This window comes from Akebia trifoliata, chromosome 6 (assembly GCF_017979445.1).
Source record: "Akebia trifoliata isolate Shusen 1 chromosome 6, ASM1797944v1, whole genome shotgun sequence".
NCBI lineage: Eukaryota > Viridiplantae > Streptophyta > Magnoliopsida > Ranunculales > Lardizabalaceae > Akebia > Akebia trifoliata.
Genome location: NC_141380.1, coordinates 7,718,593 through 7,840,488, shown reverse-complemented (window position 1 = coordinate 7,840,488; position 121,896 = coordinate 7,718,593). Strand labels below are relative to the sequence as shown.

The window sequence follows — 121,896 nt, the reverse complement described above, 5'->3', positions numbered from 1 at the left end:
GTCAATGAAACCAGAACAAATTTATCTTAATTATGTCTGATCGGTTCTGTTACCTTTGCTAAATTGTGCACTTGTGAAAACTCTTAAGATTGGGATTATTGGGAGACATATTTAGTATTCTAAGTTTGATGATTCATGCTTAGATGAGATCAAGCTTAATCATACTTATTTACGAACATTGGGTTAACATCCAATAATCTCATCTTATTTTAGGATTCCCATACATTTGAATCACATAAAGAATTTATAGATTTACCTTCTGATTAATGAGCAATAGCTTTGTTGCGTAGATCGAGATAAATATAGAACCATCGAGATATTGAGATAACTTGCAAGGGTAGATTTGATCTCTCTAACTTTTACACTGTATTCCATTTCTTGTTTTATTTTCACTTTTCTTAGCAATACTCTTTCCAAAAACTGTTTTAATTAGGTTACTTAAATCTAAGTCGATTTTGAGTTGAAAGAAGTATCGAATTAGTCGTTGTCCCTATGGATTGACCTTTGCTTACCAAGGTTTAACTTTATTCATTATTTTATTTATAATTTGCATTGATCACGTACCCCTATCTCTATCCTTTCTAGTTTCTAGTGAACAATTGAAAAATGACTTAAAGTCCTCATCTTCAACTTCTAGTCCAAACCATTAATTTCTCTTTCCAAATCCAATCATTTTGTTATTATTATAATGTAGTCATATTTAACTTCTATGGTAAAATTATATTTAATACATTCAAATTCATCTACAATCCATCATTTCAACCTTGCCTGAATCGTTTTATAAAGCCATTGGTCTTTCTACCTAAAATTTCATCGTCTACTTGTCCTAAAATAATATCTTATTGATCAAGGCCTAGAAAGTTGTTTCTAGGGCCCTATTTACAGAGACTTTAAGGGTAAATAATACATAAAATTCCCTAAATAGACATAATACATTGATAGTCCATAACTATTATTGTTTTTGAATAAACTGTGAATTTTCAAACTAATTATGGTTATTTATGTGTAATAGGTCAAAGTCGCGAGATTCAAAAGGATGAACCAAAATAATTAAAAACATGCATTACAATTAAAGACCCAAGACAAAACCACAGACCAAAAATCAAAGTCAACAAGTCCACATGCACTGCGGTACGGTGAATACCTTAGGCGACGTGGTGATGCCAACAAACTCCATCTCGAAATTTGTAAAATGTTAAAGCGGCATGATTTGTAATGAAACGTATTAGGCTTTAGAGTCGTTGTAAAATACGAAAGTGTTCTAAATTCTAAAGGAACCTTAATCTGGTTTTTATAAATAAGAGACCAAATAAGAATCAAATCTCATCTTATCTCCTTTGAGATCATCTTCTCTAGTTCTCTTTTATTTTTCAATTTTTAGGATTTTAGATTTATTTTTTGTTCAAGCTTTGTAAATAGAAGGAGTACTCTGCCAGCTTCAAGTCAAGATTAATAAAAGATCATCAATTTTGTTTCCTATTCTCTTCTCTTTTTATTTTTATGCCTAGACCTCCGTTAGAGATGTTGATGAAGCCCAAACAAGATTATCTTAGATAATTATTTGTTTCAAACTTGCTTCAATGTTTTATTATGATACTAAATTTTTAAATAGTAATCATTGAATATAATGTTTATTCTTATGATTTTGATAGTTTAATATTATATAAGTTCAAGTTAGAATATGCTTTGTTAGAGATTTGATGTTTTACTTTTGATTTTGTCTTATTAAATATCACAGGACTTAGGATTATTATTTGGATTAATAGATTTCATCTTCCCATACAATAACATTAGCTTCGTTAATTGGATCGAGATAAAAAGTAGATAAATAAATTAATAGGGTGACTTACTTTAATGGATTTGACTGATCTAATTCTTTACATTGTTATTACCATTCATGTTTACCTTAGAATAGTTTTAATTCAGTTTCCTTTGATGCTTCGAACCATGATTGGTTTTAAGTCAAAAATTGATGAATCAATGTTGTCTCTGTAGATTGATCCTTGCTTTCCTAGGTTTTTATATACTTTTGTTCTCTTAATTTTAGTGATAATTTGCACCGAACACTTGTGAAATCGCCTCGACCCTTCTTCACTCAATAGTGATAAGGAGTTCGATTTATTAATGGGAGATTTTTTATGAATGGGAGTCGCCACCTAGTTTAAGTCTAGGAACCAAAATTAAGTCCAAATGGATATGCGTCGATCCACAGATCAGAGAGATAGGTAAGGGGTCAGACTACGGGTTTCAGAAGGTGTTAAGCACCGAACCCGCCCGATCAAGATGATCGGTCTCTACTACGATCCAAAATCATCCTATGGTCAACACACAAAGATTACGGTCACGGTTGCAGTCCAATCATCATCATCAATTTATGTTCGGTTTGCCAAACAAATCCTATGGCTAAAATTGTCCCAATTATTACATGATTGTTCCTTGAATTTTGAAAAAAAATGAACTTTGAAAAAGCCATGTATCTGTAGACACCCCATTTTTGCATCCGCCTGATTAATTAAGTCGTCAACCCGATCGCAAAGGTTCCCAATGATGGATGTCTATTCCAATGCTTTATTTTGTTACCAGATATGTTTCAGAAATCCGGATGAGGTATCTCGAACTGACAAAACTTAGAAACCACGCTACGCTAGGAAAATACGACCCCAGAAACATAGAAATCATCATCTTGCAAACCAAAAAGAAGCTTCACGATAAAAATCACTAAAAATGATTAAATTACCAAAATACCCCTAACCTCAAAACAATCCTAGAGCCTACGTTACACTTAGGAAAACTCTCTCGAACACATAAAATAACAAATCGGAACCAAATAAATCATTTCACCAATTTTAACAGAATTTGACAAAATTACGAAAATGCCCCTCATAAAGTTCACAATAATTTCACATAAAAATTTTCATAAATGACACAAACCAACATTCTCATTGAATTCCTTATGAAAAACTGATTCTGAAACATCCTAGAACATTAAAAACCGACTTGAAACGTGAAAAGTCCTCTCCGGGGGCAAAACGGTAATTTCACAATTTTCATAATTAAAAAATTCGAAATTAATAAATAAAACATTAAATAATTAAAGTGAAACATTAATGAAATTAATTTAAAAAGTTGAACCTAAAAAATCGATTAATTGGACTCTCAGGCAAAATTGTTGAGGGTTCGTGGGATATTTCTTTAAGGACCCCTCCATTTGGGGGTCCAAAGAATTAAAGATATTTTAGAGGGGGGTTCTCCAAAAATTAAAATTAAATCAACCAAGACTGAAGTCAAGGTATTAAAGTCAATCAAGTGAGACTGAAGTCAAAATTAAAGTCAATCAAGCAAGACTGAAGTCAAGGTACTAATCGAGTCAATCTCATAAGACTAAGGTCAAAACCCTAAATCAAAACCCTAATCTAAACTAATCAAGTCAATCTCATAAGACTAAGGTCAAAACCCTAAATCCAAACCCTAATCTAAAACTAATCAAGTCAATCTAATAAGACTAAAGTCAAAACCCTAAAACCCTAAAGACTAAGTCAAAACCCTAATTGAAACCCTAAAAGAAACCCTAATCAGACCCTAATGCTTCTAAAAACTTTATAAATAGGAGCCTCCACACCCTATTTTCGTATCAAAGAAAAAACCCTAGGAAAAGTAGGTGAAGAAGCCTCCACAACCTCCCCAAAACCCTAATTTTGGAGTCCCAACTCCTTCCCTAACACCCCTACTCTGATTTTAGCCTAAAAAACACCAAAACCTCTTAAAAAACATCCCAAAAATCCATAACAAATTCGAAGCACCCAGATCCAAGAAGGAGATACCTTACCTCGGAGATCAGGAATCAGATCCGGAGATAGAACGAAGTAAGGAATACGGTACAAGGAGCCATTCTCACCAGATCTGAGGGAATAGCACTTTTGCAGATCGAAAGTAAGTTTTTTTTTTTATTTTTTTAATCTAGGTTTGTCATTAGCGATGTAACTTTATTTGGGATAAGTAGAGACCGGCAATGGTCGGGCGGGGTTGGTGCCTAACACCTTCCAACCCCGTAACATGATCCCCGGATTCGGATTTTCTGTAGTAGATTAGTTTTTATCCATTTTAGAGTCAGTTTGGTTCCTAGACCACAATAACTAGGTGGCGACTCCCAAACCTCAAGGGTCAAAAGCGGATCTGCGCACCCCGCGGATCGAGGGCGCTTTCAGTATCACATCTCATATTCTAGAATTTACATGGCAATATTTTTAAATTACCTAAAATAGAAAACTCTTACAACATTCTTCAAGTAGGAAAGATCATAAATACCAAAACTGCTAAATTGGAACTCGTGAAATTTCTAAATTAGGAATTTGCATTTTCTCAATCTAGAATTTGAAAAAATATAATGAGTTACCAAATTGGAAGTTTACAAAATGAATTCCCCAAAATGGAAAGTTTCCAAAAGATACCAAATTTCTAAATTAGGAAATCTCAAATTCTTAGGGACATGAAATTGAATGGGAAAATGTAAAATCCTCTAAATTGGGAAATTGTTAAAACGTGAAATTCCTAAAATGGAAATTTATAAATATGTGTTTTCTCCAAAATAGAAAATTATGCAATCTCCCATTAAAAGGTTTCCAAATATGAATTTTCCAATGATCTACAAATAATTTCCAAAAAAAAGAATTATATGAACAATGAAGTCTCAAATTAGAAGCTTATGGATTTGCCAAGAATCACCAAATTGAAAATTTACCAAATAACAAAGAATCCATGATATCATACTTACCAAATTGGAGATTGACAAATATCATTGCATAAAATTTTCAAATTTGAAAGAAAAATCCACAAGAAAATTTTCATGTTCATCGAATCCTTAAACTAACCAAGACGAGCATGCATACATGATTTTCGATTTTATCGAAATAACGATCATTTAACGACATGCATGTTTATCAAGTTAAGGGGTACATTAATTCATGAACTAATTCTAAACTCATCACCAACTTATCACAAAAGTATATTTTCCATCCCCATTGCAAGAAACTTGAATATCATCATGAGTCATACGAATTAAATTCGGGCACAATGATCATAGCATTTTAACAATAACAATCTCCTAATATTAACATGTAAAAATAAAATAGAAAAAAGTAATAAAAAAATATATAACAATATCCCCCTAATCCTATCAATATGCAAAAACAAATAAGACCTAGAAAAATGCCGAAGAAAATTATCCTATCCTATCAATATGCAAAAAGAATAAAATAGAAAATGACACATACGTAAAACAAACATGTAAAACAAAAATAACATATAAAACAAAAGTATAAAAAAAATATTCTACCAACCTTATCAATATGCAAAAAAAAAAAAAAAAAAAAAAATAGAAACATAAAAAAAAAAAAAAATAAAAAAAATAAAAACATTCACCTAACCCTATTGAAACGCAAACAAATAAGAACATAAAAAAAAACCTAAAAATGTTTTTCTAATCCTATCAACATGCAATAAATTATACCATAAAAAAAACAAGAATGAAAATAAAAATGAACCAAAATAAACTTACCTAATAGAGAAAGATGATGAGTTGATTCCTTCAGGGAGGACCCAAAGGCTGTGAATACCCGGTACTAGGATATCGATTGAAGAAGAAGACTGAAAGTGGCGACTGGGTAGAGAGGTATATTGATGATGAAGTGCTGCATGGGCGCTGGAGATGAGTGTGAGGGCAAGGATGATAATCGAAATCCGTCCAAGAAGACCTTGCAAAAGATAACATGGATAGAAAGAAGGGGGTTGAGAAAGAAAAATGTTCGCGTATTACGAAAGCCGTATTGCTCGAAGGGGTTGAAAGATGGTTGTAACAGCCATGTTTTTTATGAGGGGGGTTTTTGTAGAGATGTGGTTGTTGTTGGAGAACTTAAGAGAGAAGTGAGAGAGGTGATGAAGTGCAACAACTAATGTTGCAGTGCTATGACGATGCTGTGGGTGTGTTAGAACGTAGGATGAGAGATGAGAAGAGGGCTTCTATGGAGGGCTGTTGCAGTAGCTGTGTTGAGGACATGGAGAAGAGGTTGTTGCAACAAGTTTAATGGAGTTAACGGAAGGGGCAGCAAGAGGGCGTTTTGGGATCGCAGCAGCAATGCTATGTTAACGAGTATGAGAGATGAAAAGAGTGAAAACGGAATGAATCAGGGACAGTACTCACAAGTCTTTCAAGTTTTTTGCGAGCATCATTAGGAATTCACGGTAACCAGGTGACAAATTGTCGAATTAGGTAGATGCAAAAAATGGGGTGTCTACAACTTGTTCTTGATACTTTAAGTAGATATAATGTTAAGGTTGAAAATGAGGGTAAAGAATGTTATGCAAGAAAAAAAAAAGGTATAGATGGTTCTTTAAGAAAATTGGAGGATGAAATATCTAATCAAACAAGGTAGAAATTTGAGAGAAATTTAGATGAAGTCTATACCACCAAATCTTAATTTAACAATTAGATGCTTTTTATCTGTGTTCAATTTTTTTTTTAAATTTGTTAAATGGAATTACGTTTTATTTTATTACTATTACTACTACTACTATTATTATTATTATTATTATTATTTATTTTTTTGTAGAAAGTAACTTAGTAAAACAAATTTTTTGGTAAAAAAAAATTATTTACGATTTTTTACATTTTCTATCATCCAAACACCTGAAAATTTGCAGGGATTTTGTAGAGTCACTGCCAAGTTCTAACAAAGTAGTGTCTAAAAACATTGTAATTGAAAATTTCATAATTAAAAATTTTGTTTCTTACGACATTTAAAAAAAATCTACCAACATAACTATTAGTCCAATGATTTGTAGAAGAAAAAAATGCACGTGCCATGCAACATGCCTAAGATTTCTCTAGGTCTGACATACATTCCTAGTTTTTATTCCATCATAAACATTGCCAGGTCAACCAGGGAGCGGCTAATATGGATAGAATAGAATCTCCAGTTTTTCGTCAGAATATTCGCTAGTCTAGATTTGCTAGAATTAAAGAGCCTCTATCTGAATTTAGGATGGTATTTGGTGCACAATACTCAATAAAATGTAATGCGTGAAAATTAAATGCACGAGCGTTGATGAGGGTAACATAGTCTTTTCACGATGTATCACGCTATTCAACTGGAAAAAAAAATTTATGTAAAGAGGGCACTAGCAAATACACCTTTTGGTAGCGCTTACAACTTACTCCCCGCATCAATTATTTGATTTCAAATAAAATTTCTTTCTTATGTTGTTTTTCATTGTTGAAAGCCCCATCTTTATTGAATTTTGAGTTGTTCAATTCCATGGTATTCCTAAGAAAAATCTTTGATGATGATGATGACGACGACGAAGAAGATGATGGAGTTCAATTTGATGATCTACTTTGCAAACATGAGGTCATTGGTCCGATCCCAACTTATAGCAACTTAATTAAGGCCAACAGGTAATATTCCTTTCGATGATTTGCAGTGCTCAATTCCTTTCAATCACCCATTTTATTAATGAACTAATAAAACTCCCATTTTTTATTTTAAATTATATGTCAAATATGATTTTCAAAAAAATTGTGTTCATCTGAGCTTATTGGGATCCATTCTTTTATGGGGTGGGGAGCCATTATGGGAAAACTCGATTGTTAATTTTTTGAAGGTCATTATAATACCATTTTTAGTCTAGGACCAAAGATCTAATCATCCTTTTTCTTGGGAATTACCCCAATATCGTGCATTCTATGAGGAGCGAGGAGGGGTTATTACTAACAAAACTACTCTAGAAATTGAAAAACTAGATCGAATTAGGTTTTTGGGAGAAAAATAAAGAGTCATGATTTTTGACTCGAAAATTTTCACTCGGTCTATACTCAGCTGATGTGGCAAAGCCATAAAACCATAGATCTTATTCTTCAGGATACACAAGGAAAAGATCAATGATTTTGTGCTCTTGCCACATCAACCGAGTATAGAATGAGTGAAAATTTTTGAGTCAGAAAATCATTAGTGAAAAATAAAGGGTTCTAAGTAAGAGATTGAAGACAGAGGGTATTTAGATCATTTATGTTAGTTTCTCAGTTAAGACATCAATTGTGGAGTATTTCAGAAGTTTCTAAGTACAGGGGTATCTCACATATTCACCAAAACTTTGAGGGGTGTGCCTAAATCACCTTCACAGGGACCTGTGGGAAATATTGAGCAAAGCTGATTAAGACCTTCCTATTTTAGAATACAAAATCTAGATTGGAGGATTTAAAACATCAAATACCACCAACCCACGCCAACTTGAAATATTCCTCAAGAAATAAAAAATTTCCTTATGTGATTGTGAAGGATAGGAGCAAAATAAATATAACAATTAAAGGTTGTACGGAGAAAATGTTTTATACATCTGAAAACTTATTTCTTAAAAAAGAATTAAAATAAAATTTCCAAAAAAAATGCCAAAAGAGAGTTATTTTCAGTTTTAGGGGGATAATCTAGGAAAAAGGGGACTTTTCTAATTTATTAGGGATTAGTGCATTTTTTTCTAGGGATACAATTCTCTTGAAAATCCATACATCTCAACTTTGATGGAGAGGTGATAGTGTTTTCAAAAATTGTGCAATTAGAATCCGATGGACGGTGCTAATAGACTCTGCCTCACTGATCGGAAGTCGTTCCTCATGCCGATATAGTACCTTCCAAAATCACTTTGACGCTCAAATTAGAGAAGTAGAGGAAATAGTCTAAAGAACTGGTTAGACTTCCAATCCGCTCCCCAAAAGATCCCTTCTTCTATGCTAACTATGCTATTTATGGACCCTTGCTGCGAATCAAGATTTCCCCTCTCACGATTGGTGATCCTAGGGAATCGCCTGATTGTATGGATCCACAAAAGAAAATGGGGATCTTCTGGATTGGTCATACTATATTGGAGTGATCTCTTTCGAGATCTCTGGGCTTGACGTGCACATATCAAGATTATGGTTATTCTATGACCAGGTCTGTCCTGCTTGGTAGACCAGGTCTCATTCAACGTTGTGCTGCTCTTCTAGCCATACTAGGGAGATATTTATTTTGACCTGCCCTGCTGTTGGGTAGTGCCCGTATTTTGTTCTGCGCATAGTACCACTTAACCAACCTGGACACGTGTATGGCTTAGATAATTGTGCGGTTATTTCCCTCTACAACTACCTCCTCTCGAGGAGACGTGAAGTCTCTCCATTTTCTCAAAACATGTAACCTCTTTCTCATTGGTTGTTTTGATTCTCTATAATTACTTTTGCTTTCACGAATCGACGCATTTAATGCAACGTCGTTTCAAATCATCTCTGGCAACTAAAATGAATCAACCTTCATCTATGTCCACCCATGTGCCCCACTATCATCTGTACTACCCCCAAACTACTACGTTTAGGTAGGATTTTAGGTTGTCCTAGGCGATGTACTTCTTTATTCTCTCTTATAAATAGGAGACTTAGTGTTCATTCTCCTTCTTATTATGCTATTGCTCTTTGTGATCTCGTCTTTCTACATTCTATGAGAAATTCTCTATCTCCTTCTTTCTACTTCACTATTGTTTTTACCTCTTTCAGACTAAGGTAATCTTCTATCATTTTCTTCTTTTTTCTATAAATTTTCTCTCTCAATGGTTGCTAGCATAACCCAACTTTGGAGGGGGCTCTACATCCTTGTTTTTGTATCTCTTCGGGTTAGTGATGACGCCAATAACTCTGGCAACTGTCGTCAGGAAGAAATTTTGTTCTACGCTGGCCAAATTGAGGTTGGCCTTAGTTTCCTCCTCTTTCCCTTCCTTAAAGAGATGTGGAGTAGGATAAACCGGGTCCCAGACCAACTGTCTGGTAAGTTCTACCATCTAGTAAAGATTGTGGAGAAGATGGGCATAACCCCCAATAACTTCATCTCCAGATACAATTTCAAAGACATCCCCCAATGCCCAGGATATTATTCGCTATCCTCCAAGAACGCAGCGGTGGCACTGACTCATTCTCTCCTTGGTGCTGACAAAGGGTGGTACAAGCACCCCCTATTTTATCTCCAGGAACTGGGAATTTGCCCCTAGCATTCATCATGAGAGATTTAGAGTCCCTTAGACCTTCCAAGATAAGACTGACTTTAGGTTTCTTGTTGTGTCTCAATCTACTATTTTGTCTACAATTTAATCTACTTCTAACTTTTGCTTTCTTTTTCTTCACTGCCTTTTCTACTATTGAGGTTAGGAAAAAGCAGTGTAGGACATCCAAAGATCAGAGGCTAGTGATAGTGGACCTCCAAACTAGAGCTGTTGAAGGCGTGGCAGTGGAAGATTTCCTTTCTGTTTTGCCTTGACCATTTGCACGGTGAGTCTCTTTTGATCAGGCTGAGCCGATCTCATAAGATCTCCCTTCTCCCTTTGCCTCTGCTTTCCCTCGACCACCTGCATGACAAACCTTATCTGGTTAGGTTTTCTTTGGTCAAGCCGAATAGATCCCGGAAGATCTTGATTCTTCCTTGGCCTCTCTTCAGCACTTTCATTATTCTAAGGGCAAACTACAGTCTTTTAGCAACTTTTCTCCTACCTATTGGTAGATGTATTTAAAGATCAACTTTTATGCTAAACAATTCTCTTGGCTCTACTGATCAAGATAGAGTATGGTCGACTGGTTCTTTACGCTATTGGTTGAAGAAGATGAGAACTACGTGGATCAAACTCTAGAATGAGCCCAACTTAGTGCTGATTTAGTTGTGGCAGAGTTGGGCCCAGACTAGTTTCTTATCCTACCAATTAAGGTAGAAAAGACCCACGTAGGCCTAGATCCAGGTGAGATCTATCTTAAGTACTCTTGAACTCGTGATAGAGTAGGACCTTGACCAACTTCTTACTCTGCCAATTAAGATAGAGAATCCGATGGACAGTGCTGATAGACTCTACCTCACTGATCTGAAGTCACTCATGTCACCATTGTTGCGAATCAGGGTTTCCCCCTTTCACAGGCAATGATTCTGTGGAACTGCCTGATTCTATGAATCCACAAATGAAATGGGAATCTTTTGGATTGGTTATACTATACTAGAGAGATATTCTCCGAGATCTCTGGGCTTGACATGCGCATATCAAGATTACAATTATTCTATGACTAGACCTATCTTGCTTGACAGATCGAGTCTCATTCAGCGTTATGATGCCCTTCTAGCCATATTAGGGAGATCTATGCTTTGACCTGCCTTGCTGCTGGGCAGTGCCCGTATTCTGTTTTGCGCATAATACCACTTAACCGGCCTAGACACGTGTATGGCTCAGATAATTGCGTGGTTATTTCCCTCTACAATTACCCCTTCTCAAGGAGATGTGAAATCTCTCCATCTTCTCAAGACACGAAACCTCTTTCTCATTGGCTATTTTGATTCTCTTAATTACTTCTGCTCTTCAAAAATCGACACATTTAATGCAAAATTGTTTCAAATCATCTCTGACGACTAAGACGAATCATCATTCATATATGTCCATCCACGTGCCCCACTATCATCTGCACTACCCCCAAACTGCAACGTTTAAGTTAGATTTTAGGCTGTCATCTCAGGCGTATGTATTCCTTTATTTTCTCTTATAAATAGGTTGTGCTCATTCTGCTTCTTACTGTGCTATTACTCTTTGTGATCTCATCTCTTTGTGGTGGATGGTGCTGATAGACTCTGCCTCACTGATCCAAAGTCAATCCTATCACCTCACTCCTTATGCCGGTATGGTACCTGTCAAAATCACCCCAACACTTAAGTTAGAGAAGCAGAGGAAATAGCCTAAGGCATTAGTTAGACCTCCAATCCGCCCCTAAAAAATCCCTTCTTCTGTGCTAACTGTGTTATTTATGGACCCTTGCTGCGAATCAAGGTTTTCCCATCTCACGGGCAGTGATCCTAGGGAACTGCCTGATTCTGTAGATCTACAAATAGAATGGGGATCTTCCAGATTGGTCATACTATACTGGAGATATCTCATTTGAGATTTCTGGGCTTGACGTGCGCATCAAGATTATTATTATTCTATGACCAGGTCTGCCCTGCTTGGCAGACCAGGTCTCATTTAGCGTTGTGCTGCTCTTCTAACCATACTAGGGAGATCTCTGTTTTGACCTGCCTTATTGCTGGGCAACTCCCATATTATGTTCTAGCCTGGACACATGTACGGCTCAGATAATTGTACGGTTATTTCCCTCTACAAAAATAAAAAATAAAAAGGGAAAAAATTTGATTTGTTTCATAGAAAATTATTTCCCTTAGGTTAGTTGGGAAAATGTTTTACAGAACCAAACTTGTCCTGATAAATTGATTTATTACAGATTTTTTGCGTGTATTTTTTAAAGCATTTGAGATTCAACTTTTGAACATTTGCATTTATTTTCATTTGATTACTTTAAATTGATTTTTGAGTTAATATGATGTACAATCTTTGTTTTGGAGTTGGTTTCTTTTATTTTTTACAAAGATTTTTAATTTCTTTTGATTTTTTTTTTTTCTTTGATTTTTCTTTAGCTTTGTACGTAATTGATATTTTTGATTTCTTTTCCTCAGATCAAATAAAGCATTGAAATTTTTTTTAAGATTTTCTTTTTCTTAGTTTCTTAGACTCATTTGAGGTCGATTGGATCCTCTACTTTTGAAACCTGTGAGTGATTGATGGAGTGTTTCTTCATGCATGTTGATTTGTTTCATATAGGGGATTTTGAACACACAGTTTGAACAACTTTAAAGAAGCAATTCCTGGGTTCATCCCTGATGTGATCACTTCGTTTGTCAACAACACAGAAAGGATCTTAATAGAGCTGGAAAGAACAATGTACTATGAAAATTTTTGTCGTTTCATTGGTGTTTATGTTTATTGTGTCTATAATTAGTTTTTTTACTTGGTTTTTGTTTTTTATTTGTAAGGTCCTGTGGTAGATTACTCGAGTGCGAGTTCTTATGTTAATCAAATCCAAGGTAATAGCTTAGGGTAATATGTAAAGTCCACCAGTGTAAGCATGATATGTGTTATATACCTGAATAGGATCCGTTTAGTCTAATTAATAGAGAAAATGCCCAATGAGTACATAGTTTAAAAAGTTTTCATGTTTGACGTATAAGATGACTTATGTATTGAACACATGTTAAGGGATCAAAAACTAGCATTTGATGGGTCTTGCCTACAAGCCTAGTTCAAATCGTAATTCTAGATATTCTTAGTAGATGTTTGTTTCTCCCCAATGTTTTCAATGTGTAAAAATAATTTCATAAATAGTCTAAAAATAGTTCATTATTGAAAAATAGGAATCATCTAATTGGGTTATTTTAGGATTTGAGGGGACTATCCTGAGGTTGGGGCTTGCTGCATTTTTCGTATGGCATTAGCCTGGGATAAAAGCTAATTTATTGACATTCTAACTTAATTCTTTAAATTTGACTGTTCTAATTATTAGTTCTTGGGAAACTGTTAATAATCACTTTTTATTATATCATGGGTATCCCCACCATGTGGGTGGGACTAATCTCGTAGTCACACACACCCACCCCTCGGAAAGTCCTACGTGCAGTAGGTTGAATCAAGGTTCCACTGGACCCTGGAGGGCGGCCCCAAGAAATTCATATCTTCGTTGGGTTTCGAACACTTGACCTACTCTTCTTGAGGAGCTTTTCAAGGCTAGGCTTGCCACTAGGCCAATGCCATGGGGTTATTAATAATCACTTATTAACTCTCTTTTTTTAAATCCTTTAATTATTTCAGCTGACACCCTATGAAAATTTCAATAATTAACTATGAACTCATTAATAGATAAGTACAAAAGCAAGGGGAGAAGTGTTCCTTAGGTACAATATCTGCATTTACACCTTTACATGCCTTCGAATCAGTATCCCATTTACATCACATAGTGTACAACAAAAAGGAATTTAAAATTCCTTCTATAGTAAAATTATGTTTCTTGTCTGTGTTGGAGGAGCTTTTTCTAACTGTCAAATACTTCTCAAAAGATAGTTGTGAATATTTCACCCTTGTTAGGATGGTTTAATTTCCACCCTGTTAGATTTATTTTATCTAGTGAATTTTTTGAAAGCACATAACATCCCCACTCAATGAAGCACTCCAGAAATATTTTCCATCATCCTATTCACTTATCATAGAGAAATTAATAATAAAGCTTACTTACTTTCAGGTGTTTGACATTGTAGTGCTAGAGATCATCTGGTGAAACTTGCCTGCAAGGAATTCAATTACTATTGTGGGAACAATCACTATGATAAGTAAGAAGAAAGCTTCTCACATTCACTTACCTTTAATATTGTTTCCTCAAATGTCTTCTTATTTAAGTGTCTCATCTGATTTCTTTCTGTTTAGTTGCATTTCACAAACTGTCGGCCGGTATTGAAAAATATTTCAGGAGTCTTCTCTTTCTTGGATGCATTGTTTCTCATGAATAACATTATCTTTCCTTTGTTCAAGATTATTATCTAAGGGATTATTATCATTTTCTTCACATTTGCCCATCGTAAGAAACTTATCCAAACTATCTGTGTTCAATGATACAATCACTACAACATTTTTTTATCTATAGCGGTGATTTATAACAGTGAATGATTATATCAGCTTTAGTATGGTACATTTGTTGCGGCGGATAATTTTATCTGACGCTATAGGGACCTATGCATAATACCTTAGCGCTTTGCATGCAAAAAAAAATCGCGCTAAATAGTTTCCCGCTGATTCATGTACATATAGCAGCGGAAAAACATATCCATCACTAAAAAAAAATGAATTTTTTTATATAAAAAACTATGTTTAATGACCTCTCTCTCTCTCTCTCTCTCTCTCTCTCTCTCTCTCTCTCTTTTCTCTCTGCTTTCTCACTCTTTGCTCTCTTTGCTCTCTGCTCTCTCTCACTACTTGAAAAATTCCAAGTTCGATGGCATGGTTTGTGTGCTATAAGCCGTCAAATTTTTGGAAGTTCGATTTGATAAGATCTATGCTTTGATCCTATTACAACGCTTCAAAGAAATTTGATTCGAAGGTCGATGAAGAGAAGAATTTGCTCTCTCTCTCACTCTCTCTCTGGTTTTTCACTTGGAGCTCTTACAAAGGGTATCACCGCTTCCAAAGGGTATATTTCTCTGCGATTTCAAGTAGAAACCCTTCGATTTCAAGCTTTTCGATCAGCAACTCCGCGATTTCAAAAGGCATCTTTCTATCGAAGGGATTTCTGCGATATTAAAGGGTATTAAGCTCCTCCATAGAAGTAAACCCTAGGGTTTCTCTCCCTTCTCTATCGAATTGCTTATAAAGGTTTGCTTTCTCCCATTTTTAATTTCATGTTTGGGTAAGATTGCGTCTTTTTAGTTTTGGAGGATCTATGGTTGGTGATTGGGGATAAAGGGATTTTCTTGTATTTTTATTAAAATAGTTTATATTTTTATTAAAATAGTTTATATTTTTATCTTGTTCATGAGGTTTGATGGTTGAAGGAAATTTTTTTTATGGTTGAGATGAGTTCCTAAATGAAGATAATGGTGGGTTTAATGTTGTGTCATTTGGGGAGAAATTTATATTGACATAAATCTAATGCAACTATACACCAACTCCACACCAAAATTTATCATCCTTAAGAATTTATAGCCATTGAATTTGCTCAATTGTGAAATCTAAGCACTTGATAAGGTACTGAAAATGTATCCTTGCCGTGCAACGAATTAACTCATTGTTTGCGAGTAGTTTATCCAAACTCAAACTCAATTTAGATGTCTGCAATATATTAAGAGTTAACTAAATAGTTTAAAAAACATTAAGTATATCTCGACCAACTTCCTAATACCTCAGGAGTGTAAGCTTATCAGCCCAAGAGTAGATTATTTCTTGAGTCAATATGAATCAGTGTTGGTGGATTTTTCACATAACTATAAATTTTAAGAATTATATTTGTGAACCATATAAAATGAAATCTTTTATTATTATTATTTTTAAACTCAGCTCAGGTGGAAGTGTCCCCCAATTGAGTTTCTTGCATGTTGTGTCATGCATATATTGGTTGAATAATTATTTTTAAGCATTTGTATATTTGTGATCCATATAAAATGAGATTTTTTAGTCAAATTAGACTTGGTGCGTCTCCATCTACTTTAATACAAAAACCAAAATGGTAACAAATGCAAAGAGATCCAACTATTATTATGTGCGTGTGTGCTAGATTGAGTTACTTGCATGTTGTGTCATGCACATGAGGTCAAAGATGTTTGTTAGTGAGGTTCAGAGCAAAGCCCTTATGCAGAATTCCTCATTGTTCCTAGAAATATCTCAGGCTCAACAATCAGACCCCCATATTGGTGCACCAATTAGCATCACTTGGTACAATCAAACCCCTGAACTCCAAGGGTGTCCCAATGGCACCAATGCTACTAATTTGGGCTTAAGACCTTCATATTTACTTCCCCAAAACCAATTATCTGGCTTCTAGGACATGAACATTTTATTTTTGCTAGGTCTAATATTCCATGAACATCTACAATAGAGTTCAAACGTAGGAGGTTCTTTGCTCTTCTCTAACCTCCCTAGTCATTCGTATGAGCAAAGTTGTTCTTTATCCTAGACCAAACTTTAAACTTGTCTATCTTTGATATCTTGTAGGTTTTGTTGGGGTATCTAGATTGAGAGAAACAAGCTTGTTTTCTATGGAAAGAGGCATCCAGTCCACGAAGTCATCACCAGCATTTTAGATCATATTGTCTTTTGGTGCAAAGTTTTTATGATTTTAGGAACCTCCATTTTAAAGATCTAAATTTAAATTTTAGGTGGAAGCTTGGTTCTAAGGACATGTAGATCTCTTTTGGTCAATAAATCTCACACTTGTTTGCAAAAGGACAAGACAACTAAGGATTGATCATTTTTCATGGATTGGAAAAGAATATGAGATGATTAGAGTTTTTGGAGAATGCTGAAATGCTTTCTTTTTTACAATTTTTCAACTTAGATTTTAACATGTTTCAAGTGTTTTTCTAGGTTCCATGTGAGAGAGTTGAACATAAGTCTCCAAAAATTCCTTGAGATTTTTTTTAGAATATCGCTTAAATATTTTTTCTTGGTTCCTGTGTCTCATTCTCTCTCCCTCCCCCACTCTCTTTTTCATCTCTGTTAGGGTTTCCATCTCTACAAGAGTCGTAGAAGTTCAACTTGTAGCTGATTCTTTGCCCTAGCTCTGCAGATTTGAGGTTTGTGGAGTTTTTGTTTTTGTTTTTTTAAAGTCTCATTTACTTTAACATGATTTGCTTGCACGATCTACAACTCTATGCTGCTGCTTGTGTATAAGTACTTCATATATGATGTCTAGAAGTTTTGTTAAAATCTTAGTATTTAGGCCATAAACCCTACCAAAGACTAATTGAATCCCCTACATGAATTAGATTTACTATTTAGGTGTAAATCTTACGATTCATATATCAATCATATTGTGAATTGGATCCAATGATCTAAAATAGATCATAGGACTCAAATTTGTAATGTTTTTAGGGGGTGCAATGTATTTGCTCATGGTATTAAATTTTGGTATATCTCTTAACAATTTATCGAAATATTTCAAATTTTGATATATCAGTCAAATTTGTACACCAATAATGGCTTCATTTTATAGTTTTCTTGAATTTTCACTTACGTAAAACCGAAAATTTTATGTCGAGATTCCCATTGTTGGAAAATTCCCATGACTGAATTTAATGGAATTTAATAGTTATAGCTTTAATCGTTGGATATTCTCTTTTTTCCCTCAGAAAGCATTTGTGATTCATTGGGTGCAACTAGATTGATACTCTTCAGTTGAGGAGGCCTTTGATGATGGAATGAACCGATTAGAATTTTTAGTGTCCAAAGTACAGAATATAGCCGTGTGAGTAGATCATTTACCCTTCTTTACATTAGTTTCCTACGACTACTTACTGACAATATATTTGAATTGATTGTCTATTGTTAGCCCAAGGATAACTTCTGATTTTTGTGAATTTATATTATCGCCATTTTGGTTCTTCGTTAAAGAGGTCATCAATGACAAGTGAGGAATACAAGAAAGTGAGGTCTGCGTGGGTGAAGGCATTCATTTGAATTTACATGACTTGTAAGTCATCTATGTCAATATGTAAGAATCCTGAATGTTCTCTTTACATTACTTATTGTTGCATTCTTCTATAATCGTGTCAAACATGGCCACATTCTCCCTTCTTACATCTGACTTGTTGATTGCTTTGTGTAATATATGCGTATCAATTCATAATTTTTACAATATCATTATGCAAATAGAAAGTAAATAAAAATTATATACATGGGTATTAATTATGCCCCCCAAAAAATTAAAAATCTATTAAGTTTATCCTTCCTAATGGACTTGTTAACAAGAGTATTTCATGCACGATCAACTTATGCATGCGTGAATTGGTACATTTTCTTTAAGGAATGATTCCCGTTGTAAGCAACTTTGATGTGGCACCACTAGTGATCTCGGGTCCTCAATTTAACACTAACAAACTAGTGCTACATAGTTATCAGTTACAAACCCAATACTTCTGTCTATATTGTTTTCTTGTGCCTTGAATATATCAGTTAGGATCTAACTTGACTAGTGTTGCAGGTCGCAAAATTTGGGTCTGTGAAGGTGGAAAAACTCATGGCTATAGTACGATACTCCCATGTCATGTACACTACATTTTGCTCAGTGATTTACTTATGTTGGAAAGAAAGGAACCAACGGCTGCTTGCTAAATTGGCTGCTCAAAAGGAAGTGATCCTAAAACAAGTGAAAGAGGTTGTGAAGAAACGGTTTGATGGGTTGATTGTTGAGACTAAGAACACACAAGCAACACTTCAAACATTGAGGAACTGGAATTGTGCATTCTCGTTGGTGCCAAGTGTTACTCAACGTCTATCATGGGTTCCCCCAATGGGAATTATGTTGAAGATCAACACAGATGGATCTTCATCTTCACAAGGGGCTGGTTTGGGGTTTATTGGTAGAGATAAAGATGGGATAGTCCAGTTTCTGGGCTGGAGTAATAGCGAGGAAGATGACATTATTCAGATTGAAATCCAAGCAATCTTGGAAGCAATAAGATATGCAAGATTGAGAGATTTCAAGCGAATTCTGATCTCATCAGATTCGATGTATTCGATCAAGTGCATAACGAAAGAAATTAAGCCTTCATGGAAATATGAAGGAACACTAATGGAGATTGCAGACATAGCTCGATGCTTTGATGAATGTTTTTTTGAATTTCAGTGGAGAGAGGCTAACAGGGCAGCGGATTTTTTTTTAATCAAAATTGGGGGCTGCTTCGAATGGGTTTTTTATTATTTATGATAGATCCAATGTTCCGCATGATCTTCTAAAAATTGTTCAAGAAGATTTATCTTGTATCTACACTCGTTAGAAGTGATTTTCTTGGGAGGGGTCCCTTAACCCAGCTTACCAATCAAAAAAAAAAAAAAAATTTGTTGCCCATGAGGCAATATTTTAGAATATCACAAGCACATAATTCTACTCTCCAAGCTTTCTTTTTGTGTTTATTTCAAATTGTAGTAATATAATAGTGGTTTCTGTCCGTTGACATTGCTTTCTCTTTCACATTACCATATTTATTCTGCATTTCTCAATCTTCAAAGGTGTTTATGGTATGAAAAAGGTGTTTCCATGTATATAGGCTCAAAGCCCTTAAGGAAAAATTCTATGCCTTTTGTAGCTTACAGGAGAATTACGTGAGGATCTCATGTGCTAGGATGCCTTACGTGCGACACTTCCTATTGGAAGAGTTAGTGGGGCACCTAAGGTTCGGTAATTGACCCTATTTAATTTCTCACCCTTAATGCTTCACTATTAGTTCTTCTTGTCTTTTATGTTTGTGTGGTCGGCTGTGGTTATGAACCATCTGACTTAGTTGACTGAGTTTCATGATGTTACTAAACCTAAACTCCGGTTATATGAATGTTGGAATACTCGAGCAAGGATGGGGCTTAAGAAGAAACTATCCTCCCCTGATTGTGATTGAAAGGGCCCACCGAGGAGATAACTAAGTTGATCCTAACTACCCATGTTTGCATTCTTGGGCTTCTATCTGAGAAATCTCAACAAATTGGATGGTTAGGATCCCAATCAGACCAATGTGAAGCTCATTGCATAGTGAGTCCAGAAATGGCACTGCTATGGGAGTATGCTCCTTCGTGCCTTGTCCTGGCTTGGGTATTCCTCATCTGAAAAGTTGGTCTTGCTGACAATTTCATGGCCAAAAAAATGGAGTCTGAGTTTCAGATTAAATTTTTTCACCAATAATTACCTTATCCTTTAATATTTGCTGATAAAAATCTATCTGCAACTTGGTCTAGTATCTATCAAAGAATAATGTGCATTTTCATGCTCAACTGATCAATGTTGATTTAGAATATATAATTGAACTACAATATTATATTCTTTGTGTGAGCTTAAGCCAGTACTCTAATGTGTGGCATCTATATGATGCTTTGACATCCCTTGTGTTCTAATGTCTTTGTTTACTTGGTTTTATTTTAAAAGGAAACATTAGGATTTCTAAAGTCAATATTAAAAATTATTTACAGTTTCACTGTCTCTTGTAATGATTACCAACTCATTTGGATGGTTTTTAGTTTTCTTTTTCATTGAAGAGTCTATTAAGGATTTGTTTTGAAGTGAGTTTTGTTGATTTTTAAATAAAATTAAAATTATATACGACTTAAAAAACCTCATATTTTGTAGTGATTCCTTTCACATTATTATTGGCTGGTCCCACTTCTAGCAACAATTTCTGTTCGAGCTCTATAGAACATCTTGAACAAGTGTTTCCAAAGAGAATGACCCATGTTGTAAGAATGAAAATTATAAGGACATTGCAAATTGAACTATTTGTTATTTACATTTCAATTTCCTTTAAATATCCTCAATTTTCAATATATTTTGTAAGTAAAATTTTAAATTAATTCTTTAAGGTACGTCTCTCTTCTTTTATTTTCTTTTTCAACTAAGGAATGGGTGTGTTAATGTGCTAACTTCAATGGATAGTTCATGATGAAGTTACTTATATTTCCAGGAAGTCGATGGGGGTGAAGGAATGAATTTTATTTCTTTTATTCAGGCACATAGTGCAACATGGCATTGGCGTGGTAAAATTGATGGGAAGAAGCAGTGGTTTTATTGCCATGCATGCATCACTTTCTAATGGGCAGATTGATGTGTGAATTTTATAAGTTTTTGTTCTTAAATTCATTTGTCATGTAAGAATCCTCACAAGTCTCTCTTTCATTAATTTTGTATTATTATGTAGTCAATAGAATCTCATCCCTTTATCAGTATATACAAGTGAAAAGTTGGCACTTGGTAGTAAGGCTTTGTAAACTTTGATTCTTGCATATACAAGTAGGGATCAAGAAGTGCTTGTTGCAGTCTATTTGGTGGATTTGTCAAGTGGTCATAGGAAATGTAAGGTTTATTTTTTAGGTTTATCTTAGGTGCCTTCTATCTGTTAAGAATGATGACAGATTTAATGAGTCATTGTATTGGCTTTTAAATATTAAATTCTTATTTTTAATGTTGGAAATGTGAAGGATGCAAATGGAAGTGATAGTGTTGCAATTCCACTTGCCAATGAAATTACTTACGAATTGGTGTGGGATTAGTAAAAGTTAGTATGGCAATAACAACTCTATTTTATTATTTATTTTAGAGTTTTCAATGTTTGCAAATTGGAGGACACAGGTTAAATGTATAATATATATATATATATATGAAGAAAAAAAAATTATAGCAGCGGATACAAATTCCACCTCTATATATTGTTTCTAAAGAATATATAATAATTTTTTTTTTTTAAAAGTGTGTAGCAACGGATAATATCATCTGCCACTATAAGTATTATATTCATTTTTATTATTATTTTAAAAATGACCTATTATAGAGGATAATAGTATCTGCTACTATATATATTATATTCTTTTTTTTTTTTTTTTTTTTTTTTTGCAGAGGATATTAATATGCGTCGCTATATGTATTATATTCTATTTGTTAACAAAATGACCTATTGTGGCGGATATTAATATGCGCCGCTAAATGTATTACCTACAACAACTGAATAAGCTATCCGCTACTCATTCGCCGCAATAGCTTTTACTGACGGAATTGAAAGGGTACCCTGCAGCGATAGAAAAATCTGCCGTTGTAGATCAAAATGTTGTAGTGAATCTTATTCCTTCATTTTAACAATTAGGATTTATGGAATGATATTGTAAAAATTTACACCAACTTTGACATTGAGGTGACACTGGGATTGACAATTCAAAACAAAAAATTCAACATTAGTTGTATTAAGCTAAATCTTTATTAGCATGTTCGTGGATTGACATTACTTGTAGATTCAAGATTTTGTTGGGAGAGTTATCCTTCTAGGTAGAAAATAATTTTTTAAAAACACATCTATTAAAAAAGGAAAAACAAAAATATTCTCTCAACAGCATTCAAAGCCATGATGTTTTGGGAATATCCTTAAAAAATTTATATATTTAACGTTCTAAAGGAATATTTAGTTTTTTAAAATTTCCAAAGAATCCCAAACTCATTACCTCGTTTTAAAAATCAAAGAAAATACCTTCTTATAATAGATGTTACCTATTTTTGTCTTTAATTGTACATTTGAATAGAATAAAAATATAGTTACATTTTTAGAGACCTTAAAGGAAATAGTTCAAGTATTGCTACAATTTTATTACTTCCAAGCCTACATTATATACAAGTATGCATTTATTTCTTTTTTCATTTCCTTGACCACATTGTTTGGTTTGAAAATCTGTTAAATTTCATCTTTCAATTTTCTATGTTTTTTGCCATTTCTGCTATACAAAGTCAGGAATATTATGAGAGATGGTGGCTTCTACATCTTCCTCCTCCAGGTGTGGCAGGAAAAACTAAATAAAAGACATATAAGTAAAATAGATCGGTTTTGTATATGTGGTGTGGTTTGTGACTGTAACATTATTTTATTAAACATAAACATATAATGTTGTGTTATTTCTTGGTTGATGTTGTCACATTAAATCATTAATTTACCAAAAAATAAAATTAAAAGAAAAACACCCTTGAATCCCATGCTGCACTTTTGTTTGAGCCCATCTTTTAGTAGTGTATACAGGTGAAGATTAGTTTGATTGGTTATAATTGGATCCATGGATAGCTCGAGACCCTATGGATTACAACAAATGGGGTTTGCCCATAATTAAAAAAACTTGAATACCAACTGTTAGACATAACTAGTTGGGCAGATTTTGGGTCTACAGTCTTACTAAGGGTAGGCCAAAATATATGTGGCAATGGGGGTCAAGTGTGCCACGTGGCATTTCTATGGGTGGGATTACAATAGCAGTGTTGCCTCCAGTCTGCATGATCCTACACTATTTCTGAAATGAAAGGTGATGGTCTCATCTCCTCGATTGACTGAGGCCATAATATTTCTTCTTTGAGGAAAAAAGAAGGGAAAGTTGATTTAAGTTTTCATAAAATATTAGGAAAATTCTGATATATACCTTAGTATTTTGTTGGATATTTTAGATCATGCGTTTCTTGACTATTGTCTTTTGTAGGGGATAAATAGAAAATGGCTAAAATACTCCCATATTTAATCACATGATTCTAGCAACTCACATTGTATAATCAAATGATAGAAGTCTTTGATCAACAATCTATAACTCACTAGAACGCCCTTGTTATAGAGGTAGCAGTATACACAATTTTTGGGGGAATATTTCTACTTTCAGACTTACTAAAATAGAAATTTCATACCTCTATTGTGACCATCTTTACCTATTTAGGGTGTCTAAGTTTTACTTTTTTTAATATTGATTTGAAAAATATGAAATTGAATTTTACATACAACCGATCACTTCAAGATTCTTAACTGACTTTATATCAACCCATTTTCTGGCTACAGTGCGACCAATTCAATTTGATGTGCATGATACAATAATCTCTTCACTCTCTAGCCAAAATAGATACCTTACTAGATTCTTGAGCTGATTAGTTTTTGGCTTCAACTTTGTGTCATAATCTCAATAACTTTTATGAAGAATCGACACTGTTTGGTGACTGAAATGAATTGGCCTAGTTCATTTAAATTCTAAAATTCATTTTTCAGAATTTGCCTAGGTTTCAATTATGGTCCCTTGCTTCCAACTGAGCTAAAATGTTGCAAAGCTTTCTGGGAAACATTGCTATTTGGAGGTCAAAATATTGTGTTTGTCCTTGTCTTGCAAACCGTAGAGATCAATTTGGTGCATATGTAATTACCTAGATTTATGCACTTCAGACTTCAGAGCCTTGGATGTAGGGGTTATTTGTCCCCATGGAGCTTATTTATTGTTCAAATTTATATACTAGGGCCTCTTTTGGTAGAGATTATTCAAGTTATTTTGCATATTTTAATGTTTCCAAAAATCTTGACTGCCAAAATGCTGTTTGGGCGCATATTTGCAGAAAAAAGCAATCTGCAACAAAACCGAGTCCTTCTTAATTAATGTTTTAACTTTAAATAAAATTATTGGTGTAAGATTGCACAATCAAAATAATAGATATTTGTTGAAGTTAAGTTTCAAACTAACTATTTTCAATTTCCAATAAATACAGAATTCATTAGCTAAGAGTCCGATTTTGAAAGGAGAGCAACTACAAGGTATTCCAGAGTAAGGAAAGTTCTTCCCATAAGGTGCTATTGGAGATTTTGGGACTCCTTTACCTTTGGTTTAAGCTAAGCAAGGGTTTTGAGGGCTTATCCTTCAAAGATTCTGTTTTTAGATGAGATGCTATTTGTAATTCTTAGTTCGTGATATTGTTTTTGCCCTCGGACTTGTTTGTTTGTTTTTTCTTTCTTTGTTTGTTGGGGGGCCCATCTCAGCCTCCTCTTGTTCCTCTTTTCTCATCTATAAAATTGTTGTACTTATACAACAACAAAAAAAAGAGTTCGATTTTGAAACGGGCAGACCACTTCAAAATTTGAAGGAACCCTCCTCATTACAAGACATGAGGAGTTCAGAATTTATTTCACACCCCTTCATTTCCATCAAAATTTGAAATACCTCCTTTGAAACCTTTTTCAAAGTTTTTTCCATTAGCTAAAGACAGAAATGATTTGTGATTCACTTCTATTTAAGCAGATTTCATGAAAGTGCTTTGGCACATAGTTGATTTTAGAAAAAAAAAATCGTATAACTATAATTTGGTATCACTATAATGCAATTATAAACTTGGTTAAATGGGTAAAACTCATCTCCAAAGTGCTTGGACCCATAAAAAAAAACATAGAATTGCACAAACATATATATATATATGGAGAGAAGTCTTATTTCCTATTTGAGGAGAAGACGTCTAATGGACCTTGGTATCTCATGGAAGGCTGTTATTCCAAGGACGTTGAAGTTTGTGCATTGGATAAAACTGCTGCCTTTGGGCTGGTTGAAACTGAAAGTACGTAGATGATGCTTCAAAGGGTAACTCAGGCAGGGGGTGGTAGGATTTTAAGGAATGATAGAGATCTAAGAAGGGCGGCTGGCTCCTGGTTCTTTAATGAAGGTTCCAATAATTTTATAGAATTTCATGTTTTGGTTGAAGATTTGGAATCGTTGATGCTTCATTCCAATGTAATCATTGAATGGAATTCTAGCTTGTTGGTGAATGGTTTAAAAGGTGCCAAAGCTCAAGCCAATGATTAGAATTAGAAATGCTCTCTCGTCCTTAAACTAGAGTCACTATGTGAAAACTGGAAAATTCGACATAAAATTTTGACGGGCCAAGGTCCACGAATTTTAGAAATTGAATTTTGACTGTCTGGGACCGTCGAAATTCTTGATGTCCCCAAATTTGACGGCTTAGAGCTGTCAAATTTCTCTCATCCTTCATTAATTTGACAGTTTCAGCCCGTCAAAAAAAAAATTTGACAATGAAAAATTCGACACCAATTTGACCTCTTGGTCCGTCGAATTTTATGAAATTTGACAGTCCAAGGCCGTCAAATTTGAGCTTTTTTCACATTGTGAGTGAATCATGTGTGGAGGGAGGTAAATTCAGTTTCTTATTCTTTAGCTAATCAGACAGTGGAATCTCAATCTTCTAGTTTCTTTGATGAGCTCTATCCATTACCATATGTTGCAAACAATTGTTTGTTGGGAAGTAATCTTGAGCTGCCATTTTTAAAAAATTTCATAAGGGTTTATCCCCTTTGTACTCTATTTCTTTTTCTTTTGATAAAATACTGTCATTTAGCACACAAAAAAAGGCGGTAATGTGATTGGATTAAAAGTATACTTTGTGATAAATTATGGTATCTAACCTTATGATTCTTATTAATTTTAATGCCAAGAACATATGAGCCTTAAAACAAGATATAGCGAGATCACTAGTATTTATTCTTCATAAAATTCATAAGTCTTGCTCCTATGTGGTTCACTAATTACTAAGTCACCCCTCAGAAAGTCCACTAATTTTTTGTAAACATGAACATCACTTCATATTCAAGAATTATTTTTTATTTAAGTTGAAGTAAGAATTAAAATCTACTAAGGGAGGTTGATAACTTGTTCTAACTGCAGATTTATCTTTGTTTGGGCTAATATAATTTTTTTTTTGTTCTTTCTCAATATATCTCCTTGGTGATTACGATATTGAGATCCGACCCTTGTTTTATTTCTCTCTACTTGAACTAATAGCTCAACCCCAGATCAAATGGTTGACCATCTCTATTGAGTTGTTTTGAGCATTTAATAAATGGTTTATATTAGTTTACTCTAGCTTAGTTTCATATGAATTTTTTATCGGATTCAATGATTTACACTTGAAGAACATTTTTTATAATTTTTACAAAGATGATTTTATTTCTATTTGGATTAAATTATACTTGGAGTTTATTTCAATTTAGAATTGTTTTTATTATTTCTAGAGTCGTGATAATATGACTCCCGACTTTGACATACACCCACATCACACAACCATAGATCATTTGCCTCGGGGTACAAAAGAAAAGGATTAATGGTTCTTTGTATCCCAAGGCAAATGCTCTACAACTCTGTGATGTGAGTGTAGGGAGGCATATGTGTTTTGCCTACTTCACAGGTTTGTTGTGGTTGATCTAAAGCTCATCTCTAATGAACTTCTGATGCCTTTTTTTTTTCTAGGTTTATATATTGATTCTAACTCATGTTTCTTTTTTCTAATTGTTGTTGGTGATGACTCTTTGTATATAGCTAAGGAAAACCCACTCCTTTATCTTGGTTAGGGGTTGATTGGGCAACATGGATCCTCTTTTGATATTTGACTTTGCAAAACGTGTATTCGTAACCAATTTTCTGGATGCAAACTGCTCCTTTACCAAAGCTTTGGATGGACAATGGGAACTCTTTTTTTTTTTCACTTTTCTGTATAATATGTATGATTGTGTCATCCTCTTTCTTATTGGGGAATTCCATATAAATCAAATAATGTTTACCTTATTGTGGGAATGTTTTTGTGGTCCCTATTATGTTCAGAATGGATTCTTTGACTTGGTCTTGTAGACACCTAATTTTTGCATCTGCCTAATTCAACAATTCGTCACCCTGTTGCCGTGAATTCCTAATAATGAGCGTAAAGAACTCGAAGGCTTGTGAGTACTGTGCCTAATTCATCCCGTTTCCAATTCTTTCATTTCCCCTACATGTTACCACCGACATAGAAATTTACGCACGCTTAGGGCCACTATACTTTACACCCGATTTAGCAAGTACGTACGCTTAGGTTCATTACACATTTCGATAACTTAGAGACATCGCTACACTAGGAGACATTGAAACTTAGAAATAATCACGTTGGGATTGAAAGAAATCTAATGCTAAAACTGGTAAAAATCTGTAAAAAAAAATAACAGAATAACGAAAATACCCCTCATGAATTCGAACATCTGAAAAGTCTCGAAAATACCTCCATTGCATTCAGAATAGGATTGCGAGTCTAACAGGACCCAAATCAACGACAACAGAGAAAATTATGACGAGTTAACAAAAATGATCAAAATGCCCCTCAATGTCCAACTTTGACCTAGAGACCTTGATTTTTAGGAAAACAATTAAAACTCAAATCAAAATCAAATCGAAAATCAAATTAAAATTTAATTAAGCAATCGAATTTAATCAAAATCAAACTTAAGTTCAAATAAAAAATCACTCAACCAATTAAAATGCAAAAGTATTATTAAAATCGAATCGATCAACATATCAAAATCAAATCAAATCAAAATCAAATCAACCAACAAATTGAAATTAAAATCAAATCGATCAACCAATCAAGTTAAAATTAAAGTCAAATCAACAAATTAAAATCTAATCGATGAATCAAATTAAAATTGCATCGATCGACCAATCAAATTAGAATCCAATTGAAATTAAAATCTAACCAACCAATCAACTTAAAATCCAAAACTAATCGATTTGAAATCCAAATTAAAATCGAATCAATCAAATTAAAATTAAAAATCAAACTAATCAGTAGAGGGCTACTGAAGAAAGAGTAACATAGGATCACTACCCACATTACTCCACATGAAACGTGAATCTCAAACAAAGAGACGTCCTCTCTTCTTAGAAGGAAATCAGAAAAAAAAAAAAAAAAAAAAAAAATTCTAGATAAAATCCAATGTCCTATTTAGAAAAGACAAGAAAAAAAAATCAAACAAAAAAAGAAGGGAAAATAATAAATAAAAAAGAAAGTTAAAACAAAGGATAAAAAAAATTTGGAAACAAAATCTTCTCTCCATTCTTATATCCCACGTCCCTCTCTTCCTCACTCTCCTTCTACACGTTTCCAAACGCAAAACCAACAAAATTCAGAAGAAAGGGAAAGTAGAATCAATAAAAAAGAGGAAAGGTTTCTCTTACAAAAGGGGGGGAACTGACGCACAAGTTAAGGAGCCACAAGAAGAGGAAAATATTCTGAAAAAGAGAAAATATTCTGAAAGAAGAAATACATTAATACCTTTCTTCCCACATTTTCAGCAGCCATTAATACCTTTCTTCCCATGTGTTTTTGCAGCCATTAAGATCCTTCTTCCCACGTTTTTTTGCAGCCATTAATGCCCTTCATCCACCATGTTTAGCCTCCCCCTCATACTCTTCTTCTTCTTCGATCAGCCACCATTAACTCTTCACAGCCACTTCGATTTTTACATTTTTCTTCTTCTTCAAACAGCCACCATTATCGCCCCACAGTCGCCTCACTCTTCTTCTTCTTCTCACGCTAACAGCAGCCACGTTTCCTTCTTCTTCTCTTTTACATCCGCTCTTTAGACAGTAGCACCACCATGCTCACAACCTCCGTTCAACACCCATTACAACAATCACCATCAGACCGGCCAACTTATTTTTCATGGCGCCCCACATAGACGACAAGGTCTTCGACCTTTCCTTCTCGGTTCAATGATGTAGCAGCCAACAGCTTTGCTGCGACTTCTTCTCCCCAAGCAACTCAACAGTACAACAGCCCCTCTTTTCTCCCTTTTCATCGTCCCAAGCCAGCAGCTTCATCTTGACCTTTCACTCTCATTAATACTGCTGTGTTTTCTCCCATCTCACCACTCTAGGTCCAACATTCAATCACAGGCTTCTATCTCGGACATTATTTTAGTCGTGCCTCTCTCTGATCTCTTGCAAATCCTCAAACTCTGAAGGAATCCTGGCAGCCACATTAGATTAACAGGTTAACTTAATCAGCCGAATAAAAGGTAATGTATCGTTTCCTTTGTTCCCTACTATGATACAATTATTAATCCATTGATTGTTGCAGGGATAATGTGAGGACCCAAATGTTCAACCACAAACATCGGCTATTTGGAGTTCATTGAATTCACGAACATTGTTGAACCCATTTATTTTTTTGGGTGATCATTTTTCATTGTTAGTCTTCCTTTCACGGAGAAATCGTTCTCTCTTGCCCTCCTTGGCTAAAGATGGAATTTTAATTTGAAAGTGATGACCAAGTTGGCCCCCTGATTTTTTGTTGATGAAAAATTAATAACAAATTGGCTATTCTTACTCTATAAAAGTAATGAGGCGACTCACTAATTTTTCATAAGCATAGGACCAATCAAATTGATTTTTTCTTTAATGGCGGTGAGTCGACTCATTGAATTTCTGTGAGTACGAAGTCGATGAAATTATTTTGTTGCAAAGTTTTCACCAATGCATTGACACAATGATTTTTGTGCACGTGGCACTAAAAGCGTTCCTTGATTTTCCAAAATATTAGTAGATCGAATCACTGATTTTGAGTGTTGATAGATTTATCAAATTATTTTTTTATGTACAAGGTTAGTGAGTCAACTCACTGATTTTTTGGTATTAGTGGGTTGATCAAATTAGTTTTTTTAATTAACTCACTGATTGTGGTGCATGTGGAGATTAAGGAAAATCAGATTTCCTTGATTAAAAATATGTGAATCAACTCACTAATTTTGATGCAAAAAGGGACTTAAAATTGATTCTTTTTATTCAAGACGTGTGAATTAACTCACTGATTTTTGTACATGTTGAGGTTTCGGAGTGCAAATTTCTCTTTATGAATCTACTTGAGTTGAGTCAACAATTTAGATGCACGAGGTATTCTAAGTATTATGTTGACTTCATAAATAACTAAGGAATTGATTTATTGATTCTTTCACATGGATTCGAATTAATTTGTCAATCGTTTTATGGGTGCATACCCCGAGAACTTATTTGGAAATATGAAAATTGCATGTGTTTTAAAATTTTCTATGAGTAATTTTCTATTTTAGAAAATTATTTTTATAAATTTCTAGTTTGGGAATTCATCATATTTATAATTTTCAATTTTAGAAAATTTTCAACTTCTAATTTAGAAACTTTACAAGTTCCTAATTTGGAAAATTTTCACAAATTCTCATTGTTGTTGATTTGGAAAATATTGCGAATGTGAATTGCTAATTGATTTTGGATCATGGGACATGATTAAGGCTTTTTCATAAATTTTTCTTTTTTTTGTGTGAAATTCGAGAAATCATGTAATAATTGGAGAATTTTAACCGTAAGATTCGTTTAGCAAATTCGATGTAGATTGATGATGATTGGACCCTAATTTGACCTTTAGTCTTTATATGTTGACCATAGGATAGTTTTGGATCATAGTGGAGACCGATCATCTTGATCGAGCGGATTCAGTGTCTAACACCTTCCAAAATCCATAATCTGACCCCTTACCCACTTCTCTGATCCGTGGACCGATCCATATCCATTTGAAGTTATTTTTGGTTCCTATACCTAAACTAAGTAACAACTCCCATTTCTCAAACATCCCTAGTTTACCAATCGGATCCCTTCCAACTATTTCGTGAAAAAGGGTCAAGACAATTTCAGTCCTATAGTTTTTTTCTCAATTAATCCATTCTATTTAAAAAATAAACACATCATGTTTATTATTTTAGGACTAGAACTAGTCTTACATGATGATCACATGCACAACAACCTTTTATTTCTTAATATGAAGGTGTTCCTATTTGAATGAGATTCTTAAGACTGTAGGCCAATATGTGCTGCCTTGGCATCCTCACTAAACTTGCAATGTCACTATTGTCACCATGACAGGGAACCACAGTTGGTAGAATTTGGTGATGTGACGATTGCTACAGATTTCTCTGATGCCCAAACCATTAGGGAGGGTGCATGGTACTTCATGATCTCCTTTTTCTTAGTATACGATAATTGGTATCTCAACTTCCCAGCATAGATACATGCTTGATATGAAAGTAGGGGAAAAGCCTCATAATTGTAGTGATTGTGTATGCAAAGATGGATCAATTACTTTTCTTTCTTCCTTTTGCATCTACGTAATCTTGTGGGCTAAGGTTATCAAAATATAGCCTTAACAAGTCCCATGCATAAAGCATCATAGAATAATGACTCGGATTGTCACTTCTTCAACTCCTTTCTTTAGCATCCTACACTTTTGAATAATGAATAGAAGGATTCCAATCATTGACCTGGATTTTAAAAACTAAAAAACTTTCCTGACTAACTAAGGCTTTGTAACTCTCCCATATTTCGTAATGTTCACCAAATCCTGTTTGTGCATCTTTTTTTCTTCTAATTTTGTGCATCTACAAACAATTGCATAGATAACATATTTTAAGATATTATGAGGGACCAATACTTGTCAACATGAGCATAGGAATAGACTGAAGTTAATGTTTTGATTCTTATTGACAGTTGACAATGGCACAATCATTGTTGTAGCTTATGACAGGGATATGCATCAATGGGACACACAATCATTGTTGAGCACAAGAAGCATTTCAGCGAAGAGTTTAATACCAAGTATTTCAGTAGTGTTTGAATACTTTTTGAATATAGCAGAAAGTGTTTGTATAGAAAAAAATATTTCCGTATCAATTCATATAGTTATTTAAAATAGCGTTCAATCTGTTTAATTCTAATTTTAATCTGTTTAATTCTAATTTTACCCAATCGTAAACAACAAGAAATCACGAGCTAAGCTGGCCTACATTTGTTGTGTTTAGGGGCTTGCAACAGTCCCTAATTTCTCCCGAGCACCTAGATTGGTCTTCATTATATATGCCCAACTCATCTTAACTGATTTTCCTTTATTTTCTATCTTATTGGGACAACTCCCAGATGCCCTTGGCATGCTCCTTATTTAAGTATTTAAATTATATGACAATGTGCAATCTACTCATCCTAGGCATTATTCTGAACGAATTGCTTACTCAAGAAAATTTGTATATCATGGCTCTTCTCTTCTTATATATATATATATATATATTTTCATGTTTTCTTTGCTAATCTCATGTACAAGTCAAAATTTCTTAACATCATCACGTTCTTCTGTAGGTGATAAGCAAGGAGATTAAGGGCTACTTTGAGGCATTTACTTTCTCTTGGAGGATCCCATTTGGAAGATGGTCAATCCAGTGACAAATCACCAATGACAGTCTACTATAAAATTGAAATCAAGTATAAGACCTTATACTTATTAAAATTCAACACCAGTCCAATTAGGAAAAGTCCACATTTATTGTCCAAGCCCAATGGCAATTTAGAGCCCAATTTCTAGAATCTTCTTAGAGAAAACTCTAGATGTTTTTAGATAAGAGAAAAGTACAAAATTCTATAATAGTAGATATTTTGGTGGAAAACTCTAGACTAATAGATATTTTGATTAGAAAGTTATAGATGACAAATTATAACCATTAGATTAAAAATGTATTGGCACAATCCTAATCGTTAATTAAGGAGGTGCCACAAGTATAAATAAGGGTGAGTTCTCTCATTTTGTATCAAGTAGTAAGAAAATAAGTTGTGAGAAATCAAGTAGTAAGAAAACAAGTTGTGAGAAATCAAGTTGTGAGAAACAAGTTGAGAGGTTGTAGAAAATGTACGTGTTTGTAAAAATTATGTTTTTCGTAATAGAGTGTTATTTTCTTCTTCAACTTGTGAGTGGTATTTTTATTTAGGGTATAGTACAAGTAATTTGTTTACTTCTTTATATCAAATATTTGTGCATTTAGAGTTGAGTACTCTAAATTTTTTTCTCAACAATTGGTATCAGAGCAAGGTTGCCAAGGATTGATTTTGGTAGAGCTATCTTGAGTCGGGAGGAGTTTACTACTCTGCAGGATCGTTAGTCAAGCTTGTTCCGTATAGTCGAAGTTTTGTCGGCGCGATGGGTGAATTTCAAGTAATTGGAGGAATTAAGAAGCTTAACAACCAAAATTACAACACGTGGCAACATGCATAGAGTCTTACCTACAAGGTCAAGACTTTTGGAAAATTGTCGGCGGTAGTGAAGTTACACAACCGACAACGAAATATACCAATGGCATCTTGCGAAAATGAAAGATTAAAGCAGACAAAGCGATGTTTGCTTTAAAAATCACAATTGAAGAAGAAATGTTGGAGCACATCCGGGATGTCAAAACATTAAAAAAATCTTGAGATACTTTCGCTACACTCTTTAAAAAAAATGATATAAAGCTACAACTTCTCGAGAACGAGCTGCTATCAATGGTGCAATACAACATGATGATCACCCAATCTTTCACAAGGTGAATCTATATGCCGTGAAATTTTAGAGTTAGATCCGAATGCTACTATTGGAGATATCAGGATAAAAAGAATAATTATCTATGATTTGCAACCCGAATACCGAGGCTTTGTTGCTGTAGTACAAGGATGGCCGACACAATTTTCACTTGTTGAGTTCAAAAATTTGCTTGTTGGTTAAGAAGTTTTGGCTAAGCAAATGGGAGGAGTCTCGTTGAAGGGTGAGGAAGAAGCACTCTACACAAATAAAAGCAAGAGCAACTTTAAGCAGCACGTCAGAGGCGGATCTAAAATGAATGATGACAAAACAAATGATCATCAAAGAGAGGAAGGCTCTCATCTAGGGGGAGCTTCAAAGAATCACGATAATAGTAGAAGGTTCAATGGCAATTGTTACAATTGCGGGAAGAAGGACCACATGGCAAAAGATTACTGGTCCAAGAAAAAACATGTTGAGAGCAATGCTGCTACTTCCGATTCTAAAGAGAAAATCGAAGATGAATGGGATGTTGAAGCATCGTTTGTAAATGAAGAAGAAGAGGTAGCTTTTACAGTTATATCTGAACGGATTGACTACGAGAATGACTGGATCGTAGACTCGTGGTGCTCAAATCATATGATAGGTGATAAATAGAAGTTGCAAAACTTGTATGAGTACAAGGGAAGTCGTGTAGTAGTGACGATTGACAACTCAAGGTTACCGATAACTCACATCGTAAGATGATAGTCACACCTCATTATAATTCTAACCAAGTGCCACTTCAAGATGTCTACCATGTTCCAAGAATGAAGAAAAATTTACTATCTGTGGCTTAACTAATATCATCAGGCTACTATGTCTTGTTCAGTCCCCAAGATGTGAAGGTGCTATGTGACTTCAAAATCTCAAAAAAGCCAACGATGGAAGGACAACGATTGGAGTCAATTTACATAATGTCAACAGAGTCTGCATATGTAGACAAGACAAGAAGGAAGGAGACAATAGATTTGTGACTCATGCGATTGAGTCATGTTAGCTATTCCAAGCTCAGTATGATAGTAAAAAAGTCGATACTTAAGGGACTTCCTCAGCTTGACGTGAGAAAAGACACGGTCTGTGCAGGATGCTAATATGGTAAAGCATATCAATTGTTATACGAGAAATTGAAGTTTAAAGCAAAAGAACCATTAGAGTTAGTTCACTCTGATGTGTTCGGGCCAGTTAAACAACCATCAGATGGTGGAATACGGTACATGGTGACCTTCATTGATGACTTCTCTAGTTATGTGTGGGTTTTCTTTATGAAAGAAAAATCTGAGACTTTTTCAAAGTTTAAAGAGTTCAAAGAGATAATTGAAGGAGAAGTAGGAAAGAAGATTCGTTGCTTGCGTACAGACAATGGAGGAGAATATAGCTCGGATGAGTTTTCTCTATACTCACGAAAATGCAAAATACGTCGTCAGTATACTTGTGTCAATACACCACAACAGAATGGTGTAGCAAAGAGAAAGAATTGACATCTTGCAGATATTTGTCGGAATATGTTACATGCGAAGAATGTACCTGGAAGATTTTGGGCCGAAGCTATGAGAATAGCAGCCCATATGATCAACAAACTTCCTCAGCCAAGGTTAGAGTTTGTTTCACCCTTTGAGAAACTGTGGGACATAAAACCTACAGTTAGCTACTTTCGAGTATTCAGATGTATATGTTATGTATTTGTTCCTGATCATTTACGTAACAAGTTTGATAAGAAAGCAGTTAGATGTATCTTTGTTGGATATGATAGTTAGAGAAATCGGTGGAGATGTTGTGATCCTACAATTGGAAGATGTTATACATCGCGAGATATGGTATTCGACAAAGCATCTTCTTAGTGGTTCTCAGCCAGACTCAAGAGAATTCGAAGACAAGCTACAACAAAAGATGGAGGAGCGCACTGTTAAAATTCAACCAAGTTCAGATGAAGTTGGAGATCTGCATAACAGTGATGATGATCAAGAGTTGGCCCAAAATCCTTGGGAAACTAGTGTGTATCAACAAGGAGATCATCCCGAAGAAGCAGAAGTATCAACTTCGTAATCACAACTAAGAATGTCAAATAGAATTCGCAAACCAAATCTCAAATATGCCAATGCAATCATAACTGAAGAAGTAACTGCTAAAGAATCCGAAATATATAAAGAAGCATCACAAAGATCTGAGTGGATCAAAGCTATGAAAGAGAGAAGGTTCTTCAAGAAGAAATTGAAAAGAGAAAAATCAAAATAGATGATCTAATTGCGAAAGGATTGAGTACTGGCAAATTTGAAAACCTTCGTTGTCAATTTGGCATGATGCAAAAAGTGAGAGCTGGTGTTGAGGGGGAGTGTTAAAATTGAACACCAGCCCAATTAGGAAAAGCCCACATTTATTGTCCGAGCCCAATGGCAATTTAGAGCCCAATTTCTAAAATCTTCTTAGAGAAAACTCTAGATGTTTTTAGATAAGAGAAAAGTAGAAAATTCTAGAATAATAGATATTTTGATGGAAAACTCTAGACTAATAGATATTTTGATAGAAAGTTCTAAATGATAAATTATAACCAATAGATTAAAAATGTGTTGACACAATCCTAATCATTAATTAAGGAGGCGCCACAAATATAAATAAGGGTGAGTTCTCTCATTTTGTATCAAGTAGTGAGAAAATAAGTTGTGAGAAATCAAGTTGTGAGAAACAAGTTAAGAGGTTGTAGAAAGTGTGAGTATTTGTAAAAATTGTATTTTTCGTAATAGAGTGTTATTTTCTTTTTCAACTTGTGAGTGGTATTTTTATTAAGGGTATAGTACAAGTAATTTGTTTACTTGTTTATATCCAATATGTGTGCATTTAGAGTTGAGTACTCTAAATTTTTTCTCAACAATACTATTATAATCTGGCAAAATCATCCAAAAGGTCTGTTTTTTAAGCATGTTAAAGTAGAGCTTATCATATTTAAGGGTTGAATCATGTTGCTGACTCATTGACATCAAGTGTTTTTTTGGAAGTGTCATTTGCAAAAAAATATGGGTAGATCATATCTCGGATGATGTTTGAACTTTGTTTCTTGTTAACAATTGAGCTTTATATATGTTTTTTCCTCACCGATGTATGTTGCCCATGTCTCTGATTACTGATTTGTCAATTGGTTGGTTGGTTAGCTATTTAGTTGGTATCATGCATTGTGATTGGTCACTAGGCATTTAGTTTCTATATTTGATGATTGCGACCAGTTAGGGCTAACATGGGTAACATTTCTGAAACTTCATAGAAGTCTTGTTTGATTACTAGGAATAGAAAAACAATACTATGATTCCCACTCAAACATGTCCCATTAAGAAAAAAAAAAACTTTGATTTTGATCTGGTATATTGCAGATTTTGTATAGAAGTCTCTAGGATGGATTGTCAGAAATGTAGAGTTCACATTACAGGAAAATTAAATCATCATGTTTTGTTTGTTTCAATTGATAGAGGTGTTGGTAATGGCTTTTGAGTTTGTTCTGTTTTGGCCAAATTAGGGATGCATAGTTTCAACCTCAAAATACGGTGATGTGGTTTCAATCAACCTATTTGTGGCACATTCTGATTTAATTGCCTTCCATTTGCCAAGAATCTCATTAAACCATTTGTGTGGATTGTACAAGAAGATAGTGATTTGGGTGGGCCCTATGTTGCAGTAAGTGGTTTCCCTACATTGGAAATCTATTGTTCTGTCTTTTAAATTCATCTAAATCTAATTTCAGGCCCCTTCATCCAAAGAGTTCTTCTAATTCTGGAGGAGAAGAAAATTCCCTATAAGATGTACTTGATCAACCTTGACAACAAACCCGAATGGTAATTTTTAGATAGATTTCTAAGGTAATATCTTCTAAATAAATGTAATTCTAAGAGTGAGTTTAATTGAATAAACAAAATATTTTTTACTTTCCTCCATAGTTATATTTTACTTTATTTTAAGATCATTTTTTTTATGGACGTGCATTGTGTTTGTTGAAGAATGATTTGATTTTCTGTTTTTACACAGGGATTCATCAATGTCACATTTGTATAGACAATACCCACCATGGGCTTCCCAGAACTCTGTAGTTCATTCGGCTAACCGTTCACGAGTTCCTAACTCAACAAGAATGGCACAATTGCGGAGTAGCTTCCTCATCGATAACCAACTTACTAACATCCTCAGAGATGTGGAAGAAGAGTAAGTTTATATTATATATCCTATTCTCGTTTGTGTTTCCTATTTCAATTTCTTTTTCTGTAAGATTCTCCTTTTTACAGTACTTTGAGAAGGAGAGTGTATCTATCACAAGATGAGCTTGTAGAGTTTGGGTTATCCAATGGAGATGTTTTCTCGAGAAAAATTTCTGATGGATGGAGGGAGTTCATGAAACAGCAGAAGCTTCTATTTCAATGAGGCCGAGGAAGGAGCTTCTCATCTTGATAAGGATAGCCATTGACCAGTATTTTCACTCACTGCCTAGCTAACACAATTTGAGATGTATTAGTATGCATCCATTCCTTCAAACTGTAAATTTTACATACATGTATTTAGTCTCATATATTTACAAGAAAATATGGGCATATGTGTTTATACTTGGTCTTTGTGTTGATGCATTTTGGATAGATGTGTACTCATAGCTTGATGAGTTTACCTTAAATCTTTATTTGATTTGCATATGTATTTCTCTATTGAAAACTACTACTCTAGTAGCAATCAATTTGCATTGCAACCTTACACTCACATATCAGATCTTTTATATAGTTTTTATAGTATTTGTTTAAATATTGATTATATTCTTATGAATTTTTACTAATTGCAAGTAGTTCATTATGGTGTTCATAATTAAGTACGGGAGTACAACAATGTCGAAAGACCACATTTGAGTGGCTGATTTTTTGTTTCTTAATTTTATTTTCTTTGTTTACAATGTTAGTTGTTCAATTAGTACTTAGTTTGTCACTATAAGAACTAACTCTTTTTTATTTTGTAATGTGAATGCTATGTTTTATTTTAATTATGGTGTGATAGTTAATTAAAGTATAATAAGTTAATGTGGGGTGCCAATAACATTTCTTAAGAAATTGAAGTGTGATAAATGAAATTTGAGGTGCCAATAGCAGCTCTTTTTCTTTATGTAATTGCAGGTTTTATTTTGAAATGAAAATTTTAATAATTTTTTTTTACAACATTAGAGAGAGTTTTCAAACAACCTCTAAAAATATAAAAACCACCCTTAAATTGAATTATTTAGAGGGGGTTTTAAAATCACCCTAAAATTGCTTTTATTAGAAGGGTTTTCAAACAGTCTCTAAAATATAATTAGAAATAGAAATAACTTTCTAAATCTTACTAAGAAATCTTGATGGATTGGAATCTTATTAAAAGAGTAGGAATCAAAGGTTATTTAAGTGGAACGGGAATCCCATTATGGTTAAGAAAAATTAACAATTAAGAGGCTTTGTATTGAGGTGATCTCCATCCATCACCAAAACCTTGAGGCTGAACCAATATAGAGAAGGAGTTGGAGGTGAGTTTGGAATCAAAGGACGTGAATCCAATGGTTCATACATTTGGGGATTGACATACATTGGTGAGCTTAGCACGTGAATAACGAAAGACATATTTACAACACAATCAGTTTGTTGATCTACTTATGACACCGGGTAGGTGCATCTAACTTTAATCTTCAGGAGCATGCTAGGATCCTTGAGATATATGTGTTCTTGATCTTGAAAACATTATGGAAATAATTGTTATATGGAAAAGATTTAGAACATGTTAAATCTCACATTGAAATCGTACTAGGTTAGTAGACTAGCATTACAATGAAAATATTCAAATCCAACGGCCAAAAATCATTACTCGGGCTGATAGATTGATATTTGTTGTGAAAGTCTACAAGTGGTGTGGGCCAAAAATAAAGATTATAATAATAAAAAGGGGATCTATTATGATTTCCAAAGAGTCGTGATAATCGGACTCGAAAAACCATACTCGGTTTATACTCGATTGACGAGATAGGTGCACAGAACCATATTTATTTTTCTTCGGGATACACAACAACAAAAATCTATGTTTCTACACACTTGCCACGTCAACCGAGTAAAGATCACATATGTTTTTTCAAGTCATTTTATCATTAGTCTTTTCCAAAAGAAAAAGGGGAACCTATCATGACTTTTAGGTTTACAATATGCAAATAGTATAATCTTAAGATTTAATGGTCCGATTTAAAAATATGGGAATTTTTATATTTTAAAACATATAATTCTAACTAGTGTTTGTACATTTTGTACCTAATATCATTGAACACTATAATTTTCCTTTTGTAATTATATTCTATCATTGCAAATGAGGGGTATCCCTATCATTTAAGAACTGATTTTTTCCTAGGAGAATTAAGGGAGAATATGAAAATACTCCTTGGTTTGGAATCTGCTTGATAAACAATTTGTTACTCGCGTGCCAAACCAAACGTCACTTACTAGTGATAATAATAGTGAAAGCAACCTCATCTTCATCGGCTTGTGTATCGAAAAATGGCTAGAGAGAACACGTACATCTTATGAACAACGACAATTTTCTTTAATTGGGATGATCTCCTCATGTTGCTACTTTTACATTAAATTTACACGAAACATCAATAGAAATAAGAAAAAGTCATTCGCTACTGACGATAGAGATTTTCCACAAAGTAACCTTCAATCTACTAAAATTATTTTATTAACCGTTTTCTTTCGTAAAGCGTTACGTTATCACTTAAAAAAGTAGGATTGAAAATAGGCTTTTTGTCTAGTTCTCATTTGAGCTATTTGTCAAGTAAGATCAAAAGTAGGCTTCCTGTCTAGTTCTCATTTGAATTATTTGTCAAGGGACGATGATAAGAAGAGAAGTATGAGAAGTTGATCTACACACAACTTTTTGATGAAAGCCTCTGTGTGTAAGGAGTTTTTCCTTCAATTCGTTCGGTTCGATGATGATTTTCAGTCGAGTGTTATGTTACTAAAAAAAAAAATGTGCTAAGCTGATGAGTCAACAACATGATACCATGTGATCAACAAAGAAATTAGTAAAATCCAAACACTTAATTATTCTATTTTTTTTAATACATGTGACATCATGTCATTGATTCATCAACTATATGCACAGATTTTTTGTTTTGGTTTTTTTTGTTTTTGTTTTTAATTGACAACAAATTCCTATTAAAGAATGCAGTTTAGAATTGACGAGGTAATTTATTTTAATGGTAACTAACCAATGAAAGGGTCTTTAAGGCTTTTAAATTTCCGAATGACAACACATCTTAACCATCCAATTATTTTTCAGATAGGCCTAATGTGGGGTAGTGTGTAAAGGACAAAATTTATTCTATCTACTACCATCTTATAAATCCAGAGGACATATTTTTTTGGCTTGTCAACTAAAAAATAATATTATTTAGTCAATAATTTATCATTCTAAATAAATTAAATTTGCCGTATAACATAAATAAATATAAATTAAAATTTTAATAACAATAAGTTTCCCATATCTCTGCCTTTATCTCATGAATCATGTCCTTTCAACTGGCTTAATTTATAGACCAAATTACTATTGGATGTGACGTATTTAGATTATAATTATTGATACTCTCAGGTTATATATATATATATAAGACAAAACACGTTGTAGCTTTATGAGTAGCTTTATGTGTATACGGATCCTAATCCATATATATATATATATATATATTTTATCATCATGAATATTGTTGAATCTTTGTTTTCTGAGTTTATGATATTTCAAAATTGACTCTTTAATTGACAAATAGATCAATTTTGCATTGTTTTTCCATCTTTCAGCAATAATTTCACTAAAGCACACATATGATATGTGATCATTTAAATAATTTTGTTTCATATAATTAAAATTAAAATTTATTTTTAATTATTTTTGTAGTCGATTAAATTATTTGTTACCATATTTTTAAAAATAAATAGTCTTATATGATCAAGGAGTTTTAGCAAAATTTTCCTCAAAGTTTTATGCAAGGGCCAAAAAGGGTTACTTTTCTTCTTAATATAGAGGAACTCGTGTTTTTGATTAAAAATGCCTTCACTTACAATTTTTTAATAAATCCTTATAAAATATTCATCAAAATTATAATTTCCTTCCTCTACACCATTTATGCGATCTGATAAAGGAGAAATTTTCATTCTCTCTAGCAAAATCTACCAAACAATCATTAAAGTTCATTAATGAGCCTCTGCCTTTGAGAAACAATTGTGAAACTTGTAGATTTGTTCACTCTTGTGTTCGATCCACGATCTATCGGAGTTTTCTGCCAATAATTATAACTCTTTTTTATTTTTCTATCATATGTTTTCAAGTTATTTACATATATTCTTATGGAACTTGATATATCTATCACTCAATCTTATTTTACATGGAAAATGGTTGCAAAACACTCGATGCTCTTACAAAATTTTAAAAGTTTAGATCCTAAAATTTATCCAATGTCGAGGCTCAACATTACCTTTCATCAAACATCGACAAATAGCTTTCACAAAATGTTGTAATATTTTACAAACTAACTTTTAAAATTTTTACAGAATCATTAACATTTTTGCTACCATTTTGTATGTAAAATAAAATTAGAGGAGAAATATGTCAAGGTCCTTAAGAATATGCAAACAATTTGAAAATATATTGAAAGAAAAATAGGAGAGAGAAATAATCATTGGTGGAAAGCTCCGATAGATCATGGATCGTACATGAAATTGGACATATCTACACGTTTTGTGATCTTTTCTCAAAGACTTTTGAATGAACTCCAATAATTATTTGGTGGGTTTTTATAAAGAAAATGTAGAACTCTCTCCTTTATTAGATCATATAAAAGGTTGCGAGGGAGGAAGTTATGATTTTTATGAATATTTCATAAGAATTTATTAAAAAATTATAAGTGAGTGTATTTTTGACAAAACACTTGAGTCTCTTTAGCAAATTATCCTATTTTGACTATTAAAAAAAAAGTGGCTTTTTTTTTCATTGCATCAAACTTATGATTTTTTTTTTTTTTACTAGAAGTCCTATAATCAATTAATAATTTTTTTTTTAATTATAATTAAATTATTTTCAAAAATTTTCTCAAAAAATTATCCTTATTACCATAATTAAATATCAAGTGAGGGAAAAATTATCATATAGTATTGATAAATTATTTTTTAAGTGTTGACAAACTATTCATACTTGTGATAGCTCTCAATACTTGTAATACTTTTGATATTTTGATATCATGGCAAGTAAATTTCTAATATTTTAATAAAGAGTAATGATATTTTTTACTCCTCCACGTGGCATACTCAAATTAGTCTTCTGACGCGGTATATGTTTAAATCATAGATCTTTATTTCTTGGGATACATAATTATATATTTTTATGGAGATGTGAAGATGTGTATCCCAAGGCATAAAATCTACAGTTCTAACACATGCCACTTCAGGAGAATATTTTGATTATGCCACGTGTGTGGGGCGGGGGTGCGGGGAGTCTGGTTATCACGACTCTTTAATAAAATATTAAAATGATAGGTAAAATATTTTTAAACGTTTTTATTATTATTATAAATATAATCGTATTATTCGTGTCCTATGTCTGGTGCAACGAACCTAGACATACTTTAGGACTTCCCCACGAGAAAGATTATTCTAATTTTATTACAAAAGTCCCACGCTTCTGGCGCACGATATATGCATCTTTGCTACTCTACGCTTCTGGTGAAACGTTCAACCAACCTACTCAGAGTCAAAGTAGTGAATATTTAAGATATCCTCTCGTACTTTCAAACTGGTGACATACCCCTTGACCTCAATCTTCTCATAAAGACTAATATAAAATCACCTAAATACCCACATCTCCAAACTTTGATTGAAAACATCCTATTTTTTTTTCTTCAAAAATAAAAGCCAAACCTCTTGGACAGATTTTCTTTAAACTATTTGACTTCATTTTCTTTCAAGAACCCGTTATTTTCAACTTTAAAAAAGAAAAGCATCCGATCTGTTCTTGAGTTTTAAAAATCATTAAAATTGGAATTTTTTTTTTTTTTTATAGAAAAAAAAAAAGATGAAGAGGATTTTAAGAAAGAGACTGAAGATAAGGGCATTTAAGTCATTGTGATTGATATATATATTAAGAAGAATGAGATCAAGGGATATCTAAAATATACACAAAAATACGGAGGAGTATTTTTTAAATAATAACCCATTTATTATTCTATTTCGTATTCACCCACTCAAATAAAAACCGAAACCTAGGGAGGCCTTGGTCGCGGCAATTGTTCTCTCTCGTGGATTCTCTTTTATCTTTCGATCGATATGGCTCAGGTATTCTTTCCCTGATTTCTCATCTATTGGTCCATCTTTTAGTCTTCTGCCCTAGCTAGGGTTTTGAATTTCAGTCTTAATTTCTATAGATTTGTAGTTGATTATATCTAAATTTGAGTTTTAATTTCTTCTGTTTTACGGAGAATCTTAATATCTGTATCTTGTTATCTTTCTCTACGTGTTGTTTATTATGTAATTTTCATGGATCTTGCACCAAATTTAGGGTTGTAGAATTTGAAAATCAATCACGTTACATGAGAATTCTCATGGATCTTCGCGTATATGCAAATTGAAAAACTGTATGCAAGACACATAGGGATTTGAGCATCCAATCCAAATAGAGCAATTTTATCTCAAATAATTTAGATGGGTTTGATTTACGGAGCATGGTGGTTCGTAGATTTATGTGTAAATCCTTGAAGGTTGTTTAGATTTTAAAATTCTTTGTTTTTTGGGTAGATTCTTGGATTAGTGGTTGTTTGGGTGGATTTATTTACTCTGAGTTTTATGCTTGTATTGGGTTAGTCCATTTTCAATGCTTTTTCTGGTTATAGAACACGGATGGCTGGCGATGATCTTTTAGTTTATTAAGCTTTAGAAAATAATTTACTGGTTTAGGTAGGTGTGTGTATTCTTAGGATCTTCTTTTTTCTCTGTTGATTGGGTACTGGGGTCATGAATCTAGAAACTGAAAATTATTCATTTTTTCTGAAGCCTTTATTTCTGAAAAATGAATACTGGGAAAAGTTTTGTAGATGAAAAACAGAACCTATCTACCCTTAAAAGGAAAAGAAAAGACATGTTTGCTCAAATTTCATTTTGAGGACTTTGGGGGACGTTTTGAAGTGTACAAAGGGCATCTTGGAAACAAAATGAATCTAAAACCAAATTTGTCACATATTCAAAAGTCAAAACAGTGCCTACTTATTCTTTTTTTTTTTTTGGTGGGGTGGGTGGGTAGGGGTTGTCTGTCCACATGCATCCTTAAAAATTCAATTATTTTGGGTGAAAAAGTATATTGAGTGGGTCCTTCCACTTTACCTGTGCAAAGGTATTTTATTTTCTTTGTCATAAAGAGGGCAAGAGACTTCATGGTAATTGTCCACTCATAGTTGAAAGTAGGGTTGCAACTTGTTCAGTTTGAAGTCAAATTGGAACCGAACTGACGTTGGTTGGTTCTACTAAATAAGAACTAGAACCGAACCAAACCAAACCAAACCGAACTAAAGTCGGTTTGGTTCTACGGGTAGCCAATATCCTATAAATTGTAAGTAATATTTTTCAATAAAAAAATATATATATATATAATAATATAAAATTTCATACAATAAATCACTAATCTATCCATAAAAAGTCATTAGTTTATCCATAAAAGATAATTAATCTATGTCCTAACTCCTAAATAATTCATAATAACTATTATATATGGGGATGGTTCAGCAGTCCTAAAGTTTGCCAAGTTTGGTGCCAAACATTTTTCACAATATGGGTTAGAAGCTTTGGAATGAGCTGATTTTTTGTGAGGATGATCTCTATGATGAGGAGATCATCCTCACCAAAAATCAGCCTATTCCAAAACTTCTAACCCCATCAAAAGTGATTTACAAAAATTGGACGGTCCACGATTCTTCAACTTGTAAACTAGGGTTAGAAGTTTCAAAATGAGCTGATTTTTTGTGAGGATGATCTCTTCACCATAGAGATCATCCTCACAAAAAATCAGCCTATTCCAAAACTTCTAACCCCATCAAAAGTGATTTACAAAAAATGTTTGGCACCAAACTTGGCAAACTTTAGGGCTGCCGAACCGCTCCCATTATATATATATGGGGGCGGTTCAAGGGCCATATGTAAAAACATATGAAAAAACAATGGTTTTTCAAAATATGGGTTAGAGGTTTTGGATTGAGCTGATTTTTTGCAAGGATGGTCGCTATGATGAGAAGATCATCCTCACAAAAAATCAGCTCAATCAAAAACTTCTAAATCCATCAAAAGTGATTTACAAATTAGTGACAGAAGTTGGCAAAAAATCGACGGTCCATATTCTAAATCACTTTTAATGGGGTTAGAAGTTTCAGATTGGACTGATTTTTTTTTCGGATGATCTTCCCATCATGGAGATCATCCTCACAAAAAATCAGCTTAATCCAAAATTTCTAACCCATATTTAAAAAATTTATTAATGTTACATTGTTTTTACATATGTTTTCTCATATGTCCCTTGAACCTGACCCTATATATATATTTCTTTATTTATTTCATAGGGATTCAATTCTCTGTTTGGTTTGGTTCTATACAAGCTTGATCCGAAAACCAAACCAATTGATTGGTTCTCCATTTTTGTAACCTGGAACTGAACCGCAACATCTTCCAAACCGAACCAAACCACCCCAAAGCTATCGGTTTGGTTTGGTTCTCGGTTTGAAATGGACCAAGTTGCACCCCTAGTTGAAAGTATTGAGTTGGTGTCTGGAAGGTCACTTGTGAACCCAAGAGTGACCTATCTTTTTTTTTCCTTTTAACACTTCTTTATGTATATAATGATTTGTGAACTATAGCTTAGAATCTGTATGGAAATCGGGGAAGTTTTTCTTATATTAATGTTGTGAAGAATTTTTTTCTTATCATGCAAAACAAAGATACAGTTAGATAGACCAAGTGTTTTTCTCTTGTTAGTATCAGTGCTTCTGTCTTGCGCTGGAAAATATGTGATTCCATAAAATTTCATACTTGGGCTGGCCCATATGGAATTTAGGACCTATTTTGTATGCCTCTCAAAATACTAATCATGGAGAAAAGGCCCGTCTTAATGGTTTTTGGACCTGATTTCAGGAAAAAATATGTTTTGGTTGAAAACTCGTTTTTGATACAAATTACATTAAAAAATAAGAACTTAGCCATTTTCTCTTCGAAATTTATGGGTTGTGATGTTACCACACTTATATATATTATGACTATACCCCAGACTTATATGATGACTTGACATCATCTTATTATAAAATCAGAACATCAGTGAAATCATTAATTTTTAAATGTTATATTACACAATTTACTGAAGGTTCCATTATTTTGAAGAACCTCTCCTGCTTTTGATGAAAATCATACCCCATGTGTATCAAACTGGATGACATACCCCTCTACTTTGGTCTTCCAGGAGAGACTAGTGTAAAATGATTGAAATGTCACCCTCTTCATCCTTTGAAAAGATCCTTGATTTTTTCCCCCCAAAATCCACTTTCTTCGACTACTAAGATAAAAAAGAATTACTTCTGCTTCAAGCTAAAGATTCTATCTCCTTCGACCATTAAACCTCAATAACAAGTTAGGGTTTTGTGGGAATTGCAAACAATGGATTTTTTAAAAGAAAAGTCAAGGATTTTTGCCATGAAGGTTGATGACGGAGAAAAGTTTGACAAGGCTCAATAAGTTAAAAAAAGTTATCATAGAAGTTGAAGACAATGGGTTTTTGGGGAACCTATTAAAATAATTGGATTCATGTTGCTGGCCTTGATATTTGGGATAACATAGTTGACTATGAGTATTATGTAATGGAATATTCGGCTTCTGTCCTTTCTGCCACCATTTCATATCTCATGTCATGCAATACATAGTGGTTTTCATTCATAGATGATAATTAGGACATGATACTAGAATCTAGTTGTACCTTTATATTGTTTCTCACCTGACTCAAATGTTGGTGTTGTGACCATAGTCGCCAAAGTCGCTGACTTTTTAAAAAAATTGTGTTTAAATCGAGCGATTTTAAAGACTGGCGATTAAATCACGACTTTTTGAAGAAAAAAAAATTCATGATTTAATCCTGACTTTTTGAAAGAAAAAAAACAAAAACTCGATTTAATCCCGATTTTTTGAAAAAGTCATGATTTAAACACAAAAAAATGTGATTTTTTGTTTTTTATTTGCTAAGCAAGCTATTTTAAAAGGGTTTTTTTCAAAGACCATTTATTCTTCAGTTTAAAATAAGATTTGATGATATAAATAATAATATCACTTGGTAGAAAAAATATATATTGTCTATAATACTATTTCGATTTTTTCCCGATTTTTTTGTTTTTTTTCGACTTTTTCCCTTGCCAACTTATTCCTTAACCCCGACTTGGTGACTATGGTTGTGACGGCAAAAGTTCATATATATTATTTTATTTTGAATTTGTATTATGATCTATGGATTCTTGGGATAATAGAGGAGTTCTAACTCTGAAGGAAATCTCAACGCAATAGGTAGGAAACAGATTTAGTTCTTACTCCTTTATTTTTAGTATAAAATTCATTCCAATTTCTGATTTGCAGACAGTGGTGCTCAAGGTCGGTATGTCCTGCCAAGGTTGCGTTGGGGCTGTGAAGAGGGTTCTTGGAAAAATGGAAGGTTTTGAACATCTTACCTCTAGTGTGTCTTAAGTTTCACATTGATCTAACTTTCCTTTGTAGGATGACTTTGATTGATTCCTTGTTATGAAATTGAATTTACTTGATGGAAATGCCTTGATGCCATTGGTTTTATTCTTTTTGGTTACTAGGGCTATCGATGGATTGGATTAGACCTGAAATCCAATCCATTCCGATGCAATAACTTTGGATCTGGATTGAGGATTTGGGTTCCAATAAAGTTCTGATCCAATAACCTATCAGATCGGTTTTGGACCATGTCCCAATCTGATAGGGGCTGATCCAATAAACTGAAGAAGTATATTAATTATATTACATTTTTTTTTTTAAATATATGAATTTTTTTTAGATCTTGTATATCATATTGGGTTTGATCTGATTGTTGTTGGATTGGATTTGGAGCCTAATACTGAGAAGAGATCTGATAAAAACCTGTTTTGATAAGCTTGGAGATCCACTTATCAGAAAAAGAAGATAAGATTGGATATCCAAGCTTATCGGACTGGTTCCGAGCCGGATTTGATCTGTATCAGATAAGTACCCAATCAGCCAACTATTGACAGCCCTAATTGTTATGCTCATGATAAACTATTGAAAAAGTTAAATTAGGCAGGACCAAACAATTCTTAGTTTCCTTCCTGATTTTATATCAACCCATTTTCATTTTCTAGCTGTGCACCTAGTTTAGGCCAAATCAAATAGATATATAATATTATCCTCTGTTCACTCTTCGTGGCCAAAATTTTGTTTAGTAGACTTACTTGATTCTTGAGAAGATTCGTTGGCTTCAACTTTGTGCAATAGTCTTAGTAACTTTTATCTGGACTCATCTCTCCTAAGCCTGAACTTGTGATGCTATGATACCTGGTTCATGGGTTTGTGTGGTTCGAATTTGGGTTCGCAGTTCGCCACTCTAGAACAAACCTGGTTCTCAGGAGTGTCTAGAAATGATGATATTTGAATATTGAAGTGAAGAGTAAGGTTAAAAAGAGGTTGAAGGTGGACATTTTTGGGAAGAAAAAATCAAGATTTTTTAATTACAGGACGAAGAGAGGGCATTTGTTGATTTTTCATTGGTCTATTAATAAAGACCAAGGTAAAAGGGGCGCAAACAGTCTCAAATATTATCAAAACATATAGATGGTTATGTAAACATAACTCAGATAAGTAAGCTAAACAGAGTTTGCTACATTTCACGAATGGAGTGCAAACTGATTCGATTCGAACCGGCTCATAGTTCGCTACAGCTGGAATGAATTAGGTAACCCGAGGTTGACCTGCGCATTTTAAAATCCTGATTTCAGTTTTTCGGACTTTGCAGAAGCCACGACAGTTAACACTCGCTTGCTCCTTAGACCTAGACTTAAATAGTTAGGTTTTGTTAAACATTAATATCAAATATTCTCTGGTTCCCAAATCTTTCATATGTGTGGGTATTTTCTTTAACCTATTGCAAGTTGTGGATATGAATTCAAACCTTGTGGCTATGGTATCCGGATTGCTGGTATACAGTATTTATGTAGTGTCTTACAGGTGTGGAGACCTTTGACATAGATTTGGAGCAGCAGAAAGTGACGGTGAAGGGCAATGTGGAACCAGGGGTGGTTCTGCAGACTGTTTCTAAGACAGGAAAGAAGACTTCCTTCTGGGAAGCAGAAGCATCAGCAGCTTCAGAAACTGAACCAAAACCTGTGGAGACCAAAGCATAGCCTACTGAAGCTGTCGCTGTTCCATGATATATTACTCCAATTGCTTTGGTAACCTAATGGTTGTCTTCTGGTGATCTTGCTAATATTTGTTTTCAACAGATTTCAGTAGTTTTAAAAGTTTCATATAGTTTTTCTGTCTTGTGATATTATGTGTGCTACATATAAACAATAAATGTGGTTTACATTACAGTGATGCTTCCCTTAAAATTTCAAGTAGTGTATTAGTCTGTAAGATACTGAAATATCTGTAATTGGTGTTCCACGTAGCTTATATATAGTAATCTGGATTGTTCAATCTATCTTGTTGGGGATGAAGTTGCATTCATATTGCCAATCTCAAATAGTTGGAATGATGCATAGTGCACTTTTGTTCATTAAATATGCTAACATTCTAGATAACATTTTGTCCTAAATTGCAAAAAAGGTTCTGAATGGGCTGATTTTTTGCGAAGATGATCTCTATAGTGAGATCATCGTCACAAAAAATCAGTCAATTCTAAAAATTCTGACCTTATGAAAAGTGGTTACAACTAACGGTAAAGAATGAACTGTCCACGATTCTTCAACTTGTAAATTGGGGCTAGTAATTTCATAATGGGCTGATTTTTTGTGAGGATGATACCCTCCATGGATATCATTCTCATAAAAAATCAGGACATGTGGTCTAGAACCTTGTAAAAGTTTTTTTTTTCAAGTTTAGTCGAGATAGAGTAGGCAAAACAAAAATAAATAAATGATATTGATAGCTCTCTAAGCTATAAGATATTTTTGAACTTGGCATTATAGCTCTCCGTCTTTAGGAAACAAGAACCTACTAGTTACATAAGTTATCCCATCTAAATACAAAGTCCTCGAAAAAGAATTTGGAGAAGTCCTTGCTTAGTTTCACTTAAAAAAATAGCAGTCCTAAAATCTTCAAGTACATCGAAGGCAAATTGTTCTCTTTGCTTTGGAATTTCTTGTTGTTTTTCTTTTTTCAAAGACCCCAAGCTATGGTTGAAAGAAGCATAGTCCAAAGTTGTCTTTTTCAATGAGAGAAGATGTTGTAAGTCCACCCTTCTAGCATCATAAGGAAGTTCTTAGGAAAAACCCAATACATATGAAATAAATATAAAAAAGACAACCAAATTCCTCGAGAAAAAGAGCAATGAAGAAGAGTGTGATCCATAAATTCGCCGCCACTCTTACAAATGAGACAAAACTTATGAGTGATTGGATTAAATAACCAATCAAATCATTGGTTGATGTAATTACATTTGGGTTAATTTGTGGGATTCAATTTTTATGTTCAACCTTGAACATCTCATCGTTTACAACATGAATTACCAGGGTATCTAATCTTGTTCGCTCCCCATACTTTCACACCTCAGCGTAATAGGGACTCAAAGAGTTGCCTTTGCTTTTGACGTAATTGTCGAGCATCAATGATGTGTGTTACATGCCAAAGAGTCTTCTTGGTTAGATTTCAATTAAAGCAAACGGAAATCACATCCCCTAAGTTAGCATGTCTCCACTCAATTTATAGGCCAAATCTTATATAATCCTAACTTGGCAATTTGCTTCTATAAACAATGGTGTTCAATTGATGATTATATTCATTTCTGAGATTCTCTTTGATGAACCTGATTCATCATCCCATTCAAAATCTAGACCTGGCAGAACGAAGGTAAATTAAGTTGTTTACCGCGACACAAAAGGGGAGAAAGTAACGACTGTTCTAGTTTAGGTTCGAACCAATAGTTGTACCAGTCAAAATTCAGACATTGTTTTATGTCATAAGCCTTCTCTGTGATTTTAACTTATTTCCCAAATATACCACCGTTGACCTCACCCTTCTTAGTAGACTAATGAAAAAATGATCCAAATGTCCTAGTCTTCAATATCTAGCTCAAAACTCTCAAATTTTTTTCTCAAAGCCAATCATTTTCAAGGTCTTCCAACTTTATGATATAGTTTTAATTTTAATCAGTTTTATCTTTAATTCATCAATTTTCTAATTAGCATTAAATCCGAGAACCGAATCAATCCGAAGCCTTTTTAGAAATCAGATTGAGTTAGTCCGATGATCCCGAATTAGTATAATAGAACCGAACCAATCCGAGAACCGAACTAATCTGAAGTCTCTATTAATATATATATATATATATATTATAACTAATTTTTTATATGCTTTAACAATAGATTTCAAAAAAGAAAAGATTTTCTCCTAACGAATTTTAACTTCTTTCCTATTTCATTTTATAAGTGTTTTGTGTTACACACTTACATCATATTTGAATATGATTCTAATATTTATTTTCTTTCACATTTCATTAATTATGGATTTCTAAATTATAAAAATTTCTCTATTGATCACTCCCCCACTAGAAATATCCATGGAATTTTTGGTGTATAGGTAGACCGATATAACATCAGACTAAGGATTTGTTATTTTTATGTTATGTGTGATACTTTGTTTATATTGAAATAATAAGTATGTTGATATTTTGTTTATGCGTGATGCTTTGTTTAATATTTATTTTACTTAGTTTTAAGTTTTAACTATTTTAATTTTCTTATTGAAAATAATAAGTATGAGAATCAAGATCCAATCCGAACTAAAGTTGGTTTGGATTGATTTGGTTTCAAATTTGTAGGATCGATCATGTTTGATTCGGTTTCAATTTTGTCAAAATCCGAACCATGTGCACCCCTAATTAACACTTAAGAGAAAACCCTAAAATTTTCTTCCAAAAATTTCATTGTTTTCTACTTTCCTAAAAATTTTGTTTTATTTTTTTTTTTCAAAATCGGTCGTCTTCAAATTCTTCAACCTCGTTGTTGAATTAACTTAAATCCATTCAAGCTTATCTTCATCCATCATTTTCAATCCGTCTTAATCCACGGTAAAAAAAATTAGAATTTTCTTTTCATTATTTTGCATTTGTGCAAAAATTCGATCTTGCTTTACGGTTTAAAGGTTGACATAGATAGAATCTTAAGGATGAAGATGAGGTTTAAAAAGTTTATCCATAGATATTGAAGATGACTGGTTTGAAGTTTTTTTCACTAGAGTTGAAGACAAGGGCATTTGGGCATTTTCCATTAGTCTATTAAATAATATTCATCAAAATGTAGGGGGACATGTCTAAATCACCCTATTTTTAATGTACTTTTTTGAAGAAAAACTAGGCCCACTGGAAAAGAGTAGCTTCAAACGGTGACAATCTAAATTAATAACTCATTTTGTTTCCTTTTATAAATGACAATTTAACGGAGAGAGAATATTTTCAGAAGGTCCATATGGCTCATCATTGTCTTCATTGAATTACAATAACAAATATCCATTTTTGAACAAGTTCGATAAGTAATATTAATAGAAGTTAATTGTTTTCCTAGAAAATGTTTTCCTCTATTTCAACAAAATTTTCCTTTTCTGAGATAGATTTATTTCACCCTAGTACAATGAGAGTCTGTTTGTTTATTGAAAAATACATTCAAAAAGAATTTTTTGTGTGCTTTTGTTTGGATATATATTTTCATAGTAAAATTAATTTTTCAAGAGAAAAGATTTTCTTCCTGAGGCAGGAAATCTTTCTCAGATACTAACAAAATCCTTTCACACTTTTTGAAAATTTTCTCTTGCAATTGAAGACACCAACCATTTTTCTGAAAATAAATTTTCAATGGAATCAATTTTTTTATTTTTATTTTGCCAGTAAGCATGACCAGTTGGATAAAAACTAGAATTAATAAGTGCATTTAAAAAATTTATTTTTATTTTTTATAAATACATCCTTGTGCAATGAATTAATTACTCATGTACCCATTTCTTAATTTTTTAAGAGAACTAAAGCTACTTAACGGCTTTGCCAGGTGGACGTTCACATATTTTTCTTAGAACCTTTAAAGTTTTAAAATTAGACTTTTAAATCTCCCTCGTTTCTCAGAAAACAAAATTTATAAATAGCAGACATATAATGACAAGTGTTACTCTTTCAGTGCTATTCATTCACTATTCCATCTTCACTCTCCTTTAAAACCCCCTCTTCCCCCACTCTCAGTTCGCATCAATTAGGGTTTTTTCTGAGTCTCTCTCGATTTCTGATCGAAAATGTCTCTACCTGATCTCAAACAACAGCTTAAGAATTTCATTTTGTCCTCATACGGAGAGGTAACCGATTCTCCTCAATTTGGCATGGAAATTGATTTGTTAGAGTTTTCTTGTATTTTTTTTAATGTATTTATGTTTCTAGTTTTGATCATCTGTATTTGTTTTGATTTGATCATTTTAAAGTGGTTTTTTGGTTAGTTTGGTTTATGATCTTTGTTTTGAAGTTTGCTTCTTTGATTTTTTAATGTATTTGTGTTTCTACTTTTGATCATCTGTACTTGTTTTGATTTGATTACTTTAAACTGATTTTTGGATTTATTTTGTTTATGATCTTTGTTTTGGAGTTTGTTTTTTCGATTTTTGAATTCATCCTTGTTCTTAGTTTTGATTTGATTGCTTTAAGGTGAGTTTTAGATTAATTTGGTTTATGCTTGTTTTCTTTGATTTTGTTAGAATATTTATAGTTTCTTTTGACCATCTTTTTTATTTTCTTTCTTATGAGTATGTGGTTAATTTGGTTTTTTTTTTCTTTGATTTTGCTTTCACTTTGTAATTGCTACTTTTGATTTGACTTGGATAAGGCATTTAGTTTTCTTTGGGAATCGAAGTTGTATAGTTTCTTAGATCCATTTTTGTTCAATTGGATTCTCCATTTTTGAAACCTGTAAATGAGTGATTGATGGAGTGGTTATTGATGCATGTTGATCTTGTTCCATGTAGGGGGTTTTGGACACACAATTCGAAGAACTTCCGCCCTTGCAAGAAGAAAAAGCTGGGTTCATCCCAGATTTGCTCGCTACGTATTGCAACAGCACAGAAATGATTTTAACAGAGATGCAACGATTTCTGTACTGTGGAATTTCCTCTTGTTGACCAGTGTTTATGTTTATTAATGCTTTTGTTAGCTAGTTTCTGGACTTCCTTTGGGCTGTTTTCGAATATTTTTGTATCCTTTTTTTTTTTTTTGCAGAGAGGGGCCAAACATAAATTACTCAAATGCGAATGATTATGCTCGTCAATTGAAAGGAAGTAGCATGTGGTAATATGTAAAATCCATTTGATATGTGTTAGATACTTGAATAGGATCTGTTTAGTCTAATAAAAATGGAGAGAATGCATGATGAATACTTAGGTTACAAAGTTTGCATGTTCAATGTATATAGTGACTTACGTGTTGAACATGTACTTAGGGATCAAGAACAACCATTTGACGAGCCTCGCCTACAAGCCTAGTTCAGATCTAGATTTTTGCTGTTATTAGTAGATTTTCATTTCTCCCCACTCTCTTCGATATGCAAAAGATATTTCACAAATAATCCAAAAAAAAAGTTTTGTGTTGGATAATAGGAATCACTAATTGGATTAATTTATGATAAGGGAGATTCCAGTGGTGGTGGCTCCTGTGGTTGTGGGCACATATGGCATTATCTTGGATTAGTATCTCTACAGTGGCTAAAATCCATAACCATTAAAATAGGATATTATTACTAATGTTATAGCTAGACCTTATGAAAATTTTAATAATTATTAATTTCAGAGAAATAGTAAACCTTGCAACATTAATGTTGGTTTTGCCACAACGTGAAAAAAAGCCTATATTTGACAGCCCAATGCCGTTGAAATATTCATTGCCAATTTTGTTTTTAGACAGACCAAAACCATCAAATTAGTGGAGGATGGGAGAATTTTGATGGCTCTAAGCGGTCGAATTGGGGGACAAAAAATTTCTATGGCCAGGGAACATCGAAATTTGGTTTCTAAAATTTGTGGGCAAGCCCATCGAATTTTCTTGTCAAAATTTTCAGTTTTCACCTAGAGCTAAGACTGGATGCTTCTTTTTAGGATGATTTTTGTGGTCATTTAATTAACTTAGAATTCATTAATGGATTCATATGAATGCACGGGAGAAGAGTTCCATAGGTGAATATCTCCTTTTAGACCTTTACATTTCCTGGAATTGGTAGCCATTGACATCATACATAGTACGACGAAAAAGAAAACAAAATTCTTTCATTACAAAAATCATGTATCCAAGGGATTAGGATAGAGGAGTTTTTTTCTAACTTTCAAGTACTTCTTAAAAGAGAGTTGTGAATACTTAATTTCTACACTGTTAGATTTCTTTTCTCTTATGTATTGTAAAAAGCAAATAACATCCCCACTTATCGAAGCACTCCAAAAATGCTTTCCATGCATGCTTTTTCCAAGACCGGCCTTCTAGATTTATCATTCTGCTCAATTATTATTAAGTAATCAGTATTGAGGCTTACTTACGTTGGTATGTTCATTGCAGTATTGGTGCTCGAAAGGTGAAAGCTGCCTGCGTTGAATTCAATCAGGCCTTTGAGAACCATAACTATGATCAGTAAGAAGAAAGCTTCAAACATACATTTACCTTTAATATTGTTTCCTCATATGTCTTCTCATTTACACTCCCCGTCTGATCTTTTAGTTTCATTTCACAAACTGCCATTATTAAAATTTTCTTACATGATATTTCATGAGTGCTTCTCTTACTTATATGTATCATTTCTCACGAATATCCCAGTCTTAGATGCATTGTTTCTTATGAATCTCCCTGTCTTTCCTTTGTTCATGATACTTTTCTAAGGGATCATTGTCATTTTCTTCAGTTTTCCAATCATTAGAACCTTATCCCAACTATTTGAACTTCTCATTTGTTTATCTTTTGATGCATGTTCTTTATTTTTTACCTTTATTTTCTTTTGAAATGAAATTATATGACATGCATTTTTTAGTGGCTGAAGTTTTGTTGCCCCATTGAAATTATATGACATGTGTTCTTGAATCATTATTCTGTAGTCAATTTGTTTGTTGGGTTGAGAGCTAATTGCATGTGCTTGGCATTTACTTGTTATTTCTTGTTGTCTTGAATGTCAAATTTTCAGCAATCAATTTCCCTCTATAAGAATCCTAGACATATCACAACAAAGTAAATATAAATTCATGCCCCATTTGGAATGTTTCGATTGAGACTTTTTTGGTTTTCTAACCAAACATTGCTTTGAAACAATATACTAAACCCTTTACGTATATAAGAGCCATGCCAATGTTGAAGTCATACCTTAGATTCTTAGGAAGGATGTGAATTCTAAAACTTCCATGTTGCACCCATACACTCCTCAAATCTAAGATCATTTTTTTGTTTTCGTTTTTGCTTATCATGTGTATCCCTACCCTTCAGGTGAGACTAATCCCATGGTCACACGCACCTAACCCTCTGAAAGTCCAAAGTGTAGTATTTGAGTTGAGAGTCAACCTGACCCTGGAGGGTGGCCCCAAGGAATTAATTGCTTCGTGGGGCTAGACCAACCCCTTGTGGTTCTCAAAACTAAGATCATGGCTAGTCAACTAGTTTGAATTATTTGAACAAATATTTCATGCTTTTTTATGATAAATGTGTATGCTTTGTGGTACCTTCAATCAGCCAAACTACCACCTTTGCTTTATATACTAATTTTAGTGTACTACCACCATTTTTTGTAAACACAAGAATTTGTCCAAAATGTTAAATGTGTTTATGATCTTCTCCTTATTGCTTTTTTTTTTTTCTTTTTTTTAATCTCCTTTTCTTCTTTGAAACTCTTTGTATTTACATCTATTTTATTTATTTTTAGATAATATTCCTATCTAAAAATGGAGACGTTATTCCTCAGGTGCATTCACTGTTTCAACCAGATCAAGGATGAATTCCATATTATACAAGGCAAATTCCTTCACATTGCTCAGGTAACACTTAATTAGTGTGAACTTAATTCTCTCTAGAAGTTTATGATGCGGTTTGCGTGCAACTTGGAGCATTTCTGTTCATTGCACTTGTTTCTGCTTATAGATAACATAACTCCTGTTATTTTTGTAAGAGTTTTTTTTAATCCTTTAAGTGGAAGTGTAGGTTACATGTTGATTAAAATTTCACAGAATAGTGTTGTTGTAGCAACTACATGGGAGTGCTCATGGTGCACATACATGGATCAACATTTGAGATCCATGCTTTAAAATGGTCCAATTGAATGACAGTGACTTTAACCATATGGTCTATATGACATTCTTCTGTACAGACATAACAAGGCACATAAATGGGTTTTTTGACAGCTGCTATATTGGCAACCGAACTTTTACTTAGTAGATCTCAATTCCTTAAATTATTTATCACACCCCATGTTCACACATTACAAATTGAGGTTTGGCTCAAATTATAATCTCAACATTACAACACTCTATAACCCGTGCTCAAACAATTTCAGTAGTTGTTTAACATTTTTATTAGGTACATTTAAAATCCTAAACCCAAAAAAAAAAAAAAACTCTAGTAAAAGAACGACAGAGCTTCTATTGGCACCCCAACTTTTAGTTATTCCCAATCATTCATTTATCTTTAGTTTTAATTGAGGTGCAATAAGTAAAAGTTGGGGTGCCAATAGCAGCTCTCTTTCTTCAACTTAACTCTCCAAGTGGTCACCAATCTCTTGATTGCTTCAACTTTGTCTTCTTGTTGTGCTCTAGCAGAAATGACACATCTGCTTCAAAAAAAAAAATGTTCCTTTTCTTTCTTTCTATTTTTGGTGTTTTCTTGTTCTTATTGTGGCCTTTGGTGTGCAGCTGGAGCGCCGCATCCTCAATCTTTCTACCACGCCTTAGAAGTATGAGAAGATGGTCGGGTTTCTACATCTTGTACTCTAGGTGTGCCGGGAGAAAGTATATTAGAGTACTCTTGTAGTCTCTTGTTCTTCCTTCTTTATGATAAGTTATCTAGAGAGTCGGGAGTGCAAGTAAAAAGAGGAAGTTTTGTTTGTGTGGTGTTTGGTAACTATCGCAGTACATTTTAAATTATATATGATGCTTTGTGATTGGTGATATTCTGTAATGGATTGATTGATGACTTTAGACCCAATGGCCCATAGTTAAAAATACTCGAGTTTCAATGGCCAAAAATAACAAATTAGGCTGCTTTTGGGTTTGTAGGTTCACCCAAGGATGGGCAGAAATATATGTGGTCAGTGGGCTAAGCGTGCGGGTGCCACATGACATTTTTTAGGCCGTTGGGTCATAATAACAATGTTGTTCCATCCGTCGTGGACTCTGATTCTTTGGTGCAAAAAGCGTACTAAGATTTTGGAAAGGAAGGGTGGTGATCTCCTCTGTTGAGTGAGGGCATATTTCTTCAAATACTTTGGCAACCATGTCTCTTCTTTATTGTCGTTGAAGTTGATTTGAATGTTCATGAAAATATTAAGGAAATTTAGACATACATACATCTTGGTATTATATTGGCTAATATTTGAGATACCCCCTTGGTCTTATAATGATGAAATTCTAAGTAGATAGTGGTTTTCCGCGAGGGATAATAGAATTTTATGATAAAATACCCACATCTTCAATCTCTTGTTCCCCCCATAAATTCTTCTTCTTCATCCTTCGTTTTGGTAACAAGATTCCAACTTGTTCTAGACAAGATTTGAATAATTATTCAATGTTTGCTGTTTCTTTTTTATCTTTTAAATCAATTTGAGAAGTAAATAAATAAAGTTATTACCACCGTTGACCTCACTATTCTTAGTAGACTAATGGAAAAAAGATCCAAACGTCCTAATATTTAATATCTAGCTCAAAACTCACAAATTTTTTCTCAAAGCCAATCATTTTCAAGTTCTTCCACTTTATGATATTGTTTTAATTTTAATCAGTTTTATCTTTAATTCATCATTTTCTAATTAGCATTAACACTTAAGAGAAGACCCTAAAATTTTCTACCAAAAATTTCATTGTTTTCTACTTTCCTAAAAATTTTGTTTTATTTTTCTTTCCAAAATCAGTCATCTTCAAGCTCTTCAACCTCATTATTGAATTAAATTAAATCCATTCAAGCTTATCTTCATCCATCATTTTCAATCCACCTTAATACACGGTAAAAAAAAATTAGAATTTTCTTTTCATTATTTTGCATTTGTGCAAAAATTCGTTCTTGCTTTATGGTTTAAAGGTTGAAATAGAAAGAATCTTAAGGATGAAGATGAGGTTTAAAAAGTTTATCCAAAGAGATTGAAGATGACTGGTTTGAAGTTTTTTTTCGACTGGATTTGAAGACAAGGGCATTTGGGCCTTTTCCATTAGTCTATTACAAAGACTCAGGTCAAAAGGTAGTAAGTCATCACTTTTTAAATAAGGGGTATCTCTAATATTCACCAAAACGTAGGGGGACATGTCTAAATCACCCTATTTCTAATGTACTTATTTGATGAAAAGCTAGGGCCCACTGGACAAGAGTAGATTCCAACAGTGACAATCTAAATTAATAACTCATTTTGTTTCCTTTTATAAATGATATTTAATGGAGAGAGAATATTTTCAGAAGGTCCATATGGTTCATCAATGTCTTCATTGAATTAAAATAATAAATATCCATCTTTGGACAAGTTCAATGAGTAATATTAATTGAAGTTAATTGTTTTCCTAGAAAATGTTTTCATCTATTTCAACAAAATTTTCCTTTTCTGAGATAATTTTATTTCACCCTAGTACAATGAGGGTCTGTTTGTTTATTGAAAAATATGTTCAAAACAAATTTTGTGTGTTTTTGTTTGGATATATACTTTCATAGTGAAATTAATTTTTCAAGAGAAAAAATTTTCCTACCATGGCAGGAAAGCTTTCCCAGATACAACAAGATCCATTCACTCTTTTGAAAATTTTCTCTTTGAAATTGAAGACGGGCAACCATTTTTATGAAAATAAATTTTCAGTGGAATCAAATTTTTTTTTCTTTTGCCAGTAAGCATGACCAGTTGGACACCGCTAAAATTAATAAGTGCATTTAAAGAATTTGTTTTTCTTTTTTATAAATACATCCTTGCACAATGAATTAATTGCTCATGTACCCATTTATTAATTTTTTTTAAGAGAATTAAACCTACTTAACGGCTTTGCCAGGTAGGCGTTCACATGTTTTTCTTAGAACCTTTAAAGTTTTAAAATTAGACTTTTAAATCTCCCTCGTTTCTCAGAAAACAAAATTTATAAATAGCTGACATATAATGACAAGTGTTACTCTTTCAGTGCTATTCATTCACTCTTCTCTCTTCACTCTCCTTTAAAACCCCCTCTCCCCCCCACTCTCAGTGCGCATCAATTAGGGTTTTTTCTGAGTCTCTCTCGATTTCTGATCGAAAATGTCTCTACCTGATCTCAAACAACAGCTTAAGAATTTCATTTTGTCCTCATACGGAGAGGTAACCGATTCTCCTCAATTTGGCATGGAAATTGATTTGTTAGAGTTTTCTTGTATTTTTTTTTAATGTATTTATGTTTCTAGTTTTGATCATCTGTATTTGTTTTGATTTGATCATTTTAAAGTGGTTTTTTGGTTAGTTTGGTTTATGATCTTTGTTTTGAAGTTTGCTTCTTTGATTTTTAATGTATTTGTGCTTCTACTTTTGATCATCTGTACTTGTTTTGATTTGATTACTTTAAACTGATTTTTGGATTTATTTTGTTTATGATCTTTGTTTTGGAGTTTGTTTATTCGATTTTTGAATTCATCCTTGTTCTTAGTTTTGATTTGATTGCTTTAAGGTGAGTTTTAGATTAATTTTGGTTTATGTTTGTTTCTTTGATTTTGTTAGAATATTTATAGTTTCTTTTGACCATCTTTTTTATTTTCTTTCTTATGAATATGTGGTTAGTTTGCTTTTTTTTTTTTTTCTTTGATTTTGCTTTCACTTTGTAATTGCTACTTTTGATTTGACTTGGATAAGGCATTTAGTTTTCTTTGGGAATCGAAGTTGTATAGTTTCTTAGATCCATTTTCGTTCGATGGGATTCTCCATTTTTGAAACCTGTAAATGAGTGATTGATGGAGTGGTTATTGATGCATGTTGATCTTGTTCCATGTAGGGAGTATTGGACACACAATTCGAAGAACTTCAACGCTTGCAAGAAGAAAAAGCTGGGTTCATCCCAGATTTGCTCTCTACGTATTGCAACAGCACGGAAATGATTTTAACAGAGATGCAACGATTAGTGTACTGTGGAATTTCCTCTTGCTGACCAGTGTTTATGTTTATTAATGCTTTTGTTAGCTAGTTTCTGGACTTCCTTTGGGCTGTTTTTGAATTTTTTTGTATCCTTTTTTTTTTTTTTTGCAGAGAGGGGCCGAACATAAATTACTCCAATGCGAATGATTATGCTCGTCAATTGAAAGGAAGTAGCATGTGGTAATATGTAAATTCCATTTGATATCTGTTAGATATTTGAATAGGATCTGTTTGGTCTAATAAAAATGGAGAGCATGCATGATGAATACTTAGGTTACAAAGTTTGCATGTTCAATGTATATGGTGACTTACGTGTTGGACATGTGCTTAGGGATCAAGAACAACCATTTGACGAGCCTTGCCTACAAGCCTCGTTCAGATCTTGATTTTTGCTGTTATTAGTAGATTTTCGTTTCTCCCCACTCTCTTCGATATGCAAAAGATATTTCACAAATAATCCAAAAAAAGAGTTTTGTGTTGGATAATAGGAATCATCTAATTGGATTAATTTATGATAAGGGAGATTCCAGTGGTGGGGGCCTCCTGCTGTTGTGGGCACATATGGCATTATCTTGGACTAGTATCTCTACAGTGGCTATGATCATCAGTTCTTGGGAAATTACTGATAAACCACATTTCCTTCAAAATCCATAACCATTAAAATAGGATATTATTACTAACGTTATAGCTAGTCCTTATGAAAATTTTAATAATTATTAATTTCGGAGAAATGGTAAACCTTGCAACATTAATGTTGGTTTTGCCACAACGTGAAAAAAGCCTATATTTGACGGCCCAATGCCATCGAAATGTTCATTGCCAATTTTGTTTTTAGACGGTTCGAAACCGTCAAATTAGTGGAGGATAGGAGAAATTTGATGGCTCTAAGTGGTCAAATTGGGGTACAAAATTTCAATAGCCATGGGCCATCGAAATTTGGTTTCTAAAATTTGTGGGCTTCTCCCATTGAATTTTCTTGTCAAAATTTTCAGTTTTCACCTAGAGCTAAGATTGGATGCTTCTTTTTAGGATGATTTTTTTGGTCATTTAATTAACTTAGAATTCATTAATGGATTCATATGAATGCACGGGTGAAGAGTTCCATAGGTGAATATCTCCTTTTAGACCTCTACATTTCCTGGAATTGGTAGCCGTTAACATCATACAGAATACGAAAAAGAAAACAAAATTCTTTCATTAGAAAAATCATGTATCCAAAGGATTGGGATAGAGGAGCTTTTTTCTAACTGTCAAATACTTCTTAAAAGATAGTTATGAATACTTAATTTCTACACTGTTAGATTTCTTTTCTCTTATGTATTGTAAAAAGCAAATAACATCCCCACTTATCGAAGCACTCCAAAAATGCTTTCCATGCATGCCTATTCCAAGACCGACCTTCTAGATTTATCATTCTGCTCAATTATTATTAAGTAATCAGTATTGAGGCTTACTTACGTTGGTATGTACATTGCAGTATTGGTGCTCGAAAGGTGAAAGCTGCATGTGTTGATTTCAATCAGGCTTTTGAGAACCATAACTATGATCAGTAAGAAGAAAGCTTCAAACATACTTTTACCTTTAATATTATTTCCTCATATGTCTTCTCATTTACGCTCCCCGTCTGATCTTTTAGTTTCATTTCACAAGCTGCCATTATTAAAATTTTCTTATATGATATTTCATGAGCGCTTCTCTTACTTAAATGTATCGTTTCTCACGAATCTCCCTGTCTTAGATGCATTGTTTCTCATGAATCTCCGTCTTTCCTTTGTTCAAGATACTTTTCTAAGGGATCATTGTCATTTTCTTCAGTTTTCCAATCATTAGAACCTTATCCCAACTATTTGAACGTCTAATTTGTTTATCTTTTGATGCATGTTCTTTATTTTTGACCTTTATTTTCTTTTGAAATGAAATTATATGACATGCATTTTTTAGTGGCTGAACTTTTGTTGCTCCATTGAAATTATATGACATGTGTTCTTGAATCATTATTCTGAAGTCAATTTGTTTGTTGGGTTGAGAGCTAATTGCATGTGCTTGGCATTTACTTGTTATTTCTTGTTGTCTTGAATATCATATTTTCAGCAATCAATTTCCCTCTATAAGAATCCTAGACATATCACAACAAAGTAAATATAAATTCATGCCCCATTTGGAATGTTTTGATTGAGACTTTTTCAGTTTTCTAACCAAACATATCTTTGAAACGATATATTAAACCCTTTACGTATATAAGAGCCATGCCAATGTTGAAGTCACACCTTAGATGCTTTGGAAGGATGTGAATTCTAAAACTTTTATGTTGCACCCATACACTCCTCAAATCTAAGATCATTTTTTTGTTTTTGTTTTTTGCTTATCGTGTGTATCCCTACCCTTCGGGTGAGACCAATCCCGCGGTCACACACAACTAACCCTCAGAAAGTCCGACGTGCAACTGGTTGAGTCAACAGTCAACCGGACCCTGGAGGGTGGCCCCAAGGAATTAATTGCTTCGTGGGGCTAGGCCAACCCCTTGAGGTTCTCAAAACTAAGATCATGGATAGTCTGTAATAATTTGAATTATTTGAACAAATATTTCATGCTTTTTTATCATAAATGTGTATGCTTTGTGGTGCCTTCAACCAGCCAAACTACCACCTTTGCTTTATATACTAATTTTAATGTACTACCACCATTTTTTGTAGACACAAGAATTTTTCCAAAATGTTAAATGTGTTTATGATCTTCTCCTTATTGCTTTTTTTTTTTTTAATCTCCTTTTTCTTCTTTGAAACTCTTTGTATTTACTTCTTTTTAATTTTTTTTTTTAGATAACATCCTATCTAAAAATGGAGACGTTATTCCTCAGGTGCATTCACTGTTTGAACCAGATCAAGGATGAATTCCATATTATACGAGACAAATTCCTTCACATCGCTCAGGTAACATTTTATTAGTGTGAACTTAATTCTCTCTAGACGTTTATGATGCGGTTTGCGTGCAACTTGGAGCATATCTGTTCATTTCACTTGTTTCTGCTTATAGATAAAGTAACTCCTGTTATATTTGTAAGAGTTTTTTTTAGTCCTTCAAGTGGAAGCGTAGGTTACCTGTTGAGTAAAATTTCACCGAATAGTGTTGTTGTAGCGACTACATGGGAGTGCTCATGGTGCACATACATGGATCAACATTTGAGATCCATTCTTTAAAATGGTCCAATTGAATGACAGTGACTGTAACCATATGGTCTATATGACATTCTTTTGTACAGAAATAGCAAGGCACATAAATGGGTTTTTTGACAGCTGCTATATTGGCAACCGAACTTTTACTTATTAGATCCCAATTTCTTAAATTATTTATCACACCCCATGTTCACATTACAAATCAAGGATCGGCTCAAATTATAATCTTAACATTACAACACACTATAAGCCGTGCTCAAACAATTTCAGTAGTTGTTTAACATTTTATTAGGTACATTTAAAATCCTAAACCCAAAAAAAAAAAAAAAAAAACTGTAGTAAAAGAACGAGAGAGCTTCTATTGGCACCCAACTTTTAGTTATTCCCTATCATTCATTTATCTTTAGTTTTAATTGAGGTGCAATAAGTAATAGTTAGGGTGCCAATAGCAGCTCTCTTTTTCCAACTTAACTCTCCAAGTGGTTACCAATCTCTTGATTGCTTCGACTTCGTCGTCTTGTTGTGCTCTAGCAGAAATGACACATCTGCTTCAAACAATTTTTTTTTTTCCTTTCCTTTCTTTCTATTTGTGGTGTCTTCTTATCCTTACTGTGGCCATAGCAGAAATGACACATCTGCTCCAAACAATTTTTTTTTTCCTTTCCTTTCTTTCTATTTGTGGTGTCTTCTTATTCTTACTGTGGCCATTGGTGTGCAGCTGGAGCTTCGCATCCTCAATCTTTCTACCGCACCTTAGAAGTGTGAGAAGATGGTCGATCGGGTTTCTACATCTTGTGCTCTAGGTGTGTCGGGAGAAAGTATATTGGAGTACTCTTGTAGTCTCTTGTTCTTCCATCTTTATAATAAGTTATCTAGAGAGTCGGGAGTGCGAGTAATAAGATGATGTTTTGTTTGTGCGGTGTGTTTGGTAACTATTACAGTACATTTTAAATGATATATGATGTTTTGTGATTGGTGATATTCTGTAATGGATTGATTGATGACTTAAGACCCAATGGCCCATAGTTAAAAATACTCGAGTTTCAATGGCCAAAAATAACCAATTAGCGAGGTTGATTTTGGGTGTGTAGAACACCCAAGGGTGGGCAGAAATATATGTGGTCAGTGGGCCAAGCGTGCAGGTGCCATGTGGCATTTTTTTGGCCGTTGGATCATAATAACAACGTTGTTCCATCCGTCGTGGCCTCTGATTCTTTGGTGCAAAAAAGCGTGCTAAGATTTTAAAAAGGAAGGGTGGTGACCTCTGTTGACTGGGGGCATATTTCTTCAAATACTTTGGCAACCATATCTCTTCTTTATTGTCGTTGAAGTTGATTTGAATGTTCATGAAAATATTAAGGAAATTTAGACAGACATACACCTCGGTATTATATTGGCTAATATTTGAGATACCCCCTTGATTTTATAATGATGAAATTCTAAGTAAATAGTGGTTTTCCGCGAGGGATTAATAGAATTTTATGATAAAATACCCACATCTTCAATCTCTTGTTCCCCCCACAAATTCTTCTTCTTCATCCTTAGTTTTGGTAACAAGATTCCAACTTGTTCTAGACAAGCTTTGAATAATTAGTCAATGCTTGTTGTTTCTTTTTTATCTTTTAAATCAATTTGAGAAGTAAGTAAATAAAGTTATTACCCTTTTTATTTTGAGTCGTGATAATCTGACAGTCTTTTTTCAAACGCCTCAGTACGCCCCAATCACAAAATCATAAATCCTTCAATTTGGGATACACAAGAAAAAGATTTATGATTTTGTAACTGCTAGTTCAGGGAGCATATGGGGGGCTAGGGCTGGCAACGGATTGGTTTTGTACCGGATCAGTACCACTCTAATACCGATCCAATTTTTTCTTTTAATATGTACCCGATTCGAGCAAATGGGAGGTTCTTTTTTTTTTTGATCGATAAGCTGAGGCTATAAAGGGCCCTGATATATTAATTAAAGACTAATGCTGATAAAAACAAACATTCAAATCCTTCAAGAGGATATTATACAGATCCATAGGAACATTCGAAGAATAAAAAAAACATAAATTTTCCTGAACTATTCCACTTTTAGCTAGCCAATCAGCAGCTTTGTTAGATTCTCACCACGAAAATTTTAACTCGATTGAATTAAAGCCACGCATAACAAATTTTATATCTATAACCATATTAATAGCTCTCCACGGCGTATTCCATTCTTCCTTGATCCCTTGGACCAAGTAACGAATCTAAGTTGACCATTACATTCAAGTATCCTCTCATCAGCAAATCTTTCAAACCATAGAGAATGGCCTCCATCTCTATATTTATTATATCTGTATTCAATGAAGGGCCATACCCAGCAATCAGCAATTCTCCTCTCTCATTCCTTGCTATGAATCCTATTCCATCCCCATTCTCTAACAACGAGCCATCAGTGTTCAGCTTGACCACGCCCATTGGAGGAGGATTCCAACGAACCTCTCTGTTTTCCTTAACAACCATCTCTCCATTACAGCCCCATAATTGGACCAAATGAAAAATAGTTGTTATAGGCGTTCTAATACCTTCAAGCTTTCCACATACATCAGCCATAATCATTTGGCTAATCTACTGCATAGTGACTTCCTTCTCTTTGAAAATTTGTTGATTCCTCTCACTCCAAATATGATAAATGGTTGAACAAAACATGAGGCTCAACACACTCGAAATCTGCGCTTGGTTACGAACAAAATTAGCTTCATCTTCAATACTACCCACCGACTGTCTAACTATTCCCACCCAGTTCATCACATTTTTCCAAGTTGCACTAGAGAATCTACACTTGAAAAAAAGATGCTCGTTATCCTCTACATTGTTTCAGCATAATACACATCAAGAAACCAACAATAATCCCCTCCTTAGATTTTCAACTGTTAACAGACTTTTATTAGTCACAAGCCAAGTAATAAATGAATGATGTGGAATCTGCAATTTATTCCAAACCACCTTATGCCAATTGATCTCCGCTTCATGTCTTTGAATTGAATCCCAAGCTGATTTGAATGTGAACTTGCCATTGGAATTGGGTTTCCACACTATCTTATCCTTTTTCATTTGGCCATGGAGGATGATGATTTTCCACCTAATTTGCAATTTCAGATAACCGAAGCTCATCTCTGACTAGGCCCTAAAATCAGAAACCAACACATTAACAGTACTATTCATACGAAACACAGCTCTTCTCCCAAACTGATCAATCAATGTGCCACTCTCTAACCATGGATTATTCCAAAGTTGAACTGACGATCCATCCCCCACTAAAAATCTGATATGATTTTTAGAAACATCACGGACTTTCATAATACCTTTCCAAGCCCAAGAGGAATCATTTGGCAGATTACATCTCCAAATGCTCCCATTTTTAATATACTTCTTTCTCATCCAATTACTCCACAAGTTATTATTGTTGATTATTTTCCAGAAAAGCTTCATGAGTCAAATAGTATTCCAATCTTTAATTTTTCTAATCCCAAGTCCACCCTCTTTAAAAGGTCGACATACTTTGGACCAACTAATTAGATGAAAAGACCTTCTAGGATTGGAGTCACTCCAAAGGAAGTTGTTTAACAAAGACTCTATCTTGATAATAACCCCTTTCGGCAAAGAGAAACAAGTAGACCAATAAATTTGAAAAGATGACAACACTAATTTAATAAGCTCAAGTCTACCCGCAAAAGAAAGAAAAGATGATTTCCTACCCTCTATACGTTTCTGAATTTTCTTAATCAAAGGATGACACATAGACAAAGTCAACCGAGAAGAAAACAAGGGAAGACCTAAATATCGAATCGGGAGGTTTCCTTCTCTATAAAACAAAGTTTGAAGAATAAGATCCTTGTTTGTACAAGAACTACAAAAGAATAAATTACTCTTATCAACATTGGTTTGAAGACCCAACATATTAAAAAAATCAACTAGAAGGATTTTGATGGTGGAAGCTGAATGAAGACTATTTTTAGAGAATAAAACAATATCATCTACAAATAGAAGATGAGAAATATGATGACTATTATTCATGGTTGGAATAGCAGTGAGGTTATTCGCAACTCTATCTTCAAGAATACAAGAAAATGCTTCGATAACAATAGTGAAAAGGTAAGGAGAGATTGGGTCACCTTGACGTAATCCACAATTACTAGGAAAGAACCCAAAAGAAGAACCATTAAGAACAATAGAAAAGTGAGGAGTGGTAATACATTCCCTAATCCAAGAAATCCAAACTTGATCACAACCCAATTGGCCAAGAATATTCAAAACAAAATCCCAACGAATTTTATCATAGGCTTTTTTCAAATCTACTTTAACTGAAAAAGAAGGGTGAGCTAGACTGAAGATGGGAATTTCGAAAGAGCTCACAGGCTAAAAGAATATTGTCAAAAATATTTCTCCCTTTGATAAAAGCAAATTGATTTAAGCTGATGATAGAAGGTAACAGACTCGAAAGGCAATTTGCCATAATTTTTGTGATTACCTTGTAAACAAAATTACAAAGTAAAATAAGTCTAAATCTATCCAATTTGTTTGCATATCTCTCTTTGGGAATAAAAACAATAAGAGTAGAATTTAATTCCCTAAGCAATTTCGCATGAGAAAAAAAATTCAGAATAGCCCGAGTAAAATCTTCCCCAACAATATCCCAAAATGACGTAAAGAATTCCGCACAAATCCGGACCCAGGGCCTTATTTAGAGGAGATTGGAAAACGGTCAATTTAATTTCCTCTCTAGAAACCGAACTAGACAAAAAATTAGATTGATCCAAAGTAAGTCTATTCTTAAAAGGAATAGAAGGACAAGGGGAATTAGAAGTCGAAGAAAATACCTTTTGGAAGTAATCGATAGCAAAATCCTCAATCTGCTCTTCACCTTTGATAGAAACACCCGAATCATCAATCAGCTAAAAAATGCCATTCCGAGCAATGTTAGAGGCCACCGAAGCATAAAAGAATTTAGTATTTGTGTCTCCTTCTTTTAACCATTGAACCCGAGCTTTCTGTTTAATCATAGATTTCTCTGAAAGGATCTTTCGACTCAGAACCCCAACCGCCTCTCTTTCCTGCTGTGCAAGAACTTTATTAAGGGGATCGGTTTGAATTTTATACTGGATAGCTTTAAGCTTTGCTTCAGCTACTCCCTTCCTACTAGAAATGTTACCAAACTTTTGTTGATTCCAATCCTTAATAGCCAACTTCACCCGACGAAGTTTGGAAGCTAGAATATAGGACGGATTGCCAACAATGCGAGTATTCCAAGCATTCCTTACCACGTCATGAAATTTATCTTATGATTTCTAACTTGATCTACCAACTTGAAGCTCAAAGGAGAATGATCAGAAATACTTGGCGGAAGATACTTGAGCCGTACAATAGCCCATTTTTGTATCCAATGGAAATTCACTAATGCTCTATCCAGCCTACACATAATGCCCTTATCATCTATTGCCTTATTAATCCAAGAAAATAAATGATCTGTTGTAACCATGTCTTGTAAGCCACAGGAATTAATACATTCATTAAAATCCTCCATATTCTGACGAGGAGCTGGATTCCCTCCAATCTTCTCATTTCTATAACGAAGTGTATTAAAATCCCCAATAACAACCCATGGCGACTCTACACTTGCTGCCATAGAATTTAAATCCCTCCACAGATCAATTATTTCTGAACAAAAGTTTGCCGCATAAATGCAAGTAACTAAGAAATCAGAATTATCATTTACTCGAATCACCCAACAATGTATAAACTGTGCCAATTCTGAAAGTATATCCACTCTAAGACTGTGTTTGGTAACAGTTCTGAAGTTTGAATGGAGGTGGTCCACCATTCAAATTCAGACTTCAGCTTTGTTAAAGATGTTTGTTAAATTTCAGATTTCAGAAAAATAGGTTGATTTCAGCGGAAAAAATTCAGCGATAGAAAGTCGCTGGAGGATACTTCTGAATTCTTAAAAAATTATTTTTACCTAAAATACCCTTATAAAAAAATATATTTCTATTTATTATCCCTTTCTTATTAAAAAAACGTTAAACCCTTACCTCCTCTCTCTTCTTCATCTCCTTCCTCTCTAACTCGGCCGTCAAGACCTACACAGGTATGTGCATCTACCACCACTCTATTGTTCTTTCTTGATTAATCACACCATGTGAATCTAATATTGAGAAAACCAAATCAAAAAAGAATTGGTTCAGATTTTTTACCATGTAGTTTCAGATTTTTTTGACGATATTTCCAGATTTTTTAATCAGTGTTTGTTGGAAAACAATCCAAAAAGAAGTGATTCAAATTTTTTAACCATAATTTCATATTTTTTAACCATAACCATAGTTTCAGATTTTTCAATCATATAGTTTCAAATTTTTTAACCATTGTTTATTGGAAAAAAATTTAAAAAGTATTGTTTCAAATTTTTTAACCATAGTTTCAGATTTTTTAACCATAACCATAGTTTTAGATTTTTTTAACTATAACCATAGTTTCAGATTTTTTAACCATAACCATAGTTTTAGATTTTTTAATCATAGTTTCAGATTTTTTAACCATAGTTTTAGATTTTTTAACCAGTATTTATTGGAAAACAATCCAAAAAGAATTGGTTCAGATTTTTTAACCATAGTTTCAGATTTTTTAACCATAGTTTTAGATTTTTTTAACCAGTATTTATTGGAAAATAATCCAAAAAGAATTGGTTCAGATTTTTTAACTATAATTTTAGATTTTTTAACCATAACCATAATTTCAGATTTTTTAATCATAGTTTCAGATTTTTTAACTATAACCATAGTTTCAGGTTTTGTAACCATAGTTTTAGATTTTTTAACCAGTGTTTATTGGAAAACAATCCAAAAAGAATTGATTCAAATTTTTTAACCATAACTTCAGATTTTTTAACCATAACCATAGTTTCAGATTTTTTAACCAGTGTTTATTGGAAAACAATCCAAAAAGAATTGGTTCAGATTTTTTAACCATAATTTCAAATATTTTAACCATAACCATAGTTTCAGATTTTTTTAACCATAACCAGTGTTTATTGGAAAAACAAACATATTGGGCTGCGTGCCATACATATAAAACGGCTTGACATATGTATGGGCTGCGTGCCATACATATAAAACGGCTTCACATATGTATGGGCTGCGTGCCATACATAGAAAACATATGTGTTTTCTTAATATATGGGTGAAAATCATCTATGATAATGTGCATGTCTATTATTGTGGTTCTTCCTATATTCCAATATCATTATTTGTTGAGACCACCATGTTAAAGTTTACACTCCTCACATATATAAATTAATCCTGAAATTTGAATATTATTGGGATTCTTCCTATATTCCAATATCTATTATTTGTTGAGATCATCATGTTAAAGTTTGAACTCCCCACATATATAAATTTACGATGAAAAATTAAAACAAAGATCCATTAAAAATAAAAATCTTCTAAGATTTGTAATTGTGAAATAATGAAACAATAACAAAAATCAAAATTTCAACAAAATCCCAAAATTTCAAACAACCAACCGAACCTATTATGGAGAAATCGAATAAAAAGTAGAAATCGAACCCTTTTTAACATCTTTCATTCTTTCTTTTTTATTTTTCTTCTTGCATAAAGCTCGGTCATTAGATATATTGTTGTGGTATTGGCTCCATTTGATTTATACTTCCATTTCATTGTTATTCATAGATATGGCTCACAAAAATAAAGATAAAGAAAAGAGTGTTGATAGAGCAGACTTTTCTACAGACCAATCGAAAAGGAAACACTTTCTTGAGTTGTGCTTAAGTGAGGTGAATAAGGAAGGGTACAGAGGAGTATCTCTTACCAGTGCTTCATGGAAAAGATTAGAATCTGAATTCAATAAGGCATGGGGAGTGAATTTTAGTCATAAAGTGTTCAAGAATCAATATGATTACTTGAGGGCTAATTACAACATATGACGAAAACTTATTGAATTGTCCGGGCATGGGCTTAGTACGGATATCAATACTATAAATTGGCCTCCGCAGAAGTGGGATGATGTCTTAGAGGCAAGTCTCTAATCTTACGTACATATTTTTAACTTGATTAACTAGACTTAGTCTAATTATTTTTATATTATTGTTTGAAATAGAGAATTCCCGAAGCTAAGAAGTTTAAGAACAAACCTCTTGTAGATGCTGAATTGATGATGGGTGTATTTGAAAGTACTCTTTCAAATGACGATAAAGCATGGAGCCCCTTCTCATCGATCCCGCGCCCTACTATTGATAGCGATGTGAATGGTCCTGAACCTATGGAGTACACAAATTTGGACGCTGAAGACACTTATGGTGACTCATTTTTAGGGGAAGGGGATACATACTTCCAAGGTGTAAGTGTGGAAGGCACCCCTAATACCCCACTTGAAGAGAATACATCACAAGGTCCGATGAAGAAGAAACGTAGGAATTCGAATAGTGGTGACACTATTGAAAAAAACTTGGAAAGGCTTATTAATGTCATCGAAGAACAGATTAATAAAGAAGAGGCTAACAAGGGACCTTGTTTTAAAGATGTGAATGAAGTTATGAAGGATTTGAAGAACTTAGGAGTGATAAGTATTCATACTTATCATGTTGCTATATTGAAATTTGCACAACTACCGAAATTGGAATACGCATTTATAGACTTGGATAATGAAGCAGAGAGGGTTCAATTTTTGGAGTTTATTGTAAATAATTAGTTGAAGTCAAACATTTTTTTTAATAAAAACCAATGATGTATTGGTTATTTTGATATTTTGATATTTTTGGATAGTTACTGTGGATGGTTATTTTTAAATTTTGATATTTTTTTATAGTTAATATAGATGATTTTTTTGGAGTTATTATCATTGATGATATTATGAAATTTTTGATTGTTTAATTGGAATTATTATCTTGTTACCTAATCGAATATGCATGTTTTAACTTACTAAATAGATTGCATGTTTGAAAAATCTTTTTTTACAGCTTCAATTAATACTAACTTTTTTTAATTTTTCATTGTGTTTAGTGATAATGACGCCAAAACAATGGTTGTTGATGAGATTGGTAACATTACTTTTTATGCTTAAACTTAAAAATCGTATGAATGTTCGACAAAGGTTGTGCACATCATCACTTTCTGGCAAGGCATATGTGCGAGAACTTTTGGAAGGATCTTCAACACAAATGTACGAGATATTTAGGATGGAGAAGAATGCTTTTGTACAATTATGTCAATATTTTCGAGATAAAAATTGGTTAAATGATAGTAGATATATAGACGTAGAAGAGAAAATGGCAATGTTTTTTATGACAATATGTCATAATTGTCGGAATCGATTAGTAAAATATCGATTCCAACATTCTGGAGAAACCGTAAGTAGGTATTTTCATGAAGTGTTGGATGCAATGATACAGTTTGCACGAGATAATAGTCCCCCTAGCATTTGACAAGCCAATGGGAGAAATTCGATCTCATGTACATTTGAGAGAAGGGCCATTTAAGGGTGTTGTCGGTGCATTAGATGGCACACTAATTGATGCGCACATTCCGCTTGATCAACAAGTCCCATTTAGAGGAAGGGGACAGGGAAAATGTTTTCAAAATGTAATGGCGGTGTGTGATTTTGATATGAAGTTCATATATGTGATGGTTGGATGGGAAGGAATTGCACATGACTCGAGGGTATTAAATGAGACACTGCGTAACCCGATTAACAATTTTCCAATGCCTCCTCCAGGTATGTATTTTCAAATTATATTTTTGAAATTAATCTTATAATCAATAATATAAATTTTACATATGTTTTATATTTGTTGCAGATATGTATTATTTATGCGACGCTGCATACACACACACACTAGAGGTTTTATGACTCCATATCGTAACACACGCTATTGGCTAAGAATATATCGAGGAACGCGTGCAATGGGTAGAAAGGAGAAATTTAATCATGCACACGCTCGATTAAGGAATGTCATTGAGAGGACCTTTGGTGTATGGAAAAAAAGATTCCCAATTTTGAACAGAATGCCTTCATATGATTATCACACTCAACAGGACATTGTTATTGCATGCATGGCAATACACAATTTCTTACGTCGTGTTTCTCTCCATGATGAGTTGTTTCGACAATATGAAGTTGATGTCGACGAAGAGAGTAATTCTTTAGTAGAATCCGAACCATCACATGATCCACCATGTTATAATGACATATTCTCATCGCAAGCACAAGCTGATATGATCACTTTACGTGATCAAATTGCAATTCAACTAGAAAATGAATGATTGTTTATTGTTTGAGTATTACTTTGTTAGAATGTAATTTCTCAAGTATGAATTCAATTTAAAAATAATACTTTTGGATTATTTAATTTGAAATATGTTAATGGTTTCATTATGCGTAACATGTTATGGTTTTTGGTAAAAACAATTTATTAGAATTATAAAAGGGTAATGTTGTCAAAATGACCATTATGTTTTAAAATTCTATTTGTAACCAGAAGCTCTTAAAAGTTATAAACAAATAACTTTTCCAGAATAAGATTCCAGATTTCAGATTTCAGACTTCAGATTTCAGACTTCAGACTTCAGACTTCAGACTTCAGAAGTGTTACCAAACATACCCTAAGTTTCGTCAGATCCCAAACAACCCAAATTCTCCCAGATGCATCTGATGTATAATTATCTAAAAAACTCCATTTTTTGTTAATGCTTCTACGAAATCCAACTGCCCCTAATTACTTCTACTTTAGTCTCAATCAAAACAAGAAAATCAAGCTTTTTTGAACAAATAAGGTCCCTGATAGATCGCCTTTTACTAACATGGTTCAGGCTTCTAATGTTCCAACAACCAAACTACATAATTATTTACCAACTTGTGTGCCTTCCATGGTAGGCACACTCTTCGAACGAGTGAGAATCTCAGAAATTTGCTTAGATTTTGATCTCTTCTTCGCTGTTTTTGATTTCCCATTTGAGGATTTTTTTTTTCTTTTTGTCTTTACCATTAATTTTTTTCCTCACAGCCAAATTCAGTGTGTTGACCTCGCTGGAATCAGTTCCATAGTCCTCCAAACCTGAACTAGTATGTCCATCAGAGCTCGCATCTAAAGCTGAAAAGGAATTCTCATTCTCTTGGATTCCAGGATCTGCACCTTCCATAGCTAACAGATTTGCACGAACTATATCTTCCCTGATCATTGGAAGATTGACATATGCCACGTTATTTGCAACTGCCAGATTTACATGTGGGATCACTGAAGATACGTATGGATTCACTTCCTCTGGAATCTCCATAATATTTTCTTCTTTATTCAATATAGAACTTTCCACTACTGGTTGCTGACTAACCACAGCTAAATTCCCACAAACAGCAATAGAATCATCTATTGCCAAATTTGCCTTACCAGGCAAATCTTCCAAATTTGCTTCCACATTTGCTAATTCAGGCAAACCTTCCAAATCTGTTACACTATCGTCTCCCTCACCATTACCACTAGTAATGGTAACAATTGCTCGTTCACTGTTAATCATCACTGCACCTTCCTCATTTGGGCAATAGCTTTGATTTTCCAATTTTGGACTTGCTTTGGCTTTAACAACTGAACTTTCAACTATTTTAATTTCGGACATTGTTCCCTAGAATGCTCAAAAGTTATGCATTCACCACAAAATTTTGGTTTCCACTTGAACTGGATCAGTTGTACTATCTCATGGCCAGATTCCCTTGAAATCCCAATAGAATCTAGAAAATAGCAGTCCGACTAAATCTCGACACAGATCCTAGCATAAGATAATCTTGTTCTTGCTACTGTAGGTTCATCCATATGCAAAGGAGTGCCAAAGGTACTTCCAATAGATCCCAGACAATCAGGAACCTAAAACTGAAGTGGAAGTTTTGCCAAGCGGATCCATACAGGAATCGAATTGAGCATCTCCCTAGACATAGACAACCCAGGTTACCACCTTCTTAGGATCAAAGGACGCTCCCCTATAGACCAAATGGCTGAGTTCAAAATAGTTTCGCAATCTTCTGAGAGATTAAACTTAAATAGGAAGAAACCACTGTCCATAGAGATGATCTCTACTGATCCTTTAATCCTCATCTTTACCGATCCTTTAATCCTCCAAAGTTTGTTAATCGCAACCTTCAAACCAAGGAAATACGGTATCTTCTCCAACACATATCCGACAAGAGTATTTTCCCATCGATCAACTTCCTTTTGGACTTCCACCTCGGGGATAGAGATGATCTTCTTACCCTTCAAGTCTGGTTTTGGTGCAAGGGATTTGTCCAATGTGCTATCTCCTCCTTTAAACAGATTTTTTCAGGAAAAATCGCTGGATGATTCACCCATTCTAAGAAAAAATGAGATCTATACGCAGAAATTTTCAGGTTGTTCAATTCTCAATCCAAAGATTGATTCGAACTTCCTCTTATGGGGAGGTTCTTTATTTCTTCAATTTTCCCCTTTTCTTCCATTTTGGAGATTTCTTTTAGTTTCTTAAGGACAGTAAGCGTTGGCATTCTACCTAAATAGTAGACACGGGTGATAAATAAATGAAGACTAAACATTTGAGCCATATAATTTTTGAAAAATGACTATGAAGGACTCTTTATTGAGAATATGTACAAATAGTCCCTAATAAAGAATAAGAACAATATAAGTCCCACTTAATAAAATATTAACCTATTAAGGATCTTTTGGAGATTTTTTTAAAGCAAAATACCTGAAATACCCTTTTAACAACTGTACAAAGTGATTTGATCTAAAAATATACCGAGTCAAATACAAATTTGACTAATTTAATGGTTATTAATGTTTCTGTAAAAAATGAAAAATAAATATTTTTATTTATTTAAAGGAGAGATGATGACCAAACTCATCTCCACCATCATTTGTGTTGTGTAGTCATCATGATCGTCTATGTGAGTTAAAGATTACTAATTTTGGGAAAAGAAAACGATTTTTTTTTCATTTATATCTTTTTGTTGGTGTTCTATAAGAGATGATAATAGTCAAGGGGCTTGTCATTAATTTTAAAACATAGGAGTACCTTAAATATTCTCAAACATACACGTTTCTTTAAACGCCAAAAATCATTTAAAGGGTAATTACAGTATTTTTGCTTCAAAAATCCTTTTTAGACTAATATATGATTAAAAAAAGATTACTAGAGTCCAAATTTTTTTTTAGAAGAGACTTTCTGGTACATATTTTCAAAAATTAGGTCTTTGCGGTCATTGTCCCTAGAATTTTCTCAATTCTGATACAAGTCCATAGATTAAATTATTTTGTGGATTGGATTTCACTTGACTATCAACAACACCATTGCGTGTGTTTGGTGTATAAGTTTTGTATATATAAACGTATCTCTGTGTTATTATGTATTTTAATTTAATTTCTTTTCTTTCTAAGAGGTGGACTAGAATAACTTGATCGAAGCATAACAGGCATATATACGTTTGTAATGTATTGCATGTCCCATGATAGGTATTGCGATGAACTTGTCAACAACAGCCAAAGCTCATGGGGGTATCTATATTTAGCATAGTAAGTGAACGTACTTGTGAAAGAAATGATCTTTACATGGAAATGAAAGAATCTGGACTAATTAATGAAAAAAAGAAGTATTCTAAAATATAAAGTAGCTCTAGTTTGTGGTCATATGAATCAAGATCTTTTGTCTCATTGTAGCTTGCTCCACTCCCCTTATGATACTTTCATTATTGGATTAGCCATACACTTCACAGGTTTCTAGTGATTCACATGGCATCAACAAAGGTAGGGCTTAAAATTGGTCAGATTTAGCTTGGATATGAGTATATCCATATTCTGCCCTTTTTTTTTTTTATTTGGATCTACTCCAAGGACCCAAACCCGCTAAGTTCAGATTTCAAATCACTCAAATTTCAAATAAAATCTGACTTATTTTATATCTTTATCAAATGATACAAGTCTTGGATAAGAATTAAAACACTCTTGTTGAAGAGGTTGGAGAATACACAACATTCAGGGAAAATCAAGGCTTTTTCTTTTTATTTTTATTTTTTTGGTAAGAAGATAAACACAAGGTCACTTCAACCATTGTAATTAATATCTCAAAGAAGACTATGTTCAAGGGATATGTAATCAGTTTGAAAAGACATAGGTACCTCAAATATTCACCAAAAATTGGAGGGGTACTCTAAATTGCCGAAAACATTATAATTGACGAGAAACAACCATAATTTAAAGAAAATTATTCATACAATTTTTAGAATAAAAATATAATAAGGTGTGAATATAATACTTAATAGTTTGTTCAATAACCAAATGTTTTACATTTTGATGTGTATTCAGTAGATGTGATATTATTATTCTCATTTTAATGCGATATATTCATTTCTTTTCATTCTTGGCTCTCAAACACTCGTGTTTCATGTAGTGGGACATCGTTGATCTTCATTTTGACAAAAATAATATGGTTTTTTTAATATTGTTTTCTTATGACTCATAAGTGTATTTTAGTTTTTATCTGTCATTTTCTATAATTTCAACACAAAACTTCTCAATATCCATCATTTCCATAATATTTTCATCATTTCCATGAAAATCATATTAATTTTCACATTGATTGAAATATTTCTAATTCCAGACTAATCGAAATAGAAATTTGATACCTTTTTCGTGACCATCTTGATGGAATGGTGAATCAACTTGCTCTAACTGTTGTTCATTCTCCTCAAATTGTTGAATATTTCGAGAATTAATAGTATCATGAAAATTAAGAGTTGATAAGATATCCACTCTTATTTCTTCGAGAGTTATTTTATGTAGTTCTATACTTTTACTAATCTCACCATTTTCAAGAATCTGGCATTTTCAGTTTCAACTATTCTCATATTATAGTTAGGGTAATAGGACTTATATCTTCTAGACTTTTCTAGATAACCAATGAAATATCTAGATATAGTCTTAGGATCCAATTTCTTTTCCTATAAATTATAGATCATTACTTCCGTTGGGCAGCTCCAAGCATGTAAGTATCTTAAATTAGGTTTCCTACCAGTTCATAACTCAAATGGATATTTAGAAATTACTTTACTGGAAACTTTATTTAAAATGTAAATTGTGGTCTTTAATGCTTCTCCCCACAAAAATTCTAGAATTGTTGAGTGTCTCAATATACTCTTAACCATGTCCATAAGTATACGATTACACTTTTCAACTATACCATTTTATTAAGACGTTCCAAACATTGTGTACTATGCACAAATACCTGATTTTTTTAAGAGTTTAGCTAAAGGGATAGGGTTCTTATCTGATTCATTAAATTTATCATAGTATTTACTTCTTTTATCTGACCTAATTATTTTAACCTTTTCTATCTAACTTCTTTTCTACTTCAGTTATAGATATCTGAATGATATTCACAAACTGAGATTTTTCATTGAATTAGATAAACATAGCCATACCTTGAGAGGTCGTTTATGAAGGTGATAAAATATTCTTCCCTACTCAAATATGTAATGGGAAAAAGTTCACAAATATCAGTGTATATGATCTTAAGAAGTTCTTTACTTCTTGTGGTTCATTTCTTAGTATATCTGGTTTGCTTTCTTGTAATGCAATCCACATATACTGAAAAATCTGTGAAGTCCAAATTGTCTAAAACTTTGTCCTTTACTAATTTATCAATTGTATCTTTAAAGATGTATCCCAGACATTTACGCTAAAAGACTGAGGAATTTTCATTAATCAAATCACGTTTCAAATCATTATTTGAATGCAAGGAAATTAAAGACTGGGCATAATCATAATTTAAATTTCTTTTACATAAACCATCAATTAAAATCCCATATCCAACTAAAACTGAATGAAAAACAACTTTAATTGTCTAGATTCAATAGAAATTCAATAACCTAAATTATATAATATAGATAAAAATAAATAAATTCATAAATATGATAAAAACATAAATAGTGCCTTCTAGATCCATCTAATGACTAGTCTCCAATACCAAGTGATAGGTCCCTATTATGGCCTCAGTCTATTGAGGAGATGAGATCACCATCCTTCATTTTAAAAATAGTGTACTTTGGCAACTTGAGGATCAGGCATAGTGGCGACAATACCGTTATTGTAATCCCACGGCCTAGAAATGCCACATGGCACACTTGGCCCCCATTGCCACATATATATTTTGGCCACCCCATAGTGGGACCTGTAGACCCAAAATTAGCCCAACTAGTTATTTCTACCAGTTGGAATTCAAGCATTTTTAATTATGGGCAAACCCCATTTGTAATAGTAATCCATTGGGTCTCAAACTATCCATGGATCCAATTGTAAAAAATATCACCAATCAAACTACTCTCAACTGAATACACCACTAAAATGTGGGCTCAAACAAACGTGCAGCACGGGATTCAAGGGTTTGTTTTTTAATTTATGTTTTGGTACAGTTACAACACACACCACATAAACAAAATCCATCATATTTATTACTAGCACTCCCCTCCCTCTATTTAACTTTAAAGTTCTCTTATTTAGTTTCTCTCGACGCATTTGGAGGAGGAAGATGTAGAAGCCACCATCTCTCTTAATCTTGAGGTGATGTAGGGTCGTTGGGTAGCATATCATCACCATCATCATCATCATCATCGTCATCATCACAATCACTGGGTGGTGAAGCATCGTCGCGGAAGTGGAGTTCTGGCTGCACACCAAGGCCACACAAAGAATAAGAACACTGACAATAAAAAGAAAAGGATAGGCCCAAGTAGGATGGCCCCCTCTAATTTAGGATATCCAAGAACAAAAAAATATTACCATAAAATGGTCACACGTTTTCCAAAAAAAAATCTATCTGTAATATTCTATCGGTACAAACAAATTGATAAAACATATGGCTGTTGTCATTCACATGGACCAGTTTAAAGAAAGAACCGCCAAGGTGGACCCATGCATGTGCACCATGAGAACCCAGAGTGGTTGGCTCAATGGCAATTTCGGACCAATAAGCGGTTAATGCTTGTAGGTCATGAGTTCGATACCCAGTATGAGCATTAATTCCTCGGGGGATACCCATGGGGGTGCACTTTCCCTGGGAATAGTCATTGAACAAGATCAGATACGGGCTCGATCTGCTAGCTGTCGATTATGTGAAGTTTTAGTCAACAAGCAACTTAGACTTTCTTTTTTCTTTTTTGGAATCTTGCCAAAAACTATAGAAGACATGAATTCCAGGAGAGATGAATAGAAATGCCCCATGTTGCATGCAAACCACATCTCAGATGTTAAGAGAATTAACCCTTACCCGAGCGATGATATCGAATATATCTACTACAGTGTGAAACTCAGACTCGATTTTCGATATTGTGCGCCTGCGCCTAAAAACATCATCTCTGTTAAAGAAGGGAATATTTTCTTTAAAAAAATGTAAAGAAGGAAGAATGTAAAAGAAGTACAAAAAAAAAGAGGAAAAGATCATGATAATGGCATAGTCTTAGAAATTATTTAACTAAAGTGGTGGATAAAAGAAAGAGTAAAAGAGGAAACACATTTAAAATCTTGGAAAAAATCTGGTTTTAAGAACAAATGATGGAAGTAGTTAAAAATTAGTAAGCAAAGATGGTGGTTTGAATGGTTGAAGGTTTCACAAAGCATAAAATTTATCCATATATAGCATGAAATATTAGGTCAAATTATTCAATGGAATGCAAACCATCAATGATCTCAGATTTGAAGAGTGTATAGGTGCACCATGTATGTTTTAAACCCATGTCAGGGAATAAGATTACCATTCAAAATCATACTATAAGAATCTTTTGCAAAGCTACACAACATACATATCATTGTCTATAATTAAAAGAAATAACAAAAAAAAAATAATTTCAACTCACATTCATTCTCAAGCATCTCAGGCATGACTTCAACATTGGTGGGTGGCCATTATGTATATATATTACTTTAAATCCACTTTCTTGGCATCTCATGAGAAGCTTAATTGAACAACCCAATAGTTGATAACCTACTAATGACACTATGAAATAAATTTTAAAATAGTTCTCAAACCTTTGAATTTAATTCCCAAATCAGTACACTATTCATTTTTGTTCCCAAAACATGAAAACATGTAAAAGTAATAATAAAAAAATCGTATGAAAACAAGTGGTTCGTGCCGAGACTAGGTCTCTCCAACAAGTCACCAGCATATGTGTCCAAATGTGTTTTAATAACACAGACATCACACATGATGTTCATGTAGAAAGAAATACTCATTCTGAGTATAGGACGGCGGAAAATCCTGTTGTAGAAAAATTAAGCTAGGAGAAATAAAGGCAAAAATAGGTAAGATCTAGTATAAGAATGGATTTTCTTTGATGTTCAAAACGAGATAATGAGTTTTGATAATGATTTTGCTTTGTGATTGTTTTATGCCCAAAACACCATGGCTTTGAATGCATTTGAGGGAAAATGTTTTTTATCCTTTGCCACCCATGACTTCCCCAAATCAGGTATTCCAGTCTAATAGCAATAACCTTCCCTAAAATGTTCATTGAAAACTTTATGTTAACTCATCATATATATGTAGGAGGGAAAGGCGGCCTAGAGAGATAACTCTACCAACAAAATCATGAAGGAAGAAGGAAGGAAAAAGGTTATGTCGTTGAACCCAGATAGTTAGGGTAAGGTTCTAATGATGGGAAAAAGTGAAGAAAATGAGGATGATCCCTCAGAAAAGAATCTTGACTAAAGGAAATACGAGGATATTCATGAGAAACAATGCATCCAAGACAGGAAAAACTCATGAAAAACAATATATCTAAGAAAGAGAAAAATCCTTAAATATTAAAAACAAAAATTTTCAATACTGGCAGTTTGTGAAATGCAAGTAAACGGAAAGAAATCAGATGAGATGCCAGAATAAGAAGACATCTAAGGAAACAATATTAAAGGTAAGGGTATGTGAGAAGCTTTTTTCTTACTGTTCATAGTTGTTTTTCTCAAAATGGTAATTGAATTCACAGCAGGCAAGTTTCACAAGACGAGCTCCAACACTACAATGTCAAACACTCAGAAAGTAAGTAAGCTTCATTATTAATTTCTCAATGATAAGTGAGTAGGATGATGCAAAAAAATTTTGGAGTGCTTCAATAAGAGGGGATGTTAATTGCTTTATACAATTCATTAGCCAAAAAAAAAAATCTAAAAACGTGGAAATTAAACCATTCTAACAATGGTGAAATATTCACAACTACCTTTTGAGAAGTATTTGAAAGTTAGAAAGAACTCCTCTAACGCAATCCTTAGGACCAAGGATCTGGATAAGCATCCACACAGACAAGAACCATAATTTTTCTACAAAATGAATTTTGAATTCCTTTTTGTCGTATACCGTGTGATGCTAACGAGATACCGATTCTAAGGCATGTAAATATGTAAATGGAGATACTATACCCAATGAACCCTTCTCCCTTGTTTTTGTACTTATCTATAAATGAGTTCTTAGTTAATTAAATGATCAAATAAAATCATAAAAAAGAAGCATCATTGAAACTTAGCATAACCAACAATAATGTTGCAAGGTTTGCTATTTCTTCGAAATCAATAAACATTTAAATTTCACAGAGTGCAAGCCCTTAAATAATTGTAATATCCTATTTGAAGGATTAGAGGCTTTGAAAAAAAAAATGAAATAATTGATTAAAAATCAGATTTAGAGAATTAAACTAGAATGTAACCAAATCAACTTCTACCCTAGGCTAAAGCCATACGAAAAATGTAGCAGGCCCCAAACTTAGGAATCCCCAAGATCATAAAGTAACCCAATTAGATGGTTCCTATATTTCAATACTGAACTATTTTTGGACTATTTGTGAAATATCTTTTACATGTCGAAGAAAGTGGGGAGAAATGGACATCTACTAACAACATCTATAATCACGATTTGAACTAGGCTCGTAGGTGAGACGCATTAATGCTAGGTCTTAATCCCTCAACATGAGTTCAATGCATAAGTCATCATATACATCAAGCATGAACACTTTTTCATGTAAGTATTTATCGCGTATTCTCTGTATTTATTAGACTGAATGGATCCTATTCAGGTATCCAACACATATCATCCTTTCGCTGATGGACTTTACATACTACCGTAAGCTTCTTCCTTTGATATGGTGAACATAATCATTCCCAAGGGAGTAATTTGAACTGGGTCCCTCCCTGCAAATAAAAATAAAAATTACGAAAAAAGAAGCCATGAACAACCCAAAGCAAGTCCAGAAACTATCTACAGATACAATAAACATTAATACTAATGAAACAATGAAAAATGTTATAGTACATTGATATGTGCAGTTCTATTAAGATCCTTTTCGTATCGTTGCAAAACGAAGTGGTCACATTAGAGATGAAGCCAGGATTTGCTTCCTCCACACCTTGAAGTTCCTCAAACTTCTTATCCAAAATCCCCTACATGAAACAAATCAACATGCATCAAGAAACACACCATCAATCACTCATAGGATCCAAAAGGGGAGGATCCAATAAACCTAAAATGAGTCTAAGAAGCTAAGAAAAAAAGAAATCCATTTTTATTTTCATTGCCTTATCTACGAAAAAAAAATAAATTCGATAGTATCAAGTACCAAGCTAGAGAAAAATCAAAGAACTAAGAAAGATCAAAAGAAAGAACAAATGTTCCTAAAAAAAATAGGTAAGAAACAAAGTCCAAAACAAAAATCATAACTCAAACCAAAAAATCAATTTAAAAAATTAAAATAAAAAACAAGTACAAATGATCAAAAGTAGGGAAAAAAATCAAAGAAACAAACTCAAAAACAAAGATCGTAGACCAAATTAGCTAAAAAAAAATCACTTTAAAATAATCAAATAATAAATTAGAGATGATCATCAAAGATACAAACTCCAAACGAAACTAACCCAAAAAGCGATTTAAAGTAATCAAATCAAAATAAATGCAGATGATCAAAAGTAGAATCACAAATGATTTAAAAACACACATGCGAAAAATCCCTAACAAATTGATATCCAAGTTTAAAAAATGGGTTACCGCATCGTAAACGGATGAGAGAAAATCCTTAAGTTGTTGTTTGATGGATGGTACAGCCATTTTTGACCAGAAATCAAGTAAGACTGAGATACCCTAATTGAGACGGACTGAAAGAGAGTGACGGAGGAGACGAGTTTTTAAAGGAGAGGAAATAGGGAGTACTGAATGAGTAACAATTATAAGTGACACTTGTCACAAGTCTCAACTATTAATATCATTTCCTTTTCTGGAGAAACGAGAGAGACTTTAAAGTCTAATTTTGAAACTTTAAAGGTTTTGAGGAAAATATATAAACGTCTACTTGGGAATGCCGTTAAATAGCTTTAGTTTGCCAAAAAAAAAAAAAAAGGCTCGATGAGTAATTATTTGATTGTGCAAGGATGTATTAAAAAATTGCCTATATTAAATGCTTTTAATACATTTATTACTTTCAGTTGTAATCTAAATGTGCATGATCACTGAATAAGGAACGTTTAGTTTCTATTGAAATATTTATATTTCCTAAAAAAGATTTTCAAAAAATATTTCGCATGTGTTTAATTTGCATTAAAGGAATTCAAAACAGTAAAATAAATTATTATTTGGCTAATACTTTCCTACCTGGGTAGAAAAAATATTTTACTTGAAAATGATTTTGCTATAAAATTTTCAAGAAAATTACTTTTTCTAATCTATTTTTCAACAAACAAACAGATCCTAAATGCAATAGGTGAAGGGAAATTATGGGTGAAAGAAAATTTCTTCAAAAGAGGTAAATATTATTCTAAGGAAGAGATTTTGTTGGTATTATTTATTGTACTTATAAAAATAGGCATTTGTTATTGTAATTCAGCTATAAAAGGGGAAAAAAATAGTTATTAACCAATTTTAAGGGTAAATTACACTTTCACCCCTTGTAGTTTGACATAATTCCATTTTGACCCCCTAATGTTTTTTTAATTTCACATACCTCTCTTATAATGTGACCACTTCGTTTTGCAACGAAACGTAAAGGATCTTAATAGAACTGCACATATCAGTGTACTATGACATTTTTCATTGTTTCATTAGTATTGATGTTTATTGTATTTGTAGATAGTTTCTAGACTTGCTTTGGGTTGTTCATGGCTTTTTTGTAGTAATTTTTATTTTTTATTTGCAGGGTTGTTCATGGCTTTGTTCACCATATCAAAGGAAGAAGCTTACGGTAATATGTAAAGTCCATCACCGAAAGGATGATATGTGTTGGATACCTGAATAGGATCCATTCAGTCTAATAAATTGAGAGAATGCACGATAAATACTTAGATTAAAAAGTGTTCATGCTTGACGTATATGATGACTTATGCATTGAACTCATGTTGAGGGATTAAGAACTAGCATTTAATGGATCTCACCTACGAGCCTAGTTCAAATCGTGATTATAGATGTTGTTAGTAGATGTCCATTTCTCCCCACTTTCTTTGACATGTAAAAGATATTTCACAAATAGTCCAAAAATAGTTCAGTATTGAAAAATAGGAATCATCTAATTGGGTTACTTTATGATCTTGGGGATTCCTGAGGTTGGGGCCTGCTACATTTTTTGTATGGCATTAGCCTAGGATAGAAGTTGATTTGTTGACATTCTAGGTTAATTTTCTAAATCTGATTTTGAATCAATTATTTCATTTTTTTCAAAGCCTCTAATCATTCAAATAGGATATTACAATTATTTAAGGGTTTGCACCCTGTGAAATTTAAATGTTTATTGATTCCGAAGAAATAGTAAACCTTGCAACATTATTGTTGGTAATGCTAAGTTTGGATACTTCTTCTTTTTTATGATTTTATTTGATCATTTAATTAACTAAGATCTCATTTATAGATAAGTACAAAAACAAGGGAGAAGGGTTCATTGGGTATAGCATCTCCATTTTCACTTTTTTTTTTTATTGATAAGCTGGGGTTGATGGGCCCCTCCCAAAACCACTACTATCGAGTGTAAATACACGTTAAATCTTCCTCTACAATTCTTATAAGTTCTTAGAATCTTACACATTTACATGCCTTAGAATCGGTATCTCGTTGGCACCACACAGTATACGACAAAAAGGAATTCAAAATTCATTTTGTCTGTGTGGATACTAATCCAGATCCTTGGTCCTAAGGATTGCATTAGAGGAGTTTTTTCAAACTTTCAAATACTTCTCAAAAGATAGTTGTGAATATTTCACCATTATTAGAATGGTTTAATTTCCACCTTGTTAGATTTTATTTTTCGCTAATGAATTGTATAAAACAATTTCCATCATCCTACTCATTGAGAAATTAATAATGAAGCTTACTTACTTTCAAGTGTTTGACATTGTAGTGTTGGAGCTCGTCTTTTGAAACTTGCCTGCAGTGAATTCAATTACTATTTTGGGAACAACAACTATGAACAGTAAGTAAAAAGCTTCTCACATACACTTACCTTTAATATTGTTTCCTTAGATGTCTTCGTATTCAAGCGTCTCATCTGATTTCTTTCCGCTGTATTTCTCTTTTTTTACACAACTGGAGAGGGTCTGTTCCTTTGATTGAACACTATCCGGATGAAAATAAAAAAATCATGGTGAAGGAGGTATGGAGTGAACAGGGCTGGAATGTATCTTAACTCAGAGAGCTAATTCAGAACGAAAATGTTGTGGAAGAGATTCTTGCTTCAAACATTAAGCAAAGTAGTTTTGATAGAACAGTCTGGATGGCGTCATTGTCCGGACTGTTCTCATCAAGATCAGCTTGGGAATCAGTGAGAGACAAGGGAAATGTATCTCAAATCTGCAAGGCTATTTGGAAGGCTTAGGTTCCCACTAAGATGAAGACGTTGGCGTGGAAAATCTTTCATAAAGCATGCCTGGTGGACCAAGTTAGAAAAAAATGAGAAATTTCCATGGCTTCAAGATTTCCGTGCTATGAAGGTGAGAAGAATCCATTGATCATCTTTTCTTCCAATGTTCTTTAACTGTCAAGGTGTGGAATTTTTTTAGTTGTCACCTACTAGGTAAGCAAACTAGATCTATGACGTTTGGTTCTCTACTTAAATGGGGTCTATCGAAAAAATCGCAATTTGGTATTGTTGCTGGTATGATCCCTTGGGTAGTTTGCTGGCACATATGGTTAGCAAGAAATGGATACATCTTCGATAATAGGAAGTCTTCTGCCCAATTAGTTATAAACACATGCCTGAAATGGATAAAGGATCTTGAGGAGCATCAAACGGTTAAGCTTTGATCTTCAGATGAAGCAATCCGGAAGCTTGCAGAAATTGGTATATATAGGAAAGCGATTCCTCTTCGTTGTATTGTCAAAGTCTACTGCGAAAAACCGCCTCCAGGATGGTACAAACTCAATACCGATGGTTCAGCTAGAGGTAACCCGGGTCTCTCAGGAGGAGGTGCAATACTTCGTGATGAACATGGGGATCATGTGGACGCGGGGCATTGGGTCTTTGACGTAGCGACAAATAACATAGCAGAAATTAAAGCTTTGGTTGCTGCTTTGGAAAGCTTTGACTTATCTGGGAAAAAACTAATTATAGAAATGGACTCACCAATCATAGTATTGGGTCTTGCAAGTCAGGTCATTTCTTGGAGGCTAGACAAATGGGTGCACAAGGCCAGGACAGCGATGTCAAAACTTGAAGCTCGAGTAAATCATGTCTGGAGATAGGCGGATGTTGTTGCAGATGCCCTTGCTGCTGCAGCAGTTCATAGCCAATAATCTTTAATGTTTAAAAGAGTTTCTGACTTACCTCTAAATGTTAAAAATGCTTATTCTGGAGATAAGCTTGTTCTTCCTCAATTCCATTATGTAAATCGCTAGGGTCTGCCCTATGTATATATTTTTTCATATATAATATATTTCTCCTTGCTTGCTTAGCACAAAAACAAAAAAAAAAGATATATTGTTTTTCATGAGTTTTTCCTGTCTTGGATGCATTGTTTCTCATGAATATCCTTGTATTTCCTTTAGTCAAGATTCTTTTCTAAGGGATCATCCTCATTTTCTTCACTTTTTACCATCGTTAGAACCTTACCCTAAGTATCTGGGTTCAACAACATAACCTTTTTACTTCCTTCTTCCGTCAAAATTTTGTTGGTAGAGTTATCCCTCTAGGCAGCCTCTCCATCCTACATATATAGGATGAGTTAACAAAAAGTTTTCAATGAACATTTTAGGGAAGGCTATCGCTGTTAGACTGGAATACCTGATTTGGGGAAGTCATGGGTAGCAAAGGGAAAAAAATCATTTTCTCTCAAATGCATTCAAAGCCATGGTGTTTTGGAGATAAAAGAATCACAAAGAAAATCATTATCACAACTCATTATCTCCTTTTGAACATCAAAAAAATCCGTTCTTACACTAGATCTTACCTATTTTTGCCTTTATTTCTACTAGTTTATAATTTTTCTACAACAGGATTTTTCGCTGTCCTATACTCAGACTGAGTATTTCTTTCTACATGAACATCATGTGTGATGTCTGTGTTAATTAAAACACATTTGGACACATATGATGGTGACTTGTTGGAGAGACCTACTCTCGGCACGAACCACTTGTTTTCATATGATTTTTTTTTTTTATTACTTTCACACGTTTTCATGTTTTGGGAATAAACATGAATAGTGTACTGATTTGGGAATTAAATTCAAAGGTTTCAGAACTTTTTTAAAATTTATTTCATAGTGTCATTAGGTTATCAACTATTAGGTTGTTCAATTAAGCTTCTCATGAGATGCCAAGAAAGTGGATTGAAAGTCATATATATACATAATGGCCACCCACCAATGTTGAAGTCATGCCTGAGATGCTTGAGCATGAATGTGAGTTGAAATTATTATTTTTTTGTTAGTTCTTTCAATTATAGACAATGATATGTATGTTGTGTAGCTTTGCAAAAGACTCTTATAGTATGATTTTGAATGGTAATCTTATTCCATGACATGGGTTTAAAACATACATGGTGCACCTAAACACTCTTCAAATCTAAGATGATCAATGGTTTGCATTCCTTTGAATAATTTGACCTAATATTTCATGCTATATATGGATAAATTTTATACTTTGTGAAACCTTCAACCATTCAAACCACCATCTTTGCTTACTAATTTTTAAATACTTCCATCATTTTTTCTTAAAACCAGATTTTTCCAAGATTTTAAATGTGTTTCCTTTTTTTACTCTTTCCTTTATCCACCACTTTAGTTAAATAATTTCTAAGACTGCCATTATCACGATCTTTTCCTCTCTTTTTTTTGGTACTTCTTTTACATTCTTCCTTTTTTACATTTATTTTTTTTTTAAAGAAAATAATCTCTTCTTTAACAGAGATGTTGTTTTTAGGTGCAGGCACACAATATCAAAAATTGAGTCTGAGTTTCTCACGGTAGTAGATATATTCGATATCATCGCTAGGGTAAGGGTTACTACTCTTAACATCTGAGATGTGGTTTGCATGCAACATGGGGCATTTCTATTCATCTCTTCTATAAAAAAAAAAGTCCAAGTAGCTTGATTAAAATTTCACATGATAGACAGCAGACCAAGCCCGAAACTGATCTTGTTCATCAACTATTCCCGGGGAAAGTGCACCCCATGGGCATCCCCTGAGGAATTAATGCTCATATTGGGTATCGAACTCATGACCCACAAACATTAACTGCTTATTAGTCCGAAATTGCCATTGAGCCAACCACTCCAGGTTCTCATGGTGCACATGCATGGGTCCACCTTGGAGTTCCTTGCTTTTAACCGATCCATTTGAATGACAATGACCATATGTTTTTTCAATTTGTTTGAACCAATAGAATATTACAGATAAATTTTTTTTTGTAAAACGTGTGACCATCTTATGGACATATTTTTTTTGTTGTTGGATATCCTAAATTAGAGGTAGCCATCCTACATGAGCCTGTCCTTTTCTTTTTATTTTCATGTGTTCTTATTCTTTGTGTGGCCTGGGTGTGCAGCCAGAACTCCACTTCCGCCACAATGCTTCACCACCCAGTGATGATGATGACGAAGATGATGATGATGATGATGATATGCTACCCAACGACCCTACACCACCTCAAGATTAAGAGAGATGGTGGTTTCTACATCTTGCTCCTCCAAATGTGTCAAGAGATACTAACTAAGAGGGGAGTGCTTAGTAATAAATATGGGTGGGTTTTGTTTATGTGGTGTGTGTTGTAACTGTACCTAAACATAAATTAAAAAACAAACCCTTGAATCCCGTGCTGCACATTTGTTTGAGCCCACATTTCAGTGGTGTATACGGTTGAGAGTAGTTTGATTGGTGATATTTTTTACAATTGAGACCCAATGGATTACTACTACAAATGGGGTTTGCCCATAATTAAAAATGCTTGAATTCCAACTGGTAGAAATAAATGGTTGGGTTGATTTTGGGTCTACAGGTCCCACTACGGGGTGGCCAAAATATATATGTGGCAATGGGGCCAAGTGTGCCACGTGGCATTTCTAGGCCGTGGGATTACAATAACAGTATTGCCTCCACTATGCCTGATCCTCAGGTTGCAAAAGTACACTATTTTTAAAATGAAGGATGGTGATCTCATCTCCTCAACAGACTGAGGCCATAATATTTCTTCTTTGTGGAAAAAAGAAGGGAAAGTTGATTTGAGTTTTCATGAAATATTAGGATAATTTGGAAATACACCTTAGTATTTTGTTGAATATTTTAGATAGTCCTGCACTCTTTACTGACGTCTTTTGTAGGGGATAGGTATAAAAGGACTAAAATAGTTTCTTATTTAATTACATGTTTCTAGCGATTCACATGATATCAACAAATGATTACAAGTCCTGGCCAAGAATCTACAACGCAATAGAACGCCCTTATTGAAGAGGTTGGAGGATACACAATTTTTTGGGGGAAAATCAAGGGATTTTTTTGGCAAGAAGAAAAAATTAAAACCTTCTTCAAGGGATATGTAATAAGCTTGAAAAGACAGGAGTGCCTCAAAGATTCACCAAGAAGTGAAGAAGTACTCTAAATTGCTAAAAATATCATAACTTCTGTAAAAAAAAAATACCATTTATCTTCATTTTGACATTTCATATGGTTTTTTCTTGTTTTCATTTGACTCATAAGTGCATTTTAGTGTATGTCTATAATTTTAATATAAAAAAATACTCAATATCCATCATTTCCATGACAGTTACACCATTTCCTTGAAAATTGTATTAATTTTCTCATTGATTGAAAAAATTTTATTTTCACACTAATTAAAATAGAAATTTCATCCCTTTTATGTGACCTTCTTTACCTATCTAGGGTATCTAAGTTTTACTTCTTTTAATGTAGATTTGGAAATATGAAATTGAATTTGCTAGATGAAAATGACTAAATGCCCATCGATTTTATTTGATTATTGCTAAATGACCTGTTGAAAAGCTTTTTTACGTGCGGCTGAACACTCCAAGTCTCCTAATTGATTCTATATTGAACCAATTTCTAGTTGTGCGACCAAATCAAATTTCCCTCTCTAGCCTAAATTCTATTTTTATATTACTTTGTTTTTTTTATTATTATTATTATCAATAAGCTTGTTTTTATTATAATTAAGGATGTGTCACTAATACCTCAAGAACTTGCGAGAATTGTAGTAGAAGATCAAATTTGTTTGTATTCTCTTTAGTTTTTTTCTAATAAAAAGGGTGGGGTCCCTACAACTCCAACTTACTGATTTAAAAAAAAGTTTGTTTTTAATGAGTTTAGTAACTCGGTGTTGTGGGATTTGAACCCAGTTCTTTGGTATTATCACCCAAAGACTTTACAACCAAACTAGTCGGCACCTGCCTGAGCATATTAGTTGGTGGCTTCAACTTTGTGTCATAATCTCAGTAACTTTTATCAGGACTCAACTTTGCTTGGCCAGAAACTGAAATGGATTGCCTAGTTCTTTTAAATTCCTAATTTCATTTTTCAAACCTTGCCGAGGCCATGATGGTTGAGAGTTGCCAACACCTTAGACCTATACTAAAGGTAGTATATAAAAACTACTAGTAAAAAATGATTTGCTAAATTAAATTACTAGCAATAAATTGTATTCATTTTTCAAAAAAAATTCATATTTCAAATGAGCAAAAAAGCTAAATTAAACATTAATGAATATTATTTGAGTCTTATTTTCATGTGTTGTACGAGTGTCTTTTGTAACCCATGTAAGTTGTGGGTATGAACCCAAATCTTTGGTTGTCATAACAACAAATATGACAAGTAGGAACAGTTTATAACCGTTCCTACACCAGTATGAAATGGTTTACATACCATCTCTAATCGAGGCGTCGTTAATGAATTTAAACGGCTAGAAACGGTTCTAGATTTCAGGATTTGGAACGGCTAAAAACCATTTCAAAACTCAGATTTTTGAACAGCTTAAAACCATTCCAAGTTTGCATTTATATAACCAAAAAAAATTCTTAGACATCGATTTAAAATCCGATGACTATAAGAATGATGTCCTAAGTCTAAGACTTTATGAATCGGTTACAAAGTAATATCTAAAGTGGTCATAAATCAATATCTAAACTTTTAAAAAAATAAAATTTTTAATTTTTTTTTCTACACACCTATTACCTACGGTCAAAATCGACCCAAATAGAAAACATCGAGATTCTTGATTACATTAATTTATACACAAAAGGCGTTACAATGAGTCATAGGTACAAAATTCAATTCATGTGGCCTCAAATCTCCCTAACAATCTCTTGAACTCTTCTATTGCGACGGGAAACATCTGATAGTTCTTTAATTGGAATTGTTAGAGCAGAAATATTGCCCCATGTTGCCATCTTGGATTAGGTTTACAAAAATCTTGATTTCTCCACCTCAGTCACGACTATTGATAGAATCAATAAAACGTTCTCCTTGGCCCAATCTATATATTTATCCCATATGCCCTCACTAGAGATAACAATGCACAACGGGCTTTTGGAGTTGGCTTTTCTAGTTTTTTTTGCTTTTAAGCCCAAAAAACCAAACGAATGTTGTTCGTTTAGGCTTCTTTAGCTCCCACAAATTTTAAATGAAGCTAAAAAGTGGCTCTTTATTGAAGTCGCCCCAAGCCCGCTTCTTCAATTGGCTTTTGCGCGAAGCCCATTACTGAAAAATGGTTCATATAAAATTACCTAAATGCCCTCCATCTTTTAACGAATTTCCAACCAAAACTTAACCTAAAATCCCACCATTTTCGTTTTCTCATCTCCTGCGAGCGCCCAAGAGATCGAGATGACTCTAGAAAAAAAAATTTGTGGGTTTCAAGCAGTTGCAGAGATCTAAACGTTTTCGTCTTCTCGTTTTTCCCTTACTTTTGAAGAAAACCCTTTTTGTCTCTCTCATCTTTATCGAAATTCGTCTTTCAGGCAGACAGTTGTAGAGAAACTCTTACATCTTTCTCTCATTCTTAACCTCAAGTGGAACAATAGGAGGGGAAGAGCTGAAAAGGTGGTGGGTGAAGGTGAAATGTTAATTCGAGAAGATCTCAACTACAACAAAGTTCCCTAAAACCTAGGTTTCTTCTACCTTTGTTGAATTTCTAGGGCTTTTCGCTCGTCTTCGATTCAAGTTCGTATCTATGATTGTAGGTGATTTGTGATTTAAAGATGGGTTGATTTCGAAGCTACTTGTTTTATAATTCGTAGAAGGTGATCTTATTTCTTTGTTAATTTGTTATGGATTCATCACTATTATGGAACTTTTGTTAAATTGAGTTTTAGAGAAGAAAACTTTTTTATTGGAGTGTTTAAAGTTAGATACTTGCATGAAAATTCAAATCTAAAACAAACAAATTGGTGTTATTGAATTATGAAACTTTATTGTTGTTTTATTTATTTATTTATTTATAAATATGGATAGATTTGCATGACTAATTATGATTCATGTTGCCAACCTCAAATCTTTGGATATTGTTTGTGAATGATGACAAGTCTTATTTTTTGTGTATCTAGATAATTTGGATTTAACTACCTAGCAAAAAAGGGATTGAACAAATATCAATCTAATTTTTCAATATATTTCAGAGAAATTAATGGAAGCTGACTTTCCAATAACTAACAATTACACCCAACACAAGCTCAAAGAAGAATGAACTCCATGTGTTTGAACTCCAAAACATCAAAAATAAAATATACCACGTAAAATGCATTAACATAATACTGAAAAAAGGTTTCTAATGAGCAAAGGAGAAGAGTATAGAAGCAACGACCTTTTTCTTATGGGGACTTTATCCCACTCCCTTTATTGTCTTCAACTGAAGGGGATGTCTGTAAATTTGTCAATATGCTAGTTGTCTAATGAACTTTTGTATTGAATTATCCTACATTATAATGTAAATTGACACAATGAATTCCAATCATAACTCTTCAGATACACCTTGAGTATTTTTTATTTATTTTTTGTTGTGCTGGCTTTAACTATGAACATTCCTTGGTTATTCTCATATGAAGTGGCCCCACTTCTACGCGCATGCAGGTGCTTCTATTAGGAGTGCCTTGTATCACAATTCACAACACTCCATTGGACATTCTAACATAGAAAACATTAAAAGTCCATTACTCGTGATCTTATTGATGCATGGATGCTACTAAGTCATATGAATCGGTTGTGTCATACTCCCACAAAAACTCATTAAAAAAAATACTCTCATAAACCGACCATTTAAAGTGCCAAGGTCTTTGAAGTGCTGAGATCAAAATTTAAAACGTTAAGATTAACGCTTCACACGTGGTGAAGTTCAATTTGTGATGCTCTTGTAGGCACCCCATTTTTGCATCTGCCTAATTCGACAATTTGTCATCATGGTTACCGCGAATTCCTAATGATGATCACAAAGAACTCAAAGGCTTGTGAGTACTGTTCTTGATTCTTTCTGTTTCCACTCTTTTCATCTCCCCTACTCGTTACGACTCGACATAAAAACTTACGCACGCTTAGGATCGCTACACGTTACACTCGATTTAGCAAGCACGTATGATTAGGTTCGCTACACAGTTCAATAACCTAGAGACTTTGTCACGTTAGAAAAATACGACTTTGAAACATAGAAATAATCACGTCAGGACAGAAAGAAACTTCACACAAAAATTCGTAAAAATCTACAAAAATTTGTAAAAATTGACAAAATAACGAAAATACCCCTCATAAATTTCGGACCTCCGAAAGACTTCAAAAATACCTCCATTGCACTCAGAACATGATTCCGAGTCTAACGAAACCTAAATCGACGAAAACAAAAAAATTTAAGAAAAATCATAAAACTGATCGAAATGCCCCTCAACCTCCAAACTCAACTTAGAGATCTCGATCCTTAGGAAAATGTAATAAAAATTGAAATCAAATTTAAAATCTAATTTAATAAAAATCAAACTCAAATTTAAAATTAAATAATTAAAACTTAAAATTTAATTCAAAATTAAACAATTAAATTCTAATTCAAAATTAAACAATTAAAATTTAAAATTTCATTCATAATTAAACAATTAAAATCTAATTCAAAATTAAACAATTAAAATTTAAAATATAATTCAAAATTAAACTATTAAAATATAATCTAATTAATTATCAAATGATTAAAATTAGAAATTAAATCCAAATTGAAATCAAAATAAAATTGATGAACGAATTAAAATTGAAATCAAACTCTCACCGACCAATTAAATTGAAAGTGAAACTCAACCACAAATCGATCGACAAAACTAATAAATCAAATGGTCGATTAAAACTCAAAATAAATTTGAAATCAAATTTAAACCAATAAAATTTAAAACAAATTTTTTTAATCAAAGCTAGAATCGACTAATCACAATTGAAGACTATAGTGGTATGAGTAGCGTAGGAACATTACTCATCATTCTCCAAAAGGAAACCAAAGAAAGAAACACGTTAAAAAAGAAAGAGGAAAATTAACAAGTTTTTGTATATATAAAACAGAGAGATGTTTCTCTAAAGAGGGGCTTCTCTCCACAAACGTCTTCTTCTCTTCTCCTTCAACTCTCTCTGTCTCTCGGCTCTCTCTCTCTCTGCTCTTTGGATCTTCTTCTCTTTACGTCATCTTCTTCTTCGAACGGTCTACTCTCCTTGGAGTAGCCAACAGCTTCTCAGCCCTCTTCTTCCCCATCCTAACACTTACAACGTCACTCTGCCCAGCCAACTTTCCCAGCACTCATCTCTCTCTGCCCAGCCCTTTCTTCTTCTTCATTACCATTCACAGCCCTGTCTCTAACGCCATTGTTGCCCCATATCCATTTCAGTACCCATAGCACAACCCACCAACCTTTTTTCACATTTTTCTCTGTCCAATCCCTCCCTCTCTGCAAAAAAAAATGTCCAATGCAGCCCCCTGTTCTCCTCCCCTATTAAACCTGCAACACAACCCTCTCCACACGTCTCCCTCTATTCTGGACAGCAATCATAGCTCCGAGACAGCCTCCCTCTCTTTGAATCCTCTCTCTGATCTATCTCTCTCTACCCTCCTCTCTCCCACAGCCCCAGTTCTTCATGTCATTCTCAGCCCTCCTCACTTCATCTTCTGCAATGCAGCCTCCTTACTGCCTTCATCAACCCCGATGCCCTCCTCTCTCATTCTCTATCTTCCCCTCTATGTCACCTTTTCTATACCAGCCAATCATCCTTCATTCACTGCTGCAACTGCCTTCAATAGCCCAGTTCCAGCAACTCTTACTGTGACAGCTCCGAGTCTTATTCTCCAACACATTTTCTCTCCGTAAAAAGTTGTAACAACTCCTCTCTTCAGCATTGACATCTCCACTGCCACAGTGCACGCAAATCCTCACATATCTGAAGGAATCGACTCTTGTCATTTTTTTATTTTTTCTATAGGTGAGTTTATCTTGGGTTCTTTTTTATTTTCGTTCTCGCTTTCTTCTCATTTTTTCTGGCATGCTTTTTAGTGTATGGGTAGGGTCAAGATAATTTTTTCTTATTTGTATATTGTGGCATATCGATGAGCTTAGAAGGGAGTTTTTACGTGTTTTTTTTATAATCTGTTTTGCATGTTGATAGGTGTTTTATATCTTTTTCTATAATGTTTTCATTTTTTATTTTATTTGTTTTCATGAGTCAGGTATGTTTTAGGATTAAAAGAATGGTTAGGTGCTCTTCACGTTTTCCTTTGTTTTTGCATATCAATAGGGTAGGAAAATATTTATTTTGTGTATTTTTTTTATATATTTTTTATTTTCTTTTTTGCATGCCGATAAGGCTAGGAGAACGTTTTTATCCTTTAGTTTGTTTTATGTAAATTTCTAGGTGTTTTGTTCATTTTTGCATATTAATAGGATTAGGAGTTTCTTTACACTTATTTTTACATGTTAGTAGGATTAGGGGATTTTTTTTTTATATATCATGATCGCTATGCTCGAATTGGATCTACATGATTTGTGATGATATTCAAGCTCAATTATTATTTTGAGAATTGGTAAAATGTGAATTTTCCTCAAATTTTGAGATTTTGTATGCATTAATATTGGTTAATCTCAATTTTGGCAAGTACGATGATATGGAGTCTTTCATTGTTATTATGTTAATTTCTAATTTGGTGATTCGTCATTACTTCATAGTTTTCTAATTCAGAAATTCCTATTCATGATTTTGTTTTGGAAAATTGATATTCGGAATGTTCTAATCTGAGAATTGCATAATTTTCTATTTTGGGAAAACACATATTTCTAAGTTTCTATTTTAGAAATTTCACGTTCTAACAATTTCCTAATTTAGAAGATTTTATATTTTTCTATTCAAAAGTTCATGTTCACAGATTTGGAAATTTCTAATTCGAAAATTTGATATTTTTCGGAAATCTTTTATTTTGAAAAATGTATCTTTTGAAATTTCTAATTTGGGAATTCAACATATATTTTTGAATTACAATTTGGGGAACTTCAGATTTTCAATTTTGAAAATTCTTTGAGTTCCAATTTGATAGTTTCTACTTTGGACAGTTTGGGAAATATTTGCATGTGAAATCTCTTAATTGATTTTAGATCATAGAGTTAATTAGGGCTTTTTCAAATTCTCCTATATTTTGTGGAATTCAAATAATGATCATGTAATAATTGAGACAATTTTAGCCATAGGATTTGTTTGGCAAATCAAACATAAATTGATGATGATGATTGGACTGTGACCTTGACCGTAGTCTTTGTATGTTGATCATAGGTTGATTTTGAATCGTAGTTGAGACCAATCATCTTGATCGGGCGGGTTCGGTGCCCAACACCTTACCCATCTCTCTGATCCGTGGATCGACCCATATCCATTTGGAGTTATTTATGGTTCCTAGACCTAAACTAAATGGCGACTCCCATTTCTCAAAAGTCTCCCATTTAATAAATCGGACCCCTAACCACTATTTAGTGGAAAAGGGTCGAGGTAATTTCAGCCCTTTAATCTTATTTTGGGAAATGAGGTGCTTAGCATGTTATTTAATATTTTAAACACTTACTTACAATGATATTTGTTTATGATAATTATTTATTTGTTCATGGTCCTTGTTGTTGTTACTCGTATTTTCTATGTTCATTTTTAAGAGGAGATGTTACCGAAATTTTGATAGAATCATAAAATTTATAATTTATTTAAGTAAAATAATAATTTTTTTTAATTTTTAATATAAATTTATTATATATATTTATATATAGTGTAATTATATATTTATTAAGGCATTCTGGGCATTTTTTATTATAATATTAATAATAACATTTCTCCTTCAACGATGATGAAATATAATTGTTTAAAACATAGTGATGTACGTATTATGTATTTTTTTTAATGTTAAGGTGTATGAGATGTTGTGTGGATGTTAGATTGTGTATTACGCAAATATTTTTTTTATTAGAAAATTTTCATATGTCAATTTTTAAGAGGAGATGCTGTCAAAATTTTGATAGAATTATAAAATTTATAAATTTATTAAAATTGAAAATAATTATTTTTATAATTTTTTAATATAAATTTATTATATATATATATATATATGTATATAATTAGTGTAATTATATATTTATTAAGATATTTTAATCATTTTTGGTGCATTCTATGTGCATTATCAACATTAAGGGTATTTTGATTAATTTAACAAAATACAATAATAAAAAGCTGTCAAACGAACATTAATTTCTGACTTCTGTGCTTTTGTAACGAACAAGCTTTTGCTGGATATGACTTTTCAAGTTCTAGGCTTCTGAAGTTAGAGTTGGATTCTTTAAAGAACAGACCCATAGTTTCCAAGGGTGATAATTAACATTAGGGTAAATTACACTTTGATAGCCTATAGTTTGACGTAATTCCAGTTTGACCCTCAAACATTTTTATAATTTAGATGTTATTTGACAATTTTACCCTCTAATTTTATTTTATTTTTTATTAAAGGAAAAAATATATAAATAATATTTAAAATGCCCCCACCTAGACATTCATTGAACTCATTTTTCACAAGCATATTTTTATTTATAAAAAAGAATAACATTTAAAAAAAGGTAAAATGGTCTTTATCAAAGGAATTTAAGTGTTAAGTTGACGGCAATTCGACAAAATGTGGTAAATGAATCCCTTAGATAACTAAAATGGAGGTATGTGAAATTACAAAAATATTAGGGGTTCAAAATAGAATTATGTCAAACTATAAGGGTGAAAGTGTAATTTACCCTTAAAATTAATAACAAAATTTCCCTTTTATAGCTGTATTACAATAACAAATGCCTATTTTTTTTTAAGTACAATAAATAATACCAACAAAATTTCTTTCTTACAATAATATTTACCTCTTTCAAAGGAATTTTCTTTCAACCATAATTTCCCTTCACCTACTGCACTTACGAACTGTTTGTTTGTTGAAAAATATATTAGAAAAAGTAATTTTCTTGAAAATTTTATAGCAAGATCATTTTTAAGTAAAAATATTTTTTGTACCGGCGTAGGAAAGTATTAACCAAATAATATATTTTTTTACTGTTCTGAATTCCTTAAATGCAAATTAAACACATGCGAAATATTTTTTGAAAAATCATTTTCAGGAAATATAAATATTTCAATAGAAACTTAACTTTCCTTATTCAGTAATCATGCACATTTAGATTACAAACTGAAAGTAATAAATGTATTAAAAGCATTTATTATAGTCAATTTTTTAGTACATCCTTGCACAATCAAATAATTACTCATCGAGCCTTTTTTTTTTTTTTTTTTGGAAAACTAGAGCTCTTCAACGGCATTCCCAAGTAGACGTTCATATATTTTCCTCAAAACCTTTAAAGTTTCAAAATTAGACTTTAAAGTCTCTCTCGTTTCTCCAGAAAAGGAAATGATATTAATAGTTGAGACTTGTGACAAGTGTCACTTATAATTGTTACTCATTCAGTCCTCCCTCTTTCCTCTCCTTTAAAAACTCGTCTCCTCCGTCACTCTCTTTCAGTCCGTCTCAATTAGGGTATCTCAGTCTTACTTGATTTCTGACCAAAAATGGCTTTACCATCCATCAAACAACAACTTAAGGATTTTCTCTCATCCGTTTACGATGCGGTAACCCATTTTTTCAACTTGGATATCAATTTGTTAAGGATTTTTCGCATGTGTGTTTTTAAATCATTTGTGATTCTACTTTTGATCATCTGTATTTATTTTGATTTGATTACTTTAAATCGCCTTTTGGGTTAGTTTCGTTTGGAGTTTGTTTCTTTGATGATCATCTCTAATTTTTTATTTTATTACTTTAAAGTGATTTTTTTTAGCTAATTTGGTCTACGATCTTTGTTTTTGAGTTTGTTTCTTTGATTTTTCTTTCCCTACGTATGATAATTTCTAGTTGTTTTTTATTTTTATTTTTTAAATTGATTTTTTGGTTGAGTTATGATTTTTGTTTTGGACTTTGTTTTTTACCTAGTTTTTTTAGAAAGATTTGTTCTTTCTTTTGATCTTTCTTAGTTCTTTGATTTTTCTCTAGCTTGGTAATTGATACTATTGAATTTATTTTTTTTGCTTAGATAAGGCAATGAAAATAAAAATGGATTTCTTTTTTTCTTAGCTTCTTAGACTCATTTTAGGTTTATTGGATACTCCCCTTTTGGATCCTATGAGTGATTGATGGTGTGTTTCTTGATGCATGTTGATTTGTTTCATGTAGGGGATTTTGGATAAGAAGTTTGAGGAACTTCAAGGTGTGGAGGAAGCAAATCCTGGCTTCATCTCTAATGTGACCACTTCGTTTTGCAACGATACAAAAAGGATCTTAATAGAACTGCACATATCAATGTACTATGACATTTTTCATTGTTTCATTAGTATTGATGTTTATTGTATTTGTAGATAGTTTCTGGACTTGCTTTGGGTTGTTCACGGCTTCTTTTTTCGTAATTTTTTTTTTTTTTATTTGCAGGGAGGGACGTAGTTCAAATTACTCCCTTGGGAATGATTATGTTCACCATATCAAAGGAAGAAGCTTACGGTAATATGTAAAGTCCATCAGCGAAAGGATGATGTGTTAGATACCTGAATAGGATCCGTTCAGTCTAATAAATAGAAAGAATGCATGATAAATACTTAGATTAAAAAGTGTTCATGCTTGATGTATATGATGACTTATGCATTGCACTCATGTTGAGGGATTAAGAACTCATGTAAAAGATATTTCACAAATAGTCCAAAAATAGTTCAGTATTGAAAAATAGGAATCATCTAATTGGGTTACTTTATGATCCTGGGGATTCCTGAGGTTGGGACCTTCTACATTTTTCGTATGGCATTAGTCTAGGATAGAAGTTGATTTGTTGACATTCTAGTTTAATTCTCTAAATCTGATTTTTAATCAATTATTTCATTTTTTTTCAAAGCCTCTAATCATTCAAATAGGATATTACAATTATTTAAGGGTTTGCACCCTGTGAAATTTAAATGTTTATTGATTCTGAAGAAATAGCAAACCTTGCAACATTATTGTTGGTTATGCTAAGTTTGGATGCTTCTTCTTTTTTATGATTTTATTTGGTCATTTAATTAACTAAGAACTATTTTATGGATGAGTACAAAAACAAGGGAGAAGGGTTCATTGGGTATAGTATCTCCATTTACACATTTACATGCCTTAGAATCGGTATCTCATTGGCATCAGACAGTATATGAGAAAAAGGAATTCAAAGTTCATTTTGTAGAAAAATTATGGTTCTTGTCTGTGTGGATACCCAGATCCTTGGTCCTAAGGATTGCGTTAGAGGAGTTTTTTTTAACTTTCAAATACTTCTCAAAAGATAGTTGTGATTATTTCACCATTGTTAGAATGGTTTAATTTCCACCTTTTTAGATTTTTTTTTTTTGGCTAATGAATTGTATAAAGCAATTAACATCCCATCTTATTGAAGCACTCCAAAAAAATTTTGCATCATCCTACTCACTTATCATTGAGAAATTAATAATGAAGCTTACTTACTTTCTGCGTGTTTGACATTGTAGTGTTGGAGCTCGTCTTGTGAAACTTGCCTGCTGTGAATTCAATTACCATTTTGAGAAAAACAACTATGAACAGTAAGAAAAAAGCTTCTCACATACCCTTACCTTTAATATTGTTTCCTTAGATGTCTTCTTATTCTAGCATCTCATCTGATTTCTTTCCGTTTACTTGCATTTCACAAACTGCCAGTATTGAAATTTTTTTTTTAAATATTTAAGGATTTTTCTCTTTCTTAGATATATTGTTTTTCATGAGTTTTTCCTGTCTTGGATGCATTGTTTCTCATGAATATCCTCGTATTTCCTTTAGTCAAGGTTCTTTTCTAAGGGATCATCCTCATTTTCTTCACTTTTTCCCATCATTAGAACCTTACCCTAACTATTTGGGTTCAACGACATAACCTTTTTCCTTCCTTATCTTCAAGATTTTGTTGGTAGAGTTATCCCTCTAGGCTTCCTTTCCATCCTACATATATATATGATGAGTTTTAAAGTTTTCAATGAACATTTTAGGGAAGGCTATTGCTATTAGACTGGAATACCTGATTTGGGGAAGTCATTGGTAGCAAAGGAAAAAAATCATTTTCTCTCAAATGCATTCAAAGCCATGGTGTTTTGGGCATAAAAGAATCACAACGCAAAATCATTATCAAAACTCATTATCTCGTTTTGAACATCAAAGAAAATCCATTCTTATAATAGATCTTACCTATTTTTGCCATTATTTCGCCTAGTTTATAATTTTTCTACAACAGGATTTTCTGCTGTCCTATACTCGGACTCAGTATTTCTTTCTACATGAACATCATGTGTGATGTCTGTGTTAATTAAGACACATTTGGACACATATGCTGGTGGCTTGCTGGAGAGACCTACTCTCAGCATGAACCACTTGTTTTCATATGATTTTTTTTTTATTACTTTTACATGTTTTCATGTTTGGGAATAAAAATGAATAGTGTACTGATTTGGGAATTAATTAAATTCAAAGGTTTGAGAACCTTTTTAAAATTTTCATTACGTTATCAACTATTACGTTGTTCAATTAATCATGAGATGCCAAGAAATTGGTTTTAAAGTCGTATATATACATAATGGTCACCCACCAAAGTTGAAGTCATACCTGAGATGCTTGAGAATGATGTGAGTTAAAATTATTTTTTTTGTTATTTCTTTCAATTATAGACAATGATATTTATGTTGTGTAGCTTTGCAAAAGACTCTTACAGTATGATTTTGAATGGTAATCTTATTCCATGACATTGGTTTAAAACATACATGGTGCACCTATACACTCTTCAAATCTGGGATCATCGATAGTTTGCATTCCTTTGAATAATTTGACCTAATATTTCATGCTATATATGGATAAATTTTATGCTTTGTGAAACCTTCAACCATTCAAACCACCATCTTTGCTTACTAATTTTTAAACACTCTCATCATTTTTTCTTAATACCAGATTTTTTCCAAGATTTTTAATGTGTTTGCTTTTTTAGTCTTTCATTTATCCACCACTTTAGTTTAATAATTTCTAACACTATGCCCTTATCACGATCTTTTCCTCCCTTTTTTTTTTGTACTTCTTTTACATTCTTCCTTTTTTTACATTTATTTTTTTAAGAAAATATTCCCTTCTTTAACAAAGATGTTGCTTTTAGGTGCAGGCGCACAATATTGAAAATCAAGTCTGAGTTTTTCAAGGTAGTAGATATATTCGATATCATCGCTCGGGTAAGGGTTAATTCTCTTAACATCTGAGATGTGGTTTGCATGCAACATGGGGCATTTCTATTCATCTCTCCTAGAATTCATGTCTTCTATAGTTTTTGGCAAGATTCCAAAAAAGAAAAAAAAAAAGTCCAAGTAGCTTGTTGACTAAAATTTCACATAATAGACAGCAGACCGAGCCTGTATCTGATCTTGTTCAACGACTATTCCCGGGAAAAGTGCAGCCCCATGGGCATCTCTTGAGGAATTAATGCTAATATTGGGTATCGAACTCATGACCTACAAACATTAACCGCTTATTAGTCCGAAATTGCCATTGAGCCAACCACTCTGGGTTCTTATGGTGCACATGCATGGGTCCACCTTGGAGATCCTTGCTTTAAACCGGTCCATTTGAATGACAATAATCATATGTTTTATCAATTTGTTAGAAACGATAGAATATTACTGATAATTTTTTTTTTGTAAAACGTGTGACCATCTTATGGATATATTTTTTTGTTCTTGGATATCCTAAATTAGAGGTGGCCACGTACATGGGCCTATCCTTTTCTTTTTATTTTCATGTGTTCCTATTCTTTGTGTGGCCTGGGTGTGCAGCCAGAACTCCACTTCCGCGACAATGCTTCACTACCCAGTGACAGTGATGATGATGATGATGATGATGATGATGATGACGATGACGAAGATGAGGATGATGATGATGATATGCTACCCAACGACCCTACACCACCTCAAGATTAAGAGAGATGGTGGTTTCTACATCTTCCTCCTCCAAATGTGTCAAGCGAAACTAAATAAGAGAACTTATAAGTTAAATGGAGGGAGGGGAGTGCTTAGTAATAAATATGATGGGTTTTGTTTATGTGATGTGTGTTGTAACTGTACCAAAACATAAATTAAAAAACAAACCCTTAAATCCCGTGCTGCACATTTGTTTGAGCCCACATTTTAGTGGTGTATACAGTTGAGAGTAGTTTGATTGGTGATATTTTTTACCATTGGATCCATGGATAGTTTGAGACCCAATGGATTACTACTACAATGGGGTTTGCCCATAATAACTAGTTGCGCTGATTTTGGGTCTACAGGTCCCACTACGGGGTGGCCAAAATATATATGTGGCAATTGGGCCAAGTGTGCCATGTGGCATTTCTAGGTCGTGGGATTACAATAACAGTATTGCCTCCACTGTGCCTGATCCTCAGGTTGCAAAAGTACACTATTTTTAAAATGAAGGATGGTGATCTCATCTCCTCAACAGACTGAGGCCATAATATTTCTTCTTTGTGGAAAAAAGAAGGGAAAGTTGATTTGAGTTTTCATGAAATATTACGATAATTTGGAAACACTCCTTAGTATTTTGTTGAATATTTTAGATACTCCTGTGTTCTTGACTGACGGCTTTTGTAGGGGATAGGTATAAAAGGACTAAAATAGTTTCATATTTAATTACATGTTTCTAGCGATTCACATGATATCAACAAATGATTACAAGTCCTGACCAAGAATCTGCAACGCAATAGAACGCCCTTATAGAAGAGGTTGGAGGATACACAATTTTTTGGGGGAAAATCAAGGGATCTTTTTTGGCAAGAAGAAAAAATCAAGACCTTCTTCAAGGGATATGTAATGAACTTGGAAAGACAGGAGTACCTCAAACATTCACCAAGAAGTGAAGAAGTACTCTAAATTGCCAAAAATGTCACAACTTCTGTAAAAAAAAATACCATTTATCTTCATTTTGACATTTCATATGGTTTTTTCTTGTTTTCATTTGACTCATAAGTGCATTTTAGTGCATGTCTATCATTTTCTATAATTTTAATATAAAAAAAAATACTCAATATCCATCATTTCCATGACATTTACACCATTTCCTTGAAAATTGTATTAATTTTCTCATTGATTGAAATATTTTTATTTTCACACTAATTAAAATAGAAATTTCATCCCTTTTATGTGACCTTCTTTACCTATCTAGGGTATCTAAGTTTTACTTCTTTTAATGTAGATTTGGAAATATGAAATTGAATTTGCTAGATGAAAATGACTAAATGCCCATCGATTTTATTTGATTATTGCTAAATGACCTGTTGAAAAGCTTTTTTACGTGCGGCTGAACACTTCAAGTCTCCTAATTGATTCTATATTGAACCAATTTCTAGTTGTGCGACCAAATCAAATTTCCCTCTCTAGCCTAAATTCTATTTTTATATTACTTTGTTTTTATTATTATTATTATTATTATCAATAAGCTTGTTTTTATTATAATTAAGGATGTGTCACTAATACCTCAAGAACTTGCGAGAATTGTAGTAGAAGATTAAATTTGTTTGTATTCTCTTTAGTTTTTTTCTAATAAAAAGGGTGGGGTCCCTACAACTCCAACTTACTGATTTAAAAAAAAGTTTGTTTTTAATGAGTTTAGTAACTCGGTGTTGTGGGATTTGAACCCAGTTCTTTGGTATTATCACCCAAAGACTTTACAACCAAACTAGTCGGCACCTGCCTGAGCATATTAGTTGGTGGCTTCAACTTTGTGTCATAATCTCAGTAACTTTTATCAGGACTCAACTTTGCTTGGCCAGAAACTGAAATGGATTGCCTAGTTCTTTTAAATTCCTAATTTCATTTTTCGAACCTTGCCGAGGCCATGATGGTTGAGAGTTGCCAACACCTTAGACCTATACTAAAGGTAGTATATAAAAACTAGTAGTAAAAAATGATTTGCTAAATTAAATTACTAGCAATAAATTGTATTCATTTTTCAAAAAAAATTCATATTTCAAATGAGCAAAAAAGCTAAATTAAACATTAATGAATATTATTTGAGTCTTATTTTCATGTGTTGTACGAGTGTCTTTTGTAACCCATGTAAGTTGTGGGTATGAACCCAAATCTTTGGTTGTCATTACAACAAATATGACAAGTAGGAACAGTTTATAACCGTTCCTACACCAGTATGAAATGGTTTACATACCATCTCTAATCGAGGCGTCGTTAATGAATTTAAACGGCTAGAAATGGTTCTAGATTTCAGGATTTGGAACGGCTAAAAACCATTTCGAAACTCAGATTTTTGAACAACTTAAAACCATTCCAAGTTTGCATTTATATAACCAAAAAAAATTCTTAGACATCGATTTAAAATCCGATGACTATAAGAATGATGTCCTAAGTCTAAGACTTTATGAATCGGTTACAAAGTAATATCTAAAGTGGTCATAAATCAATATCTAAACTTTAAAAAAAAAAAAAAAATTTAATTTTTTTTTCTACACACCTATTACCTACGGTCAAAATCGACCCAAATAGAAAACATCGAGATTCTTGATTACATTAATTTATACACAAAAGGCGTTACAAGGAGTCATAGGTACAAAATTCAATTCATGTGGCCTCAAATCTCCCTAACAATCTCTTGAACTCTTCTATTGTGACGGGAAACATCTGATAGTTCTTTAATTGGAACTGTTAGAGCAGAAATATCGCCCCATGTTGCCATCTTGGATTAGGTTTACAGAAATCTTGATTTCTCCACCTCAGTCACGACTATTGATTAAATCAATAAAACGATCTCCTTGGCCCAATCTAATATATTTATCCCATATGCCCTCACTAGAGATAACAATGCACAACGGGCTTTTGGAGCTGGCTTTTCTAGTTTTTTTTGCTTTTAAGCCCAAAAAACCAAACGAATGTTGTTCGTTTAGGCTTCTTTAGCTCCCACAAATTTTAAATGAAGCTAAAAAGTGGCTCTTTATTGAAGTCGCCCCAAGCCCGCTTCTTCGATTGGCTTTTGCGCGAAGCCCATTACTGAAAAATGGTTCATATAAAACCTAAATGCCCTCCATCTTTTAACGAATTTCCAACCAAAACTTAACCTAAAATCCCACCATTTTCGTTTTCTCATCTCCTGTGAGCACCCAAGAGATCGAGATGACTCTAGAAAAAAAAAATTTGTGGGTTTCAAGCAGTTGCAGAGATCTAAACGCTTTCGTCTTCTCGTTTTTCCCTCACTTTTGAAGAAAACCCTTTTTGTCTCTCTCATCTTTATCGAAATTCGTCTTTCAGGCAGACAGTTGGAGAGAAACTCTTACATCTTTCTCTCATTCTTAACCTCAAGTGGAACAATAGGAGGGGAAGAGCTGAAAAGGTGGTGGGTGAAGGTGAAATGTTAATTCGAGAAGATCTCAACTACAACAAAATTCCCTAAAACCTAGGTTTCTTCTGCCTTTCTTGAATTTCTAGGGCTTTTCGCTCGTCTTCGATTCAAGTTCGTATCTATGATTGTAGGTGATTTGTGATTTAAAGATGGGTTGATTTCGAAGCTACTTGTTTTATAATTCGTAGAAGGTGATCTTATTTCTTTGTTAATTTGTTATGGATTCATCACTGTTATGGAACTTTTGTTAAATTGAGTTTTAGAGAAGAAAACTTTTTTGTTGGAATGTTTAAAGTTAGATACTTGCATGAAAATTCAAATCTAAAATGAACAAATTGGTGTTGTTGAATTATGAAACTTTATTGTTGTTTTATTTATTTATAAATATGGATAGATTTGCATGACTAATTGTGATTCATGTTGCCAACCTCAAATCTTTGGATATTGTTTGTGAATGATGACAAGTCTTATTTTTTGTGTATCTAGATAATTTGGATTTAACTACCTAGCAAAAAAGGGATTGAACAAATATCAATCTAATTTTTCAATATATTTCAGAGAAATTAATGGAAGCTGACTTTCCAATAACTAACAATTACACCCAACACAAGCTCAAAGAAGAATGAACTCCATGTGTTTGAACTCCAAAACATCAAAAATAAATATTCCGCGTAAAATGCATTAACATAATACTGAAAAAAGGTTTCTAATGAGCAAAGGAGAAGAGTATAGAAGCAACGACCTTTTTCTTATGGGGACTTTATCCCACTCCCTTTATTGTCTTCAACTGAAGGGGATGTCTGTAAATTTGTCAATATACTAGTTGTCTAATGAACTTTTGTATTGAATTATCCTACATTATAATGTAAATTGACACAATGAATTCCAATCATAACTCTTCAGATACACCTTGAGTATTTTTTATTTATTTTTTGTTGTACTGGCTTTAACTATGAACATTCCTTGGTTATTCTCATATGAAGTGGCCCCACTTTCTACGCGCATGCAGGTGCTTCTATTAGGAGTGCCTTGTATCACAATTCACAACACTCCATTGGACATTCTAACATAGAAAACATTAAAAGTCCATTACTCGTGATCTTATTGATGCATGGATGCTACTAAGTCATATGAATTGGTTGTGTCATACTCCCACAAAAACTCATAAAAAAAATACTCTCATAAACCGACCATTTAAAGTGCCAAGGTCTTTGAAGTGTTGAGATCAAGATTTAAAACGTTAAGATTAACGCTTCACACGTGGTGAAGTTCAATTTGTGATGCTCTTGTAGGCACCCCATTTTTGCATCTGCCTAATTCGACAATTCGTCATCATGGTTACCGCGAATTCCTAATGATGATCACAAAGAACTCAAAGGCTTGTGAGTACTGTTCTTGATTCTTTCTGTTTCCACTCTTTTCATCTCCCCTACTCGTTACGACTCGACATAAAAACTTACGCACGCTTAGGATCACTACACGTTACACTCGATTTAGCAAGCACGTATGATTAGGTTCGCTACACAGTTCAATAACCTAGAGACTTTGTCACGTTAGGAAAATACGACTTTGAAACATAGAAATAATCACGTCAGGACATAAAGAAACTTCACACTAAAATTCGTAAAAATCTACAAAAATTTGTAAAAATTGACAAAATAACGAAAATACCCCTCATAAATTTCGGACCTCCGAAAGACTTCAAAAATACCTCCATTGCACTCAGAACATGATTCCTAGTCTAACGAAACCTAAATCGACGAAAACAAAAAAATTTAAGAAAAATCATAAAACTGATCGAAATGCCCCTCAACCTCCAAACTCAACTTAGAGATCTCGATCCTTAGGAAAATGTAATAAAAATTGAAATCAAATTTAAAATCTAATTTAATAAAAATCAAACTCAAATTTAAAATTAAATAATTAAAACTTAAAATTTAATTCAAAATTAAACAATTAAAATCTAATTTAAAATTAAACAATTAAAACTTAAAATTTCATTCATAATTAAACAATTAAAATCTAATTCAAAATTAAACAATTAAAATTTAAAATATAATTCAAAATTAAACTATTAAAATATAATCTAATTAATTATCAAATGATTAAAATTAGAAATTAAATCCAAATTGAAATCAAAATAAAATTGATGAACGAATTAAAATTGAAATCAAACTCTCACCGACCAATTAAATTGAAAGTGAAACTCAACCACAAATCGATCGACAAAACTAATAAATCAAATGGTCGATTAAAACTCAAAATAAATTTGAAATCAAATTTAAACCAATAAAATTTAAAACAAATTTTTTTAATCAAAGCTAGAATCGACTAATCACAATTCAAGACTATAGTGGTATGAGTAGCGTAGGAACATTACTCATCATTCTCCAAAAGGAAACCAAAGAAAGAAACACGTTAAAAAAGAAAGAGGAAAATTAACAAGTTTTTGTATATATAAAACAGAGAGATGTTTCTCTAAAGAGGGGCTTCTCTCCACAAACGTCTTCTTCTCTTCTCCTTCAACTCTCTCTCTCTCTCGGCTCTCTCTCTCTTCTCTTTGGATCTTCTTCTCTTTACGTCGTCTTCTTCTTCGAACGGTCTACTCTCCTTGGAGTAGCCAACAGCTTCTCAGCCCTCTTCTTCCCCATCCTAACACTTACAACGTCACTCTGCCCAGCCAACTTTCCCAGCACTCATCTCTCTCTGCCCAGCCCTTTCTTCTTCTTCATTACCATTCACAGCCCTGTCTCTAACGCCATTGTTGCCCCATATCCATTTCAGTACCCATAGCACAACCCACCAACCTTTTTTCACATTTTTTTCTCTATCCAATCCCTCCCTCTCTGCAAAAAAAAAAATGTCCAATGCAGCCCCCTGTTCTCCTCCCCTATTAAACCTGCAACACAGCCCTCTCCACACGTCTCCCTCTATTCTGGACAGCAATCATAGCTCCGAGACAGCCTCCCTCTCTTTGAGTCCTCTCTCTGATCTATCTCTCTCTACCCTCCTCTCTCCCACAGCCCCAGTTCTTCATGTCATTCTCAGCCCTCCTCACTTCATCTTCTGCAATGCAGCCTCCTTACTGCCTTCATCAACCCCGATGCCCTCCTCTCTCATTCTCTATCTTCCCCTCTTTGTCACCTTTTCTATACTAGCCAATCATCCTTCATTCACTGCTGCAACTGCCTTCAATAGCCCAGCTCCAGCAACTCTTACAGTGACAGCTCCGAGTCTTATTCTCCAACACATTTTCTCTCCGTAAAAAGCCGCAACAACTCCTCTCTTCAGCACTCACATTCCACTGCCACAGTGCACGCAAATCCTCACATATCTGAAGGAATCGACTCTTGTCATTTTTTTATTTTTTCTATAGGTGAGTTTATCTTGGGTTCTTTTTTATTTTCGTTCTCGCTTTCTTCTCATTTTTTCTGGCATGCTTTTTAGTGTATGGGTAGGGTCAAGATAATTTTTTCTTATTTGTATATTGTGGCATATCGATGAGCTTAGAAGGAAGTTTTTACGTGTTTTTTTTATAATCTGTTTTGCATGTTGATAGGTGTTTTATATCTTTTTCTATAATTTTTCCATTTTTTATTTTATTTGTTTTCATGAGTCAGGTATGTTTTAGGATTAAAAGAATGGTTAGGTGTTCTTCACGTTTTCCTTTGCTTTTGCATATCAATAGGGTAGGAAAATATTTATTTTGTGTATTTTTTTTATATATTTTTTATTTTCTTTTTTGCATGCCGATAAGGCTAGGAGAACGTTTTTATCCTTTAGTTTGTTTTATGTAAATTTCTAGGTGTTTTGTTCATTTTTGCATATTAATAGGATTAGGAGTTTCTTTACACTTATTTTTACATGTTAGTAGGATTAGGGGATTTTTTTTTTTATATATCATGATCGCTATGCTCGAATTGGATCTACATGATTTGTGATGATATTCAAGCTCAGTTATTATTTTGAGAATTGGTAAAATGTGAATTTTCCTCAAATTTTGAGATTTTGTATGCATTAATATTGGTTAATCTCCAATTTGGCAAGTACGATGATATGGAGTCTTTCATTGTTATTATGTTAATTTCTAATTTGGTGATTCGTCATTACTTCATAGTTTTCTAATTCAGAAATTCCTATTCATGATTTTGTTTTGGAAAATCGATATTCGGAATGTTCTAATCTGAGAATTGCATAATTTTCTATTTTGGGAAAACACATATTTCTAAGTTTCTATTTTAGAAATTTCACGTTCTAACAATTTCCTAATTTAGAAGATTTTATATTTTTCTATTCAAAAGTTCATGTTCACAGATTTGGAAATTTCTAATTCGAAAATTTGATATTTTTCGAAAATCTTTTTTTTTTGAAAAATGTATCTTTTGAAATTTCTAATTTGGGAATTCAACATATATTTTTGAATTACAATTTGGGGAACTTCAGATTTTCAATTTTGAAAATTCTTTGAGTTTCAATTTGATAGTTTCTACTTTGGACAGTTTGGGAAATATTTGCATGTGAAATCTCTTAATTGATTTTAGATCATAGAGCTAATTAGGGCTTTTTCAAATTCTCCTATATTTTGTGGAATTCAAAGAATGATCATGTAATAATTGTGACAATTTTAGCCATAGGATTTGTTTGGCAAATCCAACATAAATTGATGATGATGATTGGACTGTGACCTTGACCGTAGTCTTTGTATGTTGATCATAGGATGATTTTGAATTGTAGTTGAGACCAATCATCTTGATCGGGCGGGTTCGGTGCCCAACACCTTACCCATCTCTCTGATCCGTGGATCGACCCATATCCATTTGGAGTTATTTATGGTTCCTAGACCTAAACTAAATGGCGACTCCCATTTCTCAAAAGTCTCCCATTTAATAAATCGGACCCCTAACCACTTTGTATGTTGATCATAGGATGATTTTGAATTGTAGTTGAGACCAATCATCTTGATCGGGCGGGTTCGGTGCCCAACACCTTACCCATCTCTCTGATCCGTGGATCGACCCATATCCATTTGGAGTTATTTATGGTTCCTAGACCTAAACTAAATGGCGACTCCCATTTCTCAAAAGTCTCCCATTTAATAAATCGGACCCCTAACCACTATTTAGTGGAAAAGGGTCGAGGTAATTTCAGCCCTTTAATCTTATTTTGGGAAATGAGGTGCTTAGCATGTTATTTGATATTTTAAACACTTACTTACAATGATATTTGTTTATGATAATTATTTATTTGTTCATGATCCTTGTTGTTGTTACTCGTATTTTATATGTCCATTTTTAAGAGGAGATGTTACCGAAATTTTGATAGAATCATAAAATTTATAATTTATTTAAAGTAAAATAATAATTTTTTTTAATTTTTAATATAAATTTATTATATATATTTATATATAGTGTAATTATATATTTATTAAGGCATTCTGGGCATTTTTTATTATAATATTAATAATAACATTTCTCCTTCAACGATGATGAAATATAATTGTTTAAAACATAGTGATGTACGTATTATGTATTTTTTTTAATGTTAAGGTGTATGAGATGTTGCGTGGATGTTAGATTGTGTGTTATGCAAATATTTTTTTTATTAGAAAATTTTCATATGTCAATTTTTAAGAGGAGATGCTGTCAAAATTTTGATAGAATTATAAAATTTATAAATTTATTAAAATTGAAAATAATTATTTTTATAATTTTTTAATATAAATTTATTATATATATATATATATATATATATATATATGTATATAATTAGTATAATTATATATTTATTAAGGTATTTTAATCATTTTTGGTGCATTCTATGTGCATTATCAACATTAAGGGTATTTTGATTAATTTAACAAAATACAATAATAAAAAGCTGTCAAACGAACATTAATTTCTGACTTCTGTGCTTTTGTAACGAACAAGCTTTTGTTGGATATGACTTTTCAAGTTCTAGGCTTCTGAAGTTAGAGTTGGATTCTTTAAAGAACAGACCCGTAGTTTCCAAGGGCGATAATTAACATTAGGGTAAATTACACTTTGATAGCCTATAGTTTGACGTAATTCCAGTTTGACCCTCAAACATTTTTATAATTTAGATGTTATTTGACAATTTCACCCTCTAATTTTATTTTATTTTTATTAAAGAAAAAAATATATAAATAATATTTAAAATGCCCCCACCTAGATATTTATTGAACTCATTTTTCACAAGCATATATTTATTTATAAAAAAGAATAACATTTAAAAAAAGGTAAAATGGTCTTTATCAAAGGAATTTAAGTGTTAAGTTGACGGCAATTCGACAAAATGTGGTAAATGAATCCCTTAGATAACTAAAATGGAGGTATGTGAAATTACAAAAATATTAGGAGTTCAAAATAGAATTATGTCAAACTACAAGGGTGAAAGTGTAATTTACCCTTAAAATTAATAACAAAATTTTCCCTTTTATAGCTGTATTACAATAACAAATGCCTATTTTTCTTTAAGTACAATAAATAATACCAACAAAATTTCTTTCTTACAATAATATTTACCTCTTTCAAAGGAATTTTCTTTCAACCATAATTTCCCTTCACCTACTGCACTTACGAACTGTTTGTTTGTTGAAAAATATATTAGAAAAAGTAATTTTCTTGAAAATTTTATAGCAAGATCATTTTCAAGTAAAAATATTTTTTCTACCGGCGTAGGAAAGTATTAACCAAATAATATAATTTTTGACTGTTCTGAATTCCTTAAATGCAAATTAAACACATGCGAAATATTTTTGAAAAATCATTTTCAGGAAATATAAATATTTCGATAGAAACTTAACTTTCCTTATTCAGTAATCTTGCACATTTAGATTACAACTGAAAGTAATAAATGTATTAAAAGCTTTTATTATAGTCAATTTTTTAGTACATCCTTGCACAATCAAATAATTACTCATCGAGCAATTTTTTCTTCTTTATTTTTTGGAAAACTAAAGCTCTTTAACGGCATTCCCAAGTAGACGTTCATATATTTTCCTCAAAACCTTTAAAGTTTCAAAATTAGACTTTAAAGTCTCTCTCGTTTCTCCAGAAAAGGAAATGATATTAATAGTTGACACTTGTGACAAGTGTCACTTATAATTGTTACTCATTCGGTCCTCCCTCTTTCCTCTCCTTTAAAAACTCGTCTCCTCCGTCACTCTCCTTCAGTCCGTTTCAATTAGGGTATCTCATTCTTACTTGATTTCTGGTCAAAAATGGCTTTACCATCCATCAAACAACAACTTAAGGATTTTCTCTCATCCGTTTACGATGCGGTAACCCATTTTTTCAACTTGGATATCAATTTGTTAGGGATTTTTCGCATGTGTGTTTTTAAATCATTTGTGATTCTACTTTTGATCATCTGTATTTATTTTGATTTGATTACTTTAAATCGCCTTTTGGGTTAGTTTCGTTTGGAGTTTGTTTCTTTGATGATCATCTCTAATTTTTTATTTTATTACTTTAAAGTGATTTTTTTTAGCTAATTTGGTCTACGATCTTTGTTTTTGAGTTTGTTTCTTTGATTTTTCTTTCCCTACGTATGATAATTTCTAGTTGTTTTTTATTTTTATTTTTTAAATTGATTTTTTGGTTGAGTTATGATTTTTGTTTTGGACTTTGTTTTTTACCTAGTTTTTTTAGAAAGATTTGTTCTTTCTTTTGATCTTTCTTAGTTCTTTGATTTTTCTCTAGCTTGGTAATTGATACTATTGAATTTATTTTTTTTGCTTAGATAAGGCAATGAAAATAAAAATGGATTTCTTTTTTTCTTAGCTTCTTAGACTCATTTTAGGTTTATTGGATACTCCCCTTTTGGATCCTATGAGTGATTGATGGTGTGTTTCTTGATGCATGTTGATTTGTTTCATGTAGGGGATTTTGGATAAGAAGTTTGAGGAACTTCAAGGTGTGGAGGAAGCAAATCCTGGCTTCATCTCTAATGTGACCACTTCGTTTTGCAACGATACAAAAAGGATCTTAATAGAACTGCACATATCAATGTACTATGACATTTTTCATTGTTTCATTAGTATTGATGTTTATTGTATTTGTAGATAGTTTCTGGACTTGCTTTGGGTTGTTCACGGCTTCTTTTTTCGTAACTTTTTTTTTTTTTTTATTTGCAGGGAGGGACGTAGTTCAAATTACTCCCTTGGGAATGATTATGTTCACCATATCAAAGGAAGAAGCTTACGGTAATATGTAAAGTCCATCAGCGAAAGGATGATGTGTTAGATACCTGAATAGGATCCGTTCAGTCTAATAAATAGAAAGAATGCATGATAAATACTTAGATTAAAAAGTGTTCATGCTTGATGTATATGATGACTTATGCATTGCACTCATGTTGAGGGATTAAGAACTCATGTAAAAGATATTTCACAAATAGTCCAAAAATAGTTCAGTATTGAAAAATAGGAATCATCTAATTGGGTTACTTTATGATCCTGGGGATTCCTGAGGTTGGGACCTTCTACATTTTTCGTATGGCATTAGTCTAGGATAGAAGTTGATTTGTTGACATTCTAGTTTAATTCTCTAAATCTGATTTTTAATCAATTATTTCATTTTTTTTCAAAGCCTCTAATCATTCAAATAGGATATTACAATTATTTAAGGGTTTGCACCCTGTGAAATTTAAATGTTTATTGATTCTGAAGAAATAGCAAACCTTGCAACATTATTGTTGGTTATGCTAAGTTTGGATGCTTCTTCTTTTTTATGATTTTATTTGGTCATTTAATTAACTAAGAACTATTTTATGGATGAGTACAAAAACAAGGGAGAAGGGTTCATTGGGTATAGTATCTCCATTTACACATTTACATGCCTTAGAATCGGTATCTCATTGGCATCAGACAGTATATGAGAAAAAGGAATTCAAAGTTCATTTTGTAGAAAAATTATGGTTCTTGTCTGTGTGGATACCCAGATCCTTGGTCCTAAGGATTGCGTTAGAGGAGTTTTTTTTAACTTTCAAATACTTCTCAAAAGATAGTTGTGATTATTTCACCATTGTTAGAATGGTTTAATTTCCACCTTTTTAGATTTTTTTTTTTTGGCTAATGAATTGTATAAAGCAATTAACATCCCATCTTATTGAAGCACTCCAAAAAAATTTTGCATCATCCTACTCACTTATCATTGAGAAATTAATAATGAAGCTTACTTACTTTCTGCGTGTTTGACATTGTAGTGTTGGAGCTCGTCTTGTGAAACTTGCCTGCTGTGAATTCAATTACCATTTTGAGAAAAACAACTATGAACAGTAAGAAAAAAGCTTCTCACATACCCTTACCTTTAATATTGTTTCCTTAGATGTCTTCTTATTCTAGCATCTCATCTGATTTCTTTCCGTTTACTTGCATTTCACAAACTGCCAGTATTGAAATTTTTTTTTTAAATATTTAAGGATTTTTCTCTTTCTTAGATATATTGTTTTTCATGAGTTTTTCCTGTCTTGGATGCATTGTTTCTCATGAATATCCTCGTATTTCCTTTAGTCAAGGTTCTTTTCTAAGGGATCATCCTCATTTTCTTCACTTTTTCCCATCATTAGAACCTTACCCTAACTATTTGGGTTCAACGACATAACCTTTTTCCTTCCTTATCTTCAAGATTTTGTTGGTAGAGTTATCCCTCTAGGCTTCCTTTCCATCCTACATATATATATGATGAGTTTTAAAGTTTTCAATGAACATTTTAGGGAAGGCTATTGCTATTAGACTGGAATACCTGATTTGGGGAAGTCATTGGTAGCAAAGGAAAAAAATCATTTTCTCTCAAATGCATTCAAAGCCATGGTGTTTTGGGCATAAAAGAATCACAACGCAAAATCATTATCAAAACTCATTATCTCGTTTTGAACATCAAAGAAAATCCATTCTTATAATAGATCTTACCTATTTTTGCCATTATTTCGCCTAGTTTATAATTTTTCTACAACAGGATTTTCTGCTGTCCTATACTCGGACTCAGTATTTCTTTCTACATGAACATCATGTGTGTCTGTGTTAATTAAGACACATTTGGACACATATGCTGGTGGCTTGCTGGAGAGACCTACTCTCAGCATGAACCACTTGTTTTCATATGATTTTTTTTTTATTACTTTTACATGTTTTCATGTTTGGGAATAAAAATGAATAGTGTACTGATTTGGGAATTAATTAAATTCAAAGGTTTGAGAACCTTTTTAAAATTTTCATTACGTTATCAACTATTACGTTGTTCAATTAATCATGAGATGCCAAGAAATTGGTTTTAAAGTCGTATATATACATAATGGTCACCCACCAAAGTTGAAGTCATACCTGAGATGCTTGAGAATGATGTGAGTTAAAATTATTTTTTTTGTTATTTCTTTCAATTATAGACAATGATATTTATGTTGTGTAGCTTTGCAAAAGACTCTTACAGTATGATTTTGAATGGTAATCTTATTCCATGACATTGGTTTAAAACATACATGGTGC

The 121,896-nt window shown here is 33.1% G+C and overlaps 7 protein-coding genes and 1 long non-coding RNA gene across 17 annotated transcripts in view; 6 read left to right on the top strand and 2 right to left on the bottom strand.

The window, feature by feature from the left end:
* The first annotated feature begins 12,789 nt into the window (after positions 1-12,789).
* On the top strand, positions 12,790-19,418 carry LOC147400023 (uncharacterized). Its single transcript, XR_015179523.1, has 6 exons — positions 12,790-12,813; positions 14,181-14,252; positions 17,132-17,204; positions 17,760-17,875; positions 17,960-18,100; positions 18,611-19,418. It is a non-coding gene; the product is annotated as an uncharacterized LOC147400023 (long non-coding RNA).
* Positions 19,419-44,348: 24,930 nt separating this feature from the next.
* Positions 44,349-50,904, top strand: LOC147400022 (copper transport protein ATX1-like). The gene is made up of 3 exons (XM_086445625.1): positions 44,349-44,490; positions 48,805-48,880; positions 50,434-50,904. The coding sequence occupies exons 1-3, from the start codon at positions 44,482-44,484 to the stop codon at positions 50,607-50,609; spliced, it is 261 nt and encodes an 86-aa protein (XP_086301751.1). The 5' UTR covers positions 44,349-44,481; the 3' UTR covers positions 50,610-50,904.
* A 3,701-nt stretch (positions 50,905-54,605) lies between these two features.
* Positions 54,606-59,614, top strand: LOC147400021 (histidine-containing phosphotransfer protein 1-like). Its single transcript, XM_086446635.1, has 6 exons — positions 54,606-54,762; positions 55,423-55,550; positions 55,673-55,741; positions 56,996-57,067; positions 58,380-58,452; positions 59,323-59,614. Exons 1-6 carry the CDS (start codon positions 54,703-54,705, stop codon positions 59,359-59,361), a joined length of 441 nt encoding a protein of 146 aa, XP_086302761.1. The 5' UTR covers positions 54,606-54,702; the 3' UTR covers positions 59,362-59,614.
* A 2,188-nt stretch (positions 59,615-61,802) lies between these two features.
* On the top strand, positions 61,803-67,077 carry LOC147400020 (histidine-containing phosphotransfer protein 2-like). The gene is made up of 6 exons (XM_086446634.1): positions 61,803-61,949; positions 62,614-62,741; positions 62,865-62,933; positions 64,231-64,302; positions 65,611-65,683; positions 66,645-67,077. The coding sequence occupies exons 1-6, from the start codon at positions 61,890-61,892 to the stop codon at positions 66,681-66,683; spliced, it is 441 nt and encodes a 146-aa protein (XP_086302760.1). The 5' UTR covers positions 61,803-61,889; the 3' UTR covers positions 66,684-67,077.
* A 1,961-nt stretch (positions 67,078-69,038) lies between these two features.
* On the bottom strand, positions 69,039-71,777 carry LOC147400019 (uncharacterized). Its single transcript, XM_086446576.1, has 4 exons — positions 71,294-71,777; positions 70,939-71,165; positions 70,777-70,851; positions 69,039-69,083 (listed from the first exon to the last, which is right to left on the bottom strand). Exons 1-4 carry the CDS (start codon positions 71,775-71,777, stop codon positions 69,039-69,041), a joined length of 831 nt encoding a protein of 276 aa, XP_086302702.1.
* A 10,579-nt stretch (positions 71,778-82,356) lies between these two features.
* Positions 82,357-87,194, bottom strand: LOC147400018 (histidine-containing phosphotransfer protein 2-like). Of its 6 annotated transcripts, none has more exons than XM_086445619.1 (6): positions 87,007-87,189; positions 86,278-86,405; positions 86,085-86,156; positions 84,920-84,991; positions 83,248-83,335; positions 82,357-82,647 (listed from the first exon to the last, which is right to left on the bottom strand). In XM_086445619.1, exons 1-6 carry the CDS (start codon positions 87,064-87,066, stop codon positions 82,531-82,533), a joined length of 537 nt encoding a protein of 178 aa, XP_086301745.1. In that variant the 5' UTR covers positions 87,067-87,189; the 3' UTR covers positions 82,357-82,530. The 6 variants fall into 6 exon arrangements, with proteins under 6 accessions (XP_086301745.1, XP_086301746.1, XP_086301747.1 ...); XM_086445620.1 differs by having other exon boundaries at positions 86,088-86,156; positions 87,007-87,184; XM_086445621.1 differs by having other exon boundaries at positions 83,248-83,320; positions 87,007-87,183.
* A 16,152-nt stretch (positions 87,195-103,346) lies between these two features.
* Positions 103,347-108,215, top strand: LOC147400017 (histidine-containing phosphotransfer protein 2-like). Of its 4 annotated transcripts, none has more exons than XM_086445617.1 (6): positions 103,347-103,573; positions 104,175-104,302; positions 104,427-104,495; positions 105,497-105,568; positions 107,161-107,197; positions 107,825-108,215. In XM_086445617.1, the coding sequence occupies exons 1-6, from the start codon at positions 103,514-103,516 to the stop codon at positions 107,966-107,968; spliced, it is 510 nt and encodes a 169-aa protein (XP_086301743.1). In that variant the 5' UTR covers positions 103,347-103,513; the 3' UTR covers positions 107,969-108,215. The 4 variants fall into 4 exon arrangements, with proteins under 4 accessions (XP_086301743.1, XP_086301741.1, XP_086301742.1 ...); XM_086445615.1 differs by having other exon boundaries at positions 103,350-103,573; positions 107,161-107,227; XM_086445616.1 differs by having other exon boundaries at positions 103,351-103,573; positions 107,155-107,197.
* A 10,285-nt stretch (positions 108,216-118,500) lies between these two features.
* Positions 118,501-121,896, top strand: part of LOC147400016 (histidine-containing phosphotransfer protein 2-like) — a 4,767-nt gene continuing 1,371 nt past the window's right edge. The window contains exons 1-4 of one of the 2 annotated variants that reach the window (XM_086445613.1): positions 118,501-118,692; positions 119,294-119,421; positions 119,548-119,616; positions 120,618-120,689. In XM_086445613.1, the coding sequence (XP_086301739.1) occupies positions 118,633-118,692; positions 119,294-119,421; positions 119,548-119,616; positions 120,618-120,689 (329 nt within the window). In that variant the 5' untranslated portion in view covers positions 118,501-118,632. The remainder of the gene's footprint in view (positions 118,693-119,293; positions 119,422-119,547; positions 119,617-120,617; positions 120,690-121,896) is intronic. The other variant, XM_086445612.1, reaches the window with a different exon arrangement.

Excerpts from the sequence above, each read along its gene's own strand:
- LOC147400022 (XM_086445625.1), top strand. Across the intron at positions 48,881-50,433 it reads GGTTCTTGGAAAAATGGAAG|GTGTGGAGACCTTTGACATA; the intron begins GTTTTGAACATC and ends AGTGTCTTACAG.
- LOC147400021 (XM_086446635.1), top strand. The coding sequence starts at position 54,703 with ATGTCTCTACCTGATCTCAAACAACAGCTTAAGAATTTCATTTTGTCC. Across the intron at positions 57,068-58,379 it reads GAGAACCATAACTATGATCA|GTGCATTCACTGTTTCAACC; the intron begins GTAAGAAGAAAG and ends GTTATTCCTCAG. Across the intron at positions 58,453-59,322 it reads AATTCCTTCACATTGCTCAG|CTGGAGCGCCGCATCCTCAA; the intron begins GTAACACTTAAT and ends TTTGGTGTGCAG.
- LOC147400020 (XM_086446634.1), top strand. The coding sequence starts at position 61,890 with ATGTCTCTACCTGATCTCAAACAACAGCTTAAGAATTTCATTTTGTCC. Across the intron at positions 62,934-64,230 it reads TTGAAAGGAAGTAGCATGTG|TATTGGTGCTCGAAAGGTGA; the intron begins GTAATATGTAAA and ends TGTACATTGCAG. Across the intron at positions 64,303-65,610 it reads GAGAACCATAACTATGATCA|GTGCATTCACTGTTTGAACC; the intron begins GTAAGAAGAAAG and ends GTTATTCCTCAG.
- LOC147400019 (XM_086446576.1), bottom strand. The coding sequence starts at position 71,777 with ATGGTGGACCACCTCCATTCAAACTTCAGAACTGTTACCAAACACAGT. Across the intron at positions 71,166-71,293 it reads GCTCAAGTATCTTCCGCCAA|CTTCCAAACTTCGTCGGGTG; the intron begins GTATTTCTGATC and ends CCTATATTCTAG. Across the intron at positions 70,852-70,938 it reads TGATTAAACAGAAAGCTCGG|CTGATTGATGATTCGGGTGT; the intron begins GTTCAATGGTTA and ends GGCATTTTTTAG.
- LOC147400018 (XM_086445619.1), bottom strand. The coding sequence starts at position 87,066 with ATGGCTGTACCATCCATCAAACAACAACTTAAGGATTTTCTCTCATCC. Across the intron at positions 83,336-84,919 it reads GAGAAAAACAACTATGAACA|AGATGATGTTTTTAGGCGCA; the intron begins GTAAGAAAAAAG and ends CTTCTTTAACAG. Across the intron at positions 82,648-83,247 it reads TATTCGATATCATCGCTCGG|CCAGAACTCCACTTCCGCGA; the intron begins GTAAGGGTTAAT and ends CTTGGTGTGCAG.
- LOC147400017 (XM_086445614.1), top strand. The coding sequence starts at position 103,514 with ATGGCTTTACCATCCATCAAACAACAACTTAAGGATTTTCTCTCATCC. Across the intron at positions 103,574-104,174 it reads TCTCATCCGTTTACGATGCG|GGGATTTTGGATAAGAAGTT; the intron begins GTAACCCATTTT and ends TGTTTCATGTAG. Across the intron at positions 104,496-105,496 it reads ATCAAAGGAAGAAGCTTACG|TGTTGGAGCTCGTCTTGTGA; the intron begins GTAATATGTAAA and ends TTGACATTGTAG.